Source organism: Peromyscus leucopus, chromosome 3 (assembly GCF_004664715.2).
Source record: "Peromyscus leucopus breed LL Stock chromosome 3, UCI_PerLeu_2.1, whole genome shotgun sequence".
NCBI classification, from domain to species: Eukaryota; Metazoa; Chordata; class Mammalia; order Rodentia; family Cricetidae; genus Peromyscus; species Peromyscus leucopus.
Genome location: NC_051065.1, coordinates 142,899,536 through 143,043,714, shown reverse-complemented (window position 1 = coordinate 143,043,714; position 144,179 = coordinate 142,899,536). Strand labels below are relative to the sequence as shown.

The following is a 144,179-nucleotide window of genomic DNA, read 5'->3' as shown; positions in this document are numbered from 1 at the left end:
GGGTGATCTCTCCACCAGACTGTACCTTGTGTGTTCTCCTGGAGCAGGTGCTCCAGCCTGTGAACGAAGGTGATGACAGGCTTTTGGGAAGGGGACCAAGGGCTATGATTTGAGTAGTGGCCACTCTCAGTGAGCACTGAACGCTAGCACTGAAGCTAGGACTACCTACCCAACTTCCTGCTGGTTCTCAAATGAACCGGGAAACCCTGGTGGGTTCTCTCCAAGCTTGCTGGATTCTGCTCCCCTCTTGCTCTTTCCCCAGGGAGTACAGAATCTCCTGGGGAGGACATGAGTTGGCCCGAGGCCGGCTCCAAAGAGACTACCATACAACAGCTTTGTCTGCAGCATCCCAAGAACAGAATAGACAATGAACCCCTTTACCTCCAGACTAAGTCCAGCAACTCCACAGGAGGTGCCACAATCCAATTATTGTCAAGTGGGAGGAAAAAGCAGGAGGCTGGGGATCCAGGAGCAGAGGCATCCTTTGAAGTTGATGGGCAATAAACCAGGCTCTTCCAATTCAGCAGTGACAGGACAGGCAGATACTATTCCAGAAGAGAGAAGCTTTAGACACTTGGAAACAGTGGCAACAGATGAGATGGGGCAGGTGCTGAACATGAGGCTGTGGTGGAGGAGGGCACCCAGGGGCCTGAGTGATGGAACTTCCATGTACCTGAACCTTCACACACACACACACACACACACACACACACACACACACACACACACATCTCACACACACACACACACACACACACATACGAGAGAGAGAGAGAGAGACAGACAGACAGACAGACAGACAGACAGACAGAGACAGAGAGAGACAGAGAGAGAGAGAGAGAGAGAGAATAAATAGCAGGGAAGCAAAAGCCCAGGTTCCATTGCAAGCAATAGAAGAAATAAAACAAACACATTACATCAAAGCCTGGGATACGAGCAGGGCTTTGCTGGCAGAGGGCTTGTCTTGCATGCATGAAGATGAAGCTCTGTATTAGATCCCCAGGTAACACACAAAACTGCATGTAATTGTACAGTGCTATAATCCTGGCATTAGAGAAGTAGAGGCAGGAGGATCAGAAGTTCAAGGTTATCCTCAGGCTACTTAGCAATTTTGAGACCATTCTGGGCTACATAACCTGTCTCTAAAATAATTTTTAAAAAAATGATGCAAACAGTTTTTTTGTTGTTACTGTTTTTTAGTGCTGAAGACTGACCCCTGGTCACACCTACTGGACAACTGTTCCAACACTGAGCTATATTCCCAGATCCATGACCACTTTTCAGCATTTGTGGAGTAAAAGGTGAGAAGGGAACAGACCTTACACACCCATTCTCACCTGCCTATGCCTCTAGAGAGCTGTGTGATTGGGGAAAACCTCTCCTCTCCCCAGGCCCAGCTGTGAAAGACACGGCTAAATTATGGACAAATCTCTGGACTGGCTCATGCTTTGGTCATGCTCCAGAAGGTGTAGGATGCCTGTAAGGAAGGTTTGGAAGGTGTCCACTCCTGCACATCCAGGCCTAGAGTAAAATCTGGTTGTTTCCTAAACAACAGGAGACAAAATTGCTGAGGCCCACGTGGGATTCTGGCACCTGCTTAGATGTACTGTTTCATTTTTACATTATAGAGTCAAATACCTGACAGACAATGTCAGGAAATATTTATTTGGACATATCATTTCAGACCCTTTTAGTGGGACAGGCATGACGGAATATCCCACCACATTCCACCCAAGGTAGCAGAAGCATCAGCTGGCATCTGGTCACAGGATGAAGAGTAGTAATAGAGAACCTGAGGTAGGTAAAAGCTTCCAAGGCCAGGGACCAGTGGCCTGGTGTCACCATCCATGCCCTACCTCTTTTTTTTTTTTTTTTTTTTTCTGGTTTTTCAAGACTGGGTTTCTCTGCGTGGCTTTATGCCTTTACTGGAGCTCACTTGGTAGCCCAGGCTGGCCTCGAACTCAGAGATCCGCCTGGCTCTGCCTCCCGAGTGCTGGTATTAAAGGCGTGCGCCACCACCGCCCGGCCATGCCCTACCTCTTAAAATCTCCTTAGTTCTCAAAATAGCCACCAGCATACATGCAGATAGAGCACTCATACAAAAACAAAAACAAAAAAAATTAGCAGAGGCAGGCGGATCTCTGAGAGTTCGAGGCCAGACTGGTCTACAGAGTGAGTTCCAGGATAGTCTCCAAAAGCTACACAGAGGAAACCTTGTCTCAAAAAACAAAAAAACCAATCTTTTTGTCTACATTTGGTTTGTCTGCAACTTCAGCTGTATTCCCACCCCTTTCCTTGCCCAATACACATTTCAGATCTTCTTGTCTCACTCTTTGCCTTTAGCTCTCGCTGTAAACCTGGCTAACAGGCAGCAATGATGATGCCACAGCCGGAATATTACATTGCCTTGACATTTCCTCTCAAGTAAATCTGTCCACTGCCTTCTAAAATTCAGACTCACTCAAATACAACAGATTGTAAATATCCTGTACCAGAAGGTAACACAAACGCCTCGCACAATTCCAAGTACAGTCCTGTCCCCATCTGGAACCTATGAGCAGTCTACTGCCTCCACTTCTAGAGGCATATCTTCTGGACCTTCATACTCTTACCAGACCCATAAAGTCCACTCAGTGCACACTGGGACTTTTCTAGCTTGTACCTCCAAACTCTTCTACGTTACTTCCACAAGTGGGCTCCAAAGGCCTATGAACCCCCTAATCAGGCTGATCACTGAACCAACCCACTTCACTGGTACCACATTTTTGCATTGGCTATTTTGCATCATTGTGACTTAACGGAACTAGAGACAGGAAAAGCTTATGTTGGCTCACGGCTTCAGAGTTCTCAGTGCGGGAAGACATGGGGCACAGGAGAGCTACATGTTCACATCCCGGCTGACCAGGAAGCAGAGAGTGTAAGCTAGAGCCAGGGTGGATATAACCTTCAAAGACTGACTACTAGTGCTCGATTTGTGCCAGCCAGGCCCCACTGCTTAGTCTCCGTACTCTTTAAAGTACTGCCACAAGTTGGGGACCAAGCATTCAAGACATGAGCCTGCAGGGAAAAATTCAAGATTCAAACCATAATAGATGTTAACACCTCTAGCAATGTGATCTTCAAGTTTGTCTCTGAGACGTAGAATTTTATAACCGGACTTTGTTCTTGTTAATCTGCAAGCATGTAAACCTGTATTAGTAGTTTTCATCTTAATGAGTTCATGAGAACCTTTGCAGAGTCAGTTTTGATATGAAGAACCATGAGGACAGAAAGCCAGAACAGAGGACTGACAGAGAGCACGCTGGGAAGTCCTCCATGTCCCCCTCTAGACAGCCTGTCACTGGTCCCTGATGATGCTCTTCCAGAAACGGTCTTAGGCGGGCCTTTCACCACATCTCTCCGCACCGCTGGGTTAAGTCACCATCGCTCTTTTCAAATCTCTGACCCAGCCACTCGCTCAGTTTCCTCTGCACCATCTTCCCCGCCTCTGCTTCATCCTAACTGCTCTGAGCATCCTCTTCAAAGCACAGCTCTGACTGCACCACTAGTCCAAACCAGTCACAGAGCCACTCAGCCGCCGGAGGGAGCATAGTCTGAGCCCCTGGCCTGGCTGGTGGAGCTTTCACCAGCCCTGCCTTTCGCCTATCTTCTCCATAGTCCTCTCCACGGCTCATTACTAAGCTCCAGACAAGATGTTCTTCCTTCCTTTCCTGGTTCTATTGAGCTCACCAGAAACTTACCCTTCCTGCTTCCCTATCAGCAGCTTCATGTGGTGGTATTGTGTTCCCCGAAATATTGTTGCACTCTAATAAACTTATCTGGGGTCAGAGAACAGAACAGCCACAATATTAAACATAGAGGATAGGCAGTGGTAGCACACGCCTTTAGTCCTAGCATTTCAGAGGTAGAAATCCATCCGGATCTCTGTGAGTTCAAGGCCACACTAGAAACAGCCAGGCATGGTGACTCACGCTTTTAATTCCAGGAAGTGATGGCAAGAAGCAGAAAGGTATTTAAGGTGTGAGGACCAGGAAATAGAGCCTGGTTAAGCTTCTAGGCTTTTGAGCAGCAGTTCAGCTGAGAGGCATCCAGTCTGAGGAAACAGGATCAGCTGAGGAACTGGCGAGGTGAGGTAGCTGTGGCTTGTTCTGCTTCTCTGATCTTCCAGCATTCACCCCAATAACTGGCTCTGGGTTTGTTTTTATTAATAAGAACTTTGAAGATTCATGCTACAGCTTTTGTTTATCAAAAAGCCTCAGTGATGTAGGTGGGCCTTGTTCAAGGCCATGCAGCTGACTAGTGACCATGTTGTCGGGCCCAGGTCTGAGGGCTCCAGTCTAATGCTGCCTCAACCCAGCAGGTGGAGGAAAGTGCTAGATAGGCCAGCTCCCTGCCTTGAGACTCAGCAGCGGGAATGGTATTTCTGAAGCTGTGGGCCTTCTAACATTTAGGACTCTTCACCCCAAAACTTGGATCTACATTAAATTAGCATCTGCCAAAATTGGAAGAAGCACATAGCTATATTACAAAGGGCTGCATTTGTTTCCTTTTGTTCTGAGTGTCTGGCTTGTTCACTTGCTATTGCAGACCAGGCTAGTCTCAAACTTGTGGCAATCCTCTCACTTTTGCCTCCTCAGAGCCAGAATTCCAAGGGTGCTCCACCACCCTTGGCAACACTGGCATTTTAAGGGTTTTGTTATGGCAGATTTATATCAGTGCATGTTTACCCCATTACTGTCTCTTGTTGCCCCTCCCACCAAGTGGCCCCCTTCTACTTCTGTCTTTTATATGTGTAAATATAGGTACATATGTATTTGTATATATAAAACCTAGGTTCCACACAGGAGTCTGTTATTTGGCTATCACAGTATGGTCATTCTACCCGTCTTCCTGCAAATAACATACAAAAGACAGGGTGAGGCCTTGTCCACCACCTGCACAGCTGCTTTCAGATCACTGCCGTGAGGCACAGGCTGTACAAACACAGAGGCCGTGATTCAGGTTCTGATGCCCCAAATCTCCTGCACTGATAAAGACAGCACCAGAACCAGGTTGGGCGGGATCAAGAGTACAAGGCACAGGCAGTTCTATCCTCAGTGGCCTCCAGGGGACACTCAGACACCATTTTTCTCTCCTGTGGAGCAGTTTCCCTGGAGGAAGATCTTCCTGCAGGGGTGGGTGAAGGTGGTAATTGCCCAATGGGGCAATGCAGAGATTATGTAGCAACAAAAATGCTGAGAAGGACCTGCATTTACTACTGCAGATGAACACAAACAGGTCGAGTAAGGAAAGCAGCTATGGAACAGAGGAAGTATTTCTTTCAGAAGTATTTCCATGAGGAAATGGAACAGCAAATAGCTCAATGTACCGTGCACTAATTAAATGTAGCCAATAGGTGGAAGGAAAAAGCAATTACAACAGCATTCAGGCCAATAGTCAACCTCTGAAACAAACAGTCCCCTTACTAAACCCCCTCCACTCCCTACCCAGGATGGTTTCAGTCTCCCGGCTCTGCCTCCATCATGACCCTATAGGGAGGGCAGCTGGACAGTGTAGAGCAAGGCAGACAGGACACCCGTGAGTCTGGCAGATGTGGGTCGACCATGGCCTGAGTTCTTCCTGGGATAACTGAGGACCAGAGCCAGGGCTTTCTCTCCCACTAAGTCTTAGACCAATCCCAGGAGACCAAGTATGTCAGACTGGCCTGAAAGGAGCTGAAGGATGGTTTGTGTGTTCAGATTCTGCTGTGACTAGAAACATGGAGCAGAAATGTGGACCATGCCTTTTTAAAAATGCTAGGAGGGCCGGGTTGGTGATGGCACACGCCTTTAATCCCAGCACTTGGGAGGCAGAGCCAGGCAGATCTCTGTGAGTTCGAGGCCAGCCTGGTCTCCAGAGCAAGATCCAGGACAGGCACCAAAACTACACGGAGAAACCCTGTCTCAAAACAAACAAACAAACAAACAAACAAAAAACTGCTAGGAGGAAGGCAGGACGTGGCAACTTGAATCTATAATCCTAGCACTCAGGAGGCTAAGACAGAGAATTGCCATGAGTTTGAGGCTGACTCAGGCTGTGTAGTGGATTACTGGCCAGCAAAACCTTGTTGCAAAAAGCTTTAAGAAAAAAAAAAAAAAGATAGCTGCCTGGGAACATAGGAGCGTCAAAGAATGAGGTCAGAGCCTGAAATGGTGCTGATTTGCAGACTATAGTCACCAGGGCCACGGGCTTCTGGTCAATGCCATCTTTAATTATCTGCTACACATCCTCCTATGACATTGTGGGATCTTCTTTTCTTCTTTCAGGTAGAATTCTTATAGGTAGTTCAGGCTGGGCTGAGACTGGTTTTCATATTTCAGCCTCACAAAACACTAGGATTGTGGGTATGAGAGTGGCTTGTGGTATTTTTTTTTTAATAATTTAACCTTAATTTCATGCTAAGCAATATAATGACAGCAAGGATCTGTGGAACTAGTTATAGATCTGTGAGAGAAGACATTTCAGTGGCTGTGGCATCTAAAAGACTTTTCTGTGCACCATGCTAGGGAGACCCTATACAGAAAAAAAAAAAAAAAAAGTTGTTACACCCACACACACAGGCAGTAATCCTGTCTTGGTGTCCCAGGATCTACTCACAAAACTGGCATGCTTCCATGATCTATCTGCCCAGAGGAAGGTTCTTGGGACAAGAACCATGCTGCTCTCCACAAACCTCAGTGCCTGGCTCTCCTGGCCTTCAATAAAGGTTGCGTGCAGCTGTTCCACTTCTTACCTCTGGGTGGTGCTAAGTGAGAAGAAGGATGCAGAGGAACCTAACCCTACTTACCCCTGAGTTCTGGACCCCATCTCAAATACACTCCAGGCCTTTTACCTTCCATCCTGGGACTCCCTTTAAGACAGACAGACAGACAGACAGCCCCAGGCCAGCACTGTCGAGGGCCATTGAGCTGAAAGAGGTGAAAGATTTTTTTTTCTACTATGAAGGAATTTCTAACTGAGATCAAAGTAGATGTGAGCTAAATGAAGGTGGGGGATCCCACACTTGTCCCAGAAACTCCTCTGGAGCTGGGATGTAGAACCTCAGGAAATGGTGTTCACTTCCACATGAGACTACCCCACAGCATATCCACTAGTCCCTGGAGCCCACCATTGCTTCTCCCTGCAGGTACAGTCCAAGACAGCCAAGCCTCTTCACTGACCAGCCTTCTAAATGCCTTGCACCCTATTTGTGCAGATGGGCAGCTCCCAAACGGGACCTGGAACAGGTGTGGGGTATCAGGCGACTGACAAATGAGCTGAGAGAGCCATAGCTAGCTGAGGGCATGGGAGGGGAGAGGCTCAGATTCATTGGTATGTAATGGTATGTGTCTGGGAGAAGTGTCAGACCCAGAGGAGAGCAGCAGGCTAGATGGGAAGAAGGCCTACCGTGCCGTCCTGACTTTGTCCAGTATACAGGTGGATACTAGTCCCTCCCCTACCAAGGACAGTGATCTCTGCTGGTCTCACATGCTTCTCGGAGTACTCCTCAGAGCTGGGCCTTAGGGGCCCCACCTCCTCCTCTGCTACACCTTGGTGCCATCTGCACTGGGGATAAGCCCGGGCATGCTGAGGACTCCCACCACAGCCCCTCAGTGTGAACGCTAACTCTCAGTGGGGGTACAGGCAGCAGCTTGGACAGGGGGAAACCAAAGTGGCCTCAGCCCTAGGCAGGTTCTCATGGGCTCTCCAGCCCCTGGGAGGCAGACTGAGCAAACAGGCAGGAGGAGAAGGCTGGCTGTGAGACAGGCAACAGTTTCTTGCCTGGACAGGTTCCCTTCCTAAGTGTGTGTGGCCAATCCCACAGCAGACAGTGGTAGGAGGAGGGAGCAGGCCAGGGGGCAGGGGACTTCCCATGACTGACCCAGACTCTCACTCACTCTTAGCAAATGCTCCTCACTACAGTTTTCTGCCTTTGAGCCCCTCCCATGGGGACAGATGGAGGATGGCTGCTAAAGTGCTCTGGCCTCTGATTTCTCTCTCCTGACTGCAGCTCAGCCTCCCTAAGGTGACGGTGCTCAGAGAAGCCTGGCTCTTAGTACCCAGAAGGTAGAACTCAGAACAAGCAGATAAAACTCACTGCTCTGGGAGCTTGTGGTTTGTAGCTAGGGAACGTTGATGATTTTCATTATAAAAGTCTGCTGCTGTTAATAACAACCATGTTAGAAAGATCAATAGGCTGTGTACAGCTCAAGAGTAGTGTGTGTTAGCATGTGCAAGGCCCAGCATGCATACAATACACACACACACACACACACACACACACACACACACACACACACACACACAGACAAGGTTCCTTATCTCCCATCCCCACATTGATCAGACTGCAGATTTATGACCTTTGAGGATCCAGCTCACCTCACAGTTATGCTTTCAATTATTTCCTCTCACACACCTTCCCCCACTTCTCGGTTCCTTTCTGTCTTTCCTATTCACGTGAGGAAATGGCCTATGTCCTCTCTGCCCAACAGATCCTGGCCACTCCTAAAGCCAGGCACAACTGCTTAGAAGCAGAGGGTGAACTAAAGCATCCACAATCCCAGCTCTCGCCTCTTTTGGAGAGAGCCGGCCACTGGGCCGTGTTGTAGGTGAGACCGGGGCTGGGCCCTCCATGCCGGCCTGAAGCCACCAGGAATGCAGACAGACACCGGAGGCGGACTACGGACTAGCACCAGAAACTCACGACTCAGGTGACACGCTCTGTGCCAGCCCCTCCTGGTCCCAGCACTCTCTTGTCCCAGTTTCTGCCCAGGCCTGGATGCCCCAGGCACCACCAGAGCTCTGGACTAGGGGTGTGCCTCCAGGCAGGAGCCCAGGCTAGAATGGAGAAGGAGCTACCCCAGTGTAGAGAGAAAGGAAGGGGGAGCATAAGGAGAGAGGAAGGAATTGACCAAAAACAAGGGCCTCCTCCATCCCCAGCCCTCCAGCCTTGGTCCTGGTCCAGCCCTTGGTTCCCACCAGCAGGAGCCTCTTGTGCGTGTCCTCTTCTCTCCCTCTGGTTACCTCCTCCACAGCTAGGGCACCGCGCCCTCCCTTTCCACCATCCCAATGCACTGAGTGAAGGCAGGAAGAAGAGACCCAGGGCTTACCCAGCACTCCATGAAGACCAAAGCATTTAGGAATCTCGGTTCAAAGAGCCCCTTGAGGCCACCCTTCTTCTCTGGGGATTTGTCAGATCTGGTGGATGACCATGGCTTCGACATAAGGGTCACTGTAGCTTGGGCTCGGCTGGCCGATGTGCATGACAGGTGCTTGTTGTACTGTGGACAGAAGAGTAGTTGGTCTGACAGTGATGCCCAAAAGGGTGGGGTAGGGAGACAGCCCTAGTGCCCCTCCCTACCTGAGACAAATGACTCCACCTTCCCCTACTGGAAAAAGGGAGACAGTAAAGGTTTGCTCTCACACAGGGCTTTCTGAGGAAATACGTATTTGATTAATAAGTCATCAGTTTAAAGACTAAGCTAGCAGAGCATCCTTTGGGCATGCCTGCCTCCTCCACATGCTACTCTGATCTTTACAGGTGACTGGTTACGCAGGATACCAGCCACTAAAAGGGACAGAGCAGGGCCAGCCTACTGTATACACCCTGATAATGTCCCAGAAAATACGGATCAGACTTCAGAGGCTCCTTAGCTTTCTGTGGACACCTCAAAGCTAGGGAATGGAGGGCAGGAAAAGGGGAGCAGGGCTGGGAGGAGAGGACATTGGAATGAGGGGGGGGTGTATGGGAAACGGGGAGAGCCTGAAAGCTGAGAGACAGAAAGGAAGCTTGGGGTAGAAAGAAAGCAGGACAGGCAAGGGGAGGCTGGAAAGGACCAAGGAAGCTAAGTTAAACCCTGAAGAGGAGCAGGTGAGAAGCCAGAGGAGAGGGCAGAAGGCAGCGCTTCCAGGATTGGGGACCTACCCTGCCCAGGGCGCGCTGGCGATCCAGGAAGCAGAAAACTCGTCGAGTGTCCAGAAGTTGGAGTTGGCCACACTGTTGCCCTGTCACTGGGGTCTCAGGGGTGCAGAGAGGTCCATCAGCTGACTCATACCCAACCCAGGGTGAGAGAAGGAAGCACTTGGAATCTGTAATACCTTCTGTGAGGATTTAGCCATGCCCGTAAGAGCCCTAACTGCTAGGGCCAAGCATGGGCTGGGGCGTGTGGGAGCAGCCTTCAGTGCAGAAGGGTTCCCACCATCATTCAGTGGGCCCAGGCCTCGCCACAGGCCCTTATTTAAGGCAGGTGTATTCTGGAGGGTCTCAGGTCAACTGTACTGGAGGGCAGCTGGGGTAGGCACTGAAGGATTCTTATCCTTGAGGCACTCCTCATCCAGGGAGGAAGAGAGTCAGCTGATTAATCTTCACAACGGTGCAGAGACTCTGGGAGCAGGACATTTCCTGGCTAGCTCACTGTTCCCTCAAACCCATAGAATACCACTTGCCACACAGGGCTGGACGAATGGACCAGTCTTGATGAAGTGTGCCCTCAGTACCACAGAGGAGAGGCTCTCGGTGCCCCTAGGGCTTGTCAGGAAGGTGAGGCTTGAAAGCAGCCATGAAGTTCAAGTACAAGTCCTGGTTGAAGACAGGGAAATGCTAGCCCAAGCCTGACACTAGCAGGGCTCAGTGCCTGGGGCACAGCTATGTGAGTCTGGAAAGGTCAGAGAAGGTCAAATTCTGGCTGGCGGCGGCGGTGGCAGGACACAAGAGTAAGCAGCCAGCCCAGGGTGCAGGCCTAACACGATAGGTTCTATCCTTAGGTCAAGGAGTTGAAGCAGGGCTGGGGAATGGTCAGCGCTGCTTGTGGGCTGTTGTTATTATTAACTCGTTATACCAGGGACGGAACCCAAGGCCTTGACAAGCACTCAGAGCAAGCCTCCCATCACTGGGCTATACCCAGCCTAGCTTTGAGTTTTTGCACAGTCCTACTCCAGTGTGGGCCACAGCACATAACAAGCCTGGCCTTGTCAATTTTCCCAAGTGAAAGGTGAAGCCAGACCATGAAGTAAAGAGGAAAGGAAAAGGCATAATAGGATGGGAAGGCCAACACTTGGTGGCAGCAGCCTGTGAGGCAGAAGTATAATCACTCAGGTTCTCCTTCTGCAAGCCCGGCGGCCACTTGTGCCTTAAGCAGAAGCAGTGAACTCAGGCACAGGGTAAAAAAATAAAATAAAAGAGGAGACCTAGAAAGACCAGTCCAGAAGAGTGGCCAAGCATGCTGAACACTCCAGCCCATGCTTAGCGCATCTGCCCAATCTTTCGTCCCTTCCTTCCTGCAGCCCCAGTGCACCAGGAACTGCTGTGTACACAGCATAGGAAACTTTCAAGGAAATGCAGATACCAGCTTGGGGGAGGGCACAAATAAACATGGCAATGAAGAACACCCCTGATAGACAGAGGTCTGCAGAGTCCAAGGTGGAACCTAATAAACAGCAGGTACCTGACATGGTTGGGGCAGGTAGGAGGAACCATGGCCCTGGAGGAGCAATCTAGCCACAGCCCAGAGGCAGAGCAGGGAGTGGACAGGAGCAGGGAACACAGTAACTGAGTCTCAGGAGTCCTGCAGATCTACTGCAGAGCTCAGATCTCATCGTGAAGGCACTACGGGTTCCAGGAAGCATGGTAAGCCTGGAAATAACATGGTGAGAGATGCTTTGAGAATCTCAGGGAGCCGGTTAAGAAGCCACGGCAGTGATCCAGGCGAGAACTAGGAGGATCTGAGTACAGACTGCATCAGCATGGACAGAGGGAAGAGAACAGAAAAGAGAACAGGACATGAGGACAGGCCCCAACTCTGTGATGCTCCCTGTGGGGGTGAAAGAAGCAGTGAGCAGACACCAGGTGTGGCAGGAAAGCCTGAGAGGCCAGAATGTCACAGCTGGTCACTCTCCAAGGAAGGTTGAAAGCCTGGCCTGAACTGCAGTGTGGAAGTGGCTGAGGAAGCCTCTGGAGAGACGGTCAGAGCTGGTCCCCCCAAGTGTGTCCATGGTGTATGTAATGTACTGCAAGGTCTCTCATGTCTCTGTTGGTGATTACCTGCAGGTGGAACAGAGATAAAAGAATCAAGGATATCAATGTTGCCCAACTATCTTCTGAAACCTTGTGCTTCTAACTATCAGCCTATGGACTTAGCCACATAGCCTCAACCTGGCTTGGATTTATTGCAAGATATTCTTCATGGAAGCAATGTTTTGAATCCTGAAAAGTACCTACTGGTACCAAGAAGTGAGGACACTGATTGGGTACCTCATAGTCCCCAGGCCAGGGCATCCTTTCCCCACACATGTGCTGGTTGCCATGAAGCTTCAATAGTCACTGCTCATGGGAACCATACAGGGCTTTCCAGCCTTCCCTGCTTCTTACCCCACATGCTCTCCTCAGCCCAGGTAACTCAACAACTCTGGTTTGTGGTACCTACATCTTAACCTGTCTAGGAATGACCCCTGAGCCTCCCTGTCATTTACAGCTGCCACTGGATCCCTAACCAGGTCCCTCAGCCCCAAGTGGAGGCAGGGATTAAGGAATCGCCTTTCCCTATCTCTGTAGGTCTCCCAAGATGACCTTGGTAGGGTCAGCTCCAAAGTTATCAGGGACAGGTACACTGGCCTGATGTGGCCACTAGCAATTGAGGAAGAAAATGAAAACATTTGCTGAAAACAGGAGGAATGCCCTTTAATCTAGAAAAATCCTGCAACAAACAAGTAGAATATACCAAAGAAAGTTCTCCCAGAGTTGGCACAGGGTCATTTCTGCTATTTTCTGTGTGCTCTAGTAGGACAGCAATGTAGAACTCAACAGTGGCCTGTAGGGGCAGGGATGGCATCTTTCCCATTCAGTGATCTGTTTGCTGTGGCCAAAGTCAAATACCATATCACCTTTAAGAAAAAACATTCAATTGGCTGATAGGTAGACAGCAAGCTATATGGATAAAGTGGGAGAAGACTACACCAATGCCATGACATCCTTGGCTTGGGGGCAGAGGGTGGCACTGTAAACTTCAAGCCACTTTTAGCTCTCCAGAATAAAAGGACAAATAGCTTTCTTAGCCTTCCTAGTTTCTCACCCAACAGTTCTGCTGTCCCGCTACCCCAGAAACCCCTAATAATCGTAGTTTGTGGTATCTACAGTCTTAACCTGTCTAGACGGAGAAGGACAATCCACAGGGCATTCACCTCAAAATATTCACCAACCATCTCAGAAGTGGGTTAATTACAAATCTATAATAGTAATGAATTCAGACCCAGGAAATGAAGTTACTGTCAGGTCCCCATCAACGCTGGGAAAGCAGAACTTGAGTCTGGGGCCTCTGACTACTCCCCCATCCTGACACTTAGCACTCCTAAGGATGACTAGTTCTGAAGAAGACAACCAGCTATGGATCAGTTCTGGAAATTGCAGCACCATACCCACTCACTGGGAACTATCACCCTATGGCATCAAAACAAACCATTTCAAGACACTGCACTCCTGCCCCAGGGGTCAAAGAACTCTGCCGGGCACGTCTTTAATCCCAGCACTCGGAAGGCAGAGACAGGCAGATCTCTGTGAGTTCAAGGCCAGCCTGGTCTACAGAGCGAGATCCAGGATAGCCAGGGCTACACAGAGAAACCCTGTCTTGGAGAAAGAAAAAAAAAATCAAAGGATTCTGCAACCCCTCCCAACTCCCATGAGTCCTTCCTCATGGAAGAGCTGCCCAAGAGATGCAGTGCCAGTTCATCCTGAATCCCATCCACCCAGCAAAAGAGAAATGCAGGTCAGAAGACAGTGAAGAAGAGACCTGCTGGAAGGGGGCTGTTGCCGGCTCCCAGCACTCCCCGGCACAACTTGCCCATGCTGCCTTCCCCTGTGTTGAGACAGCTCTTTGTACTTTCCCTACCAGATATTTGTGAGAATGACATCTGTCCAAACCTATCCTGGATATGTTCTGCTGTCTGAATTTAAAAAGAAAAAAAAAATGTCACCTCACAAAAGGTATCTCCAGGCTGTTGGCCACTGTGAATTCCTACAGAGAGCCAAAGGAGAAACTAAAGTCTAGAGTCTAAGTACACCTACACTGGGAACCTGAAAACTATTCTAGAAAGAGTATTTTCATCAAGATGGTGTGATGTGTGAGTATAGATGACTAAGAGAAAATTACTGCAATCCAAAGAATACAAAATCATCTTCCAAAAACCGATCTTATTTTCCTGAGATGGCTGTCCAGAGCATTACACAAGACTGAATGACACTCTTCATCCCATCTGATGACTGTGTCTAACTTAGCAGTATGTACCTCCAAGCATTCTTTGGGCTCCTACTTCCTCCAACTCAGAACTAGAAAATGAATTCATAAAAAATGTTTTTGCTGCTTGTATAATTTCTAACCAAAAGTCGCTGTAGGATATTTACAGAATAAATAATTTCATTTGTGGGAGAGGGCTCAGTCATATGTGACCCTAGAAAGAATGCCTCACATATGTCTTGCTTCCAAATGAATGATTCCCCTATGATAGACTGGGAAATGAGGCAAATGTGGGTTTTGACGACCCATGCATTGGCTAGCTAAGGAAACATGGCCAGGGTAGGGGAAGCATGGACTCTGCTGTAACCCTCATGAACTATAATGTCAATCAGCCCAGGTGGAGGATTTCTGAACCCTGAGCAAAACTGACACCAATTATCCTAAAGATGCAGACATTCAAATGAAACAGCCTTCCGAGTCCAAGCCACTGGATGTTTCTGTAACATACAGAGAGGTTTCAATGGAGACACATCCCAGGGCCTCATCTGGCAGGTGCAGATTCAGCTATCTGTCCCCGCTGCAGCAACGGCAATGCTGTTTGGAGTCCAGCATCAGCTGTGTAGATACAAAGCTCTCCTACTTCTGGGCATTTTACCAGAAAAGGCTTACAGAAGCAATGCAGTGCTCTCCCAAATTATGAAGACTATCTGAAACAGAACCAGTCCCCCAGGAAAGGAGGGAACACATGTTACCATCAGAATTCACTCCCAGGCACTGACACCAGCAAGAAAAATGTCACTAATGAAGCAGTAAGGAGAAAGGTCTCTCTGCTGATAAAGGAAATCAAATGACACTTTTCACTTAGTCCAAGCCAAGGGCCATTTCAGTGGTGTCTTCACAGTCATCTGTCCTCCCAGAATCGTTCCGTGTACCAAACCTCGATGCAGCTACTCCTCAATGCACAGAGAGAAGATGCCCTTCAGTGTTCAAGTTCCCATGAGTGCTGTTCAGGTCCCAACATAGATGATCAGAACTGTAACCAAATGGTGCTGTTTCAAAATTGATTCAAAGAAACAACATACATCTAGCTGTGAATCTATTTGGTTTTTGTTTTTGTTTTTGGCAAGGAGTGAAAGATGATCTCAAATGGAGAAGCAAAAGCTTCGTACAATCAATCATGGGGTTGGAGGTGGGCAACAGCATTGTCCCAAATCCAAACACTGGTAGTCTTTTACCATCAGCACTACCCTCTGGCCAGAGGGCTAGCCTAGCTCTTCCAGCTCATCTTTCCCAGACGCTTGCCCATCTGGGTTACCAGCCAGCACTAAGAAAGTACTTTTTCTCAGATTTCTGAACACTGGGCAGTTGAAACTTCCTCTCCAATAGATTGTACTTCTTGGACTGAAAACCAAGAAGAGTATCCCACTGACTTCAACAGACCCAGACTCCTTTCTGGACTACTTGATCTCTAACCAAAGCAAGCCAACAGTCATCTGTAGTATAGTTTAAAAAAAAAGAAAAGAAAAGAAAAAAAAGCAAAAAAGATACTGCACAGTGTCATTTGCCAATGCATTCTGTAATTCTTCACCCAAGCATGCAGTATGACACGTTAGAAAAACTTGACCCTGATAAAGAAAGCAAAATGGAGGAAGGGATGTAGCTCAGGTGGTTGAGTGCTTGTTAAGTATGCACAAAGCCCTGGGTGTGATCCCCATAAACCAGGCATGGCGACGCACATCTGTAATTCTGTCTCTCAGGAAGCAGTAGCAACAGGATGAGAAGCCCAAAGATAGCCTCGGCTACAATGCAAAAGAGATAGGAGAGAGAGAAAGAACAAAAGCAGCCAGACCAGAAGAGAAGAATGTGTTCCCTAAAAGAACCTTCACCTTCCAGTGCTTCTGGGGTTCCAGAAGCTAACTCACAGCAAGAAAGGTGCAGACACTTCTTCAAGGGCAGCCAAAGGACCTGGAGCTGTGTAGACTGCCCAAGGGCACAGTTCTTATCCTGTCAGGACTCAGAGAAACCCTCCAGCTCTGTATTCAGCCAAATAGAAAGAAGATCTAAGCCTTTCATGAAGTTCCACAAGGGACAGGAAAGCAGAGGATATGTCCTCCTAACAGTCTACCTTAGAGAAGAGCCTCACCCAGCTCTGTGAATGACTGGATGATGTGGCCAGCCTAGATATAGGACCTACAATGTCCAGTGATCATGTGGACAGACATTTACCAAAGACATTTAAGCACAATACAAATCTGTTGTCTACAAGAACAGAACTGGGCTAATAATAACAAAGAAACTAATATTATGACCCCTTTCATAGTATAGCTGGGACAGGCAATAGAAGGAGTATCATTGTTAATACTCAGGACAGAAGAATTCTCTCCATTGAGATGATTTGACAAGCTTTTCATGCTAAAACTTCTATCCTCCAACATTTGGGAGGCTTTTTCTAGTAAAGCTTTAGAGACACTCAGCCTAGAGAAAGTACATTCTACAGATGAAGCCTGCCTATGTCAGCATGCTGTGACCTTAGTGTACGGAGAAGACCGTGACATTAAATGAGGAACTGGACTGAGTGAGAATAGACAGTGCAGAGAATGCATCTGTGTGCCATTGAACACTTTTAGTAAGCAGGCAAGGCCAAAGCATTAAGAAGAAAAGCATGTACAGTCATAAAGGAAATCATGCAAAACCTCTCCCTGGATGCCAGACAGTGGCCATTTCTGTGGCATCTGCTAATCACATCGCCACAAGATCGTTCTAAGGAATTAAGTTGGTTGATATAATTAGCATGGAGAAAACTAGAGTGATCCAAGAGCCACTGACACCATGACAGCATGGTTATTCTTTTTCTTTCTTGTTTTTGTTTTTTAAAACAGTCTCACTCGTAGCCCAAGCTGGTCTCAGACTCACAGCAGTCCTCCTGCCTCAGCTTCCCAAGTGCTGGTGTTACAGGTAAGAGCCACTGGACCCAGCAGGACATCACGATTTTTAAAGCGGCTTCTTCGGTTGCCTTGTTTTCCCTTCATGTTGAATTGATTTGCAAAAGTTCCAGGAAACAGCTGTGAGGAGAAAGCGGGGAAATGTTTGCTATGCTTTTCCCAAAGGGGTCTGTGCTAAGAACAAGCTCTGGAAATACCTTTTCCTATTTTGAAAGTGGACTCTACATAGCATAAGCTTTCTTAGTGCAGAGAAAAAGATTGCTGTATGGATATTGGACAAACAATGTCTGGGTGGCATGACTAGGGGTGTGCCATGTTAGTAGCAATATTTGTACAATGAGAAGGGACTTTGGGGCACTAAAATCAGAGAGAGGAACGTTACACATCAGGACTTCAAAAGAAAGGCTCAGCTGTTATCAAGGAAACCAGGTGAAGGTTTTCACTAAGTTCAAGCCAGAGGCCAGTTCACTGGTATCTCCCAGTTCTCAAAGTGGTATCTCCATATCCTCCAAGTATGGATCCAGAAACAGACCTTTGATGGGGCTATATTCGGATACCTCCAGCTATACCCAGTGACTTGGACTTGTTTTACAGGACTTCTTTTGTCAGCAGACAAGATTTTTTTCTACTGCTTTGACTGGTGACATTTTCCTTTTTTTTAAGGAGTGCTTGGTTGCATGTGCCTGCATATGCCTTCTGTACACTTTTGCGTGCCTAGCATCCTCGGAAGCCAGAAGAGAGCATTTGAGCCTTTGAAACTGGAGCTACAGAACAGTTGTGAGCCACTATGTGGCTGGAAATCAAGCCTGGGTCCTCTACACAAGCAATGTTCTCAAATGCTGAGCCATCTCTCCAGTTCCCGTTTTCCCAGCGGTATCAGGTAATATATACTATCACTCTTCTCTCACGTATACAGGTCCTGTTACCAACATGTGACCAATATACAGCATCTGCCTGCTGAGGTATTTCTCTGCAGGCTGCTTCTTACACTTCCGTCAGCCAGGGAAAGAAATGACTCCTGAGTTCTCCTTTCTCTCACCTCTCAGGGTATGCAGTTGAAGTATCAGTTTAGAGGGTGGCAGGTTAGAGGCAAGGACAGAAGCCTCAACAAAACACCTACGAGGACTTCTCAGAAGGTCCCTGCCTTGGGGATTTTGACTTTCCAAAGTTCCGCTCTCTTTTTCCCAACTTGACTTGTGGTTTATAAACCATTTAGATGCTATAAGCTTGTTTTCTCTTACCTTCAGGTCACACTAGTTCATCCCTCACCTGTTACTAAAGTAGCAGGTTTTACCAACCAGAGGGAGGGATAGAACTAAATTAGAAGTGCATCTCTTTCATTAAATCTACTCACCTCTAACAAGTTGCATAGAAGACTGTGATCTCCAGTCCATCATATAGACTTTACTCTCCAAGACTAGCTTACTCCAAATTATTTTTTCAGTCCCCAGAAAACTGCCATAGCAGATGCTCTTCCTGCCTCCTAAGGTACACTGTCAGTTATATGGGAGTGGACCTATTTGCCTTGGTCACTGTAACTAACTTGTACAATTCTGTGTTTGGAAATTTCCTTTTTAACACTGGCCATGTCAATCAGGTGTGAAGTAAACTTTATCCTATAACCAACAATGTCCATTAAGATTTTTAGGTGTTTGTATGCACATTTTGGTGTATGATGTCAACAGGAACTCCCTTTGTCTTCAGCATGTACTACTTTCAGGGATAGGGCATTAAATATCTTATGGGTAGATATTAATAAATATCTAAATGTCATCTGGAAGAAATTACTTTTCTACTTACCAAAACTAAGAATTCTAGCCTTTTCTTTTTCATACCGCCTAGTAGAAAAATCACCCAGGATATATGAATCATAGAAGAAAATACTGGCTAATTTTTTAACAATCATTTCCACTCTCTATTATTATCATTCATTCTCTAGTTCCCTGGTAGCCTTGAATACCAGGAGTCAACAATCCCCATGAAACCCAGGAACCCAGCAACCCCAAGGCAGGTCAGACAGAATGTAATTTGAACTCATTCAGAGCTTCATTCTTGAAGAATTATCTTGTACTTTCTTGTGATGGTGGGCAATGACAGCAGGTTTCAGCTCTGTCAGCCATGCAATCCGAAGGGGAAATACCAGACACTCTACAGCACTCTGTATTGTCAAGCCGTCATGTTTGGGGGCTTGGTGTACTAACTGCTTGCTTGCTTGTTTGTTGTTTGTTTAAGATAGAATCTCATTAGAGAGTTCAAAGCTGACCTTGAATTCATGGGGATCCTCCTGCCTCCTAATTGCTGGGGTTGCAAATATTGATACCACATCCATCTTAACTGCCTTTTAGATTAAGCTATTTTCAATTTAAAATGGACCTACAGACTTGTTTACCCCATCATAAATAGAGGGGCATCTGCAGTGTTATTGATGACATAATCAGTTAAAATGGGTGACACTAGCCACATATGCACATTTGTAATCACAGCACTTGAGAGGCCAGAAGCACAAGAATCTAGATTTTGAGGCCATCCCCCCTATAGTCCAGGCTGTCCTAAATTCACTGTGTAGCTCAGGCTAGAATTAAACTCTTGGCAAATCTTTCTGGATCAGCCTCCCAATTGCTGGGATTACATATGTGAGCTGGTATATGCGATCTTTCATTTGTTTATTTTATTGCTATGCTGAGCATGAAACCTGAGACCTTGAGCACACTGTGCAAACACTCTACCACTGAGCCATATCTCCAGGCCATGACAGGTGTTCCATAAAAACAGAAAAAGCTAGACACCTGTAATCCTAGCTCCTTCGATCCTGAAGCAGGAGGATTAGTTGATCTCAGGAGCTTAATGAAGGCCAGTCTAAGAAACATAATATGACCCTGTCTCAAAACAAACAAACAAGGCCGGGCGGTGGTGGCGCACGCCTTTAATCCCAGCACTCGGGAGGCAGAGCCAGGCGGATCTCTGTGAGTTTGAGGCCAGGCCAGCCTGGGCTACCAAGTGAGTCCCAGGAAAGGCGCAGAGCTACACAGAGAAACCCTGTCTTGAAAAACCAAAAAAAAAACAAAAACAAAAAAACAAAAAAACCAACCTACAGAGACAGACAGACAGAGAGAAGAGCAATGAGGGAAGGAGATACTTGGGGGTGACAAATGCAAGCCAAAGACCAAGGATTTCCATCTAATCAGAATCAGTTAGAGGCAAAAGAGCCCCAATATAGATTTTAGAAATTCCTATTGTAAACCCAATACAGGTTTAGAATATTCCTGTAAACATCCTCAGAACTTTCTTGGGTAGCAGATGCTGGCTATTGAACTCAGGCCTCATGAATGTTAAATATATTTATGCTCCACCACTGAGCTATATCCCTCAGGCCCAGGACTTGAGACAATAAACTTCTAGTTGGTGGCATTTAGGTATGGGAGCCCTAGTAACCCAGTGCAACTGATTTTAAGTCACACTCTTTGGCCTTTTATAGTCCCAGTCTGATTCCAATGTATCCAGGTTGGACCTTTTTTTCCATGTATGTTGCTTAGCCTTCTTAGAGATTTCTGACATATAATTCTAATTTTCAAAAGTTTAGAGAAGGAACTTGCTGAGTGTGGTGGCACATGGCTTTATCTCTATGACTTTGAGGCCAGCCTGCCCAGTCTACAAAGTGAGTTCCAGGATAACTAGGGCTGTTATACAGAGAACCCCTGTCTAGAAAAATGAGAGAGAGAGAGAGAGAGAGAGAGAGAGAGAGAGAGAGAGAACTCAACTTCTTTAAAAAGAAAACAAACCCACCTCCATTCTCTTGACTGTCCTTCCGGGGTTCTAAAGACATATAAAATTGGAAATGACTTTTGTTTAAACCACCCACTGTTTTTGTTTGTTTTTTGTTTTTCAAGACAGGATTTCTCTGTAGCTTTGCACTTTTCCTGGATCTCGCTCTGTAGACTAGGCTGGCCTGGAACTCACAGAGATTCATCTGCCTCTGCCTCCCAAGTGCTGGGATTAAAGGTGTGCGCCACCACCGCCCAGCAAATCATCTACTTCTTGCATATCCATTTTCATTTTCTTCTAGCTCTATTCTGATTTAGAGCCTTCCTTCAGTTAAGTCTTCTATTTCACTTGTTTTAGAGGCATCTGAATAAATGTATCTCGTAAGGTTTACAATTTAGTAAATTTTAAGAGAGTTTGGTAGAAGTTGATACTTTCTTTCCCACTGGCAAATCAAAATTAAATTTCAGTAATACATTTTTTTAATTCGTTTGGGGACTGGGTCTCACTACAGAGCAGGCTGGATTCAAAGTCATGATCCTTGTGCCTCATACAGGAGTATGCTGCCACACAGACTTTCTTCATTTTAGCTGAATAAGTGACTGTCTAGAATAAAGGCTGTATTTCCAATCTGTCCTCAGACAATAATGACCAAATATTAAAGCTTTAAAATTATATTTGTGTGTGTGTGTGTGTGTGTGTGTGTGTGTGTGTGTGTGTGTGTGTACATATGCACCAAAGTGTCTATGTGGAGATCAGAAAAGTACTTGAAGAAATCCATTCTCTGATTCCATCTGTGGGTCCTGGGGATCAAACTCAGATCATTAGGCTTGGTGACAAGGACCTTTATCGGCTAAGCCCCCTTGCTGGCCCACATACTAAGATTTTACCATAACACATATGCATCAGAGGTATAAACGTTAGGAAGTTTTGTGAAAGGTATGGAACATGCCTTTCTCCTTCCCTTTGTACTTTTCTCTCTGCTCCGTGGGATCTCCACATAATTTACTTGATCACACAACTTCCTTTAGCTAATGAAATATGAATATGTAGGACATAGAACACACTTACTCAGAGGCCTGCCAGGAGTTTCTGGGGGTTGGGAAATCAGCTCAGTAGCAGACTGCTTGTCTAGCAAGCATAGGGTCCTTGGGTTTGCTTCCTGGCAGAGTGGAGAGACCACCTGAGTTTGTGTGACTTGGTCTCCTGTGTGCTTGCCTTTCTACTGTGAGGAAACCAAAACCTGGTGAAAATTGCTGTTTTATTCTGGGTCTTTGAATGGGAGATATATAGAACTGATTTAAATTTGGCTTGTATCTGGAATACAGCCAAGGTAGCCACATCCCCATTCCTGCCAGCTTCCAATTTCTAATTAGTGAGAAGAAACAAGCAAGCAAGCAAACAAAAAAGCTGTTTATACACCACTGAATCCATAAGGGCAATTCTTAGGAGCTAAACACTAGGGTTTTTTAATTTCTTGCTCTGAATTTCTGTTTATCAGTAATGAATAATGCTATTATAAGACTCATGTACCAATGTGTTTTTTAAAGATTTATTTATGTATTTTATGTATATGGGTGCTTTGTCTGTATGTATGTTGTACATCTATACACCAGAAGAAGGCATCAGACAGTTGTGAGCGGCCATGTGCCTGATGGGAACTGAACTCAGGACCTTCGGAAGAGCAGTGATTACTCTTAAACACTGAGTCATCTCTCTAGCCCATACCAATTTGGTTTTTTGTTTGTTTGTATTTTGTTTTCTCCAGACAGGTTTTCTCTATGTAGCCCTGGCTGCCCTAGAACTACCTCTGTAGACCAGGCTGGCCTTGAACTTCACAGAGATCTACCTGCCTCTGCCTCCCAAGTGCTGGGACTAAAAGAGCGTGCCACCACTGCCTGGCTCATACAAGGGGGCTTTGTAAAACCACTTGTAAAATCATTTTGCATTTCCAATAGCAGTGTGTGAGGGACCCAATCTCACCCTTACCAAAACTTTCTCCTTTGGTCATCCTCATAAGTTTGATGTGGTATCTTAGTAAATTTTGATTTGCATTTTCTTAATGACTATGTGATCACCTTTTCATGTTCTTACTGCTATTTGTATATAATTAAAGAACTGTCTCTTTAACTCCTTCCCTTCATCCCTTTCTCTCTCTCTCTCTCTCTCTCTCTCTCTCTCTCTCTCTCTCTCTCTCCAAGTGCTCTACAACTGAGCTATATCCTCAGTCCTCACTTTCCTTTTTAAATTTTGAGACAGGGTCTCAGTTGCTCAGGTAGGCCTTGAACTTGTGACCTTCCTGCCTCAACCTCCCCAGTAGCTGACATCTTTTCCTTATTTTAAATGGTGTTGTCTTTTTTGTTGAGTTTTGAGTTATTCATATATTCAAGGTAGACCGTAAGAGACATAGTTTGCAAATTATTTTCCCAACCTGCATTGTTTTCTTTTTAGATTTGATGTGCATGAGTGTTTTGCCTACATGTATGTATGCATACTACAGGTGTGGTTGGTGCCTACAGAGGTCAGAAAAGGGCATCAGATTCCTGAGTCTTCTGCAAGAGCAGCAAGAGTTTTTTTTGGGGGGTGGGGGGTTGGAGGAGAGATTGAGGTAGGATTTCTCTATGTAACCCTGGCTGTCCTGGAACTCACTCTGAGAGCAGGCTGGCCTTGAACTCACAGAGATCTGCCTGCCTCTGCCTCCCAAGTGCTGGGATTAAAGGGTATACCACCATGCCTGGCACAGCAAGAGCTCTTAACCACTGGACCATCTCTCCAGCCCCCTGTATTATCTTGCCATTTGTTTTTTCAGATAGACTCATTATGTAATCCAGACTATTTCCCAATTTGAGATCTTCTTGCCTTGGCCTCCTGAGTTCTGGGATTACAGGCACACACCACTGCACCTGGGCCATTTTACTTCTTGACAATGTCTATATTAGTCTGTGAGGGCAACCATATCAAAGTACCACAGATTGGATCTGAAATCATTGGAGAGTAAATTTTTTTTGTTGTGTTATTTATTTGTTTGTTTAAATTTTTAAATTTTTATTTTATGTGGATTGGTGTTTTGCCTACATATATGTCTGTATGAGGGTGTCGGGTCCCCTAGAACTGGAGTTAGAGTCTGTTATGAGCCGCCATGTGGGTGCTAGGAATTGAACCTGGGTCCTCAGGAAGAGCAGTCAGTGCTCCCAACTGCAAAGCCATCTCTCCAGCCTATTTGTTTGTTTTTTGAACAAGGTTTCCTGTAGCCCAGCCTGGCCTCAAACTCTCTCTCTCTCTCTCTCTCTCTCTCTCTCTCTCTCTCTCTCTCTCTCTCTCTCTCTCTGTGTGTGTGTGTGTGTGTGTGTGTGTGTGTGTGAGTGCATATATCCAGGAATGACCTTGAATTTATGATTTTCCTGCCTCTACCTCCCAAGTGCTGGGATTACAGATATTTGCCATCATACCAGGCTAACATGAGTCTGAAAGGAACCTAATTCAATCCATAACACTCTGCCCTCCAGACTTCTAAATTAATGTCCTAACATATACATTATTTTGACAGCCCCCAAATTCTTATCCCATGCCAGTGTCAAAAAACTCCAAATCCAAAGTTTTGTCAAAATATAGGTAGAGACTATGATGCCACAATCCTGTAATTCCAGCATGTGAGATACTTGAGGCAGAAGAATTACTTGTGCCTTGGAGTTTGACAATACATTGAGACACCTCCTCCCAGACCTGGAAATAGGAGAAAGGAAACCAAGTAAAAGCCTCAAGAGAAAACAAAAATTAGAAAACCAACAAGGTTGAATGTCCCTAATCTTAAAAATCTGAAATGCTCCAGAACTTCCTGAGCACCACTAATGATGCAACAAATAAAAATGTTCACACACATGAACCTTTTAGCATAAAATTATTTAAAAAATTTAATTACCTCCAGGCTATTGATTTCCATATACAATAAAGCTTTTTTTTCCCCAGAAAAAAAAATGCCCTTTGTGATATATTTATAAGTTACAATTCCACTAGACTTTAAGGCGCAGATGAGAAATATCTTGAAAAATAAAGAGTTTTCCTGGCTAAGTTACCTGGATATCCCAAAAATGAGCTCATTTAATATGCTTGTCTGGCAGGCACCTTGTTTGGCAGCACATCCTTTAAGGATGGAGTCTACAGCAGATACCGGAGCTACAAGGACCCAACTGCAATGCTGGGAAGGAAGTGGGTAGAGAACCTGGGCAGGATGAAAACGAAATTAGTGAATGAACAAAAAACAATACAGATAGTAAAATGTGAACGGGATCATAAGGGAGCAGAAAGTTATAACGGTGGGAGGTAAATCTGAGTGAAATAAGTCTTGCTTAACTCTTGTCGGCTCCAAGGCATTTTAAGCTATCTTCATGAACCCTTGGAGGCGGGGACTAAATATAATTCACACCACCCTTAGTATTTGGGAGCTACTTTAATCTACATCCTTGAACGAATGGCTGCTGTTACTCTCTTTGCACGCCTCGACAAAAGGAAGCCTACTGCGGTTTAGCACAAAACTGGGTTGCCTGAAATAAGGCAGCTGCAGCCCGGTGGCTTCGCCTTAGTGCTTGGTGCTTTTGGCACATTGCTGGCACCGCCTGTGGAATTAGTTCCCGCCCATGACCATGGCCCCGGCACAATCGCTATAGAAAAGTGATGTACCATGTGCCCCACGGTCAACCCAATGGCCCAGAACACTACCTTCAAAGCCAAAGCCAGCGTGCCCTAGACAAACGATGCCCAGGGCCACTCTAGCGACGATCACAGAACCGCTCCTTCAGGCGGCAACGGGTAACGGTCCCCGGAGGGGGGAGGGGCGGCTCTCAAGTCTGGGAAAGGGGTCCCGCTGCAGGCGTCTCGGAGTCCCTTCCTGAGGCTGAGGGCGACTCCGCCGCCGGTCGGCTTGCGGCTACAGCCTCTCCAACCTTGGGCTCCCCTCCCGTGGATCCGGGCTCCGTGTCTGAGGAGCCGCGTTACGTGTGGATGCTCCGAAATGCGACTCTGTGCCGGGTTATCACCGTTGCCCGAGCCACCGTCTTCCCGCCTCTACCCTGCCAGGTATCCCGCCAGTGAAGTACCCCGGCGGTCGCGAGCGACTGTGGCCGGTGAGCGAGAGGGGAGGAGCTCGAGCACGGAGGAAGCGGAGCCTGGGTGTGGAGCAAGGGGCTGCGGGCGGGGCTTAGGAGAGCAGAAGGCGGAGCCCCGGTATGGAACTACAGGCTGAGGGCGGGGCTTAGGAGCGAAGAAGGCGGAGCCCAGGGGGACGGAACTACAGGTTGAGGGCGGGGATTGGGAGCGCAGAAGGCGGAGCCCGAGTATGGAACTACAGGCTGAGGGCGGGGCTTAGAAGCGCAGAAGGCGGAGCCCAGGGGGATGGAACTACGGGCTGAGGGCGGGGCTTGGGAGCGCAGAAGGCGGAGCCCGGGTATGGAGTTACAGGCTGAGGGTGGGGCTTAGGAGCGCAGAAGGCGGAGCCCAGGTATAGAACTACAGGCTGAGGGAGGGGCTTAGTTGCGCAGAAGGCGGAGCCCAGGTCTGCAGTAATTAGGCTGAGAGCGGAGCTTAGGCGCGCAGAAAGAGCAGCGGGTTGGTGGACCCTGAACGTGGGGAGTGTGGGGGAAGAAAAGGTGAGGGCGCGGCTTGTCGCTCGCGGGGCGCAGCCAGGTGTGGAACAATACTCTGAGGGAGGTACTTAAATGTGCTAGTGTCGAGGGGTCAGCTTAGTGCGGGGGACTTGGCGCTCCCTGCCTGTCGTGTTGGCCTGTGCCCTAGCGTTTGTCTTTACCTGGCTAGTCGCTCGTGGCGGTGGCTGGGGAGGGCAGACTGCAGATGATGCTTCCATACTCCTCCCAGCTGGTCAAAGGGATGGATCGCGCCCCAGCGCATCCTATTCCCACCCAGCAGAGCTCCAGAATCTCGAAGAAACTCAGGAGGTCACTGTGGAGGTCCTCCCTGAGAGGTGGGAGGTGCAGACCCTAGGTTGGGAGGGAGTGAAAGTGATGCTCTGTTGCAGCAAGGTAGTGAGAAGTGCAGAAACATGGGAGCCCTGAAGCTGGTGGTGAAGCAAGGGTGGTTCTGTTGGGTGGGAAATACTGAAAATGATCCTTCTTTACCTTATTTTTAAAGTGGTGTGATAGACGATGGACGGCTCGTATTTCAAAGGGGCAATGGGCTGTAGATGTTGCCCTCAAGACATCTGGAGAACTTACAGCACCAGGTCTTACAGGGGTTTGGTTCTGTTTCTTTTAGCAATATACCTAAGAAAGTAAAAGAGGGAAAAGTGGGTCTGGCGAGATAGTTCAACCAAACATCTTCCAAGTTTGGGATCCATATAGTGGAGTGAAGGACTGACTCCAAACAAGCTGTCCTCTACCTCCACCTGAGAGCCGTGGCACATACGTGAAAGGACACACAAAATAAACAAGACCTTACATTTTAAAGCTGTTTTTAATTTAAAAAGGAAAAAATGTCATCTGTCCCTCTCACTTTCCTGAAGGCAATCACTATTTCTTGTCCTACCATCACAAGTCTGTGCTATAATGAGGCTTTTAGTGATTTTAAATTACGTTAGTATACGAAATTATAATCTGGGGCTTGAGTAAAAGCTGTTCTTCCAAAGGATCAAGGTTCAGGTCCCAGCACCCACATGTCGGCTCACAACTGTCTGTAACTTTAGTTCCATGGCTTCTGACAGTCTCCCACAGACCTCCATGCAGGCAAAATGCCAATGCACATAAAATAAAAATAAGTAAATCATTAAAAAAGAAACTATAACATTTAACTCACACTATTTTATAACAAGGTAGTTTAAAAATAGTTTTAGCACTCTTATCAATGCCATTTTGAGCCCAGCCTGATATACACAGTAAAGATCCTGTCACAAAATACAAACTGAGGCAGCCGGTGATGGCATACATCTTTAATCCCAGCACTTGGGAGGCAGAGGAAAGTAAATCTCAGAGTTCCAGGCAAGCTTGGTCTACAGAGTGAGTTTCAGGACAGCCAGGGCTACACAGAGAAATCCTGTCTCAAAAAAAAAAAAAAAAAAAAAAAAAAACTGGAGAGATGGCTCGGTAATGAAAAGCCTTGCTGCTCTTGCGGAGGACCACAGGTAAATTCCCAGGATCCATGTAAGGCAGCTCACAACCACTCACTCCAGCTCCAGAAGGATCCCAATATCTCAGACTTACACACATACAAATAATTAAAAATAATGAAACTTTAAAAACAAAAAACCTTATCAAGGGGGAAAATTCAATTTTAGAACATTTTCATTGGAGAGTGATAGTTTCTTAAAGTGAATTACTCAGTCAATTAGAAAATCCTATCAGCAAGCTTTCAGGCCTTGTTGGGCTAAAAACGAATTGGTTAATTTTGCACATGAATGGCTCTTTTACAATTTAGAGGATATACATGATTTTAACATTCTTAAGTTTGTATTGGTCTTTTATTATTTTTGTGTGCATAGGTGTTTTTCCTTCATGAATATTTATGCACCATGTGTGTGCCATTCCCAGAAGACCAGAAGAAGGTGTTGGGTCCCCTGGGACTGGTTATAGATAGTTACGAGCTACCACGTGGGTGCCGGGAATGGAACCCAAGTCCTCCTAGTAAGCAGATAGTGCTCTTACCTGCTGAACTATCTCTTCGGTCACCTTGTACAGTCTTCTGGAAAATATTGGTTCATTGATTTATGCAGGCCTTCCATACATGGCCATATTTCATTCAATAAATTTTTTTAAATCTCATTCATTAACACTGCCACCTAGTAAGTATTGATTGGTAAGATGTCAGACTCACCATGTAGCTAACAAAAGGTTTTCAAAATATATTTTATGAAAGCTCACACTTATCATTGGCAACACACATTATCTGTTATTGTATTTGAAGTGACAAGGTCATTTCTGTAACTGTTGAGAAAATATTAACCAGTGTTGAAGCATGAATTAGCATAGGTTGTCAGTTCAGTGTTTTTAAGTTAGAATGGTGTTCAGAGAGAAAAGCAGTGTTATTGACAGATTTCATAATGTTATCATTAAATTTGAATTGGTTAGCTAGCTGTTCACTGTACTTTATTATCATTTTTGATAGATTCCCGTTAAGTATTTTTCTAAAATATTTGACATATATTGTAGAATTTTAGTCTTGAGCTAGACAGCATAAATCTGTCCCTTCTTTCAAAATAATGATATAACACAAAAAGATCTTATTAAGTAGATATTGAGTGGCACAAAGAATTGCTGCTAGGCATGATGATGCAAGCCTTTAATCCCAGCCCTTGGGAGACAGATGGAAACCCTGATAATAATAATAGTAATAATAGTAATAATTTCAGATAGTTCTGTATAATTTGGCTTGAGACTGGTTCTGTAAGGCTTTATACTATTTTCATTAAAAAACCATGGTTAAGGGGTTGGGGATTTAGCTCAGTGGTAGAGCGCTTGCCTAACAAGCACAAGGCTCTGGGTTTGGTCCTCAGCTTCAGGAGGGAAAAAAAAAAACAAAACTGTTGAAGCTGGGCATGGTTAATTTCACCTTTAATTTCAGCACTCAGGAGGCAGAGGCAGGTGGATCTCTGTGAGTTCAAGGCCAGCCTGGTCTACAAAGTGAGTTCCAGAACAGCCAGGACTGTTGCACAGAGAAACCCTGTCTCTAAAAACAAAAAAACGAAAGAAAGAAAGAAGGAAGGAAGGAAGGAAGGAAGGAAGGAAGGAAGGAAGGAAGGAAGGAAGGAAGGAAGGAAGGAAGGGAGAAAGAGAGAAAGAGAGAGAGAAAGAAACTGTTGTTGGGGGCTGGACAGATGGCTCTGTGGTTAAGAGTACTGGCTGCTCTTCCAAAGGACCTGGATTCAATTCCCAGGATCCACATGGCAGCTCACAACTGTCTGTAACTCCAGTTCCAAGGGATCTGACACCAATGCACATCAAATAAAGTTAAATTAAAAAAATAAAAAGAAAGAAAGAAACTGCTGTTATCCAGGCATGGTGGCACATGCCTTTAATCCCAGAATTCAGGAGGCAGAGGTAGGTGGATCTCGCTGAGTTTGAGGCCAGCCTGGTCTACAGAGCAAGTTCCAGGACAGCCAGGGATACACAGAGAAATCCTGACTCAGGAAAAAAAAAAAAATAGGAGGAATGAAGGAAAAAGAAAGACGCTGCTGTTATATCCCTGAACACTGGGACAAATACTCCTAGTGATGTTTTGATGCCAATTGTGAGCCAAGATTTGTCGTTGCCACCACTGGGGCACCAGACAGCTTCTTCTGGAGACAACCACATTCATCTGTCTGATTGGCAGAGTCTGGGAAACACGCCTGCCTACAAGAGAATGTTCTAGCTACAAGACAATGGGAATGTAAGTTTTCACCCTCACAGTGAGGAGGCAGAACTCAATGGACAAAGAAAAGCTACTTTAGAGATGAGCATAAGCATGAAAAAGGCGTGTGCAGCATTATTAGTTGCTAGAGGAATGCAATCAAAACCACTATGGTGTTGTCACTGGAGCTTTAGGGCAAGAGCTCTGAGAATCCCAATCGCTCATCTGTCTGCCACACCACACCAATTCCAGAGGCATAGTGGTGACAGGCAGGGAAGGGTTAAGCAATGTGGCTGTGTTGGGAGGTATGGATAATGGGGTTCAGTGACCACAAGTCCATCAAGGGGTACTGATGTGAGCTTCAGGTTTTTACAGAGGAAGTGTTGAGGAAGCATAACTAAGCAGGCTTGGTCTGTGTGGCTTGCTTGGTCATTATCTCTGTGATCTGGTTGATCATTAGCTGAGCTCTGCTCTGCTTCTACACGGCATGTAGAAGTTCCCACAGCTGAGGGGACAATCTCTCTTTGAGGTGCTGCAGTTCCTGGAATCCAAGATAACTACAGGTTTAAAACAATGTCTGGAGACATTCAGGCATCCTTTTGGGATCCAGAATAGGACATCATGACAGCTGTGACAAGATGCCTCAGTTTCTCTTCTCTCTGAACTGTTGGAAATAGGTTAGCTAGCCTTGGTTTTTAAACAGACACTTCTTTAATAATGAGCATAGCTAATGCTGAGTTGTGATACATATGATGATATATCCAGAGAGTAAGGGAGACAGATACAAATGAAGGTAGAGATGCTGGGTTTTTATTGCCTTGGGAGCCCAAATGATGAGTCAATATTTTACAGCAAAAGTAGTTTCTAGGTACCTGTGAAAGTAATGATAACTTATTTAAATATTAATTACATTCATCAAGATTCATCAAGTAAATTACTTAGCACATATATATGTGTGTATATATATTATATAGCAAATATATATATTTGAGACAAGGTCTCTATGTAATCTTAGCCGTCCTGGACCTCATTATGTAGTCCTGGCTGGCCTTGAACTCACAGGAATCCACCTGCTCTGCCTCATGAGTCCTGGAACTAAAGGCATGAGCCACCATGCCTGACCTTCAAAATACATTTTTAAAGGAAAATAAACTGAATGTGCTGGCACAGGCCTGTAATCCTAACACTGAGAAGGCTGAGCTGGGAAGATTCCAAGTTCAAGGTCAGCTTAGGCTGTAGAATGAAAGATGCCCCCCCAGAAGTTAATTTTATGTTGTGTTAATTATATATCAATACATTGTTTTTTGAGGGTTTCTGGATAGCTAGTAATAAACACAGATGTTGGCTGTAGTGATTGTAACTGCGTTTTGTTGACACTTTACTATTTACTGAAGGCTTTACAGGATTGATTCTAATTATTACTAGAGTGTTGCCAGACAAATGTAGGTACAAAAACCAAAGAATTACATAGGTGAGTTGTAAAATCCCTTAAGGTTTCAAATACTGGTGTTAAACAGTCTAAATTATTAGAGTGAGCTCTTGGAATTCAGTCAGGAACTTCCAGTGAGGGGCACTCTGTGCCCTGGCTATGTGAGGTTTGTGGGGCCCAGGCCACACAGTTAAATTTATTGAGCAAATTTTTACTTTGAAAATTACCAGCTAGACCACCCAGGCCCATGTCCTGGGCCTTGGGTTTGCCCACCCTAACATCTAGCCCATCTATGACCTGCTGGAGCGCAAGAAGGGACTGGTCCTTCAGAACCATAGCCACAGGATCTCCATGACTCGGGGCAACAGCAGGGTAAACAAGAGGAGTTTCGGTGAGGGTCCGATGATGATGATGATGATGGTGTGCCAGAGGCCTTGAGCCAGACCAATGACTCATTGCAGAGAACATTTTCGGGTGGGGCTGATTGGACGAAAGGGTAGAAAATGTGACACACCTTAGCTCCCAAAACCACTAGGATGAATGAAGAGGTGTTGGGGAGATGGAGTGGAATGTTTTTGTTGTTGTTTGTTTGCTTTGTTTTGTTTTGTTTTTAATTAATTTGGGGGGGGGGTTTCTTTTTGGTAGACGTAAGCTGCAGTGGTGAGGGGCAGATATGAAGGGACAGGGAGGTGAGCAGGTTTGGGATACATAATGTGAAATTCCCAAAGAATCAATAAAGAATTACGTTCTTAAAAAAGAAAGAAAATTGCCAGTTAGAAGCAGCTGATTATAAATGTGTACTGTTTGAAATATGCACTTTATATTCCACTAGAATAAACATTTCATTTTTATTTTTTCATTTTTATGATTGAAAGGGTTTTTTTTGTTGTTGTTGTTGTTTTTACTGGTGGGTTGTTGTTTTGTGGGTTGGTAGAGTACTTTCTTTTTTTGTTTGTTTGTTTTTTGTTTTTTGAGACAGGGTTTCTCTGTGTAGCCTGTCCTGTATTCACTTTGTAGCCGAGGCTGGCCTCGAACTCATAGAGATCCACCTGCTTCTGCCTCCTGAGTGCTGGAATTAAAGGCATGCGCCACCACCTCCCGGCCTTTTCTTTCCTTCTTAAGCCTAGTTACATTGTAAAACACACTGGAGCCTGTTTTGAGTTTTTGGGGTTTTTTTTTCCATCTGGACCTCCTGTAACTGTGTATCTCTAGTCTTTTTTGACCATGTGAGCAAACCTTTAAACTGCTAACCTACACCTGGATTCTCCATGTGTGGCTCTCAGCTGGCTCTGCCCACTTCTCGGGTCTTAAAAGTCAAGACCCGAGAAGAAGTCTGACCAGGAACTGCATTCAACCTTCCTAAAGCTCTAGAATGCCAATGCTTGCACTGCAGCAGACATTTTTACTTTACTTAGTTTTTTGTTGCTACTTAACGTACTAGCTGCTCAAGGGCTCAGTGACCGGCAGAAACTGTCTGTCCGAAACTCTTAAAGGAGCCGTATCCCTTTTTTGTTGGTGTTTTGTTTTGTTTGTCTACATAGCAAGTTCCAGGACAGCCAGGATTATATTGAGAGACCCTGTCAAGAGAGAGAGAGAGAGAGAGAGAGAGAGAGAGAGAGAGAGAGAGAGAGAGAGAGAGAGAATTATATGACTAAAGCATTGATTGCTTCCTTCAACAGCATTTTGAATCTAAAAACTGATAGTCATTTGTATTAAAATTTTTTAGCTGGGCAGTGGTGATGCAGGCTCTTAATCCCAGTACTAAGGAGGCAGAGACAGGTAGATCTCTGTGAGTTCAAGGCTAGCCTGTTTTCCTGAGTGAGTTCCAGGACAGGCTCCAAAGCTACACAGAGAAACTGTGTCTCGAAAAACAAACAAACAAAAATTCATAACATTTTAATAACTAACATTAAGATCTTATTTTTAAGCTAGTTAGCAATGTCTTGTATTTTGGATTATTTTAGGAATATATTTGAATTTGACATAAACCATTTGGATTATCACTCAAATAAAAATCAGAATGGTGGGCTGGAGAGATGGCTCAGAGGTTAAGAGCACTGGCCGCTCTTCCAGAGGTCCTGAGTTCAATTCCCAGCAACCACATGGTGGCTCACAACCATGTGTAACATGATCTGGTGCCCTCTTCTGGCGTTCAAGCAGAACACTGTGTACATAATAAATAAATCAAAGAAAAAAATCAGAATGGTTTATGCTGGGCCTAACGGCATGTACCTTTAGTCCCAGCATTCAGGAGGAGAATCAGGCAGATAGATCCATGAATTTGGGGTTACATAGCAAGTTCCAGGCCAGCCAGGGCCGTAGAGTGAACCTTATCTCAGAAAAACAAAACAAACAAACAAACACATTTACATTTGCCTGCCTGTCTTCCCTTCCTTCCTTCCCTTCTTTCTTTTTTTCTTTTTCTTTTTTCTGGGACAAGGTTTCTCTGTGTAGCTCTGGTTGTCCTCGAACTCACTCTATAGATCAGGCTGTCCTCGACTCAGAGATCCACCTGCCTCTATCTCCTGAATGCTGGGATCAGTGTCATGCACCACCAACGCCTGGCCACTTGCCTTTCTTTATGGAAGGTATAGTTATTGTTTTAATTTTTTTTCCTGTTTTACTGGGATAAAAAAGTTGGCTCTTGCCAGGCGGTGGTGGCGCACACCTTTAATTCCAGCACTCGGGAGCCAGAGCCTGGCGGATCTTTGTGAGTTCGAGGCCAGCCTGGTCTACAGAGCGAGATTCAGGAAAGGCACAAAGCCACACAGAGAAACCCTGTCTTGAAAAACAAAAAACAAAAAACAAAACAAAACAAAAAGTTGGCTCTCAACCATCAAATTAGTTTAACAACAAGTTTTTTTTAAAAAAGCAGCATAATGGTATAGTCCAGTAATGTCAGCACCCTGGAAGCAGAGGCAGGATCACAGCAAGTTCAAAGCTTATTCCGACTACATAGCAAGTCTCAAACCAACCAAGAATGCATAAGTAGACTGTGTCCCAAAACAAACAAACCTAAAAGTCGATTTGAAAAGTCTCTAGTGTTATATAATTAGGGTGCTTTCTCTATCAGCTAAGAACCATCAAGTTGAATAAAACGCTGTAATTAGAAAGTTTAGAGTTGGCAGGAGCCCACTTACTCAAGATATATGACTTTGTAACCAGAATACTAACAAAAGTAAGTGGCACTCCACTCAGGAGATTGCTCAGATAGCGCCAGGAGTACGTCCTGCTGGCTGCTCCACCAGAGAGTAAAATCGTACAAGAATAATTGGTTAGAAACAGGGCCTGCTTCAGACACTAAGAGAAAAATGGGGTTCTCTGAGCATCTTAGATACAAACCGAATGGGGAGCCCTAAAGGCGTAGGGGTACTCTCTGAAGAAAAGTATCCCCGGAAGGAGGTAAGCATTTTTTATTTCCTTAGGTAGGGATGGAAATATGTATACCTGTTGGTGCAGCAACCAAGCTGAAGGATTTCCCATTCTTGCTGAAGGCAGTAATTCTATTTCAGCTCCATTTGCCTATGGAAAATCACTTATGAACCAGCACAGCTTTGATATAAAGAAAGTCCTCTGTTTACACTAAGTCCATTACTAAAAATGCACATTTCAGAGCAAAAAAGGCTATGTGCATCCTTTGTAATTTGCCATTTTCACTGTGTTTCATTAGCTCCTGTACCTTCACGGAATTGCCATAAATGGTAGCCTTATGTATGGGGATAGGCTGGAAAGACCTCAAAGACAGAGACCTGACAGAAACCTCTTCCCGGTGTGCCTTGCCTCCATCAAAAAGAGAATTCAGAGATGAGACAAAGTAAGGAACTGGGGGGAAGTTTGTTACAGGACAAAAGTATCCACTTCAGAGGTGGATGAAGTTTCTCAAATGAGTTACATCTTGAAATTTTAGGTAGACCATCTTACAGGAAAACTTTGATCAGAGGTGGTGGGGTGGGGGATTATTTGTGAGTTGAAGTGAAGGAAAAGTGGGAAAATCCAGGAATGGGTTGAGGTTTTCCAAAATAGAGTTTAGTTCCTTTTCCTGCCCTGATAGGGGTCGGGGATGCTGATGTGCCATGGTGTCAGTTGCATGATAGGAATTGCAAATTGTACAAGGCAAAGGATATGCACATGCAATCTGAATAAAGCAGAAAAAGATAAGCAGTTATCCCGGTCAGCCTTGCAGGGCTGCGTGGTCGAACTGTAATATGCTAACTACATCAGCCTCAGGTCATCTTGCAGTTAGGTAGTTGTAGCATGACTCTTAAAGGTACTTATTAATAAAAACAAACCTGGACCAGGTATTGGGGTGAATGCTGGAAGATCAGAGAAACAGAACAAGCCGCAGCTACCTCACCTTGCCAGTTCCTCAGTTGATCCTGTTCCTCAGACTGGATGCCTCTGAGTCCTCATCCAGAATGAATCTCAGCTGAACTGTGCTGCTCGGAAGCCTAAAAGCTTAACCAGCCAAATGCTTCTAGTTTCTGGTCTTCACGCCTTATACATTTTTCTGCTTTCTGCCATCACTCCCTGGGATTAAAGGCTCACTTTCTGGGATTAAAGGCGTGTGTCACCATGCTTGGCTGTATCCTTGTGGCCTTGAACTCACAGAGATCCAAATTTCTGCCTCTGGAATATTAGGATTAAAGGCATGTGATACCACTGCCTATCCTCTATGTTTAATATTGTGGCTGTTCTGTCTCTGACCCCAGATAAGTTTATTAGGGTGCACAATATTTCGGGGAACACAATACCACCACAGGTAGTTCCTGTCTTTCCCAGCGCCTACCTATCCATCTCCTTCTGTCAGTTTGACATTTGGTTCCAAAGCTCCTACAGCAATGCTGTTCCAAACATCAAACAGCAACATAAGCTCTCACCGAGGCTGAGTTGAGTGAGCAGATTCTGTTGTCTTTGTAGGGCCCTAAGAAAGCATTCCCTGTGCTCACATCTGTCGGTTTCAGGTTATTGCTGCTTGAGTGTCAGAGCATGTGAACTTTGAACCCAGTCAGGACTTTGATGTTGAGTGGGAGAAGAATTTTCCAAACGGGCAGATTTTAAATGAGAACCAATCTCAAGGAAACCTGTCGCACAATGGTTTTGACAAGATCCTTCGGTTTCCTAGTGCGTGAGCTACAGTAAACACAGCATTTAAGGCATGTTTGTGTAAGCAGTGTCGGCTGCAGACCTCAGCTTATTCCCAAGGAACCTAAGGAGTGTGAATGGTGTGTCCTCAATGGAGCTCTGCAAGAGTATTGGTCTGTATATGCAAGAAGATTGTATTTACTTTCCTGTTTTAAAACATATTTGTGTCTTTTCTTTTTAGTCACGTTGTTTCTCCAAGCACAAGGTAGATAATATATTGTCATTTGTAGAGTCATTTTTGTAAAATTTGTTCCTCATTGCAAAGTAATAGATATCTACAGTAGAATATTTTAACTATATGCAGCAAAACTGCACAAAAATATGCAGTTAAGGGCGAGTACTGGGGGCTGGAGAGATGGCTCAGAGGTTAAGAGCACTGACAGCTCTTCCAGAGGTCCTGAGTTCAATTCCGGCACCCACATGGTGGTTCACAGCCATCTATAATGAGATCTGGTGCCCTCTTTTGGCTTGCAAGGTTACATGGAGGCAGAATGTTGTATACATAATAAATAAGTAAATCTTTTAAAAAAAAAAAGTGAGTACTGCTGAGCCATCTTTCTATCCTGTTTTATTTTTTTTTAAAGATTTATTTATTTATATTTTTAATGTTTAAGAGTGTTTTCCCTATGTGTGTGTTTATGCACATGGAGTCTAGAAGCAGGCATCAGATCCTCTGGGACTGGAGTTAGGACAGTTGTGAGCTGCCATGTGGGTGCTGGGAATAGAACCCGGATCCTCTGGAAGAACAGCCAGTGCTCTTAACTGCTAGACTGTCTCTCCAGCTCTGTTTTGTTTTGTTTGTTTATTTGCTTTTGAGACAGGGCCTGACATAGACTCAAACTCAGTGTGTAGCAGAAGATGACCTTGAACATCTGCTTCTTCTGTCTGTGTCTCCTGAGTGCTGGGACTAGAGGCAGAGCTCGCCTGGAAGGGTCTTAGCTGAACTGCTTAAAAGGCCTCTAGTTCCTAGTCCTCAGCCTCAAGAGAGCAAGTTCCTGTTTCCTCACGCCTTATATACCTTTCTGTGTCCTGCCATATTACTTCCTGGGATTAAAGGCGTGTGTCCTTCCCAAGCAAAGACATGAGATCAGAAGTGCTGCGATTAAGGTGTGTGCCACCACACCTGGCTTGTTCCCAGTATGGCCTTGAACTCAGAGAGCCAGATGGATCTCTGCCTCCTGAGTGATAGGATTAAAGGCGTGGGTGCCGCCATTGTCTGTCCTCTATGTCTAATCAAATGGCTGTTCTGTTCTCTGACCCCTCAGTTAAGTTTATTGGGGTGTATTATATATCAACCACACAGTAGTGAGCTGAAATGTGGGTGCTAGGAATTAAACCTCTATCCTCTGTAACCATCTCAGCCATCTCTCCAGTCTCTGTCTTACTTTGCTTTACATTTTATTTTATTTTTTAATTTGGGGGGGGTGGTGAGACAGGATTTCTCTGTGTAGCTTTGGAGCCTGTCCTGGATCTTACTCTGTAGACCAGGCTGGACTCAAACTCACAAAGATTCACCTGGCTCTGCCTCCCAAGTGCTGGGATTAAAGGCATGTGCCACCACCCGGCCTGCTTTATGTTTTAAATGGCATATTTGCATTTGATTTGTACAATGTAGGATCCCTGTTGTGTCTTGATCACAGACAGGAGCAGAGAGCATATACTAAATACCATTTTAGTTGGCTTTGGCATACTTCACAGTGCACAAATTACTGGAGTCCATGTCTTTGTGCACGTGCACTCATGCATGCATGTGTAAAGAAAGGTCAGAGGTCAGTATCATACTTGCCCTTATATTTTATAGTGCTTAAACATAATATGCCTCTTAATGATGCTTGGTAAGTTCCTGGCTCATCATTACATCATCAGAACCATTAACCTTCTTGTGCTGTCCTAAGACTTCATTGCCACCGCTCCCCCCCCCCCCCCCCCCCCCCCCCCCCCCCACCTGGCTTTTTTTTTTTTTCTGAGACTAGGGGCAGGGCCTCTCTGTGTTGCCCTGGCTGGCCTGGAACTCACTATATAGACCAATTTGGCCGGGGACGTACAGAGATCTGCCTACTTCTGCCTTCTGAGTGCTGGGATTAAGGACTCCACTTTATTTTTTGAGACAAGGGCTCTCATTGAACCTGGAGCTCACTGACTGGCTAGATTGGCTGACCATCAAGTCCCCAAGATCCTCCTATGGCTGCCTCCAGGTCTTGGGGTCACAGGCATTGCTGCCACACCCGACATCTCCCATAAATACTAAGGATCCAGACCCAAGTCCTCATGCTTGTTTAGCAAAAGCTTCAACCTCTGACGGTGGCCAGCGTCCTGCTGGGTTTTCAGGCCCCGCAATGACCACTGCCCCGCCCACATCCCTGGTTGGCCTTCTGAAATCCATGATGGGCTACTTTGGAAGGATGAGGAACTGATTCCATTGCAGAGGGGTTTCACTGTGAAGCTCCTGCCAGGCCTCCTGGACCATGCAAGCCGTAACTGTAACATCATAGCTACACTGGCAGCCCCGTTCTGCTCTTGCAAAGACTCCGTTACCTTTACTGTAGGCAAGCGACATCACATGGCACACCAAGTGAGCATGAAGAGATGTGGTGTGAAGGAACAGAGCCACCTGCAGTTCAACTGCTTGGAAGTTGGCCATTTGCTACACGTTCCCCACGGAGTGCCAAATCCACGAGCATTTTGAAGCTATAGCTTGGTGACCCACCAGAGGTACCCATCTGTGGGTCTCTTCAGCTGCCAGACCTCAGTGCTGTTTTGCACAGACATTGCTATTAATAACATCACAGTCTTTGGTTTCATGGAGGGGCCTCTCTGGGACTTATCCTAGAGTTATAGACATAGGCAAGTTTCCAGATGTTTCTTGATTATTGGAATACCCTGACAGCTCTTTGGCTCACAAGGATGTGTTATGAACAAGTGTCCTTCAGTCCACCAATCCAGATGTTCTTTCTCTGCCATTTGGCATGGGGTATACCCAGGATATTAAATGAGATGTCTAATAGAGTGTTAATGGCATTAGCCACACAGGCTATGAGAAATAACCTCCTCAACTTAAATTATTTTATGATGTCAGAACACAGTTGTGCCATTTATGCTTTCTGTAAAATATCCTTCATGTTTTCCAGCTCCCGGCACCACTGATGGTGTATCTGTGGGCTCATAGCAATATTGTTGTTGATGATAAAAACTCAGAGAAAAGCATACACATGTATCCCAGGATGGCCTCAAACTTACAGTGCAGAGGATGATCTTGAACTCTATGATCTCCCTGCCCCTACCTTCCCAGTGGTAGAATTATAAGAATATACAACCATGCCTGGTTTATGTGTACTGAGGATCAAACACAGGGCTTTAAGCGTGCTAGTCAAGCATGCTACCACTGAGCTCTATCTCCAGCCCTTAGCTGAACATTTTCAAGAGTATTCTCTAAACTTGTTTACTGGGGTGGGCATGGACTGAAGAGAGTTGGCTCAGCAGTTAAGATCACTTGTGGCTCTTGCAACAGGACACAGGTTTGGTTCCCAGAACCTGGGGACCAGATGGCTGTTACCCATAAATCCAGTTCCGAGAGATCCAACACCCATCTTCTGACTTCCGAGGATAGTCATCACACATGTGGTACACATACATATATGCAGCCAAAACACTTATATACAGAAAAGAAAACAGACCTAGAGATTTTTGTAATTGTTTGAGAGCCTTTGCCTGTATATAAATCGAAAAGTATGACTTTGTTCTGTTTGTGTTTCTATTTTTCCCAGGCTTATTGAGTATTTGCATATTACTTGTGAATTGTGTATTTTTGTTCATTTTCTTGGGGAGAGGAGGTTCTTAGCATTTCATTGATTTATATGGACTCTATCCTCACTAACTTACGATAGATATTTTTCCACCACAATTGCTATAAATTTTGATATTGTTTGCTCTTTAGTGCTTGTCTTTTGATACACATCAATTTTAAATTCCTAAATAGCACCAAATGCATCACTCTCTTTTTTTGTAATTTATGATATATATTAGTGATTCAGAAGCTCTTCTTTATCTGAGTATCATGAAATGTACCTTTCTCTTTTTTAATTTCCTCATTAATTTAGTTTTAAATTTAGCTCAAATCTCTCTGCAATGTATGCTGTGTTTTGTGTAGACACACATTTATACTGATGTTTTCTTAATAACTGACTGGTTTCTAAATATTTTATCATGATCATCCATCTTGAACTCACAGAGATCCGCCTGCCTCTGCCTCTCGGGTGCTGGGATTAACGGTGTGCACCACCGCCACCCAGCATTCAGCCCTCTTTTTATTTGTAGCCTTCCTTTCTTTTTGTGTTAAGTACTTATATATTAGATGGTCTGTTTATTGACATGTATGTTGCATTTTTCCATGTATTAGACTTAATTATTTTAGTTTTTATTAATTACCTGTTGGACACTGAAAAAACTTCCTTCAAATATGTATATGTTACCCTTTCGAACTCTTATTTTTCTTCTTTTTTGAGGTGCTGAGGATTGAACACACAGCCTTACACGTGGTAAGCGGGTAAGCTCTCCCATCTACCCCTGAGCTTCAGTCTTTCTGCCGTCTCTCCAGCTCATGGAATGCTTTTTTGAAAAACATACACACTAAGCACTTGAAAACAGACACAGCCGATGCTGGATGTTACCAAGGTTCAGAGGACCCTCTAATGGATTTCCATGATCCTCTGTCCTCAAGGAGGTGATTAGAGATATATACTTGCAGAAGGAGGTTGATGGAAGAAAGAGATAAGATGGAGTCCACTCTGCCACAAAGGACGGGGCTCTGATATCTCATAGCACCCATCACCGTTTATCCTAAGTGAGCTCTTGGTGTAGACCCTCACACTTACATGGCAAGTGCTTTGCCAACTGAGCCATTTCCCCAACTCTGGTTGTCTTTTCTGTACATCATCAAGCTCCTTGATGTATAGAAAAGGAGAGATGTGTAGATGTATAGATCAGAAGAGAACCGAGAAATTTTCTCTCCCTGAATCTGGGCAAAATGATAAAGACACCAGTGTCAGTCTCTTGGTTTTTGGTAGAGTGGTGAGCAGTGGACCTGAGCTTCCATTTACAATAAGGAAGAGCGGCTTCAATGACAAATGCCCCTGAGTATGTTACACTAAGTTTGCCCATCGTTCAACTCTACAGGGCTCAAGCTGAACTCTGCTCAACTAAGCTCCACATATATTCTCTCTCTACAACCCAAGACAAGGGAGCAGATCCTCTCTGAAATAGTCTAACTTCATTGCAGAGGCCCAGAACAGAAGAACAGTCACTCATGTGCACAGTGTATAGATGGCTTAATCTGATAGGTCATTCCCTGGGCACCTGCTTTCCAGGTTTCACCACACAGTTAGATTTCATTACTATGCCATAAAAAAAAAAAAACACACACACACACACAAAAAAAAAAACAGGGGGTACAAGATCATGCAAAATATGTTCTGAACAACTTTAAACTTTATTAAATAAAAATTACATAAACACAACTGTAAGACAATGAACAGAAATGTTAAATACAATCTATCACATGTAAAATGGATTATTGTATAATTAGCAATATCAACCCTAAATCCCCACTTCTACAGTGGGAATGGGATACAGCAATGTTAATCTAATGAATTAAGTAAAAAACATAACTTTAAATTGAATAAAACTTTTTTTAAGATTTATTTATTTATTTTTTAGAAGAGGGCATCAAATCTCATTACAGATGGTTGTGAGCCACCATATGGATGCTGGGAATTGAACTCAGGACCTCCGAAAGAGCAACCAGTGTTCTTAACCTCTGATCCATCTCTCCAGCCCGAATAAAACTTTTCAAATAATTCAATATAGCCCTAGAAAAGCTAAGGTTTGGATTCAATGAGACCTGGGATAAAAATGGATATTTATCATTATAGTTACTTGTAATCAACTTCCATAAACTAAGGCAAGTCTCTTTAATTCTGGGAAAGAATGTGTCTTTAAATAACCATGATGCAGCCTGGCAGTGGTGGCGCACGCCTTTAATCCCAGCACTCGGGAGGCAGAGGCAGGCAGCCAGCCTGGGCTACAGAATGAGTTCCAGGAAAGGCACAAAGCTACACAGAGAAAGCCTGTCTCAAAAAACCAAAAAAAAAAAAAAAAAAAAAAAAAAAAAAAAAAAAAAAAAAGAAAAAGAAAAAAGAAAAAAAGAAAAAAAAATGCTTTTCTCAACAGTTCTGCATCCTATGCAAGTCCAGTAGAGTTTGATGGGTCAGAAAAGCATCAGTTTGTGCAATTCATTGTCCTTTCTTGTACTATTTTCAAGCTTTAAAAATATATATTTAAAAAAAAAAACCCTCCAGCTTCAATTTCACAGATACAACTCCAGCATTAGAGACGCTAGTCAACACTTCCTGCCTCTTCTTGCTGATGTCGCTCCTGATCTTAAGCAGGGAATGACATTGTGATGGGCAGTCCTTTCAGGAATAAACAGTTCAAACAAGGGATAGAGTTGGTAATTACAGAATATGGGAAAATGACAACTGCCAAGGTTTGCAAATGAATTAGTGAAAACATAAACAGTCTTTGGTGGGGGAAGAAAACAAAAACAATTCATAAACTAAATCCAACAGTGAAACAATTCATAAACTAAATCCAACAGTGAAACAATTCATAAACTAAATCCAACAGTGAAACAATTCATAAACTAAATCCATCATTAAAACAATGTTGTTTGAACATGTGTTCTTGTGTGGGTTGAACAGCGGTTTCTAGGCTTGCAGTAGTTACGTGCAGCTATAGACGGCATTGAGCAGGACTCCCCAGGTCAGGACTACTTGAAGAGAGTAGGCTTCCTCCATGTCAGTTTCAAGGACTTTCTAAGCTATTTTGAGTTGTTTGTCTTCCCACTTAAGGAGCTTCCCATCAGGGTGGAGTGTTTCATTCAGTCTTGGGGGACACTGTTGCACAACAGGTACCAACACACCAAGGATAAGTACGTTGCCATAAGAGAGTAAATAAAAAATCTCAGCATTGTCAATAGGATTTGTTGAGAAAAAGACACATCACGACCTTGGTGACAGTCCTGGCAATAACACAAGCCCTGAACTCGTCCCTAGAAAACAGTAGGAAGAATTAAGTTGGAGCAGGAGTTACAGATGTAACTTGCATTACCATCCTAAAAATATCTTAGACCTTAAAACATTTTTTAGATAAACAACTTAAGCTTTTATGTTTCTCAACCTTATAAACTTTGCATCTCTTATGTAATTTCTTTTCTGAATTTGGTAACAAGGAAAACTGTAACTATAACTATCTAGTCTTCAACCCCATCAAATATCAGAGAAGGAAATAATATTATCTGAGTAAACAGGAAGTGCAAAGCAAACAACTTCCATAGAAATGGCAAAGACATCTGGCTGCCTGGACTCATGGTTCCTCTACAATGTTGGGGCACTCATCTTCAGCCTACATGCTAGAATATCTGACACACTTTTCTGTGAAGCAGGAATTTTGAAAAACTATCCTACCTTGTCTTGGCAAAGTTCAGCCATCACTGTCTTTTGTGTCTTTCTAGTCCAATTTGGACAGCATACTGTCAGCAGTCAAGGCAAGGGCAGTTTCTTGCCTAATGGCTAGTTTTGCCACATTGGAAGCAAATTCCATATGGAGATTCTTTGATACCCATCATCCTTTCTTGAAGTAAATTGGTGCTGCCAGGAGCAGACATGTCTCACTGTCATGAAAAGCCTTATCTTAAATGCCATATTCTGTAGATCTCTGAAGTGTTTGAAGACTGCTTATCGATCTAAAATATATCTTTGTTTGACCTTGAAAACATACCTAACATGACTACAAGTCTGATTGTTATAGAAGACTACTAAACCTGCATTTTTTAATTATCTTAAATAGTTTATATTAATAGTTTTCAGGGACTAGAAATTTCCATTACATTGTTAAATGAACTGCATAGGTACAATACCTTAAACAAAAGTAGAAACATATATACAGCATATCAAAAATAACCTTAAATTTGTATCAATATACAAAAATCCATACCAATGTAAAATATTTAAGACTAGTAGTTGCTTTTTTATTTTAAAAGTAGACTCAATAACCTCTTTATCCTGTCATTTCTTTTTTTATTTTATTTTATTTTATATCCTGTCATTTCTTTTTTGTTTGTTTGTTTTGTTTTATTTTTTGAGACAGGGTTTCTCTGTGTAGCTTTGCGCCTTTCCTGGAACTCACTTGGTAGCCCAGGCTGGCCTTGAACTCACAGAAATCCGCCTGGCTCTGCCTCCCGAGTGCTGGGATTAAAGGCGTGCGCCACCACCGCCGCCGCCACCACCCAGCCCTGTCATTTCTATATTCCCCCTCTTTCTTTTTAGAATGAGATCCCTGAATCTAATCTCCTTTGCTCAGCTTCTTCTCTGACTATGACCAATAACAACTTGCAACCAACCCCCCCTAAATGGTGATAAACATCCATAATCCATCAAATGGCCAAAACCCACCCACCCCACCTCTTGGGAATGTGGGTGTTGTGTATTCTAGACTGTTTCCTATTGTCTGGGGAGATGGCATATTTAGGGGACACTGAGAAAATTGGGACAATGGTCAAGTCCTGGGATAACCAGCCAGCTCCCAAATAATGACATGGAGACTTATTAATTATGAATGCTCAGCCTTAGCTTAAACTTGTCCCACTACCTCTTATAACTTAAATTAACCTGCTTCTATTAATCTACATTTTACCATGTGGCTTTTTACTTTTTTTTCATCCTGTATGTCCAACTCCCTCTATGTCCCATTGGCATCTCTCTGGCATAATTCAAGTGCTTAGATTCCTCTTCCTCTCTCTCCCCAGAAATCCTATCTCTCCTGCCTAGCTATTGACTGTTAAGCTCTTTATTAAATCAATCACAGTGACACATCTTTATACAGTATAAACAAATATTTTGCAACAGCTAGGCTAGTCTTAAAAAATTGCTGATTGTTGCAAAATATTTCAGTGCCACATCTATTTATAGATGAATTTCTAAACAGTCTTATTAAATAAGAAACACAGAGCCAAATACAGGGGTAATAGGCAAAGAGATCAGAGAAATAGCGAATAGCCACGACTAGCCTTAGCTTACCACCTCGCCGTTGCTTTCCCAGAGAGATCTTTCTGTCTAAACTGCGCTTTTATTGCCTTCCTGTTCTGCCTTCTCATTGGTTCTAAGCCCAGCCACATCACTTCCTCATTGCTGCCTGTCTATACAGACTTCCAGGTCTCTATGGTTGGTACTGGGATTAAAGGCATGTGTTCTTGACCAGATAGAGACTCTATCTGCCATGTGATCAGATTAAGGGCATATGCTACCACTGCCTGACTTCTGTTTATGGCTCACTGTGACCTCTGATCCCCAAGCAAAATTTATTTATTAACATACAAATAAAATTACATTTCAGCACAAATAAAATATCACCACAGCTATTCCTACAAGGTAATGGGTCACAAGATTAAACAGATTGACTGCTAAATTCGTCTTTTGTATGAAATGCCTGCTTGCTTGGATGGGTGAGGTACCTGCTGGACATCTGTTACAAAATCAAGCCTTGCCCTAACCCAGACAGAATATGAGTTAATTTGGCTCCCCAAAATTAAAACTTCTTGTTTTTTCCTATATAATTCTTTGGCTAACAATAGCTGAGGCCTTCCTTACCTAGAGAACACTCTCTGGTTTTGTCCTGACCAGTCTCATTTTAATAAAAAACCTTTAATTTACTAAAACCAAACCTTGAGTCAGACTGGTGAATCTCTGGACGACCCTAGACCCCACAAAACCTTTTCTGTAATTTCTCTTGCATTTTCATGGTGCAAGCCTTGCTGAACAGTGTTTCTCTCTTTCTAGTTCCTAGACTTATGTTTCCTTGGCTGGCTGTTCTGCTAGGACTTCTAGAAGGGCGTTCAACTTCATGGAAAGTACATCCCTGTAGCTAGAGTTTTCCTGCCTTGCCCACAGTCAGGACAAATCTTTGTCACCTGCCAGTCCCACAGCCGCTCAGACCCAACCAAGTAAACACAGAGACTTCTATTGGTTACAAACTGTATGGCCGTGGCAGGCTTCTTGCTAACTGTTCTTATATCTTAATTAATCCATTTCCACAAATCTATACCCTGCCACACGGCTTGTGGCTTACCAGCATCTTTTCATGCAGCTTGTCAGGGTGGCGGCTGGCAGTGACTCCTTTTGCCTTCCTGTTCTTTTATTTCTCCTCTCTGTTAGTCCCGCCTATACTTCCTGCCTAGCCATAGCCAATCAGGTTTTATTTATTGAACAATCAGAGCAACTTGACATACAGATCATCCCACAGCACAGCCAAGTGCAGACCATCTCAGACACCTGCACTCATGCCCGTGGTCCTAATCATCCTCTATGTGGACTTGCTGGGTAAAGCCACAAGGAACCCAAGAATGGGCTCCCACAGGACATACAGAACATCCCACAGCACATCCCTCATATTTTATTCCTGATTTTCAAGTGGATCTTCTGAGTATTTCTTCACCCATTGTAGGTTTTACTAGATCAACAAACTCCCTTTGTAATCCTACTTAGAGCGGCCTTTGTTTTTGTGTTTTTTTAATCATTAGTGAATGTTTATATCTTTCCAGTTTTTCTGTGTCCTTTGACACCACTGTAACATTTCCCTTTTTTCCCCCCAGTTTTTCAAGACAGGGTTTCTCTGTGTACCTCCTGGATGTCTGGCAACTCTCTCTGTAGACCAGGCTGGCACTGAATTCAGGCCAGTCCTTTAATTGTTCAAAATAAGTCAACAGACAGAGATCTTCACGTCTTCTTTTCTAAGCATAAAGCTCTTCAGACATAAAAAGTTCCATTGATAATTTTAGGTTCAGAGCAATACAGCTGAGCCTGGCCTGGTGGCTTGTGTTCATAATTCTAGCACTCAGGAGAATGAGACCAGCCTGGGCAATGGAGTGAGACTTTTTTAATAAGGAATGGGAGGTGGAGAGATGGCTCAGTGGTGAGGACACTGGCTGCTCTTCCAGATAAGGGGGTTTGATTCCCAGTACCCACATGGTGGCTCACAACTATTTATAACTCCAATTCCAGGGTAGCTGATGCCTTCTGGCCTCTGTGGATACTGTATGCATGTGGTGTATAGTCACACATGAAGGCAGAATACCCATACATACATCATTTTTTTAAACTTGGACAGCTGAAAAGATTGCATATAGCAAAGTATGGTGCTCTGCACACTGGAGTCTGGGCAGAATTAGTCCAGCTTGGCTACATTGTAAGAATCTGTTTCAAACAAACCAACCAACAAACAAAAAAGATTATGTGTCAATATAATCTTGGAATAATAGTGGCTCCTTGGATATTAATTTTCTTGCACTCTTTTTTTTTTTTTTTTTGGTTTTTCAAGACAGGGTTTCTTGGTGTAGTTTTGTGCCTGTCCTGGATCTTACTCTGTAGACCAGGCTGGCCTCAAACTCATAGAGATCCACCTGCCTCTGCTTCCTGAGTGCTAGAATGAAAGATGTTCAACACCACCACCAGGCCGTGTCTTGATCTCTTGAAGCTGGAGTTACAGATGGTTGTGAACCACCATGTAGGTGCTGGGAACTGAATGCAGGTTCTCTGCAGGGGCAGGAAGTGCTGTTGGCCACTGAGCCATCTCTCCAGCCCCTGGTGTCTCTTTCTGTAAAGAGAAAAGTAGTTTTATAGCAATGAGTATGCTGTTCAAAGACAGAAGGCCCTTGTATTCCACTGCAAGCCCCTGCTCTGTCTACAAGAAGAAAGCCCCGGAGGAGATTCACTACAGCCTGAGGGTGGAGCTTTCTCTGCTTGGTGAAAAGTCCAACGCAGTGACTTCTCAAACTTGAACATGCTAAGGAGTCACCTACAGGTATAAAGTTCCAAAAACTGGGGAGGGCAGCAAGACCTGATAGTTCCAAAGAGTCCCAGGTCATGCAGGCAAAAGTCCTACCCAGAAGTAGCCATCCTTTACCAAGAAGCTCCGCCCCCCTCCACCGCTGCAGTAGCTGCCCTTCACCAGTGGCCACCTGGGTACATGCAGGCTCTTTCCCACCAGGTAACAAGGCCTGGAATTGCTCAGTTAGCACTTCCCCACCACTGCCCACATGGTGCAACAGTTGGGCCTTCATCTAAGGAGATCAGGACTGTTGTCATGCCTGGCTCACTTCTGCTGTGTGTGTCCTTGCCATCTAATAGAGAACAGACCCTAAAACTAGTTGGGATGGACACCACGGCAGCCATTGGTGAGTGAAGTCCACAGGATAGACCGGCCATTTCCCCCGCTGTGTGACTTCCACTGAATGCTCTTTGAGGGCAGGGGCTCTAGTTTTTTTCTCGGCCACATCTTTATCAGCTGGAGTGAGCCAGACACTTAGGCACAATCAGAAAGGGCTCTGGGGATGGTCTGCATGTGTGTTTCCCTCAAGGCGCAACCAGGGCCAAGAGCAGAACGAGGGTGCTACAGGCCACGGTAGGACCACTTCCAATCTGGCTTAGCCATAGGATTCGGTAGGGTCCAAACCAGAATGTTCCTCAGCAGAAGGCTGACCAACAAAATCCAGAGGCCCCAAAAGCCACAAGGGGAATGTGGTGAGTTGCCAAACCAGAGAGCGCAGAGGCAAATATCAAAGCCAGGGAGCACAGCCAGGAATCCCAGACCAGGGAGATGAAGAGAAAGCAAGTGGGCAGATCACAGCTGGGGGCGGGGGGCGCGGCGCAGGCCAGGCGGGAGCATGCATTCGAGGCTTGCTTTAATGTGCCTCCAGAGCCAAGCTGGGGTGGGCGAGTCAAGGTCAGAGGGGCCGTGGAGAGCTGGACAGAATGGGATTTTCTGGAGCTCTTTCATTTCTTAGAACAGAACCTGGGAAGTACGTGGGAGTGGGAGGCACATGGCTGGCTGCAAGGGATGTGAGAACGTGGGTGAGCAGCTCAAAGCCTAGACACCCGGTCTGTGCACACCCTCACCTAAGTTGGTATACACAAATCCCAGCATCGGTCTCAGGACTGGGGGCTGGATTTCAAGAAAGGAATTGGAAAGAAGTCAGCAAAGCCTTCACTGAAAGAAAAGGTGATAGATAGCACATATCTATAATCTCAATCTTTGAAAGCATCAAGAGTTAAAGGTCATCTTCAGCTAAATAGTGAGAAAGTGAGTGTGAAGCCAACCTGAGCTATGTGAGATCCTGTCTTTTTTGTTTGTTTTGTTTTTTGTTTTTCAAGACAGGGTTTCTCTGTGTAGCTTTGGAGCCTGTCCTGGAGCTCACTCTGTAGGCCAGGCTAGCCTCGAACTCACCCCACCTATATCTGCCTCCTGAGTGCTGGGATTAAAGAATTACGCCACCACCACCTGGCCGGAGATCCTGTCTCAAAACAATGTTACTGAAGGGGAAAGACAGAATGAAAATATGGTGGCAAATTTCTAATTTCCAGTTTGGCCTTGATGGTGGTGATGGTGGTGGTGTAGGGGGTGGGGGTGGGGGAGTAGGGGCTGAAAAAAAAAAAACAACTAATTCTTATTAAAAAAAATTGCAAGGTCATAAGACACTCTGCAGACTCGGAGTAATTATCTGATGACTCCTGACTACTTCTAGGATGGGCTTGCAAGCCCGCCAGCTGGCAGACACATTCCCTGGAATACAGCTGGTCACTGATGTCGCCTTCCCTCATTCTTCCCCCCAGCCTCCTGTGCACCACATCTCTCTACAGCAGCAGACTTCCTTTAGACACAAAGTGATTGCTGTACCAAAATACTGCACTGTTTAAAATAACCCTGAACTTTTGAATTATAACCTGTTTTTATGTTCAAACTATCTGAGTATCATTTCTCCTGCAGTTGTACATAAAATGTTTTTACATTTAAAAAAAGGACAAATACTATAGAATTGTATTACATGAAATATACAAAATATACAAATTCATAGAGACAGAAAGATTAGATGTTATCTCAAGATGGAGAAGAAAGGAATATAGAGCAATAATTTCCTAAGTACAGAATCTCTGTTTTGTGTGATGGAAAAGCCCCACAAATGGACAGTAGTATCAGGACATAATATCATGAATGTAATAAATCAATATAATTAATGTAATTAATGAATATCATAAATATAATTATTGAATGAATATTGCGAATGTAATCAATGAATACCACAAATGTAATTAATATCATGAGTGTAATTAATGAATATTATGAGTGCAATTAAAAATAAATAAATAAATAAATAAAATGCTTTCTTTGTCTTGCTTTAATGTTTTGTTTTGTTTCCCTGGATACATGGCAGGGCCACATATGCTAGGCAAGTGTTCTATCTACTACTGAACTACTCCTGCCTCTAGCTGGTTTCCTCTCTGGGCTTCCCACCCTCCCGGCCAGCTTCAGGCAAGCCCTGACCACCCAGGATCAGGCCACCTGCATTCACGAGGGCTGGCTGAGGAGGCAGACCAAGCGGAGGTAGAAAGGCCTGTAGTGTACTTACCGGGTGTGTAACATTCCTGGGCACTGTGATAAAACACCAAAGACGAGAAGCAAAGTATGTCTGAGGGGCTGCAGTCTGTTGTGGAAGATACGGGAACAAGAACTGCTCACGCCAGGAGCCGTGGAGCTTGTGACATCGCTTGGTCACCTCCAGGCAGATGAGGACACAGACAGCTTGGGATGGAAGTGTGCTGATCTGGACCCTTCAAGCCGTGACTCTAGGACACTACTGCTGCCAGCAAGGTTCTGGAACCTTCCAGAACAGTGCCACCAACCAGCTAGGGACCAAGTGTCCAAACACATAGCCCTGTGTTTGGGACATTTCACATTCAAACCATACTAGCTGAGGTTAGTTACCGATTTCCCGGGCCTCTTCATCCACAAAGAGAATGTCTGCAGGAGCACAGGGCAGCTGTGGACTTCAGGCAAGAAAATGTTTTAGAAGTGCTTTGTAAAGTGAAAAGTGCAAGGAAGAGCGGAGCGTGGTAGTGCATGTCTGTGATGGAAGCCTTTGGAACGCTGAGGCAGGATGGCAGGTTTTGTCTCAAAAGGTGTAGGTAGGTACCACCATCATCATCATCATCATCATCGTCGTCGTCATCGTCGTCGTCATCATCATCATCATCGTCTTTATCATCATCATCATCTTTATGCCTTAACTGTGTTGCCTCCAAATCAGCTACCAGACTGAACACTGCTGTGTGTTAGAATTCAGTTTGACTGCTAATTCCAAAAACTATAATAATGAAAGTGACAAACATAAAAATCCATCCCTCACATGAAATCTTAGAGCTGTGTAACTCTCTTGTTTTTCTGCTGTATTGTGAGTAGTTTCCAGTCAAAGGTCACCTGAGTCCAGTGTAGCTACACAAAATCCAGCCATCACAGCACATTCCCAACAACTCCTCAGAACAAAGAGCATACTCCCTCCCTTTTAGGTCATTCCTGGAAATTTCATTTCTGCTTACCTCTAGTAGTCAAACTTAGTCACATAACCACATCGGACTGCAAAGGAAGCTAGGAAATATGGTTTTTCTGAGTGACCACGTGTCTAGATAAAAAACAGAGGGGTCTAGTCCTTTTATTTGAAAAGGAGGTGGCAGTCTCTGTCAGAAGTGGTCACTTCTCCATCCTCACCTCCCTGTGAGCAGCAGCAGGCCTCCCATGACCCCAAAACAGTTCCTTTACTACTGAGAGCAAATCACACTCCTGCTTCACCTCCTCCTCCTCTGTCTGTAAACGCACCGCGTCCCAGCACAGGGTTGGCCAGAGCTTCTCTTCTCAGCCCCAACTCTCCTCTCAGTCATGACCCAACTCCTGACTCAAATAAGAATCTGGGGGTCTGTCCTTCCTGAGTCTGGCCCAGGGAGGAAGGTGCCCACCAAAAGGCAGGCCCTGTCATCCAGGCAAGGTCTCCTGCCTCCCTGCTCAGGACAGGGAGCAAAGGGAGAGAGTGCAGCAGGTACAAGTGGGGTCCTGCGTCAGCCCCCTCTGAACCCCAAACTAGTTCAGTTTAGCAGCACAGAACAGTAGTTGATGCAAATTTGGAGCTTGGTAGTGTTGTGGGATGATGGCTGCTATGAATTATTACACGGGGACCCCCCAAGGGTATCCTGCGCATGCAAGGAGACATGCTGGTGTGCCCGGCAGATGCAGCAGATGCAGATGCAGGCTGGTGGGTGACCCACTCCATGAGGGTGTGGTGGCGGGTGGACGTTCACGACCCAGATGCTACATCCCCACGGAGATGGTTTATTATAATAGAGAGACGAAGAGAGGATAGGAAAGAAGAAAGAGAGGGAAAGAGAGGGGTCAAGGGGTGCACACCTCATGGGAGTGGAAGGAGTGGGGGAGGGGCGGGGACGACCGAGTTTTTCCTTAAGACGAGGCTTTAAGTCAGGATGCAGGGCAGCCCCAAGGGCCGGGATCAGAATATTAACAATGGCCAGCCTCTTACCATGCCCTATTCAAAAAGCATTCTAACTCTTCAGCTCGGAGTTCCGTTCCTGCTCCCACTGGTTTGGTTCAGCACCGGCCAGTCCCAGAGGGCATCTGCCCTGTGCGCATCGCTGGTTTGGGTGATAGTCTTTGTGAATAGTCTCGGAACTCCACTCCTGCACAAAGAAATCACATGCGCGCAGACCTCTGTGTTTGCAGCAGTCTTTACTGAAGATTTGAAGAGATGAAGGGGGTTTACATAGAAAAAAGTACAAAAGCCTTAAAGCTGAATATCAGACATCTGTGAGTGAAAAACATCATTTCCACAGTCTGGGCTCTGCCTCACCAGAAAGGCCCGTGCCCATCTGCACCCTTTCTTACTCACGAATATATATATACAAAAGCCGAGTTCAGACACTTTTTAAAGAATTTTTATTTCAGAGATCATTTTCACTGTGTAGTTCATGCTGGCCTCAATTTCCTCCTGAGTGTGTGTGTTGGAGCGGAGAATAAAAGTATGCACCCCGGCACCTGGCTGGGCATATTAGTTAACTACATTCTCTATATGGAGTCAAGTCTTTGAGGAAAATGTAATTTTCTTTCTGATCTGTAAGATCACAAGTTATCCAAAGCGCCACTGCCCCCTGTTACCATAGCTCTAAGAAAGAAAATAGGTTTTCAGCGGGGGTGAGATGCCGGTGGCCACTGGGCAGAACCCCTGAGAGAAGCCTACACTGTTCTGTTGTCTCTCTTCCTGTCACAGCCTACCCTCAGCCCTTCTGCATTCAACCCCCAGCCTGGCAAAGAAGGGGTGCACCACAGACCAGAGATATAAGACCACACCTCAGGCCCCTTCACCTGTAGGTCTGTCTACGACACCACTACTTGTACACACAAACACATTAGTTCCTTTTATGCATGGGGGGGAGGGGGTTGTGGTTTTCTTTATATTTTATTTATTTTTAATTATTGGGGTTTTTTGTTGTTGTTTGGTTTTGTGCTTGTGCTTGTTTGTCTGGTCAGGACACATTCTTTCCATTCCTCTGACACTTGGTTGGTACAATCTGCTGTTAGTGTCAGACCCTGTGAGGCAGAAAGCCCTTCACCTGTCCCTACCGCCGCCATTTCCGACGTTTCCCGCTAACTAGATAACACCAGGAGGGTTTTCACTCCCAGGGTAGAGGGCTCTCTGTTCCCAGGACTTGGGGACCCTTCGTCATCTCTCAGGCCCGGTGACATGGGTAGCCCTGTCTGGTCCACTCTCCCTTGCCTCCCACAGGGCTGCCGAGTAGAACATGCCCAGGAAACAAAGTTTCCACCCCCAAATGCGGGGGGGGGGGGAGCGTGCTCCTTGGTCGACTCCAACAGCTCTAGGGCAGCTCTAAAAATAGCATCAAAGGAATGTACTCCCTTGCTGAACACCTCCAGGCCTTGCCACCACCCTGAGAGAACTCCAAAGTCCACATCCATCCACACAGGGAGTGCAGGGGACGCGAAAGACTGAGCCACTGCCTTTCCACCTGCCATGCTGGCCGGAGGTATGTCCAACTTCTGTTGCTCAACATACCCGCAGGGCACACCCATCCCCTCCCTGTCTCCAGGACTCTCCATCCCTTGGAATGTTCCTTCGGATCCACTTGTGTGTAGTTCAAGAGTTAGTGCAGATTCTGGGCCTCAGCAGCCTCCCCTAAAGTGACACTAACCTTGGTGCCCTTTTCTCCACAGCATTTCCCATTGCCCACAAGTCTCCTTAACTCACCTCCAGGCACCCCTTCCTTAGTCCAAAGCAAGCTCATAGCCACCCTGGCTGTTTTGCTCATGGACACATTCCCGGGGCCTGCCACATCTCAGAAATTAAACAACTACTCACAAAGCAAAAGAAAAAAATGCACCAACAACCCAAGCAACTTCCTTAAGCTCTCCGGGCCTCACTTTCTTAATCTTCAAAATAGGACTGGCAGGCACAGTGGTGAGCACCCATAGTCCCAGCTCCTCAGGAAGCTGAGGCAGGAGGATCACTGGAGATATTAGCCCAGACCAGAGAGGGTGAGCTCATCTAAAAAAAGAAAAGAAAAAAAAAAAAGAAAAAAGAAAAAAACCACGGCGCCAGTACAGTATCATCATGTGGCGTGGAGGTGCCCTAGTCCAGGGCCACACTGAGTCAAGTGGAGAGGAAGCTAAGACTACTGTCTTCTGTGGCGAGTCTCCGTGAGGCCACTGAGGTCAGTTCACACAGGAAAAACTCATGACCCACGCTGGGACCCAACATCTGACCTGCTTCGCACAGGAGAGGGTTGTGTCCTTCCTGTCCCTAGTGGCTGCCCACATAAAAGTCTGAAGTGTCTGAGGCTGAGGCTTTCCAAGAATGCTGCTCCCAGGCAGCATGCACAGGGGGAGAGGGCCAGGGCTAAGATCTGAGGGAGCTGCAAACACAGGCCTGCACATACATGGAGGGGTGAATGCTCACCACAGGGCCGGGGATGCAGCAGTCTTTCTGGGACCCTTGACCCCCTTTGACAGCAGGATCTCTACACAGTGCAGTAGGAAGCAGGTCCGCAGACACCATCCTAACATGGCGGGGCGGGATGGGTTAAATTGCTTCGGGTTAAGGAGAGGGAATGTGGGGGCTACAGAAAGACCAGGTGACTTGTCTGTATTCCTCATCTGAGATGCTGCCAGGCTCCGCCCTATGCTTGTGTGCATACTTCTGGCACAGTAACTCAGCCTGTGCCAAGCCCTGGGGTCCACCCCAGCACCAAAAAACCCCACAGAAATAGCATCAATAAATACTAGCCATTCTCCTCTCAGAACTTGTTCCCTCAAGGGCTATTTCTTCCCTGAGACCCCTGGATGCCCCCTATCTGAAGGGCAGTTGCGTAGGATCACACCCCCCACCACCACACCCCCCTCCACCCCCAGTGCATAGCTCCCGAGTCGGGCTCCTCAGCTAGAGCCGAAGCTCCCACGGTTAGTACCGATGCATATTTATTGAACATGTGGGTGTGCTCAGCACTATACGAGGCACCGTTCATACACGAGGTAGGTGAATGTTATACCCATTTTACAGATGGGAAAACTGAGGCACCATGACATTAACACACCAGAGGCTGCACATCAAAGTCAGGTTAGACTGATTCCAGAGCCCTCGTTTCTCACCTCTGTAGCATCCCCTCAATGCTGCCCTGCCCATTTCTACATCACCACAGATACATCCCTGAGTTCTGGGCACACACAAACACACCCAGGTTGGATCTTTCTTCCGGAGGCTCCACCTGGGGCAGTAGACACCAGGAAGCCTTGAGAGGGCAGCAGAGAGCCAGATCCAAGCCTTCCAGAGGGAGGGAAGCAAGGAGTTGGGGCTGAGGACCAGATCATTTAACTGGCATAGTACCCAGCTACTTTTGTTTTGTTTTGTTTGTTTTTCAAGACAAAGTTTCTCTGTGTAGCTCTGGCTGTCCTGGAACTCAAAGATCCGCCAGCCTCTGCCTCCCAAGTGCTGGGTTAAAGGCGTGCCCCACCACCGCCCGGCATGACCCAGGTACTTTACAGACATCCTCTCCTCACCAGCGCTGAGCAGAGAGGAAAGGTCACTAATAGGGAAGCTGAGGAGCCTGACAGGGCCAAGCAGCGCCCACGCTGGCCCTGAAGTGGGACTCCCTACCTCGGAGCCTTGTCTGGAGCCACCGCCCCCTGCAGGGCCACTGCAGGGCCACCTGAGTAACTCTTACCCAGTCTCCAGCCAATGACTCTGTTGCAGCCACATCTAAATCCAGCCCTGTGTGCAGGGGTGGAGCCTTCTGCTACAGCTATCCTCAGGCAGTCATGGCCAGGCTGACAGTGCACACTTGGTCATGCACAGCGTCTCTGGCTGTGTGACCCACATGCCATCTGTCCTCAGGCCACCAGTGTGACCGACAGCAGAATGTTCCGGCAGCTGAGAAGGGACCACTGGGTCTTGAGCTTTGGTGTTTGGTGATGAGTGCCTGGCTGAGTCCACTGGGATTCTGGGTCCTGGACCATTTGGAGGCATCTCTGGGCTTGCTTCCAGCTTGCTTCCTGGTGCCCCCTTCTCCCCTGCCCTTCTGGGCTCATACAGCCAGACCAGCTCCTCTGAAAACACTCGGCACCTCGGGTTTATTGGGGGTCGGGCCCTGCAAGGTCAGGCCGTTTTCTCCTCTGCTCAGCTCTCTCGGCACTTCTGGGGGCCGTCCCTGAAGATCCCCTCCCAGGTCCCCATTTCCTGGATTTGTCCCCCCACCATCGTTCTCCAAGTCTCTCACTCTTTCACGAGCCGGTAGATGTGGTGCTGAGTCCCGTGTTCGCTGGCTGACACTTCGAAGACATACGCAATGCACAGCAAGGTCTCCTGCGTGTCTCGATTGGTGATCACCTGTCGGTGAGACGGAGGTGAGGTGTCAAAGCCCTGGGTAGGGCGGCCCCTGGTGCCACCCACCCGCGCACCACACCCTGGGCACCTGCTCCACTTCATACCTGCAGGATGGTGAAGTTCTCCAGCACGCTGTTCATCATATACTTCTCAGGTAGGTGCTTCAGCTTGTGGATAAAGTTGATCATGTACTCACAGAGCGGCGACCGGTGGATTCGGTACAGATAGCGGCCATTGTCATAGCGAGCATACTCTGTCTGTAGAACCCCAGGGACAACGGAGGCTTAGACTCCCTTCACCCAAGCCCAGTTTGGCAAGGATGTACAAAAACCCATTCACCGCCCATGGGAAGCGGGGGCAGAAGATGGCCCAGGAGCAGAGCCATCCTCTGAGGTTTCTGGACCTTAGGCCGGGCCTCTCCTCTCTGTCACTAACATGACAGGCAGACACTTCCAGGAGAGGGACATGTAAAGACCCGGAAGCAGTGGCAATGAGCTGGGGCAGCTGCACGGGAGGCTGAGGTGAGGGAGGGCACCAGCACCTGTGCCGTGGGACTGCCACATGCGTGAAGCTTGGCGGTGGATGCTATTGGTACAGGAGCTGGATGGATGGCACAGGGGACGATGACTGGATAGAGGCATGAGCACCTCAAAACCTTGATGAGTTTAATGATGGTCATAACTGTGGGAGCTTTGTAAAAACTGCCTTTGCGGGGGTAGGACAGATGTGCCCTGGAGTTCATCTATAGCACCAAAACAGAACAAAACACAGACACACACACACACACACACACACACACACACACACAGAGCAACTACTGGATTACATCCCCAAGATGGAACGAAGTTATATGAGTGGGGATCAGTGGAGCTAACATGTGTCAAAAGCTTCCTGGCCACGGAACAGCTAGGGTTGGGACCCGGAAGCAAAGGTCACTTCCCAGGTCCTGCCTGGCACCTAGCTGTTTGACATGGGTGACTGTCAACTCCAGGTACAGAGGACACCATCAATGCAGACCCACGTGGGCCAGGAGGTGACCAGCCTGACATCGCAGGGTCACAGACGTGAGAGCCACAGGTACGCTCTGGTGGAGGCTTTAGGGTCCTTTGCCATTCTCATTACAAAATAAGAGCAGAATGTCACAGCTATTGGTCCAGTGGGTGGTGAAGACAACCTGCTAAGTGGAGGAAGTGGAGGGGTGGTTAACACAACTCCAACCAGGAAGTGAGGGTCAGGAGAGGTGTGCAGGGGTCAAACCCAGGTCCCCTTAGCTTGTGCTCACTACCAGCCTGCCTGCCTTTGCCAGGGTGAGTGGGAGAGAGGCAGAGAGTTCTGCCCAAGTGTAACGTCTCCAAGGTACTCCAAAAACTGTCTGCTGCTGGGATGCCTGGGAAGGGGGATCTAAAGACTGTCTCAAAAAGGGGGAGGTGGGGACAAAGGACTGTATAGCTCAATGGTAGAGTACTTGCCTAGCAAATACCAGGCTCTTACAAAGGTCCAAACATCTGGACAAACAGGGACTCCACGAGCTTTCAGCACTCAAGGAGAAAAAGCAGGAAGCGAACAGACCCTGAACATCCATTCTCACTTGTCTCTGCCCCTAGAGAGAGCTGTGTGACTGAGATAGCCCACTCCTACCCCCGGGCCCAACTGTCAGACTCAGATGGATTGGGGAGAAATCCTTGGGCTAGCCTGTGCTTTGGCCCTACTCTAGAAGATGTGGGATGCTTGCAAGAAAGGCTTGAAAGGAATCCCGACCAGGAAATTCAGCCAGGGCTCTGAGGCACGGATGGACAATTAAATCAGTAACTTATTAGATGCTTCACACCCAACCCCAAACACACACACTTCCTGGAGGTGCACAGAAGCCACATGGGGCCCACCCTCAGCAACCCTGCCCCCAGGAGAGCTCCAGGAAAAGGGAGCACACGGGCCACCCCCTTGGCCCTACACCCACGGGGTGGCCTCCTACCTCAACTTTCTCCACCACTTGCTTGCCAAAGGAGCAGACCTTAGTAGAACAGGTAATGATCATGTTCTCCAGGCTCTCGTACTGGCTCGAGACGCCATAGAAGGCGCTGCCCTCATCGTCGATGCTGGTGTTGAGGTCTGCCTGCCGGAGGAACAGGAAGACACAGTTGGGGTCCCAGTGCAGGTTCTCGTGAAGGGACTCTAGCCGGCCTGGGTGTGACAAACATGGCTGTGGCAGGCGCTGCCACGTTCCTCTGTCTTGCTAAAAACCATTAGATTACAGAAGGCTAGCCCCCAAGGTCTGTTCCCTTATTTGGCCAATCCCTCTTCCTGAGGATGACTACCAAGGTCCAGCTGTCAAATACTAAAGTCCAGCAATCAAAAGCCCCCTTTGGCTGCCCTAATTAACCTGTCCAATCAAAATCAAACACCTCGTCCTAACACTGGGTTTCCCCTTTACCTTTATAAACAGACATTTGCCTATGGGCCACGTCTGTCTCCTCTCTATCCAGAGGCAGTCCTGTGTCCCTCTGGAACAAATATCCCTTCCCTCCTCCCTTGTCCTCTGTCCCTGCCCTTTGTCTCTCTGAGGCAAATAAATCTCCTTCGTGCTGAGAACTTGATCTTGGGGTGTCTTGTGCCGATACTGGTCACTTCATCTTGGACGAGAGAACATGACTTTAAAAGAATGGGGGCAGGACATGGGTACAGCTCAGTGGGACAGCCGGCTGTTGGCCTGGAAGGACCAAAACAAAAAATAAAACAAAACAAAACAAAACAAAACAAAGAAGAAGAAAGAAAAAAGAAAAAAAATTGGTACACAGCAAGCAAAAGAAAGCCTCTGCCACCCCCCACACCCAGACTCAATGTAACTCTGGTTTGTTTCCCAAACAATGAGAAATAAGTCCACAGCTGCCCACATGGAGCCAGGCAATTACTTCTTGGTTGGATATTGTATTAATTACTTTGGGATTGCTGTGACTAAATACCACATACAAACAACCCAAGGGAGGTTTTTTTTTTTATCTTGGCTCTCTCAGTCCCTCAGAGCAGGGAAGGCATGGCAGAATGATCCCGAGGCTGTTCACACGGCATAGGACAGGAAGGAGAGAACACGAGCCCAAACCAGGAGTGGGTATAACCTTCAAGGACTTGCCACTAGTGTCCTATTTCCAGCAGCAAGGCCACAACTCTTAAAAGCTCTACTGCCTTCCAAAGAGAGCCACAAGCTGAAGACCAAGCATCCCAAACGCAAGTCTGTCTGTAGGAGACACTGTAGATTCAAAGCCTATCCCTGGCCCAGAAAGGCTCGTATCCATCTTACAATACAAACAAAAACATGGAGTCAGAAGTGTCCAGAGTGCAAAGTCTCTTCTGAGGCAATCTGAGCCACTGACCCTGAAAAATCAGAAAGAAAAACCTCACACTTCCCATTCATCCTGGAACCGGGTAAACATTCCATGTCAAAAGGAGCACAACAAGAAGAAACTCGGGCACCGGAAAGACATGACTCAACAGTTAAGAGCACTTGCTGCTCTTACAGAGAACCTGAGCTAGGCCCCCAGCACCCATGCTGGGCAGCTCACACTCTTATGTTCTCTTCTGGCCTCCATACGCACCTGTACACGTGTGCTCACATACACACAGATATCCCTTCACGTGTAGCTGGCACTGGGACACCTATCAGAGAATCCAACCCTTCTATACATTGTGTGGCCTCACAGGCTTTTTCTAGAACCTAGATGCAAGCCCCATGGCCCTATAACTCATGCATTTTGTAGACTTGCAAAGCCAGCAAACAGTGGATGATGGCAAGTTCTGCTGCCAACTCGAGAGGTAGCTGGGTCCCCACCGACATGACTCAGTGTCATCTGAGTGCCTATGTGGCTGAACTTGGTAAACAAGTTCCAGGACACCCTTTCAGCTCTTTGGTTTGGGGGGTGTTCTTTTGTTTTGGGGTGGGCTTTTTCTTATTTATTTTGTGTGTATGAGTACACCCATTCCAGAGGACGCATGTGGAGCCAAAGGACAACTTTTGGGTATTGGCTCCGTCCTTCCACCATGTACTTCCTGAGGATTGAACTCAGGTCGTCAGCCTTGGAAGCAGGTGCATACACTCTCCGAGTCATCTCACTGGTCCTAACATATTCTTTGTTTTAATTAAGGAATCCTTTCTAAAATTTATATTTTTTTGTGTGTATGTGGAAACAGGTGTTTGCCTGGCAGGGTTGGCCTGATTTTGCTTGACGTGATGACCTCTAACTCCATCCATTTCCCTACAGATGACTTACAGAAGGCTGATTCTTTGTTTTCTTTTTGTTTTTCTGAGACAAGGTCGGCTATGGAAGTTGGCTGTCCTGGAACTCACCATGTAGACCAGCCTGCCTCTGCCTCCTCCCAAGTGCTGGGATTAAAGGCCTGCACCACTCCGCCTGTCCAGAAGGCTGATTCTCATGGTGGGGCTTCTTCATCGACAACGCAATGCAGAGGTAACTGGCACGTGGACCAGGGTGCAGGCTGTGAATGCAATGTGAGCTGCCAATCATGATGCAGGTTCTGAGACCCACAATGCTTCAGCAGAGAGCCCAGGGAAGGTCTGGGTAATATTTGAGCACAAGTGACAAGCAGTCTTACTCATGACCGCTAGGTGACGCTCAAGCACTGGTTTTATCTCCTTTGGCTACTTCCTTTCAACAGCAAAAACCTTTGTGTAAACTGACAAGGAAGTGTTAATTACCCTGTAATTAATGTGGCACAGAAAACGTATTATGCAGGCACATACACGTGCACACTCGCAGACAGACAGACAGACAGACAGACGCACACACACACACACACACACACACACACACACACACACACTACTGAGAATGTCTAGCCTTTACCATTATGGATGAACACAACATGCTGAGTGAGGAAAGCAATTATGGAACAGAATGCAGAAATATTTTTAGGATGTCTCACTGCACTGAGCATGAGTTAAATGGAGCCATTCTTCAGGAGGAAGGAAAAACAAAGAAACAGTTACAACAGCATCCAAGCCAATGTTTAGTCCCCTTACTAAACCCCCTCCACTCCCTACCCAGAATGGCTTCAGTCTCCCCATCCTGCCGCCATCATGATCCTGTAGGGGAGGGCAGCTGGGGGGTGTGGGTCAGCCATGGTCCAAGGTCTTCCTGTGACAAGTGAAGTGAACAAGGACCCGAACCCAGGCTTTCTCTCACTTTCTCTAAGTCATATGACCATCCTAGAAGACCAAGTTTGTCAGAGTGGCCTGAAAAAGTTGAGAGACAGTTTGTGAGCTTAGAGCACACTGTGACTAGAACGGTAGGGCTAAAATGTGGGCCAACTTTCTGGTCCAAAATCAACTGCCTGGAAAGGTAGAGGCTCTGAGGGATGAGGCCAGGGTGACAATACTCAGACAACATGTTACACTCCTTAACCACACAGATCCTCCATACCCTCATGGTGTCTTTGTTTGAGCCAAGATCTTGTTATGTAGCCCAGGCCAACCTCCAATTTTATTCCCTCTGCCTTCTAAGTACTAGGATTACAGGCATCCATCTAACTTGTGCATCTTTTTTTTTCTTTTAATTTATTTATTTTTTTTCTTTAGGGCACCAGATCTCATTACAGACGGTTGAGAGCCATCATGTGGTTGCTGGGAATTGAACTCAGGACCTCTGGAAGCACAGCCAGTGCTCTTAACCTCTGAGCCCCACTTGTGCATCTTTTAATGATACTTTCTTTCTTTTTTTTTTTTTTTTTTTGGTTTTTCGAGACAGGGTTTCTCTGTGTAGCTTTGCGCCTTTCCTGGAACTCACTCTGTAGACCAGGCTGGCCTGGAACTCACAGATATCCGCCTGCCTCTGCCTCCCGAGTGCTAGGATTAAAGGCGTGTGCCACCACCGCCCGGCTTAATGGCACTTTTAAAAAGTATTTGTTTGTTTATCTATCAATTTATTTATTTGTGTGTGCGTGCTTGCACATGCATGGTGGTGTGCATGTGGAGGTCAGAGGACAACTTGCACGAGTCAGTTTTCTCCTTCTAATATGTGCATTCCAGGCGTTGAACTCAGGTCATCAGGCTTAATGGCAAACACCTTTACTCACTGAGCCATGTGGCAGGACTTTGTGATATCTTTGACATCAATTCACTTTTATTCCTTAATTTTACCCTAAGCAATATGATCATGAAAGCAAGGACTGGCTTCTTCTTCTTCTTCTTCTTCTTATATAAGTCAACTTAACTATTAAATAGAAATGTCAGCAGATGGAGCACTTATAAGACCCCTCGGTGCACCATGCTGGGAAGACCCGATACCAAAGAGCTCCTCAGGCCACACATAAAAGCAGCCTTCCTGTCTCTGTATCCCAAGCTTGTGTGACTTGTCCAGGGGAAGGTCCACAGGGTACAAGATCCCTGTCCTTGACAAATCTCACTCAGTGCCTGGCACACCTGGCCTTTCAATAAAGGTTGCATGCAGCTGTTCCACTTCTCGGCTCTGGGTGGTGCTATGACAGAGGAGTCAGGTCCCAGAGGACATCAGTTACTGACCCCCCGAGTTCTTGACCTCGACTTAAGCCCTCCATCTCAAACATACTCCAGCTTTTCAGTCATTATAGGACCCCTTTAAAACACTCATTCATAGCCAGGCAGTGGTGGCGCACGCCTTTGATCCCAGCACTCAGGAAGCAGAGGCAGGCGGATCTGTGAGTTCCAGGATAGCCAGAGCTACACAGAGAAACCCTGTCTCAATAAACAAAACAAACAAACAAAAAACATTTATCCAGCCCCGGCCCAGCATTTCTGGGCTCTGTGGGACAGAAAGCGGCTAAGGAATATTTGTGCGCTACGAGAAAATTTGTAACTAAAGAAAGTAAGATTAGTGAGATGGAGGGAGGTCCACATCACCCTAGAATCTGCCGAGAGCCTGTGAAGCACAGATCTGGGGGGATGGTGGCCAACGCCCGAGGACCCATCCCACAGTGCCTCAGCTGCTTCTTGGGCTCCTTGGGCTCCAGGGTCCATCCAACTTTTCCACCGCCTTACCCTGCAGCTGGAATCCAGGACAGCTGCCTCTCTCAGTGACCAGGCTTCTGAATACCCCACCCCCTCCATGCACCCTATTCATAGCGGTTCGTGAGGGTGGGCAGCTCATGGACTGGGCCTGGAACAGGTGTGGGGGATCAAGTGGCGAGCAGACAGCCTTGACTGTCACGTGCTGGTATGTGTCCGGAGGAATGTCGGGCCCAGAGGAGAGCTGTGGGCTGGATGGTGGAAAGCCAATTGTTCTGCTACCCGGGTCCGCCCAGTGTGCAGACTGGTGTCCCTTCCCCTGCCCAGGACAAGTAGTCTTCAACAGGTGCTGGGGGATTTACATTTCCAGCCCTCACTCCGGTGGGAACACTCGCAGAGCTGGGCCTTAGGGGCCCCACCTCCTCCTCTGCTACACCTTGGTGCCATCTGCACTGGGGATAAGCCCGGGCATGCTGAGGACTCCCACCACAGCCCCTCAGTGTGAACGCTAACTCTCAGTGGGGGTACAGGCAGCAGCTTGGGACAGGGGGAAACCAAAGTGGCCTCAGCCCTAGGCAGGTTCTCATGGGCTCTCCAGCCCCTGGGAGGCAGACTGAGCAAACAGGCAGGAGGAGAAGGCTGGCTGTGAGACAGGCAACAGTTTCTTGTCTGGACAGGTTCCCTTCCTAAGTGTGTGTGGCCAATCCCACAGCAGACAGTGGTAGGAGGAGGGAGCAGGCCAGGGGGCAGGGGACTTCCCATGACTGACCCAGACTCTCACTCACTCTTAGCAAATGCTCCTCACTACAGTTTTCTGCCTTTGAGCCCCTCCCGTGGGGACAGACGGAGGATGGCTGCTAAAGTGCTCTGGCCTCTGATTTCTCTCTCCTGATTGCAGCTCAGCCTCCCTAAGGCCATGGCATTTGGGTTGAAGCTAGAAGAGGAAGAACAAGGTCTTCCCTGAGTTCCCAGACTGGAGCCCACAGAACAACCGCTAACCTTTAAACTGGAAACCAGAGGCACACAGAAGCCGAGACTCCCTCAAGATCCAGCTCTCAGGGAGCGTGTCTGTCTTGTCATACTGTGAGGGCTCTCTCATATCCACCATGCTCCTGTCAAGTCCATACTGCCCCAGGTCTAAGACCCACTGTGGAGCTCCCACAGAGTCTGTGATAAAAGGCAATGACCACATGGCTGTTTATACAGCCATGACCGAGCATGTCTGCGGGACCAGCCCAGTCAGACTTCTGGTGTCCCAGCTGCCCCTACATCTCCTTCTTCTATCAGTTCCCTACCAGTGTCTCCCGAGGGAAGGCGGAGGAGTAAAGAGCCCATAGGGTGGTAGGAGGAGTCTCTGGTTTTACTTCCCCTGGAAGGAAGACTTTGCCAGTATTTCCTGGGAGAGAGGTCAAGAGCTAGAAAAAGAGCCCAGCTGCTCTCCTTTCAGAGGGCATGGTCAGAGCTAAGTCTGCCCTCTTCTCTGCTACCAACTGGCATTCCTCCGAGCCTTTCCAACAATCCAGAGCCTCTCCCAGGACCAGGAGGAGCAGCCAATCTGTACCTGGGGGCATTCTGCTTGGGAGGTCCCACTGCCTGACTGTGGAGCCATACTGTTGAGGTCTACAGTCTGGGTCTGGTACAGCAAACTGGTAAAACAGTTTATCTGTCCTCTGAGGACCAGGTTATCAACTAGATCCACCTTAGACGGTGTGGCAAGAATCACTAATGAGAAGCCCCGTGACCTGCTAACATGCATGTCCCTGTGATCTTTTAGTCGTCCTTGACAAATATACCAAGAATGGCCACAGGAATGATGGAGGCCCACCCAAAATGCACACCTCAGGCCCAAGCCCTTGTCTGCAACATGGGTTTCCCCAATTTGTAAAATGGAGATGAGCCTTACACAAAATGTGTCTAGTAAAATGCAAACTATTGCCACTAAATGAACAGGGGTGTGGCTCAGCTAGACAGGGCTTACCCGGCATGTTTGATACAGGGACTGCCTGGCACATGTGAGGCCCTGGGCCCCCTGTACCCAAAACTTAATAAACAAACAAACAAATAAATAAAAAGTGGAATCTATCGGCTAAAAGAAGGCAGGAGCCAGTGAGAAGGGCCCTAATATGTCTTGTCCTCCAAGGCAGTACACTGATAAACATACCTTACCACTGCCAGCTGGGCCTCCCTTCTGACTCCGATCACATCCCAAGGGCAGCTGGGCCAGTCTGAGAGAGCCACTAGTCACCTCACGTTGGAGGGGAATCCAGGGTCCCCGAAAACACACCAGAAATCGGAGGCTGCCTGTATGCCACAGTGATGCTAATTGAAGCCCACAACAAAGTTCACATTTCCCTGGTTCATCAGAGCGAGGTGCAGCCACACCAATTACCACACCCTGCACAGGACTTTAAAGAGGACCCCACAGGGAGCTCTGTAGAATTCTTTCCTAATGTTGGCAACGTGGAGATGATGGCTGGAATTCCAGTGGCCATGACCTTGAGGACAGAGGCCACACACTGAGGATGAAAGGAGACAGGACTCAGGCTACGGGATATGATGACAGAGCAGTCAGACCATCCCTGGAGAGTCTACCCCCAGGGGTCCTCTACAGGAATGAAGAACTTGACTTATGCACCAATGCTTTGGGCTTTGGATAAATTGCCCTCAGATATAACACTGGACTAAGCCAGAAATTAGAAGACAAAATAAGGAAGTCGCTGGAAACAGAGACGGAGCAAATAAACTGGAAAATATAAAAACAACAGTTGAGGGGCTTGCCTTGCAAGAATGAGAGCCTAAGTTCAATCCTCGGAACCCACACAGAAAAGCCAGGCCCGATCGGCGCCATACTTGTCACCAGGGCTCTAGAGAGAGGCAGGTGGATCCCTGGAGCTCTTCAGCCTAATCAGCGATCTCCAGGCCAACAAGAGACACAGAACACAAACACATGGATGACTCACACCAGCAACCCTGGCTCCCGGGAGGCTGAAACAGGAGAATCACCACAAGTCTGAGGACAGCCTGAGCTATATAATGAGTCCCAGGCTAGCCTAGACTACACAGTGAGATTCAGTTTAAACTCCCCTGCCCTCCCTGCCCCCCAAAAAGCAAAAAGCAAAGAGAATAAGCCAGGGAGTAGGGTAGCTTTGGGGATTCAGGAAAATAAGAGTGAAAGAAATGGCCAAAGAAATAAGAGGCATAAATATTCCCAAATAGAAAGACTCTAATCTTCTGAGTAAAGGTGTCTACCAAGTACAGAGCTGAAGATGGGAAATAAGACAACATATACCCCAAAGATCATCAGTGCAAAATGGAAGAACACAGAAATCGAGGAGGTATTAAAACCAGAGAATAAAAAAGCAGGTCATATAATTCCCTGTGTATAGGGAAGCAGAATGGTATCAGACACATACATCAGAAGACAGGGGAGCAATGTATTTACAAATGGCTGCTGTGCTTCAGGTGTGGTGGTGGACACTTGCAATCCCAGAACCCAGGAACTGAGGCAGAAAGGTCGTAAGTTCTAGATCAGCCTAAGATATATAGCAAGACCCTGTCTCCGTGTGTGTGTATGTATATGTGTGTGTGTATATGTAGCTTCTTTAATGTGTAAAACTCATGCATTCAATACCTAGCACCAAGCAAAAAATAGAGAAAATAGTTTTTGATCTAAATTTTTCTATCATGTGTAAGCATGCACACACATGCACACGCACACACACACACACACACACACACACACACACACACACTTCAAACAGGAAGAGTCATTTATAGGCTGTGCTGGTCAGTTTTGTGTCAACTTGACACAAGCTAGAGTCATTTTGGAAGAGGGAATCTCAACTCAGAAAGTTCCTGTTAAGATTAGACTGCAGGGCCGGGCAGTGGTGGTGCACACCTTTAATCCCAGCACTCGAGGCAGAGGCAGGTGGATCTCTGTGAGTTCGAGGCCAGCCTGGGCTACAGAGTGAGTTCCAGGAAAGGCTCCAAAGCTACACAGAGAAACCCTGTGGGGGGGGGGGGGGAATGGACGACTGGACTATAGGCAAGTCCGTAGTGCATTTTGTTGACTGATGTGGGAGGGCCGAGCCCACCATGGGTAACAACATCCTTGGGCTAGTGGTCCTAAATGCTATAAGAAGGCAGGCTGAGGCCGGGCGGTGGTGGCGCACGCCTTTAATCCCAGTACTCGGGAGGCAGAGCCAGGCGGATCTCTGTGAGTTCGAGGCCAGCCTGGGCTACCAAGTGAGTTCCAGGAAAGGCACAAAGCTACACAGAGAAACCCTGTCTCAAAAAACCAAAAAAAAAAAAAAAAAAAAAAAAAAAGAAGGCAGGCTGAGCAGACCAGTACAGTACTCCCCAATGGCCTCTGCATCAGTTCCTGCTTAGAGTTCCTGCCCTTGATTTCCCCAGATGAAGGGCTGTAAGCTGTGAGATGAAATAAACTCTTTCTTCCCCAGATTACTTTTTGTCATGGCGTTTACAACAGTCATAGAAACCCTAAGACACAGGTAGGTCTTGTGGTTTTTTTCCTGGAACTTCCTACAGCATGTGTTCCAATCAAATGAGCTGGATGCGCCAATAAGCGAACTCTGAGAGCCCAGGGACTATTGATAGGGCGCAGGAGAGGCTCAGGCTCACAGCTGTGTAACTACCAGTTCACTCAGGGAACGGAGGCAGGCGCCCAGGAAAAAGCTCTCCAAGAGGAAGGAGGGACCAGTAAAATAACAGCTAGGAGCATTAGGAAAAAAAAAATCCCTCCCAGTTTTATATGGTGGTTCTTAGAGAGCAATATGTAAAATTTTAAGAATAACTTCATCTAAAAATATCCAATGTACAAATCCACTTACATATAGGAAAAAGAGAAGGTACGCAATAAAGGAAATGTAGTCATATTATAGTCTCCAGCTCTTTGGGGACCAATCTACATGGTCAGACAAAATGCAACCACTGCCTGGCTTTTGGTAAAGCGTTTATGACTCATTCCATGTGAGTGGACTGAGGTGATGGGAAAGCGACGTAACGCGGCTGATTTTTCTTCTATAATACCTTAGTCATGACATCAAGATACAGCAACCTAAATATTTACTAACACAGGATATAAAGAAGCTTGTGGGCTGGAAAGATGGCCCAGCAGTTAAGAGCACTGCTGTTCTTCCAGAGGTCCTGAGTTCAATTCCCCACAACCACATGGTCACAACCATCTACAATGGGATCCAATGCCCTCTTCTGGCGTGCAGGTGTTTATGCAGATAGAGCACTCATATACACAAAATATATGAATAAACATATAAATAATCTTTAAAAAAAATAAAGAAAAGAAAATTCTAATTTACCACTCTGGGACTTAGGAAGGCATTAACACAAGAATCCGATGTTTTTCATTATTAAAGGCTCTTGGGTGCTGGAGAGATGGCTCAGAGTTTAAGAACACTGGCTGCTCTTTCCAGAGGATCCTGCTTCAATTCCCTGCACTCACATCGCAGCTCACAACCATCTGTAATTCCAGTTCCAGGGGATCCAACACTCGCACACAGACACACATGCAGGCAAAACACCAATGCTCATAAAAAAAAAATAAAAATAAAAAGGAATCATTAAAATTTTTTTAAAAGACTCTTGGAATTAATTAACAACTATGACCACACTTATTTAAGATCAACGGAATGATATGCAGCACAATAGCAGAGCATGTGCTTACAGGGCCCTGTGTTGATCCCCACCACCCCTCCCCCAAAAGACAGTCCCTGCTTTCCATCCCATACTAATTAAGTCCTAAAATTTAATTTAAAGATCTAGCATCCAACTTATCTTGATCTAACCGCTATGCTTGCTTTCTTTCCTTTTTCTTTTTTTCTTTTTTTTTTTTTGGTTTTTCGATGCAGGGTTTCTTCTCTGTGTAACAGCCCTAGCTAGCCTAGAACCCAATTTGTAGATCAGGCTGACCTTGAACTCACAGAGATCTATTCTATCTCACATACCTTTCTCCAAAGGTCCCTGCTCCCTCCTGCCTTTTCTGCTCATACATTGCCTGAGAAGAAATAGCCTTTCTCCTCTCTGCCTAGCAGATCCTGCCTACCCCGAATCCAGGTCCAGGCGCCATCCTGTTTGGAGAAGAGCTAGCTATGAATCATAGAAGAAAATGTACACATTGTAAGGCCCAGGGCCCCTAAAGGCAGCACTTGGAGTCTGCAGAGAGCCAGGAGCTGCCTTAGCTGTAGGCAGAGCTGGGCTGGGCTAGGCATTCCTAGGCAGGGCCCGACAGCCAGCTGGAATACTGTATACACGTTTACTGTCAACACGTCCCTTCCAGAACAAGAAGCTTCCAGATCACCAAGAGTCTTGGGAACTCATTAGGCTGAGACAATCTGAGGCGGAGGTAGAAAGAGGGGCCCTGTAGGGCTGGGGTGCAGCTCGATGGTAGAATGTTTGTCAACCAAGGCTAAGGTCCACGGCTCCAACCCCAGCGCTACAAAATTAAAAAACAAGCAGCTAAACAGCGGGCATGCCAACACTGAAAACTAAATACGTGAAAGAAAAGCACCTGGGTGGTCCTCTGGGGTTGGTTAGCAGCAGCCAGGGGAAGCGGGAAGTCAGCACTGGCCTCCCAGGCCTGGAAGCAGAGATGGAAAAACTTCCATGTCTGAAGCTCAGTCAGGTGCCTGAAGGACTTCCCGCCCTTACTGGCCATTGGCCTGGTCTCCCCTACGTCCCTTCTGAATGTTCTAGAAAGAAAGCAGTGAGGGCAGTCCTGTGCCTCCTCGCCTCGGAGGAGAGCGCCTTATTCACTAGGCATCCAACATGCGCTGAGGACAGCAGCAGAAGGCAAGCCTGTGGACAGGACTGTTGGAGACAGACATGGGTATTTCCTTTGGGGCAGCCTGGGCTACAGCAGGTGACATCCTTAGCCACACTCCACTTTTCATAGCTCTGTACAGCCCAATAAAATTCACAGCTGGAGAACCAGGCCCAGAACCAACAGTTCCATGTAGACTTTCATTCCTCAGTTTCCCCCCAACGCTACCACCTCCTTAAGGCCCCGATCCTGACCAGAACCCTGCCACAGCCACCATCAGAAAAAAAAAAAAGCCTCTTGAGCTAGGGTGGGATCCAGGAAGGTCCTACCTTAGTATGTTGGAGGCAATGTTGTCTATCTCCAGCACAGTAAGAAATGGAAAGAAGAACGGAGACCAGAAGGAGGGAGGAAGAAATGAAACAAAGGCCTTCCGTCACCTGCCGCAGCTCTACGTTCTCACTGCCACATTCTGGCTCTCCCAGCAGCGGTGGCCGCTGGCAGGCACCCCTTGCCTCCCTGCATCCTCGCCTCCTCCTTTCCAGCTCTTCTTCCTCACCCTCTCAGTGCACAGAGTGAAGGAAGGAGAGGCCCGGAGCTTACCCAGAACTTCACAAGGAAGAAGGCGTTAGAGGGCCCCCGATCAAACAGCTCCTTGAGGCCACCCTTCTTCTCCGGGAATTTGTCATAGATCTGGCGGATGTCCACGGCTTCGAGGTAGGGGTCACTGTAGCTTGGGCTTGGCTGGCCGATGTGCACAAACAGGTGCTTGTTGTACTGTGGACGGAAGAACAATTGCTCTGCAGGGGGATGCCAAAGGGCGGGGTAGAGAGACAGCTCCACTGCGAGCCTCACTTACGACCTGGAGCAAATCACATTACCTCTCTGGGCCTCAGTTTCCTCACTGGGAGAAGGGAGACAAGATGGGGCAGGGGCAACTTGCTATATACCGGGCTAGTTTCCCAGAGGATGTGGAGCACACACCAGAGACTCCTCTGCTTCCTGAGTACCCCTCACAGCCAAGGAGTGGAGGATGGGGGGGTGGGGGTGGGGAGGAAAGGACGCTGGAATAAGAGGAGACATAGGAGACAGAAGAGAAACCTGAGAGCTGAGAGGGAGAAAGAGACCCAGAAGGCTTGAGGTGAGAGACCTACAGAGAGCAGGGGAAGAACAGAGCAAAGGAGGAGGGGGCGGGCAGGCAAGGGGAGAAGAACAAGGAATCTATTAAGCTCTGAGGGGAGAGGGGGAAGAAAGGTAAGAAAGCCAGAGGAGGTGGGGGGGATGGAAAGTGACATCTCTGGGCCTTCTGGGTCTCCTAAGGAGGCAGGACTTCCAGGGACCGGAACCCACTTATTAGGTGGGAACCTACTATGGGGACAGGGCCTCCAGTGGCAGGGACATGAATAGCATGGGGACAGAAACTTCAGGACTTGAGGCCTACTTTGAGGACAGGGCCTGTGGGACTGGAGTCCCACAGCAGTGGCAGAGCCTCTGAGATTAAAATGGCCTCTCTTGGGGTAAGACATCGCACATGGGAGACCTACCGTGTCAGGGTCTTGCTGGCGCTCCAGGAAAGCGGAGAACTCCAACATCCAGAGCTTGGAGCTGGCCACACTGCGGCCTTGCCACGGGGAAACTGGCGGTGCAGAGGGCGACGGGGTAGGTCCTGCAGGAGACTCAAAGCCTATGTGAAGGGAGAGAGACACATGGAACCTGCCCCTGCTTGTCCCCCGCGTCGATATCCTCAGTGGGGAACGGATAACACCAGTGAAAAGTGTGCCCAGTGGCAGGACAGAGCCTGTACGTGATCAGCTCAGTGGGCCCAGGCTTCTGCACAGGCCCGCCCTCAAGGCAGATGCGTGTGGACGGTCCAGGAGGTTGCCTGGAAAGCTGCCAGGGCAGGCACTGCAGGAGTCTTGCCCTAGGGCAATTGCTAGTCCAGGCAGGAAGACAGCCAGCTGAATCAACCAGCACAGTGATTCTGAGGCCCCGGGAGCAGGAAGCTTCCTGGAGGCTCCGAGTTGACCCACAGAACACCACCTACAACATAGGGTTTCAATGAATGCAGGCCTAGGTCCGCACTGGTAAAGTGTGCCCTCAGCACACTTCTTGGTGCCCCTGAGGCTAATCGAAGTGAGGCTTAAGGAAGTCTTGAAGTTCAAGCAGGGAGTCCTGAGTGAAGATGGGGAAAGGGTACCCCAAGCTGGGAAGCAACAAAGACAAGTTGTGTGTGTGTGTGCATGTGCGCGCGCGCATGTGTGCGTGTGTGCGTGTGTGCGTGTGTGTGTGTGTGTGTGTGTGTGTGTGTGTGTGTGTGTGTGTGTGTTGAGGGTGGGGATGGCTGGGAACCAGCTGAGGGAATCTGGAAAGCCACGACTTCACAGAAGAGCAGGCCTGAACTGGTGGCAGGAAACAGGCCCCGTGGTCAGCCAGGGGTGCTGGCAAACAGGATGGATTCTACTCCTAAGTCAAGGAAAGCCAGTGGTTGAATTAAGTGGGGCTGGGAAACTGTCAGCTTTACAATTTTTTTTTTTTCCTTTCCTAGTAATACTGGGGATGGAATCCTGCCTGGAGCAAGGAATGTGAACAAAAATTCCTGAAAAGAAGCTGTGTCTGGCTGGCTGTGAACAAAAAACTCCTGGAAGGAGTTTCTGGGTCTGCAGAGACTCACGGACCGATTGGAACTCAGTACTGTGGAGAGATCGGAAATGGATAGGTTCAGAGGCTAATTACTCTATCTTGGGCTAGTGTTTGCCTTCTGGCACAGCCGTATCTTGACTCACTCTGTGTCTGAACTAACACCTCGTGATAATAAATAGAATCCTCCTAGAAGCCATTCACTTAGCCGAACATTAACGCCTGCCAATCCAAGAGCTAAGAGTGACCTCAGACAGCATCTTGGACCTATAGAGCGGCTCCCCATCTCGCTGTACCCGCCTCTCTGGTGTCCCCATCTCGCTGTACCCGCCTCTCTGGTGTACCCATCTCGCTGTACCCGCCTCTCTGGTGTACCCATCTCGCTGTACCCGCCTCTCTGGTGTACCCATCAACTTTAAAATTGCCTGGATATATGACTTTCTTTGTTCAGTAAAACTATGAAAACCCTGTGAAACTGTTTCCACAGTGGAACATGGAATTTGGGGTAACCTAAATGTGTTCCTGGGCCAAGGTCACACTCATAATGGCTCCAGAATAAACTCTTATTCCATTTAAGAGGAGAGCTGTGGTTTTCATGCTGACAGCACTCTAGGCAAGCTCTCTGCCACTGAGTTTGGCAGTTTTTCATTTCTTCTTCATTGTGGAAGAAGGGTGGGCCAGAGAGGGACACATTCTCTAATGTCTTCATGAATCAAGTTTTCCTTTCTGGAAGCCTGGTGGCCACTAGTATCCTGGGCAGAAGCAGTGAACTCAGGCACAGGCTAACAAAACAAAACAAAACAAAACAAACAAAAAGAGGATGCCAAGAAAGAACAGTCCAGAAGAGTGGCCAAGCATGCTGAACACTCCAGCCCATGCTTAGCGCATCTGCCCAATCTCTCGTCCCTTCCTTCCTACAGCCCCAGTGCACCAGGAACTGCTGTGTACACAGCATAGGAAACTCCAAGGTGGAACCTAATAAACAGCAGGTACCTGACATGGTTGGGGCAGGTAGGAGGAACCACGGCCTTGGAGGAGCAATCTAGCCACAGCCCAGAGGCAGAGCAGGGAGTGGACAGGAGCAGGGAACACAGTAACTGAGTCTCAGGAGTCCTGCAGATCTACTGCAGAGCTCAGATCTCATCGTGAAGGCACTACGGGTTCCAGGAAGCATGGTAAGCCTGGAAATAACATGGTGAGAGATGCTTTGAGAATCTCAGGGAGCCGGTTAAGAAGCCACGGCAGTGATCCAGGCGAGAACTAGGAGGATCTGAGCACAGACTGCATCAGCATGGACAGAGGGAAGAGAACAGAAAAGAGAACAGGACATGAGGACAGGCCCCAACTCTGTGATGCTCCCTGTGGGGGTGAAAGAAGCAGTGAGCAGACACCAGGTGTGGCAGGAAAGCCTGAGAGGCCAGAATGTCACAGCTGGTCACTCTCCAAGGAAGGTTGAAAGCCTGGCCTGAACTGCAGTGTGGAAGTGGCTGAGGAAGCCTCCGGAGAGACGGTCAGAGCTGGTCCGCTGAGGCCTGAGGGAGGGCCCAAACCGGCACCTTCAAGCTGCTTCTGTCACATTGCCCAGCAGCACTTTCCAGCCAGCAGGGTCTCCTGTGCTGGGGAGGGGTTAGGCTTGCAAACCAGCGTCCCTCAGCTCCCAACTGAGAGGCAGCAGGCAAAGAGGGAAGCCTGAAGAGCCAGCACATGTACCCTACGAGAGTGGCCTGGGGACATAGGCAACTTCCTTCCAGTTTTGTGTCCCAGCCAGCCCTGAGCATAAGCGGCAAGAAGTTCAGCATGTGGTGTCAACCCAGAACGCCATGTCACCTGTGAGGCATGGCCGCAGCATGCTGACCGGAGGAAAGAAATGGGGTACAGCAGGAAAACTGGGATATACAGTCTGGACACATGATGTCATGACACCTAACAACAGGATCCCAGGTGCTGTGAGCCTGGGACCAGAGGCAGGAGCCACAGGGTGTGACACGTAGGGAATCGTGCACCATCTACCTACCTGGCAGAGGCAGTGGAGGCTGAACAGTGTAGGCGTTTTGGGAGAAAGGTTTCACACTGTGGGAGAAACGAGAGAGGAGGCATCAGCCACAGGGAAGAGCGGCAGGGTAGCCCTGGTGGCCTGGCCATTGGTGGCCTTAGCAGACACTGGTTTCTAGGACCCACCCCTGCCAGTTCCTTCAGGTTTTGTGTTTGAGTCATGGAAGCAATGCATGTGTTGGGACAATCCACCTCACACCCTCTCCCCGGGCAAGCAGATGTCTCTTTGGGTATCAAGCTTCAGAGCCTCTCTTATATCCTGTCCAGATGTGCACTTCAGTACATGGTACTCTGAGTGTGGACATTGCAGACTAAGTAGGTGACGTCTGTCTGGGAGTAAAGCCTTTTTCCCAAGGTCATGGCCATCCTGGAAAGGCCGGTCTCACACTGCAGCCCGTCTCCCCCAGCTCCACCTCCCGAAGCCAGGCTCCATTTCCTAAAAATTCTGGGTTCAAATCCAGTTCAGGGAGTGAGGGGTAGGAAATCAAACCATACTCACTCATGGGACGTTCCAGGTTGGCCTGGCAAAGCTCCTTGCCAAAACTGTGGAGGTAAAAGGTATAGACTCAGCTTGGCTGTGCTGTGCCTAGGGCCAGAGCCCACGGGGATTGTGGGAAGTCTGTAAGGGAGAGACCACGCAGGCCTCTGGGTGTAAAAGGAGAAAGAAAGGCCGCTCCAGCAGTAGGGGGAGGAGGAAAAGCCAATGCCTCTGTTAACTGGCTGATGCTAACAGGCAGCAGCCACACCACGGAGTGTTTCCCTGTGCGCCACAGGGAGAGCCAGACTTGCTGACCCTGCATCTTTCTTCCTCCCATTGAGACTCACAGGGCTCTTCAGCATGTAAGGTTCTGAGGTCCTAAAGTCAAGAAATCTACCCAGGGGCTCAGTGGTAGAGTGCATGCTTAGCTTGCATAAGGTACATGGTTCCTACCTCGAATACCAGAAATGATGTAATCCGAGTGTCTACACAATCATTATATGTCCTATCTATTTACAACTAGTACCTTCTAAGACTCCCTATGAAACAGGATGGTGGAAAGGCCTGTGGAATTCAAGACATGTCCCTTGCCCACATGTGAGGACAGACAGAGCAAGTGGGGCATCCCAAAGGCTGGGAAGGAGGACCGTTTCTGGAACATTCCAAAAGCATGGCAATGTGGACATGGCTAAGAGACTGGTTGTCAGGCTGACAGAATCAAAATCTGAGCACAGGTTTGTCCCCCGACATCAGCTCTCCACACGGAAGGTGGGCTCTGCTGGGATGCTGAGCAGGAGTAGAGTTAAGGGTGAGTGGTGCTATGTGCGGACTCCACAGCGCTATGTCAAAGCCTCAGGATGCATCTCCAGACCTCGGACTTCTGCTTCCTCATCTATACACCAAGTCAGTTTTCATCTGGCCAGCTAAGGGGAGCAGCCTCTTGCCCCTCTCGAAAGGCCTGTTGTGTTGTTGCTAAGGTCCTAAACAGTGGCTCCACCGCCAGCAAAGCCATGGTCTAGAACAGGCTCTGGGAGAGCTCAGAGAGAGGGACTGAGACCGGCCACTGCGCCCAGCTCTGCAGAAGAGAAGGTATGAGGAAAGCTGTGTTGGCCTCTTGCTCGGGGCTGCCCCACTTACCCCTGAGATTGCTGGGTAGCCAGGGCCCCGGGCAAGAGCCATTTTACTGTGGAAGGCTGTGGCGGAGACGATCTGGGCGGACGACATGGCAGCCATGCTCTGCAGGGCCTTGTTCTTAGCTGCCTGGTCCTGGGGAGACATGGGAAGGGAGGGCCTTAGCAGGGCCACCGGCCAGGCTCAGGGGAGGCATGATCTGGCCTCGGGGTCAGAAGAGCTGTCCAGTAGCCAGAGCTGGGGACCAGATTTAAGTTTGTGGCGTACTAACATGCTGGTAACTGAGCAGGGGACTTGGCTTCGCTGGTCAGTTTCCTCATCTGTTGTGGAAGAATAAAACTGGCTAGGGACTATGTCAGACTGCCTGACTGCCCACCCTTCCTCCTTCCCTCCCTCCGGCTCGCCTCTCTCTCTTTCAAGTGTTGGGATGGAACCCAGCATACCAAGCATGTGCTCTACCGTTGAACCCAGAGCCCCGGCTACAATCTTTTTTTTTTTTTTGGAGCTGAGGACTGAACCCAGGGCCTTGCACTTGCTAGGCAAACGCTCTACCACTAAGCTAAATCCCCAACCCCCTTTTTTTTTTTAAGTTTTTTTTCTTTGTTTTTTAAGATTTATTTATTTATTATGTATACAGTGTTCTGCCTGCATGTCAGAAGGGGGAACTGTATCTCATTGTAGACTGTTTGGTTGCTGGGAATTGAACTCAGGACCTCTGGAGGAGTAGCCAGTGCTCTTAATTCCTGAACCATCTCTCTAGCTTTTTTTTTTTTTTTAAGATTTATTTATTTATTATGTATACAGTGTTCTGTCTACACGTATCCCTACAGGCCAGAAGAGGGCACCAGATCTCATTACAGATGGTTGTGAGCCACCATGTGGTTGCTGGGAATTGAACTTGGGACCTTTGGAAGAGCAGTCAGTGCTCTTAACCTCTGAGCCATCTCTCCAGCCCCATCAATCTTTATAAAATGGAGAGCCTAGTGAATCAATATTTCACAGTGAATGAAAATTTGATAGAACTAAGTCTGCCTTGAATAAGACAAGAGTTAAGGCTGGCAGATATCTCTGTAGTTTAACAGTCTGCAGGGCAATCTCCCTTGGTCCACACAGCGGCTCTGAGGCAGGATAGATACAGGGTAGTCCTGAGGCTCAAGAGGTGTCTACCCAGAAGGCACTCAGGAGAAGTCTAGAAATAGGTGTGGCCTGAGACAGCATTCTGAGGATCCTGAGAAACACTAATGTACTTTGACCCCTGGGAAAGTAGAGGATCAGCAGGATCCCTCTTAGAAGGTGAAGAACTGGGGCTCAGAGAATTTAGCCTTAAGAGAGTGGTCTAAGCCAGGTGGTGGTGGCGGCGGCGGCGGCGGCGCAGGCGCACACCTTTAATCCCAGCACTCGGGAGGCAGAGCCAGGCAGATCTCAGTGAGTTCGAGGTCAGCCTGGTCTACAGAGTGAGTTCTAAGACAGGCTCCAAAGCTACCTGTCTCGAAAAGAGAGAGAGAGAGAGAGAGAGAGAGAGAGAGAGAGAGAGAGAGAGAGAGAGAGAGAGAGAGAGAGAGATCCATGCTGTGGCTCAAAAATGTTCCCCTAAATTCATAGATTGATGGTTATTTAGAGATGGGACACTTGGAAGATAATTATGCAGTCACAAGGGTGAGTCCTCATGATGGCATTAGCGGTCTACAAAAAGAGGAAGAATGACTTGTGCTAGCTTGCTCTCCATGTGGTGGTACCCTTCTACATGTTTTAATGCAGGAAGAAGGCTCTCACAGGTATTGGTAGATACTATAGCCGTGTTTTCAGACTACGGGCCACAGATGCATCTATTCCTTTTTCTATTAATTATTTGTTTTATGTGTGTGTGTTTTGCCTGTATGTATGATCTATGTGTGTGCAGTATGCACATGCCTGGTACCTACAGAAGCCAGAAGAGGGGGTCAGATCCCCTGGAACTAGAGTCACAGGTGGTTATGTGCCTGCAGTTATGAGCTACTTACTATATGGGTATGGAAACTGAACCCAGGTCCTCTGCCAGAGCAACAAGGGCTCTTAACCACTGATCCACCTTTCCAGTCCCATAAGCACCTATTCTTTAAACCTTTCTCTCTTTCATTTTTCTTTTTGTGTCGAGTCTGAGCCTAGGACCTTGTACATGCCAGGTACCCACTCTACCACTGCATTTGCTCTATGCACAGCCCTATCCACTGTTTTCACGATGCTGAGGCTTGAACTCAGGGCCTTACCCATACTATAGAGGCAACTCCACCCCTGAACTATACCACCAGCCCCTTTTTGTTTAAAATTTTGAGATTGGGTCTCAATCTGGCTGGCCTTGAACTTGGATCCCCCTAAGTAACTGAGATTATACACACACACACACACACACACCATCATGCCCAGTGTCCCTCATTGTTTTATTTTTTCCAGAGCTGAGGACTGAACCCAGGGCCTTGTGCTTGCTAGGCAAGCACTCTACCACTGAGCTAAATCCCCAACCCCAAGTGTCCCTCTTTTTAAAGACAGAGTCTGCCTATATTGTCCAGGCTGTTCTCAAACACGTGGACTTGAGTGATCTTTCTGCCCCAGCCTCCTGATAAGACTATAGGCACATACAATCATGACTAGTTTTTTGCTTTGTAATTACCCAGTCTGAGGAATTCTTCTATCATCACAGAAAAAAATGACAAAGACATTCCAGGTTGGCACAGAGAGGGCCATGCCAGCCAAAGGGGCAGTGGAAACGTGTTAGGACGTAGCAGCAGCTTGCACTCACTATGGAGGACATGGAAGCCATTCTATGTTCTGGGCTTGTTCCCCACTCAGGGCAGTGAGTGGGTGAGATGTGTCATGGGCGCCCTTGCCCACTGTCCTTCTGTGGCTAAACTTGGGCCTTGTTCTCAGAGGCCGTCTCTGACGACTGAAGTCATGTACGTCCAGGAGGAAAAGATATTTTAGGCCAGCCCTCCCAGGCAGGCCTCTCCCTGAGGTGACCTGGCAGGCCACATCCTCAAGGCTGCCGAGATTAACAACTGCACCCCGAGTCCAGAGAGCTCCATCCGTTCCATGCCAGCAACATGTGTCCCTTCCTGTATCCTTAATCTAAACAAATGACAGGGCTCAGGAAACCACATCCTCAATATGTGAGGCAGGAGGAAGGGGAAAGGACATCGTAAGGATGACATCAGCGACCGGACGGCAGGGTCGGGAGTCCTGTATTTTCCAGTTCAAGGGGACCTTACCTACCTATCACCCTGCCACATCACCCTGTCTTTTTCCAGATGAGATTACTGAATGGGGCTCACAAAGGGTGCAGGACCTGGCCATGAGATGGGATGGGGTACAACAAGCCTAAGGATGTCTGACCACCCTACTGTCCATCCCAGAGCTTGATAACTGTGGTTCCAGGAGCCTCAAAACTAGGACAGAGTCCTCAGGCCAGTTTCTGAGAAGACGCAGATACATGACACTTTGGGTATTTTAAGAGGTTTGTGGGCTGGGCAGTGGTGGTGCACGCCTTTAATCCCAGCACTCAGGAGGCAGAGCCAGGTGGATCTCTGTGAGTTCGAGGCCAGCCTGGTCTACAGAGCGAGATCCAGGACAGGCTCCAAAGCTACACCGAGAAACCCTGTCTTGAAAAACTAAAAACTAAAAAAAAAAAGGTTTGTGGCTCCTCCTGATGCCTGACTAAAGGTCCACTGACTGTTGTCCTCAAGTCTCAAGTTACAAGCAGACGTGATTCCGTGAAGCAAATATGGACGGTAGAGACATCCCAAGGAATTGAACCGTCCCCTAGACACTCTAAACATAACATGGCTACTCTGTCCTTGCTGTCACCAGAGAGGGACATGGAGAACAAGCAGCTCTTTAAGATTGGGGGTGTTCCAGGGAGGAATTCACAGCTGCAGGCAGGCCGGCTGTCCTGGGAACAAAGGGTGGAGGTGCCGAGCCCCAGCTACGGGGTGTGGAGGACAGCTGGGCTCCAGACTGGGAGAATGGAAGCGGGAAGACAGTGGGAGCGACTTCTGAGGAGGCAGAGGTCAGTGGCTCTACCTCCGGCCGGCATCAGATAAGAGGTGATGGACAAACCGGACTTCGGCACCGGCACACGCCTTTAATCCCAGCACTTAGGAGGCAGAGGCAGGCAGATCTCTGTGAGTTCGAGGCCAACCTGGTCTACAGAGTGAATTCCAGAACAGCCTGGGCTACACAAGAAACCCTGCCCACAAGGAAAAAAAAAAGAGGTGATGGACAGGACAGTGTGAGGTCATCCGGTCCAGTCCAGCAGCTCTTAGACTGGGCTCTGAGGTAGTACAGGGTTCTTCCTTAGGTATGAGAGGCTGCTCAGAAGTTGGCGCACAGGTAGGGGGGTCCTGGTCTACTCTTTGCCAAACTGGCTACCAGAATGACTTCTTGGAAGGCACACTGAGGTGAGATTTTGTTTGAGAAAAATAAAACAAGAGTCTCTTTGCTTCAATCAAGATGTATCTACTGGTCTAATCCAAGGGTTCAAATGTTAGACTTTCCTCCCAAGTGACCAGGCATGCCATGTGGTTAAGAACTAACTCCCTGATGGAGAGCTCACTTCCTCCTAATGCTCCCCAAAAGGCACTGGGTCCACAGTCCTGGAGGACTGTCTTCCCGAGGGGACCCACCTGCAACTGACTTTACACTGAGGGGGATCTGGGGAGGGGATGGAACTGCCCTCTCAGAGATCAGAGAGGGAACAGAAATGCTGAGTCTGGGCCCTTCTACACTAAATCCCAGGTAGGGCCCAGCAGGAGACTGCCGCCCATAGACATGGATCTACAGAGAGGCCACAGGCTAGGCCTGGCTGTCCTTAATGGCGGGAAGGACATAGGCTCAGCACAGTGGGAGCCCCTGAGCCCACAGGGTTGACTTTCTCAACTGGAAAAAGAGTCCCAACTTCTAGAAAGCCCCCACTGCACCCCAAGTCCCACGGTCCTCTGTTTGCTGACACTGCTTTCCTTACCTTGAGTTTGGCCTGGATCTCCCGGGCTTTTCGACGGGCAAGCACCTGGATGTGGCTGGAGACCTGTTGCAGAAAGAGAGAGTTCCTGTCCTTACCTCCCACACAGCTTACGCTTCCCCGGCTCTCAGCCTTTGTGGGGAGCTCACTCCTGCCTGCCCCAGTTCACCTTGAGCCTGGCAGTACTGCACCAGGGTGACATCAATGATCTGCTTCTCCCCCTAGTACCCTGGAGAGGGACTCAGACTGTCTGGTGAAGGGAAGGACCAGGGAACCCAGAGAAGTGGGTACCCTCCCATTTCCTTGGGAGCAGGTGTGGTGGGTAGGGCAACCTTTCTGGCCTCACCTGCTTCCTGGTGCGGGTCTTCCCTGTGCGGAGCTTGATGTAGCGTGCGATCAGCTCATTCCGACCTGCAGAAACACCCACAACCTCTCAGTGAGGAGTGCTGGAGGGTGAGTGTCTCACTCTGCCCACCTTGGATGGGACTTGGAATAAGGACTCCATGAGTTCTCTCCTGCGCTCTTTGGAGCACAGGGATATCCCAGTAGTGAGAAGAGACTACACCCTCACTGGACAGACTGGTGGCAATAGCAGAATCAGGACACATGGGCCACTCACTGCCCCTCAGCCCAAGCTCCTCATTCCACGGGGCTCCTTAAACACCTCGGCCCCTCCCGGGCTTTCTATGTGGGGAGTATCTGGCCCTTGCCTAGGAGACTACCACAGTTTCTGCTACCTCTGGAAATGAGGAGGAACTTCAAGATGGTTGATGGGCAACAGAGTCATGAGAGGCATGGTGCTGAGACTCTAATAGATGCCAGGGAGGAGGCCTGCCTCTTCAGACAGAAAAAGCTCCCAGGAAATGTAGCTCAGTGTTGAGGATTTGTCTAGCAGGCACAAGGCCTTCATTCTCAATCAGGCCTCACCAAAACCAAAACCTAGGCAACTTCTTTAGTCCAAGGCTCTGCCTCAGGGCAGGTGGCAGGCTTCATCTAACATCTGAAAAGCCACCACCTGGGGGCTATACTATGTGCCCAGGACTCTCAAAGCCTGTAAGAGCCAGCCACACCCTCTATTACTATAAATGAGATCAAAGAGGATTTATTGGGTTATTATTATTATTACTCTTATTTATTAGTATTGAGGCAGGGTCTCATGTAACCTAGGCCAACTTTGAACTCATTACGTAGCTGAGAATGACTCTGAATTCCTGATCCTCTTGCTTCCATATCTTAAGTGCTGGAATAATAGGCATGAGCCACCAAGCCAGGTTTTATACAGTGCTGGGAACCAAGCCTAGAGCATCATGTATGCTAGGCAAGCAATCTCCCACCTAAGTTACATCCTCAGCCTGTTTTTTAGTTGTTACTTTGCTTTATGTGTGTATTCACTTGCTTTTTTTTTGAGAAAAGGTTTTGCTATCTAGCCCTGCCTAGCCCGGAAATATGTCCATCCTTGATTCTCCTTCCTCTGTCTGTTAAACAGAACTCAGTACCTAGGTTAGGGGGCACATATCCACACAATGGAGCAATGTATGCTGGAAACAGATGTGTTTGAGGATGAGGGATGAGTTCAGGCTTGGGGAACAGTGGGCTTCAGTGGGACCTCGGCCACTGGGTAGAATAAAAGCAAAGAACAAAGATCATCAGATGCCCCGGTGGTGGCAGCGCACATCTTTAATGCCAGCACTCAAGAGGCAGAGGCAGGCAAATTTCTGAGTTCCAGGCCAGCCTGGTCTACAGAGTGAGTTTCAGGACAGCTAGGGCTACACAGAGAAACCCTGTCTCGGAAAGAAAGAAAGAAAGAGAGAGAGAGAGAGAGAGAGAGAGAGAGAGAGAGAGAGAGAGAGAGAGAGAGAGAGAGAGAAAGAGAGAGAGAGAGAGAAAGAAAGAAAGAAAGAAAGAAAGAAAGAAAGAAAGAAAGAAAGAAAGAAAGAAAGAAAGAAAGAAAGAAAGAAGGAAAAGAAAGGGCGAGGAAGGGAGGAGGGAAGGAAGGCATCAGCTGAGCGAGAGGAAGGCTGAAGGAGAGGAAACTGTCTCCTCTTTGCTCTACATCTAGGCCAGAGGGCATAGCAGAGGCCTGCCCTGTCAGCTGAGGCTGGAGTGGCCATGTGAGGAAGCTCTGTGGCAGGGGCAGGTGAGGCGAACCGGCTGCCTGCCACCTGGGCTGTAACTAGAGAGCTTGGCCGAAGCCAGGCTGGCCCCCACGATGACCTTTCCCCGTGGCCAAGTCCAAATTAAGAGCCTTGAACTGCCAGGAAGATGTGCTGGCCTGGGAGCACTAGCTTGTCTGTGTCCAAGGAAAGAAGGAGCAGAGAATCAGGCCCCCGGCGTGCTCTGTGCGTCAGTCTGCACCTAAAACCGTTGAGTCCTGAAAGATGTCTCTTCCCAAAGCCTTCCAGGGAAACACATTCCATAGGTGAATGTCCAGCAGTTCTACTCTGTGTCTAACTACAGGCGATTGTGCTGCAGCTGTGAACCACGAGGCCTAAGTCATCAGTGGCTGGTTACAGAAAAAGGACCACAAAAGTGGGGTCTAGGGAGCCAGGCTTGAACTGTAGTTCTACAAAGCGACTCCGGGACCGCGGCAAGTAACTTCCCTCCATGGACCTCCACCCAGCCTTCTTCTAAGCCAGCTTAAAGTCTTTCTTCTGTGTTTGATCACACAGATTTTTTACTGCCTTAGGATGCTGACCTTAATCCTAGCTGAATGAGAACTATGGCCAGGCATGGTGGCCATAACCATCATCCCAGCACTTAGCAGCCCAATGTGGGAAAATTGGCTCAAGTTTGAGTCCAACCTGGGCTACAGAGAAAACCCAGACTTTTTTTCTTAAAAGCAGGATGAGGAGCAGGAAGACAAGTCTGTTGTAGCTCCGTCAGTCTCTTCCTCAGGAAGGAGAATACGTTCTTAGCCTAAGTTCTGGTCAGAGTTCAGAGACAAGGGCCAGGGATAAACTGGGGTGACAGAGAAGAGGTTGCTGGGAGCTGCAGGCCAATCCAAGCCTGGAGATATGGTGTCGAGTCTCAGCGTTAGTAGTGGGATAGCTGGAGGGACAGGGAAGGCAGGTGTCTTAGTCAGGGTTACATGCTGTGATGAACCGCCATGACCAAAGCAACTTGGGGAGGAAGGGTTTATTTGGCTTACACTTCCACATCACAGTTCATCATCAAAGAAAGTCAGGAACTCAAACAGGGCAGGATCCTGGAGGCAGGAGCTGATGTAGAGGCCATTCCACAAGGACTTGCTTAGCCTGAGAACTCAGGACCACCAGCCTAAGGGGGCACCACCCACAACGGGCTGGGCCTCACATTAATCACTAATGAAGAAAATGCCTCCAGGCTTGCCTACAGTCCATCTTAAGGAGACACTTGCTCAGTTGAGACTCCCTTCACTGATGACTGACTAGCTCGTGTCAAGTTGACAAAAGACTAGCCAACCCGGCAGGGGATGTTAGGAACCTCAGGGATCATCTGGGAAATAGCTCTTGGGTTGCTCCTCTCTCTCTCACGCCTTGGCAGCTCATGAGTTATCTGTGCCCATTAGATTCTCAGTACCCCAGAGCAAAAGAATACACTCAAGCTTCAGGCTGTTCTCACTCCAATCTGTACCTCCAAAGCTGGGAATGGCGTGTGTGCGCGTGCACGGGGGTGAGGGGGGGTAGGGGGAGACAACATGCCTGTGACCCAGCACTTACGAAGCAGGAGGATCAGGAGTCACAAGTTAGCCTGGGCTACATAACGAGACCATGTTCCATAAAACAAATATGTTAACGTCGCCAGTGTTTGGCACCAGGTGAATGAAATCAAAGCATGGATGAAGGAAAGACTGTGTCTATCACAGTTCCACTTTCAAAATATTCCCAGAATTAGGCCTCTTCTGCCCACCTCAGTTCTGTGGTCCAAGCAACCATGCTCTGGCCTGGATTATTAGTCACCTCCACCTCGCTCCCTGCTTCAGGATATTCTCGGCCCAGCAGCTGACATGTCTACTAAAATCCAAAAGTAATGCCCTGGCTTCCCGTTCTCCTCAGGTGAAAAGAATCCAAGTTCTGCCAGGTGTCCTGGCGGTGCTGGAGTCTCAGCTACTTGGGAGGCTGAGAGGCAGGAGGATTGTTTCTGCCAGGGGCTGGACACCAGCTTAAGCAACGTAAGAGATAGAGTTACTTGGGAGGGGAAAGAAGAGTGAAGAGAGCTGGGGTCAGTGGCAGAGCTCTTTCCTAGTGGACACAGGGAAACTGCAAAACACAGACACATAGACACACACACACACACACAGACACACACACACACAGACAGACAGACACAGACACACACACACAGAGAGACACACACACACACAGACACACAGACAGACAGACAGACACACACACACACACACACACACACACACACACACACACACACACACACAAAGGATTTCTCCACCCCCACACCAGGTCAGTCATTTCTCTGATGCCATCTGCCATTCTGAGCTGCTTCCTGGAACATGCTGGGCCCACTTGCCCACTAGGCTTTGTGTTGGCCATCCTTCCACCAGAGAACCTCACCTTCTTCATGTTCCTGGCAGTGTCTGGAATGGTCTCATGGCCTGAGTGGAGATGGATGCCATGGTCTGTGACATCTTCCCTGACCACGATATGAGAGCAAGCAAGGATGGCCCTCCCCACCAGCACATCTCAGCCTACACTTCCTGTAAATTTCCGTTTTCATCCATATACCATGCAATGTAATGATATTCTGGGTACTGTCTTTCCCCCCGAAAGTGTACCCTGAGAGTGAAATGCACTCAGGTGTTTATTTTTTGTCTCTATCTGATACCTAGAAATCTCCCTGGAAGGTTGAGGAGATGATTCAGTGGATAAAACACCCATGTGAGGATTGGATGCCCAGAACCCATATAACTTCCGGGCAAGCTTGGTGGCTTGGAAGGTGGACACAGGGCACCCCTGAAGCAAGCTGGATACCTCAACTAGCCCATATCAGCAAACTCTGGGTTCAGTTATGAGAGCGAACAAAATAGAGTGATCAGTAAAGACTCCAATATCAACACACAGGGAAATAAACAGACATACATGTATGCCACACATACATTTTTTTAAAAAGCTGCCTGTACACCGTAGGTTCTCAGTAAATAGCTCTTTTTTGTTGTTTTCTGTTTTTGTTTCCAAGACAGGGTTTCTCTGTGTAGTTTCTGTGCCTGTCCTGAATCTCACTCTGTAGCCCAGCCTGGCCTTGAACTCACAGAGATCCGCCTGGCTCTGCCTCCCGAGTACTGGGATTAAAGGCGTATGCCATCATTGCCCAGCAGTAAATAGCTCTTAAACAAACAATAAAGACCCAAATGGCAGTCAGGTGGTGGTAGCACACACCTTTAATGCCAGCATTTGGGAGGGAGAGATAGGTAGATCTCTTGAGTTCAAAGCCAGCCTGGTCTGCAAAGTGAATTCCAAGACAGTCAGGACTACACAGGGAAACCCTGCTGTGGGATGTTCTGTATGTCCTGTGGGAGCCCATTCTTGGGTTCCTCGTGGCTTTACCCAGCAGGTCCGCATAGAGGATGATTAGGACCACGGGCCTGAGTGCAGGTGTCTGAGATGGTCTGCACTTGGCTGTGCTGGGGGATGGTCTGTATGGCAAATGTGTTGCTCTGATTGGTCAATAAATAAAACCTGATTGGCCGTGGCTAGGCAGGAAGTATAGGCGGGACTAAGAGAGAGGAGAAAATAAAGAACAGGAAGGCAGAAGGGGTCACTGCCAGCCACCCGCCAGGACAAGCAGCATGTGAAAATGCTGATAAGCCACGAGCCTCGTGGCAGGGTATAGATTTGTAGAAATGGACTAATTTAAGCTATAAGAACAGTTAGCAAGAAGCCTGCCACGGCCATACAGTTTGAAGCAATATAAGTCTCTGTGTTTACTTGGTTGGGTCTGAGCGGCTATGGGACTGGCGGGTGACAAAGATTTGTCCTGACTGTGGGCAAGGCAGGAAAACTCTAGCTACAAAACCCTGTCTTGAAAGACCAAAAACAAAACAAAACAAAAAAAAAAAAAAAGCAAAAAGAAAGAGAACTGAATGATATGGAGATCAAATATGCAGGAAACTGGTCCAGAGACAAATAGGGGAGCTAAATGAAGTCAAGCAATGCCTTCAGACTATTCCTAATTCCCAAGGCACTTTTTATCTTACGAGTTTTTTTCTGTAAGCAATAGGAGTTCTATGAAGCTAAAGGCATTTAAAACACAGGAGACTCTCTTTAGGAGAACGAATGAGAAGGCAAAGACTACAAACACAAAATTAGGTCTGAAAATTCTTGGATAAGGGTGTGCCTTAGTGATAGAGCATTTGCCTAGCATGCACAGGGCCCTAGGTTCTGTCATTAACACTGAAAGGAAAACAAGCTAACCTCTCGGACAGTGATGGATGCTTTCTATTTTGATGGTGGCAATATCTTCACAGGTGCCCACATCTGCCAAAACTTATCACCATGTAGGCTTTAAGCACATGTCATTGACACTCCAATAAGATGCCTTGAAGTGCCAGGCGGCGGTGGCACACACATTTAATCCCAGCACTTGGGAGGCAGAGGCAGGCAGATCTCTGTAAGTTTAAAGCCAGCCTGGGCTACAGAGAGAGATACAGGACAGGTGCAAAGCTACACAGGGAAAGCCTGTCTCGAAAAACCAAAAAAAAAAAAAAAAAAAAAGATGCCTTGAAGATTAAATTCAGGGGCCAAGGAGGTGCCATGCATGACACCTGAGTTTTGATTCCCAGAACCCGTGGTGGAAGAAAGGAAATGACTCTCAAAAATTGTTCTCTTCCTTTTTTTTGTTTTTCGAGACAGGGATTTTCTGTGTAGCTTTGCACCTTTCCTGGAACTCACTTGGTAGTCCAGGCTGGCCTCGAACTCACAGAGATCCGCCTGCCTCTGCCTCCGAGTGCTGGGATTAAAGGCGTGCCCACCACCACCCGCGTTCTCTTACTTCCACATGTGTGTTATGGATAAATGTGCTGGACACGCACGTGCTCGCGCACACACATTATTTTTCTTAAATTAAAAGTATTCTTCCCTTGAAGCTCCTCCCAATCTTGGGAGTTGTCTGCCTAATTTTCCTAAATAAACCTACTTATCAAAAATTTAAAAACAGCCGGGCCGGTGTGGCACACGCCTTTAATCCCAACACTTGGGAGGCAGAGCCAGGTGGATCTCTGAGTTCGAAGCCAGCCTGGTATACGGAGCGAGATCCAGGAAAGGTGCAAAGCTACACAGAGAAACCCTGTCTCGAAAAACCAAAAAAAAAGTTCAGAGTCTGGTGGGTGGTGGTGGTGCACACCTTTAATCCAAACATTAAGGAGGCAGAGCTGGGTGGTCTTCAGAGCTGAGTTCTAGGACAGCCAGGGCTACACAAAGAAAACCTGTCTAAAAAAAAAAAGTTCAGGGTCATCCTCAGGAACACAGCAAGGCCAGCCTGAATTATGAGGAATGAAGTTTAGGGGTGTGGTAGGTGCACAGGCAAGCAGGGAATCTTGTAATGTCAACTCACACAATCAGAGTAAGCCCACCTCTCTGTAACAGTCTGGTCACTCCACCTAGTTGCTAAATAACAAAACAAGCTGGAGAAAAAAAAATCTCACCCAGACTATCCATTAACAGACGTAGGAGTGATGACTGTCCAGGCCATTTGCTTGTGGCACTGAGCCAGGCCCAAGGGGATGCTGGGAAATGTCTCTCACAGGACAGGCCACCATACGAACTAGCTGAGACGCTCTTCCAAGCCCAGGGGAGCACTCAGTGCAGAAAGCTGACGCTGTCAGCCTCCCCAGTGCTGGTATGACAAGCGTGTTACCAACCCTGGTTCCTTAAAAAAATTTAGCCAGGTATGTAATTCAAGAGAGAAAAGCAGGAAGAGCACTTTGAGTTTAAAGACCAGACTAGACTACATAAATTTCCAGACCAGTCAGGGCTATAAAACAAGACCCCAAGCCAATAATCTAAAAAGAGAAAATACCTCTCACTAATTCTGAGGTACACCTCTTGCTGTATAATAGATCTGGAAAGCTCCCTCCTGCTCAGTGGGATCTTTGAACCACGGACCACCATCTCCACATTCCCTGGCCTCCAGGAGCCCAAATTCTCCCTTCTCTCCTGTGAGCTGCCATTTTTAATTCCACAGCTAAGGGTTGGTGACACTGTGCCCAGCCCTCTCTGTTTGCTCAGCATGCTTCCACAGCTTTGCCTTCTCCTGTCCCTGTGCCGTTCACCTCTGGCCATCAACCCCCTGCCACAGGAGACCCTGGCGGAGGTGAATGCCCCAGCATGGAAGTGGAGTTTCTGAGGGTGTTTGGAGCCCAAGAGGAACAGGGTTTCCTTCCTGCCACATGGGAAAGGTCACTGCAGCCACAGGCCGCCGCCAGGACTGGTTGTCATCCAGTTCACACCAGTATACACAGAGCAACCATCCGCTACCTCTTCCCTTTGACTCGGCAGTGTTATCAGCAGAAGTGTTTACACAAGGTCAGATGTGGAGTCACAGCTGTACGGGCACCCCTGCGTTACATCCTCACACAGCTCCCTGCAGCTGGTGGGTCACCTCCATGCTACAGATGGGGAGGTCTGGTAAGTTATTCGAGATCAAGATCACAAGTGACCGAGATTCAAATTTATGCAGACTGGCCTCAGACCCTCTTTTTTTATTTCTCCTTTCTTGTTTCATTTGAATGAATTAGTTATTTATGGATTTACTTAGGGGCAGAGAAGAGATGGCTAGGCAGGATGAAAAGCATGTGGGGCGGTGGGGGTGGGAGGCAGGAATGTGGTCCTGGAGAGGGAACTTCCATGTATGTCAAGCTAGTAATAAGGAGCCTTGGCAAGAAGAAACCTGTAGGAGCACCAGGAGTGGTGGAGCACACCCATGATCTCAGCACTGAGTCAGGAGGACTTTTAGTTGGAAGCCTGCCTGTACTACAGTGAGTTCAAGGCTAGCCTGAGCTATATAGTGGTATGTCTCAAAGACATCTCCCACCAAAGGAGACAAAAGGGAGGAAGGGGGTGTGGAGGGAAGGAGGGAGGACAGGACAGAAAGTCCAGATGATTCAGAGGGAGAGAAAGAGACACATGTCCCGGCCCAGCTCTGCGGCCAGGCCCCTAACTGTAGGCCTCGGCCCCTCAACAGTTGAGCTCGCAAGCCAGGGAAGCAGGAGCCCACCCTGGCCTTCAGAGGAGACCCTGAGCAGCTGAACATTGCAATGTGGCAGGTGGTCTTGGCCCACCCCAGAGAGGACCTGGGAGGGGCTGGGAAGGATATCTCCACCAGACAGATGGTAGACCCATCTGTCAGAGAACATGTGTCCAACAGCTAGAACACACAGCTCAGATCCATGGCCCACCATGGGAACCACTGCCCAAGAAGAAGGGGGAGTGCCTCGGCCTGACCTCAGGCTGAGGGTGGGGACCTCTGACGAGGAATTACCCTGGACTTCTCATGACCTCTTTGCTTCCCACAAGTGGCACAGATCAGCCTGGGCCTGGGCCTAGACACAAGTCCACTAGATTTGTTGTCCCATCTGCAAAATCCTACTTGGAACAGTCACTTCTACGTCTCATTTCCCGAGGCAGGCAGTCTGCTCTCTCCACACCAGCCCTTTTGCCATGCCATAAAAACAGCATCAAGGAAGCAAAGGACCAGCTGCTTAGCGGGAGGCCAGGGCGGCCAGCCATGCTTCCCCAGACTGTCGGGCCCTGCTCTTAATTGGTGTTCCTGTTTATTATCCTAATCTATTATCTTGCTGTATGTCATAACGAATGCAACCAGTTTTAAACATCGAAATGGGCCGAGAATCTAAAGAACCCACTCGAGGTCTCTCCAGAGAGCCAGCCCTTTCTCTGAGCTCTGTGTGTCATCACCCCCTCGTGTAGGCTAGGGTTCAGGAAGGAGAAGCCATGCCCTAATCTGGATGGCAGGAGAGTCTGTCCAAGATCCACTGACGGCAGAGGGCTGGGGGAGGAGCTTATTTGTGGAGAGGCGACCACAGCAATGGGACTTAACTCTGTCATCCCTGAATGGGCCCCAAGACTTCTGGTGAAATCCTTGCTGGCTGGCACCCCCAAGAGCTTTCCCTGAACAGGTACGTGTGCCCATTCACACCTCCACTCCTCAGCTGATGGTTTGGGCCTTCGCATTCCTTGGTTGAGCTCCGTGCCACGGTCCCCACTGGACATGGAGCTTGCTGAGAGAAAGGACTTTTGCTCTCAGGGCTGCGTCTTCTCTGCACTGCCCCTCTCCTAACTCCGGGGGGCGCTCATCATCACCGTCGCATCAGAGACCGTGTCCGTGTGAAATGGTGTTCAGCAACACTGAGCACCCCTGTCACAAGACACCACCTCACACCCACTCACACGGCTATGAACAGAAAAGGGAAAATAACAAGGCTGGCAAGCATGTGGAAAGACTGGAACCTTCTGCCTCGCCGGGGTGGGGGTGGGTATAAAGTGGGACATTCGCTAAGGGAAACGGTGACTCTTGATTGTCAACTTGATCTAGAATCACTAGGGAGGGCGCCACCAGGCACACCCGACAGGAATTGATTTACTTAGATTTAGTTTGGCTCAGGACTTGCTTGTGAGGAATTATCTTGACTAGGTTGTGTTGGAAAGAGCCACCCTAAAAGGGCAGCGCCTTAGAGTTGGAAACATGGGAAGGAGAGAAGGAAAATTAAGCACAAGAATTCACCACTCTTGGGGCCGTTGAGATGGTGGGTGAGGGTCGTGCTGCTAAGGCTGACACCCCGGGCTCGGGTCCTGGGGCTTACATGGCAGAGGAGGAAAACCAGCAACCTGGGGGAGCTGCGGGTCATCCTCTGAACTCCGTGAGAGTGCCACAACATGAATGTGCCCCCCTACATACACAGACACACACACAGACACACAGACACAGACATACACACACACACACACACACACACACACACACACACACACACACACACATTCTCTGGCCTGGAGAGATGGCTTAGAAGTTAAGAGCACTTGCTGCTCTTCCAGAGGATGAAGGTTCAATTCCCAACATCCACGTGCTTGCCCAGGACCACCTGGAACTCCAGTCCCAGGACTAATGCTCTCCTTCTGGCTTTCATAGGCAACAGGCATGCACATAGTACACAGAAAAATACCCACATGCATAGAATAAAACTTCAATTTTTTTTTAAATTTAGAAGTTCACCATTCTCTACTTCTAAACTGTAGACGTAATGTCACGAGCTGCCTCAAACTCCTGCTGACATGATTCCCCTTCACAGTAGACTGTAACTTTCAACTTTTAGGCCACACAAACTCTCTCCCTGAAGTGTTTCTGTCAGAGTATTTTATCACAGCAAAAGGAAAATGATAGTAAACATTGTTATTTGTTTGTTTGGTTTGGTTTTTCGAGACAGGGTTTCTCTGTGTAGCTTTTGCGCCTTTCCTGTAACTCACTCTGTAGCCCAGGCTGGCCTCAAACTCGCAGAGATCCACCTGGCTCTGCCTCCCGAGTGCTGGGATTAAAGGCGTGTGCCACCACCCTGACACATTGTTGTTTGTCTGTTTGTTTGTTTATTTTGAGGCAAGGACTCATTATGTAGCCTTGGCTGTCCTAGAACTCCATATGTAGACCAGGCATGCCTCAGACACAGAGAGATCCTCCTGCCTCTGACTCTTGAGTGCTGGGACTAAAGGCATGCACCACTACACCCAGCTAAACATTGCTTTTTGTTTTTAAAATTAAACATAAAAATCACCAGAGAAGCCAACAGTTCCGTCCTCTCCTGGATTCCCAAAGGAATTGCAGGGACGGGCTCAGACACTGACACACTCATGCTCACTAGCAGTGTCATAACAGCCAAAGGACACAGCAACACCAAAGTCCCTTGGCTGATGATGGGCGAGCAAGCCAGACATTCGGGCTAGGGCTGTAGCTCTGGGGTAGGTCATGTGTTTCGTATGGAGCAAACCCTGCCTTCTACCCTCCACACACAAACAAACCCACGCCTTCACCAACACTGAAGTCAACTGGGATTCTACTGTTCTGAGGTCAATCCACAGAGATAAAAAGTAAGATAGACAAAACACGCCTTTAATCCCAGCACTCTGGAGGCAGAGGCAGGTGGATCTCTATGAGTTAGTTCGAGAGCAGCCTGGTCTATAAAGAAAGTTCCAGGATAACCAGGGTTACACAGAGAAACCCTGTCTTGAAAGACCAAAAAGGAAAAGGAAAAAAAGAAAGAAAGATAGATGTTGTTATCATGGCTGCTAAGGCCCCAAATAACAAGCAGTTATTGTTTGATGGGTATAATTTCTATTTGTGGTTGATGAAAATATTTTAGAAATGGACAGTGACGGTGGCTGCACAATGATACGAATGTACCAGGCTGGGGCTGGGACCCGGTGCTAAGGTGTTTGCAAGTGTACACAAGACTCTGGTTCCATCCTCAGCACCATAAAAACTTAATCTGGGGGTGGGAGGCTGGTGAGGTAGATGGCTTCGTGGGTAAAGGCATCTGCTTCCAGCCTGATGATCTCAGTTTGATCCCCGGGACCCTATGGTAGGAGGAGAGAACGGACTCCTGAAAGCTGTCCTCTGACCTCCACACACGTGCCAGGGCACGTGAGCACGTGCACACACACACACACACACACACACACACACACACACACACACACGACCACACAAAATAAACCAATGAAGTGTAATTTAAAATACTAATGTGTTATGTGCACTCGGGTGTGTACACCCAACTACGGAGGTCAGACATGAATGCTGGATGTCCTGCTCTGTCAGTCTCCACCTCACTCCCTAGAGACAGGGTCTCTCAATGCATGTGGAGACGGGCTGGCAAGCTCCAGCGATCCTCCCGTCTCTGCCCACCAGGCACTTGTGAGACCATGTCTGACTTTGTACATAGACGCTTAGAATTTGAACCCAGGTCCCTCACACTTGCATAGCAAGCACTCTTACCCATGGAGCCAGCCCCAGAAATAATGATTTTTAAAGACAAAAAAACAATCAAGAAAAAGTGTGAATATATTTAACAGTCCTGACCATTGCCCATACAAACAGCTTGACAACCATATTCCTGCCACGAAATAAAGGAAGTCTTGCTCCAGATCACACCTGCCAGCAGGGTGACATAAGTAGAAGAAACCTAGCCTTCCACAGGCTTCTAGAAGCCGAGAGAGGTGGTGGCCTAAGAGGACCACGGAAGTGCTGGAAACACAAAGGGCAATAATAACAAAAAGGGCAAATGCCCCAGCATCCTTTTAGCTTTTCGTCACCTCGACACAGCTAGAGCTGTCTGGGAAAATGGAACTGTGACTGAAAACAATTGCCTCCATCAGACTGGCCTGTACTGTGGGTGATGCTACTACTCATGGACTGGTGGTCCTCAGTTGTATGGAAAAGCGGGCTGAGCAAACCATGAGGAGCCAGCCAGTAAGCAGCACCCCTCCTTGTTATCTGCTTCAGTTCCTGCCTCGCGGTTCCTCCTGCCTCGCGTTCCTGTCCTGGCTTCCCTTGATGATGGACTGGAACCTGAAAGTCAAACCAACTCTTTCCTAGGTTGCTTCACCACAGCAATGGAAAGCAAGCTAGGAAGTCAAGGAGTGATGTGATGGCATTAAGACAGGGTAGAGGCTCAGACTCAGGCTGAGCACCCAGCCTCTGCCCCATCCCTCGGTAAAGAGAGTCTTGACAAGATTCTAGCTGCCAAGGCCCAGCCAGAGTCTCCTCTCAACAGGTGTGTCACTCATTTCTATCTACCTGAGAGGTCCTTTCCCTGATAAGTGTTGATTTAGATGCTCTACGTGGGTCACCATGTCAAATCCTCTGAGCTGGTGCAGCGCTCCAGTTCCTTCACCCAGAGCATATTTGCTACCCCTACCCCCAGATCAGACTCCATTTCCCTCCAGAAATGTCCAAGACAACCCAGCCCTCTCTAGTTTCTTGGCTACACCCTACATGCCTATCTGGGTCACTCAAAAAGGGTATTTCTCCTGTCTATCTCATTAGCATGGAGCCACGGAGGACGGAAATTCCCCAGCCCCCCCACCCCACTCTGGCTAGGTTCGAGATGGATGCTTCGTAAGACTACCATAGAGGCAGGCCAGGGACACAGCAGAGAATCCAAGAGACAGGGAATGAAGGCAGAGGCAGGGAGACACAGCCACACAAGAGCCACCTCCAGGTAAGTGAAGGCTAGGACTAGAAAGAACAGATGCAAAGAATTAAGGAGCTAGCCTCAGCGAGGAGAGGGAAGGTGACCACTCAATTCGGCTGCCAAGGAGAGGAAGGAAGGCAAGGGCGGATGCAGCCAAGAGTGAAGAAGTCTCTCTTTACTCCCTGTTCCCAGGGACCTGTGGCCAGGCTAGGCAAAGGAGGTCAGAATGAGGAGGATGGGCAATCACAGTGAGGGTCACACAGTGACAGGTCAAAAGTGCAGGGAGCTGCAGGCAGGAGGTTAGCACCCCAGGCATGGGAGCTGGTCCAGGGGAGATGGGAGGCGTTCAAATGGGGGGCCACAGCCAACAAGTATGGGTGCCTCGGCTCAGAAATAACAGGTGTTAATCTGTGTTGCGGCTCTGTAGGTCATCTGCATGTCTGCCTGGCTCTGGGCAGTGGCTTCTGCTCTGGTATAAGGTGGCCTGAGTTGGTAACAGGACTAATCCCCATCCTCAAAACACTAAAGGCCACGGCCCCAGCTCTAGGATCTGCTGTCAGCCGACTACGGCCCCACTGGCTGGTCCACTTGGGAAATGATCTCCGCATGCAGGAAGTGTAAAGACGGGGCTCTTGGGCATGCTGGCAGCTGACTAGGGGTGAGGACAGGGCACAGCAGGTCCCTCGGGGAAGAGGAGAAGAGCAGAAGAGCACAGCCAGAGCCAGAGGAGGTCTGAGTCAGCCTCCCAGGGGGCCTGCCCCACACACTGCGGTGAGCTCAGAGCTATCTATACCTCCCAGCTGTGCTGGCCGCCCCCAAGCTGGTAAGAAGAGACCAGGGTAAGCCGGATCTGGCTCACAGTGAGACCAGCCTTCACGCAGGCCAGGTGAGTCATCCAATGGAGCAGGACGCTCCTGTCCCCTTGTCTAGAGACTGACCCACCTGACCCAAGGCCAGGCAGAAGCAAGGCCAGGAAGGACAGTTAAGGAGTTCAGAGTGAGGGCAAGGGGTGGGGGTAGGGGGGCGAGCCCTGCTCTGCACACTACCTGAGAGACCTTCTTAACCCCCACATCTATTAATTAGGTATTAATCTATTATTAGGTAGGGAGAGATAGCTACCCACAATCACTAGAGAATCTAAGCATCAGCTTAAGTGGTGAATGTATGGTACTTATGTGTAACAGATGGAAATTCTGACATACACCACAATATGAGCATGATGCCAAGTGAGTAGAAGAAAAGGAGGAGGAGGAACGAAGGAAAGAAAAGGGAGGAGGAGGAAGAGGAAGAGGAGAAAGAGGAGGAGGAGGAGGAGGAGGAGGAGGAGGAGGAGGAGGAGGAGAAGAAGAAGAAGAAGAAGAAGAAGAAGAAGAAGAAGAAGAAGAAGACTACATTATCTCATTTAGATGGGGGACCTAAAATGGTTAGATCCACAGAGAAAGAAAAGCAGCAGCTGCCTAAGGACCTATCTGCTAGGCGTGGTGGAACACAGTTAATCCCATCACTCAGGAGGGAAAGGCAGGTAGATCCCTATGAGCTCAAGGCCAGCCTGGCCTACACACTGAGTTCCAAGCCAACCAGGATGACATATGAGACCTTGTCAAAAAGAGAGAAGGGGGTGGGGAAGGAACGAACCACTGTTTAAGGGGTACAGAGTTCCACTCTGGGATGACAGTTTCTGCAGGTGAAGAGTGTGGCGGCTACAACAACAGAATGTCACTAAACCTACAGCAGGCAGCCAGAGACCCCGGACCACAGAGCCAATGAAATACATTTTAATGTGTTTTTGTTGTTGGTGGTGTGTGTGTGTGTGTGTGTGTGTGTGTGTGTGTGTGTGTGTGTATGTGTGCAAGAGAGAGAGAGAGAGAGCGCCCATGTGTGCACACACACGCATGAGCATGCCTGGGGGTGTGACGGACACATGCATATCTGGGTTGAGGGGTTGGAGGGTGAACACACACGCGCCTTGGTGTGCATGTAGAGGTCGGAGAACAATTTTGGGGAGTTGGCGCTTGCCTTCTACCTTGCTTTGGAGGAGGGGGGCATCTCTCATCTCTGCTTTTGAATGACCTCCCCATCTTGCCATAGGAGAGCGACTACAGATGCAGGCCAGTTCATCTAACTATTTACAAGATTTGTTTTACAGATGTGGACCCACAGCCAAAGATCAGGTGGAGCGAGGAGAATCCTGCAGAAGAGGTGGAAAAAAGGACTCTAGAAGCGGGAGGGGTCAAGGACACCACAAGAAAACCCACAGAATCAACAAACCTGGACTCATAGGGGCTCACAGAGACTGAACCCACAACCAGGGAGCCTGCATGGGACTGACCTTGGCCCTCTGCATAGATGTTACAGTTGTGTAGCTTGGTCTTCTTGTGGGGCTCCTGACAGTGGGGACAGGGTCTGTCTCTGACTCTTTCCCTGTATTTGGGGACCCTACTCCTCATACTGGGCTACCTTGCCCAGCCTTAAGGAAAAGGGAGGTGCTTAGTTGTATTGCAACTTGATACGCCATGTTAGGTTGATATCCATGGGAGACCTGCACCTTTTCTGAATAGAAACTGAGGTGGAGTGATGGGGTCAGGGGAGGAGGGTAGGGAGAGGGACTGGGAGGAGAGGAGGGAGGGGAAACTGCAGCCGGGATATAAAATAAATAAATAATTATTTTGAAAGACTTGTTTTACTTTTACTTTATGTATATGAGTATTTGGTCTACAAGTACGGGCACGTACTGCATGCATGCCTGATGCCTGCTGGAGCCAGAGAGATGCTGGGCCTCCTGGACCTGGAGTTTATGTGGATGCTGGGAACTGAACCTGGTCCTCTGCAAGAGCAGCGATGCTCTTACCAGCTGAGCCGCCTCTCCAGCCCTTCCGTGACTTTTTACCTGAGCTCCACTTGGGTCACCAGGCTGTGGCAGCAAATGCTTTTCCCTGCTGCACCATCTCCCTGGCCATTATTTTATTTTTAAATAAGAAGTGTGTGTGTGTGTGTGTGTGTGTGTGTGTGTGTGTGTGTGTGTGTGTGTGTGCGTGCCCCATGTGTACCCATGCCCATGGAGGCCAGAAGAGGGCTTCCGATCTGCTGGAACTGGAATTATAGGTAGTTGTGAATTGCTTGATGTGGGTGCTGGAAACCAAACCTGGATCTTCTGAAAGAGCTCTTAACACTGAGCCATCTTTCCAGACTCTTTTTTCCACTTACTCTTTTTTATAGGCAGGGCCTTGTATAGCCTAAGCTGGCCTCAAACTTCTGATTTTCCTGAGTGCTGGGCACAGGCATGGGCCACTGTGTCAGCTAGCTGTTATATTAACTTGACACAAGCTAGAATCTTTTGAGGAGGGAATACCAATTGAGAAAATGCCTTCTTTTTTTTTTTTTTTTTTTTTTTTTTTGGTTTTTCGAGACAGGGTTTCTCTGTGTAGCTTTGTGCCTTTCCTGGGACTCACTTGGTAGTCCAGGCTGGCCTCGAACTCCGCCTGCCTCTGCCTCCCGAGTGCTGGGATTAAAGGTGTGCGCCACCAACGCCCGGCTGAGAAAATGCCTTCTTAAGATAGGGCTGTAGCTAGGTGGCGGTGCGGTGGCGGCGCACACCCTTAATCCCAGCACTTGGGAGGCAGAGGCAGGCGATCTCTGTGAGTTCGAGGCCAGTCTTACAAAGCAAGCTCCAGGACAGCTAGGACTGTTACACAGAGAAACCCTGTCTCGAAAAATTTAAAAAAAAAAAATAAAATAAAATAAAATAAAAGGAAGGCAGGCTGAGTGAACCACGTGAAGCAAGCCAGGAAGCAATACCCCTCCATGGCCTCCACTCCTGCCCCCAGGTTCCTGCCCTACTGGAGAGATGTAGACATGTAAGTGGAATAAACCCTTTCCTCCCCAACTTGCTTTTTTTTTGTTATGGTGTTTCATCACAGCAACAGAAACCCTACGGCAGTCACCATGCCTGGCTTAGTATATTGATTATACACATTGTGGCTCCACCCCAGGGCCTTCTCAGTTACCTGCAACAGCCTCGGCTCCTGCCCCCTGCTGAATGAATGATTTCTGCACCTCGTCTGCTTCTTCACCCAGGGATTCCTTCCGTGTCCCGTGCACAATCTCTGGCTTCCAGACCAGGGTGCTGACAGGCTCTGCAGTCATCCAATCCCCACCTCCCCAGCATACCTCCTGCCCTTCCCTACCTTCATGAGAGCTTATGATTGCCATCTACCTTGCTCTCCACCAGAGAGCCCATAGCCCTGGGGCAGCTATGGAGGGGGGGTGGGTACCCCATGGAAAGCACTGCCCCCAACTGGCACCCTATGGGAGCTCCCTAGGTCAGCTTTCTCCTCTAGGAAGCTTCCCCGGGGGAGCAACTGTTAGAACAAGAAGTGAGCAGAGCAGAGGTTGCCATCCTCGCAGTATCTGAGAGACGCTGGGAACGGAGGGGTGGGGAGGAAGCAGTTTTAACCGGTGTCTGTGGAAGGGGGGAAAAGGGGCGCACAATGTGAAAGGATCTTACTTTCCCAAGAAGCAAAGGGAAGGGAAGCCTTGTTTTGGTCTCATGGGGAAGACTTTATGTAAAAAGGAAAAAAGGAAAAAAACAAAAAGGGGAGCTGGCAGGCTCTATCGCCCCCAGAGCAGGGACTGGATTTCAGTTCAGTCAGCTGAGGAACGCTGAGAGTAACCCCTAGAACTTACACCTATAGCTTCAGCACTGGCCCACTTCGTGGTCTGTGATGCTGGAGACGGGACCAGGGCCTCATGGATGCTGGGCCAGCACGCCACCACTGAACCACACCACAGCCCAGCGCATGCCCTAGTTTAGAATCAGGGGTTTGTGGGTACATTAGTTAGGCTGAGGCCATACTGGACTAAGGCACACCCTAAACCCGGTGACTAGTCGTGTCTTTGTAAGAGGAAAGCTGGCGAGATGCTCAGTGGCTAAGAGCACTAACTGTTCTTGCAGAGGGGACCCAGGTTTGGTTTTCCAGCACCCACGTGGCAGCTCACAACCATCGGCAACTCCAGTTCCAGGGGATCTGATGCCTCTTCTGACCTCCATGGGCACTGCACGCATGGATACACACTCAGGCACACACACATAAAAATAAATTAAATGGTATCTCCGCATACCACCTTCATGCCTGAGATGCGCACGCCAAGATCATGCTCTCCCCCAAAGCTACTCCCAACTCCTTACTGTTGCTTTTGGCCACCCGGCTTGTGAGAACCTGTCAATCACCCTAGGGAACTAATACATTCAGTCCCCACACAGGGCCCTCCAACAGCTGGGAAGCACCTGTGCTGGGGGAGGGGAAGAGAAGCTTATGAATGGAAACCCGTGGGGGAGAGGGTGGCAGCTGGCGTGGGAACCGGGCAGAGGCCCTCTGCTGTCCTGACTTCATCAGACCTTGGGGCGCCCACCCTTCCACATACTGTTTAGAGCATGGGGACCTGAGGGTGTTTCCGGCGGGAGTGGAAGCCTGACCTAATCCTGACCCAGGCCTTGCTTGCAGCAGCTGTTCAGTTTGGATCTGCTTTGACTTTCCCAGAATCCTCTCCTCCAGAGTCAACAGGCCTCATACAGATGGCTGGTCCTCTCCATGTGACTGCTAAGGGTGGTATTCCACACCCAGGTCACTCAAGAAGCTGAAGGGGGTGGGTCCTCGCGGCCTGCCTTAGAGAACGGTTAGCTGTACCTGTGTTCACTTCCCCATTCCACATACATGGACCACACCCGCTGTACCCATGCCTGGCACCCACAAGGCTTGGCATGTGTTGGATGCATGAATGAAGGAGGAGGGGCAGGAGGAGTCCTGTCCCAAATGAACCCCTTCATGTTCCTTTTCCTTTCTTTTTGTGGTACTGGAGATTAAACTCAGGCCATTTCATAATGGGAGGTCAGAGCTACACTCCCAGGTGAAGTGCCCTGTTCTTGTCACCCTTTACATCCAAGGTTGGCAGCATGGAGATCAAGCATTTGCTTATGATGATGATGATGATGATGATGATGATGATGATGATGTATGTTAGAGAGAAAGAGAGAAGGGGGGAGAGAGGGAGGGGAGGAAAGGAGGGAGAGAGGGAGAGGGGGAGGGGGGATTTTTAGTCTGCCCTGTGGAGATAGTCTATTCCACCCACAGTGATCTTCCTAAAATTTTCTACTGACAGGCAGTAGTGGCACACACCTTTAATCTCAGCCCTTGGGAGGCAGAGGATTCTCTGAGTTCTAGACCAGCCTGGTCTACAGAGTGAGTTCCAGGACAACCAGGGCTACACAGAGAAACCCTACCTCGAACAAACAAGCAAACAAAGGGAAATTTTTTTCTGCTAGCCCAGTCTCCTCAGCAGATTCCCCTCCACCATCCTCATCCATTCCCAAGCTTTCCTCGGGTGCTTGGAACTCAGGACAGAAGAGAATGCTGTGCACCTAGTAGACGCCACAGGAGGTCATGTGGAGGGAACCCAAGGTTACTGTGTCCATTCTTGCTGAACTACAAGGCCAGCTTCTGCCCAGCTCCAACGGGCTCCTTACCGTACATCTTGCCTTCGTCTGACAGGATGATTTTGCGGCGGCCACAGGGTGGGTAAATGGCCATTGCCTCCTGGAAGCTTTTCTCGATATCTGGACTCCACACGCCCTCTGCATCATTGTCGATGGGCTTGTCCAGTGCCTGGCTGCCCCCAGAGATGCTGCTCCCCTCGGGGGAGTCGGGAGAGCTCCACTCGTTGGAGGTAATGGTGCCGGCCTTGCCCTCCAAGGCTCGGCTTGGAGGAGCGCCCGTTGGACCTGTTAGGGCCAAAACAAGGCAAAGGTAAGAGGCAGAAGGACCGTGAAGGCTGCAGGACACAGGATGCCCAGTGAGTGCTCGAGCACCAGACCAGTGACTTAGGGAGCAAAGTGAAAGGTCTGGGGGGTTCAGGGGTCAGAGACACTCGAACAGGGTGTTTCCCCGCAGCAGACCAAGCATCCAGACTGTCCGGTGAGCACAAAAGACCCCTCTGATTACACCTCTAAGAACACATACAAGGCTGGGAAGTAGACAAAGGCAGAGTGACAGATTTAGTCTGATACCAAATGCACTCTGGGCAAAAAGGATCTTAAATATTATGGAGGACGTGAAACAGTGCAAACACCATGGAAACAGTATGCAAAATCCTCAAAAAATTTAAAATGAAGGCCAGGGGGTGGAGCCCAATGATATACTTGAGGGTTCTAGCTTCAGCACTACCAATAATAATAATAATAATAATAATAATAATATCCACCAATCCTGCTTCTTGACATATACTCAAAAGAATTGAAAGCAGGAGCTCCAAGAGATATCTGTATACTGATGTTGACAGCAGCACTATTCACAACAGCCAAAAAAATAGAAGATATCCTGCATTTATCCCTACATGAATACAGAATGAGATATGGGTATAAGATGGACTACATTAGCACTGAAAAGGCAGGAAACCCTGCCACAGGCTACAACATGGATGAGTGTTGATGATGATATTGTGTTAAGTAAAACAAGCCAAGGTTGGGGATTTAGCTCAAGCACTAGGCCCTGGGTTTGGTCCTCAGCTCTGGAAGAAAAAAAGGAAAAACAATCGAGTCATAGAAAAGACAAGACAGTACGGGCACACACAACAAAAGGTAATGCACAGTCTTAGAAATAAGGTACAATGAAGTGCTGTAGAATATTATTTTAAGGTATATTATTTTTGTTTATGCTGCATTTGTTTAACTCTGTGAAGCTGTGTTACTGTGCCTGTCTAAAACACCTGATGGTCTAGTAAAGAGGCAAGAAAAAGGATAGACAGGGCTGGCAGACAGAGAGGATAAATAGAAGGAAAAAAGAAGTAGCCAGAGAAGGAGGAGGACACAAGGGGCCAGCCACCCAGCTACACAGCCAGCAAAGGATTAAGAGTAAGATTTACAGAAGTAAGAGAACAGGAAAAGCCCGGAGGCCAAAGGCAGTGGGGATAATTTAAGGAAACCTGGCTAGCAACAAGCCAAGCTAAGTCCAAGCATTTATTATTAAGAATAAACCTCTGTGTTTATTTATTTGGGAGCCGGGTGGCGGGCCCCTCAGAGAGCAAAAACAAACAACAACAATGAAGGTTGCCAAGGGCTGGGGGAGGGAGAAACGGGGAGTTGTCTAAGAGATACAGAGTGTCGGGTTGTTGTGCAATGGTGTGAACATGCTTCCTACCTGGGGCCTGTACACTGGGGGAAGATGGTGGGCTTCCGTAGCTCAGTGACAGAGCGCCTGCCTAGCAAGGACACCGCCCTGGGTTCAACTCCTAGGAGCACAAGAAACCATTCCAGAAAGGGCGGATCTGGAAAATGAAACAAAGCAACAGCTAAAGAAGCAACTGGCAGGGAAACGTCCTCAGCTGATGGAAGCTCTGACTCCTCTAACTCTGGGACCAAAATGAATCTCAAGACGGATCAATTCAAATAAACACAATGCCCAAACACAAACATCTTAAAGGCATCCAGGATGAAAACGGGCAGATTAGCTACAACAAGAGGGCCGTGGTGTGGAGATGGAACCCATGGCCTCTTGCATGCTGAGAAGCTGCTGTACCAACCCCAGCCCAGAAAGAAATGCTGAGAAGCTGCTGTACCGGACCCCAGCCCAGAAAGAAATATTAAACTAATCGTGGATTTCACCAGCCATACTAAAAGACTCAGGATAACTCAAACCCTAACAAACGAGATGGGGGATGTAAAGCACTTGCCGTGCAAGTGTGAGGACCGGAGTTCGGATCCCCGGATACACGTGTTGAAGGAGGCCGCCCACGCCTGTAATCACAGCACTCCCGCTGGAGGTGAGAGGAAGAGACAGGACAAGCCCTGAAACCCAGGAGCCGGTTTGCCTGGTGTAAGTACACAGTTGGGACCAAGAAAGAGTGACTCAGGCCAGGGAGATGGTTCAAGCGGGTGGCCTGAGTCTGATCCTCTAAAAGGCTGGATGCTGCGGTAAACACCTGTGGTCCCAGCACAGCGGTAAGGGAGGCAGAGAACAGCAAAAGGCTCTTCTCTGATCTCCACCTGTGTCCCATGTGCCTATCAGTCTGCACTCACACATAATAAACAACACACACACACACACACACACACACACACACACACACGAGAGAGAGAGAGAGAGACAGAGAGAGAGAGAGAGACAGACAGACAGACAGACAGACAAACAGTAACTAAAAATATTTTTTTTTGTTTTTTTGTTTTTTGAGAAAGGGTTTCTCTGCGTAGCTTTGTGTCTTTCCTGGAGCTCACTTGGTAGCCCAGGCTGGCCTCGACCTCACAGAGATCCGCCTGGCTCTGCCTCCCGAGTGCTGGGATTAAAGGCGTGCGCCACCACCGCCTGGCTACTAAAAATAAATCTTTAAAAGGCAAGATGGCTCAGGTTAAGAGCGCTGGCTGGGTTCAAGTCTCAGCACCCACATGGCCGCTAACAACAGTGTGTCATCCAGTTTCAGGGGATCTGATGCCTTCTTCCTGCCCCCACAGGCACTAGGCACTCATGTGGTGCACAGGCACACATGCAGGCAAAACACCCAGACACATAAAAGCGCGTGCTGCCCTTGCAGAGAGCCCCAGTTCAGTCCCCAGCACCCCCACACCAGATGCTCACAATTGCCTGTGACTCCAGGAGATCCAATGCCTCTGACCTATGTGGATAACTACACTCACCTACACAAACATACACAACTCATATAATTAAAAATAAAATAAATGTTAAAAAGAAAAGGAATTATGCTGATTAGTAGCTTTTTGTCAACTTGACACAAGCTAGGGTCATCTGGAAAAAACGGAACCTCAGCTGAGAATGAGTCCATCAGATTGGCCTGTAGGCAAGTCTGTGGGGGCTTTTCTTGATTAATGATTGACAGGGGAAGGCCCACCCCACTGTGGGCAGGTGGTCCTGGGGTGTATAAGAAAGCAGACTGAGCAAGCCATGGGGAGCAAGCGGGTAAGCAGCCTTCCTCGTCGTCCCCGCTTCGGTTCCTGCCCCGACTTCCTCCAATGACGAACTAAAACTGTAAGCGGAAACAAACCCGTCCTTCCCCACGGTGCTTTCATTCATCTTTATCACAGCAACGGAAACCTAAGGCAGGAATAAAGGAGGTGTGTATACAAAAGTGAGCCTGCCATGAGGGGAAAAGAGATGGAGCAAGCTGTCCGGCAGAAAGGTGAGTACATAGGAACAAAAGTTAACACAGGAACATTGCTCAGTGGTAAAGCACCCCCTTAGCATGGGAGGCCCCAAGTGCCAACCAGCACTACAAGAAAAAGATAACTAATTTAACAGAGACCACATTTCTGAAACATAAATTTAGAACATGCATTGGATAAAACCTAAGACTTTCATCCAGGTGTTGGTGCCGCGCGCCTTTAATCTCAGCACTCGAGGCAGAGGCAGGCAGATCTCTGAGTTCAAGACCAACCTGGACTATAGAGAGAGTTCCAGGACAGCCAGGGCTATACAAGAAGGCTATCTTGAAAAACAAAAAACCTACAACAACAACTATTTAATAAATGAATGAATAAAAAGATCAAAAGTGATAGAAACAAAAAGGAACCAATTTCTTCAATCTGAGCAAAGACATCTGAAAACTTACACAAATAGGTCTCTTGCTGAAATGATACCTTTTAAAATAAAGATAAGAACACGGACGCTCACTTTGAATACCTCAAACACCGTGCAAACCCAGGCAGTGGGGGTGGGGTGGGGGGCACAGGGGCAGAGGCAGGTGGATCTCTGAGTTTGAGCCTAGCCTGATCTACACAGGGAGTTCCAGGGCAGCCAACGCTGATGCAGTAAAACCAAAACTGGGGAAATAAAAGCAACACAAAATTCAGTGAAATTATGATTTCAAAGATTTCTACAAGGTTTTCCACAAAACCTTAACAAGCAGATTCTGCCATGACCCTCGAGCTCTCTAACAAGGTGGTTAGCTCTGTCTGTGTCCCCCACCCACCCTGCCCCCCAGCTTCATGTCGTAAATGGTGGTTTGCTGTGTGAAGAACAAGAGGTCAGTGATGGCTCCCCTCCTACAGCAACCATTATGACTTTGGGTAAATCACATCATGGCTGAGAACCTCGCCCATAAAACCCAGGGACCTGAGTTCGTTCTTTCTGGGCTGGCGGTGTCTGTGGCCCATGCTGCACACCTGGACCCTGTATTTCTCCGTGGGCCCCCAAGTACACCCTGTAAACACTCAGCGGAGGATGGTGCTCCCACAGTGGTCAATAAGCATGTGCAGGTATCGGGGCTAGGGAGATAACTCGGGTGGCAGCTCTTGCCTTCTAAGCACAAGGCTCTGGGTTTCCTGCCCCAGCCCCACCCCGTGAGGGGGAGTAGGTAGGTGGGGGGAGTTACGGTCTGCTACAGGGCTTGCCTCCCACTCGGCGCTCAGTACAGGGTGTTTAACAACCACTGTTCTTAAGCTCCCAGCCTGGAGTGCACGATCTGAATCCTTAAACAGGCCTGGCAGGTACACATAGCTTAAGCCCTAATGATGGAGATTAATATCTAACCGTGATTAATTAACCTTCTAATGCATAAGGCCCCATTAGTTTTGGTGTCGGACTTCAATTTCTCCATGGGCCTTCCATAAGCACAGCCACACACTCTGAGTCCAGGGCAAGGTGGAGAGAGGGGCTAGCCCCATAGGTTCCTTCTTATGCGATGCCCCCCAAAAGAGGAGGTAGTCTCTGGGCCTGCCCCTCCTCAACACTGCCCTTTCCTACACTCCACAGAGGTGGGCCCAGGACAGCCCAGAAGAACGGAACTGGCGGAACTAGAGACCATCTGTACCAGCCGGCCCCATGGGAGAGGTTTTCTGAGGATCTGCACTCCGTGTTCCCAAGATTGGGTCTCTCCCAGAGAAAGTGGGGCAGCGGGTCACGCAAGGCCCTAGGACATGGGATTCGTTCCTGCAGCGAGCTGGCCCAGGCCCGGTGTGGCTGTGGTGCTCCTGGTCCCCTGTTGTGACTGGCTGGCCGCTCTCATCCTTCTTAAGGCAAACTGCCCACACAAGCCTGCCCTGTGGCCAGAAGAATGGGGTGAGTCAACCCCAGCCCAGAGATGCTCCCCGCTCCTCCTGCTCCTCCCCCAAGTGACCCTCCAGGGACTGCCAGGGGAGAGGTAGAGTGGGAAGCAGATGCCACTGCTGCCCAGACCATGTGCTACGGCCAGAGAAATAAAAATAATCCTTGGCTTGGCTCTCAGGCCCTGGCCTGGAGGCTTCTAGCTCTCTCTGCCCCACCCGAAAGCCACCAGATGTCCTACTCGGGACAACCAGGCCCCAAGAACACACCACTCTGCCCCAAGGCCCACAGGTGCTGGCCACGGGGAAAACTTCAGAAGAATCAGGAATTGAGATTGTATTAGGCTCTTCCTAAGGCTCAGCACCTTGTGCTCTTCCAGAAACAGCCGAGAATGAAGGCCTGCAAGTCATGCACGAAGAAGGCAGGGCTGGGGGGCGGGCACGGTGTGGGTAGAGAGGAGGACAGTCAGACCGCCAGAAGCTGGGGTTGTAGCTCTGAGGCAGAGCATCTGCCAGCCAAGCCCTTGGACCCTGAGACAGACCTCTCCGTGTCTGGTCCATCTCCCACATGACCAGAGATCTCTCAGCCTCACCTCACTCCCCCAGCCACCAAGGCACACAGTACATAATGTTGGTGTGACGAGCCAGGCCTGGACTGTGATCTCACTTCAGCTTGCCTGTTCCCCCAGCTGGAGACCGCGATTATCTCCCAGACACTGGTGTCTGCCCTGCTCCTGGCTCGGTGGTAGGAACTTAGGCGGTCAGGATTACCCTTAATGAGTTGACTCAGCCAAAGGCTCCCTCTATTTAGGCCAGGACAAATAACACTATAATTTCACAACAGAGATGTTCTCCCACATACAATGGGATACATTCTGGTAAACTTATTAGTGGTCACCTGGCTTCTTGATGGCAGCCATTCTGATTGGAGTGAGGCGGACTCTCAAAGCAATTGTAATTTCTATTTCCCTGGTTAGTTATGCACACTGAACATTTCTTTCAGATTTTATTTTATGTCTATGAGTGTGATGCCTGGATGTGTACCACATGTACCACATGTGTGCTCGATGCCTGCAAAGGTCAGAAGAGGATGTTGGACCCCCGGAAGTAGAGTCACAGATGGCTGGGAGTTGCCATGTGGGTGTCGGGAACTGAACCCAGGTCCTCTGCAAGAGCAGCCAGTGCTCTTAACTGCTGAGCCATCTCTCCAGCCCCTCAGTGGGATATTTTTTTTTTTTAAGTTAGAATACTAACATTAGGGCTTCACTGTGTAGCCCTGGCTAGCCTAAAGCTCTCTATATAGATCGGGCTGGCCTCAACCTCATAGTGATCTTCCTGCCTCTGGTGCCCAAGTGCTGGCATTAAGGGTTTGCCCCTCTGTATCCTGCCTACCTACTTTTTTACACTCTGACTTTGCATATTCTATTAAATATATTCAATACCCGCATCTCAGCAAGGCTGGCAACACTGTGACCATGTGGCTGGCCGGCCACTGCGGCTCACCGCTGCTGCCCCACGTGACAAGAACATACTGTTTATCATTAGCCAGGAAAACAGCAAAACTCAGGTTTCAAAGAACAGCATCTACTGAACGATGCATCACTTCCACACCACTGTACAGCCGAAAAATCCCAGGTCGACCTTTGTACACTGGGGGCTGTCTGTGCAGACAACTCACGGGCTGTCAATGATCTATAACCAACTCCCACGGCCCCCAGTCCAAACAGGACGTGACAGAAATTGAAACTCCTAATGTTTACAAGACGTCCCTGGTGGGACACAGAGATGAGGCAAGAGTCTGGTCACTCAGAGCAAAGACAGAAACGGTTCCCTCCGGCCTCCTCCCCGGCCGCTGCCTCTAAGAACTTTGGAGGTGAAGGCCAAAGGTCCAGCCACACCATGACCCTCACTGCCTGTGGGCTCGGTCGCTAGAACAGCCCTTGTGTTGCAGTGACCAACCTGTGACTGGAACTAGGAGGGAAAAGAAAACCTGAGGTTTCCTTCCGGGAGACCCACCCTAACCTACGGACACCGGAGGTGACTGAGCAGCTGCAGTAATTCATGGTGGGGACAAGCTGGGAATCCCCTTCAGCACAGAATTCTCCTCCAGGCTGGCAGAACTCCCCGCGTGGTTTGATGACCCAGACGAGAAATAACAAATCTGAACCCCAGATACTCTGCCCTTGATCATCTAATCCAGCTGGAGCCAGAGAGACACTGTTTGGGACCGGCCTGGCTCCCTCTAGTACAATGGCTCCTGACTATTACCTAGCCCTGGCTGTTCCTACCAGACTGGGCTCTATAGAGACTGAGTTCACCGTCCACTCATCCAGAGGTATCACAAACACTAAAGCACAAGTATATGATGGCCCTGGAAACGTTCAAGGAGAAGGGCAGGGAAGAGGCTTTGAGCCTTCGCTACTCTGACCTTACCTCCAAAAAGAAAGAAAATTAGACAATGCATGGTGACTCACACCTGTAATTCCAGCACTCAGGAGGCTGAGGCAGGAAGATCACAAGTTCAAAGGCAGCCTGGGGCTACATAGTCAGTTCCTGGCTACCCACAGATGAGGGGTGAGACCTTGTCTCAAAATAAATAAATAAAACAAAATAAAAATAAAAACAAAAAATTGCCCAGGTGTTAGTGGTGCATGCCTTTAATCCCAACACTTGGGACACAGAGGCAAGTGGATCTCTATGAGTTTGAGGCCAGCCTGGTCTACAAAGAGAGTTCCAGGACAGCTAGAGCTACACAGAGAGAAACTCTGTCTTGTGTGTTGGAGGGGGGATAGTAATGCAGGTTGGTAACCCCAGCCCTCAGGAAGCTGAGTGAGACAGGATGGCTGTCACAGGTTCAAGGGCAGGCTAGGCCACAGTTTAAGGCCCAGTCTACCACCTCCACTACTACCCCCACCCTCCCAAAAAACCCAGGCTGATCCCATGCCTACCTGGCACCTAGGCATGCGCAAGGCTCTAGGATCAATGCACCACTTTCAGGAGGGAGGGAGGAAAGGAGAGAGGAGAGAAAAATCTCAGGCTTGTTCCAGACCCATCTCCACAGCCCAGGTCTTCTCCTCCCCTTCCCGCTCCCCTCTCCTACTGAATCCCAACTTCATTCAGGATGCTTCCCTGATGGGGGCAGGCCTGCCCTAATTTAACCCCTGCCAGCAGTGAACCGAAGCCAGGTGAAGGTGTGACACTCAGGTCCTCCTCGGCAGGTCGACTCTGGCTTGTAGCACACACTAATGCACCACCTGATCATCTCCCTTGGCTTTGGCAGGTGCTGCCTCTGCTGGGCCCCCCTGTGTCTTCATGCTCAACAATAACTCAGGGCCAGGTGGGGGGGGGCAGTCTAGATGAGAGAGCCGGGTTGGGTTAGAGAGCGATTGCCTCCCCAGTCTCCCCCCCCCCATGACTCTGTTCCCAGGACACATGGCAAAGAAGCCTGAAGAACTGGGTGTCTGCAGAAGGTGCCTAGGACACTGAGGGACACTTTCTGCCCTGACAGTGAATGACCTTAATATGACACTACAGGGAACACTTTCCTAGACCCACTTCGTGCCAAGCTGGACTAGGCTCTTGACTACATCGTCCCTCACCCCAGATACCCCTCTGAGCTAGTAAGGCCCAGCCCACTTCACAGCTGGAGAGACTGAGACACTTCATGGTGTATTGCTGTGCCCGAGTCCCACAGTTGGGGAGAGACTGGCTCAGTCTGCATGCTCAGAGGCTCTTCCTCACAGCAAACCACCAAGCGTCTATTATGTGACCAGTGGAAGGGGACATAGTCTGACCATAGCAGGGGGGGAATATAAATCAGATAGATGTGAGAAGGGTGGCCGGCTAAGGGAGCTAGACAAGCCTCTCTGGGCACGGTGAGCTTTCCTGGTCCTTCCTGGTGTGAATGAATTTTCATGAAAAGAAGCTGTGTCTGGCTGTGAACCAAAAACTCCTGGAAGGAGTTTCTGTGTCTGCAGAGACTCATGGACCTATCGGAATGTCATTAGTGGAGAGATTGGAATTTTGTAGGTTCGGAAGCTAATTACTTTATTTGGGTCTCATTTTAGCCTTCTGGAACAGCCTTGCCTTGGCCCGCTCTGTATCTGAACTAACAATTTGTGATCATAAATAGAATCCTTCTAGAAGTCATTAACTTAGCGGAGCGCCAGCATCTGCCAATCCAAGAGCTAAGCGTGTCATCACAGGGCCGCTTAGGCCTGTAGAACAGGGGCTCCCCCACCCCCATTTCACGGTAGCTGCCTCTGTGATGCACTCACCAACGCATTTCAAACTTGCCTGGACTCGTGGCTTCCTTTGTTCTGTAAAACTGTAAAAACCCTGTGAAACCGCTTCCACCTTGGAACATGGAATTTGGGGTCACTTAAATCTGGGTTCCTGGGCCATGGTCACTATTAATGGCTCCAGAATAAACTCTCTCTTATTCCCTTTGAGATGAGAGCTGTGGTTTTTATTTGATATTGGCAAGGGCTCTGCTGCCCCCTCAGCCTCTGGAGAAGCCCAAGCGGGGAGACGCTGGTCCCCAAGCTTTGTGAGAGAAACAGACCTGCAGAGGGGACCCGAAGTTGTTCAGAATTAGGTGAAGAAACTGAGACCCTAAGAGGGGAAGCGACCATCAAATGACCACAGAACTGGTTGAGGCTAGGACTGGACATCTGAGCCCTAGTTAGCATAGCCTGGATCTGTCTCAGAGACTGCAGAGGGATGTACTCCCAGGAAGGAGAAGAGTGGGTCCCGGCCAGGAAGAGGCAGGGAAAGCTCCCTCTTCCTCGCTGCAATGCCTCATGTCTGTGTTCCAGTCCATTACCTTCCCCTGACTTATTCAGAATTGTGAGGAAGAGACAGAGAGGAGGGAAGAGAATCGGGAATTCAAGGTCATCCTTGACTACATGGAGAGTTCAAGGTCAGCGTAGACTAGAGGAGACCCTGTCTCAAAAAAGAAATACATAAAAATAAGTGGTGAGGGCATACACCACATGGCAGGCACTGGAGACAAAGCCAAGTGAGACTTGGTCCTGGTGCAAAGCTCTTCTGTCAGACATGGACAAGGTGGAGAGCAGGGACATCCAAGAAATCAAGTGCAATCAGTTCTCCAGGTTTGTATGTGGGGTCATCTACTCAAGAATATCTGTGATCTCAAACACCACCGGGGGACCAGAGCATCTGTAGATTCTGGTACCTGTGATCTCAAACATCACCAGGGACCAGAGCATCTGTAGATTCTGGTACTTGTGATCTCAAACATCACTGGGGACCAGAGCATCTGTAGATCTCTAGGGGATGGTTCCAGAAAAAGGATGCCGTATTTTCTGAAGCCCGTGTGTCTTGTACAGAATGGCAGCGTATTTCTATAACTTACACATGCCCTCCCATATGTTTTAACTCATCTCATTCTGTGGCCTTGAATTTGCACTTTTTCCTGCCTCAGCCTCCTTTATGCCAGCATTTTAGGCATGAGCCACCATGCCCCACTGACGTCACTATTCAAAGTGGACCCCAGCCAGAGGGATGGCTCAGCAGGTAAGGGAGCTTGTCGCCAAGCATAATGACCTGAGTTCAGTCCCTGGGGTCCACGCAGTAAGAGGGAAAGAACCTAGTTGTCCTCTGACCTACACACACACACACACACACAGGCACACGCACACGCACACACACACACAGAGTTATTTAGCTGAATATTTCAGTGAACTAGCTGAGTTGAATGAAAAAGAATCAAACTGTATTAATATTTAATTGACAGAAAACAGGCAAACTATTTCTAAGAAGTCATTACTTATGTAAAAAAGAAACAAGCTGTGAATTAAGACAATAATAGCTATTATCACACACACACACATACACACAGAGGAAATATTCTCTGTAAATCATTAAAAATATTTACATCCCGTCACCAAGCACAGTGGTGTGTGGACACCTGGAACTCTGGCACTTGGGAACAAGGGCTACATAGTCGAGTTTCAAGCTGGCCAGGGATATAGTGAGCTCTAGTCTCTATCTAAATCAAAACGAATAAACACTTGTGCGTATGTACCCATATGCATATATATGTGCTAACATTCTATCTTCTATGAGCTTATTTTGCTTCACTGTTTCTGTTTATTTTTCACGTTTCATGGCTGATGCATAGCATCACATCCATTAACCCTCTGCTTGATACTACATACATAATTCTTACTAAAAGCACATTGAACAGCCTCGAGCAAAGAACTGTCTGTTCCCATGCACAGGAGGCTGGAATGTGCCTGAGGGAGAAAACACGTGTGCTAGATAGATGAGCTTCCTGCAGGCGTGAGTTCTGGTGCTGCTGCTGTGGCCTCCCGGTTAATGAATCAACAACGTAGATTAAGCAAGGTGTCTTGGGACAGAAGCACCCACAAAACAAGCCTATAAATTAATTGGCTGGCAAAAATCTTGTGACCAGAGGCTTGAATGAATGCAACCCAGTGTTTCTCCTGTGAGTAATGGTTCAGTGTTTGTTAATTCAGTGACTTTATAGGACGTAATTACTGTGAAAAAAAAAAAAATGCCAGTAGACCAGCTGGGCGTGGCAGTATGAGGCTGTGTAATCAATACTCATGAAGCTGAGAGAGACACCAAGTTTACAACCAGCCTGGCCCAAGTCTGAGACCTTGCCTCAAAGAACAAACAAAACAGAAGACGGCTTGGCGGTATCTAGGGAGAATAACATGTGCTTAGGTAAATGGGCTGTCCTGGGAAGAGGAATGCTGAGCTCAAGGTCCTGAGAGTACCACAGCCAGCGTGCTAGGGGAGCCTCCCCCACAAAGACTCCAGAACAGTCCAAAGGTGACAACAGCCCAAGTGTCCATCAACAGATGAATAAACAAAATGTGGTACATCCACACGATGGAATAGTATTCAGTCAAAAAAAGGAATAAAGCTGATACATGCCCCAACATGGATGAACCTTGCACACATTCTACTAAGTGGAATAAGCCAGACACAAACCAATAGTTTTTTGTTTGTGTTTTGGCCACTTACAAGAATTACTTCAAACAATCAAATTCAGAGACAGAAAGTCGAAGAGACATTACCAAGCTGGGAGGAGGAAAATTGTGGTTATCTTTTGGTACAGAGATTCTGTTGGGAAGGAGGAAAAGTTATGGAAATAGATGACGGTGATAGTTGAACTGTGAACATGCTTAGGGACATAAAACTGCAGACTCAAAAGGAGTTATGATGAGGAGCTGGAGAGGTGGCTCATTCGTCAAGGTAGCTGCTGATGTTGCAAAGGTTCCCAGGGTTGGTTCCCAGCACCCACATGGAGGCTCACAACCATCTGTAACTCCAGTTCCAGGGGATCTGACATCCTCTTCTGGCCTCCAGCAGGCACTGCACACATGTGGTGCACAGACATACGTGCAGGCAGAACATACACACTAAAAACAGTTTTAGTACTCATGATGAAAAGTGGGCAAGGTAGCACGTGCTGGCAATCCCAGTGTTTGGGGGGCTCACGCAGGAGGACTGCAAGGTGCAGACCAGCCTGTGAAACTCAGCCAGCGCTACTACCCGCACGAGGGTCAAGTGGTAGTGCACACCTGTGACCCCAGCACTGAAGTAGCCTGGGCACGGTGACACACACCTTTAACCCGAGCACTTGGGAGGCAGAACTCAGTGAGCTCAAAGCACCTTTGTCTGTACGGTGAGACCCTCTCTCAAAACACCCTTGGAAAAAAGACTGAGGCGGCAAAATCCCTAAGAGTTCTTGCCTAGCCTGAGCCATGTTGCAAGCTCTAGAGTCCATCCTGGATTACATAGCATCCAAAAAGGAAAGAAAGAGATGGGGTGGAGGAGGAAGGAAGGGAAGGAAAAACAAAAAGTTAGCTATGAGGGTAATTTTACATTGCGAGTATATTTGATTGACTAATTGAGTTACTGGGGATTGAACCCAGATCCTCACACATGCCCACCCCCCAACCCCACCCCCCACCCCCGCCAGTTCTTTTTTAACCCTGTGAGACAGGCTCTTGCTGGTCTCAAATTCACTCTAAAGCCCAGGCAGGCACTGAACTTGTGATCCTCCTGCCTCAGTCTGGGATTACAGATCTGCACCGCCAAGCCTGGCCTGTTGTATTGTACCATAAGGACTGTTTGAGCCACCGTCTTGCTATACGTAGTCCAGGCTGGCCTCAAATTTATGGTGCTTTTGCCTCAGCCTTCATACCCCAGTGTGGGCATCACAGACAATGTACCACCATGTCTCTATTGCTGGGCATTTAAAAGTCATTAAAAAGCCAGGCAAGGTGGCCTACACCTTTAATCCCAGAAGGCAGAGGCAGGATGCCTGTGAGTTCAAGGTCAGCCTGGTCTGCATAGCAAATTCAAAGTCACCCAGAGCTACATAGTGAGATTCTGAAGAAGAGAGAAAAAAAAAAAGAGGCAGGAAAGGGAAAAAAGATGTGACCGAGAAGGCACTTCAGGGGACCTGGTCCAAAATGCAGACAACAAAGAGCGGCCTGTTTGTACTTGGAAACGAAGATTGGCCAAACAAGAAAATTTCCTGCCAGCCGTGGGTAGATGGGTTCCTGGAGAACAGAGGAAGGAGCAGGGGAAGAAAACAGTCCAGCAAAGTGGACTGGCCTCGGCTAGGCCAGCTCCCCAGCCAGAAAAAACTGACCCGTGTGACTTTCAAAGGGTCAGGCTGGCTGGCCGGAGGGAAGAAGGGGCCTTCTAGAATATGTGTGTTTGTGTGTGTGTGTGTGTGTGTGTGTGTGTGTGTGTGTGTATGTGTGTGTGTGTGTGTGTGTGTATGTGTGTGTGTGTGTGTGTGTGTGTGTGTGTGTGTGTGTGTGTGTGTATCGAGGCTTGGGCTGGGCTGGGGCTCAGTGGATCAGCACCCCCCTTTCATGAAGCCCACAGCTCCATCCTCAGCAACGCAGAGATTAGATCAAACCAAACCTAGGCGTCCCATGCCTGTTACCACTGGAATACTTACTTGGCCTTCATGCTGGCTTCGAATAGAATCTAGTGCACTTAAAGACGCTTCCAGAGTTTAAAACTCTATCTTAGCAGCCATTGCTCAGCTCCTTGAATGCCTACTTGCCTAGTGTGTGCCAGGCACTGAGTTTGAATCTTAGCACCAAAAACTGTAGCCAGATGTGGTGACTTATGCCTGTAAGCCCAGCACTCTGGGCGCTGAAGCAGGAAGAGTACCCCAAGTTCAAGACCAATCAGCGCTACCCACTGAGTTCAGGGCCATTCTGGGATACAATATGAAACTGTATCTCAAAAAGAAGCAAAAATAAACAGACTGCCCAGGCTAGGCTCTGGCTCAGTGGCAGAATGTTGGCCTGCTATATGCGGCCTTCCCAGGCACCCAGTGCAGAGACACTGTCTTCCTGCCACCCAGGAAGTGACCAGGCCTTGCTCTTGACAGGATGGGAACCTCGGGAGGCATCAGTAAGCACCTGTAAGCTGTAAGCTTTAGAGGAAGGAGACATGGGAACAAAAGAGCCTGACAGGGCAGAGATCCAGCCCTTACAGGACCTCTCTGAACTCCATGTTCATCCAAAATATACCCCGTGCCGAGGATTCAGTTGAGACCCTAGCCATGTGTGCTGGCCCTGCTGGAAGATCCGGCTACTCAGAGGCAAGGCTCCAGATGGAGGCGGGGGCCAAGGTCCCTAAAACAAAGGGGCCAATAAATAAACAAATTCAAACCTGACTGCCGAGCATAAGGAGGGCTGTTGCCTTCGAGGTTACGGCAACTGTGCAGGGAGGGACCCAGGAGGGGGAGGCTGTGTGTGAATCAGGAGGAATGGAAGGGAGATAAGTAAGTGGGTGGGGAGGCACTTGGGGAAGGAAGTCAGGGAGGAGCCTCACTCTCAGGAGAGGCGGGAAGGGAAGCTCCCAGGCCCAGAGAAATGGAGGGAGATAAGAGTCCTAAGAAACAAGCCCCAAGCTCAGCCTGAGTGAGTGAGGACATGCTGCTCAGATCAGCATCCCATCATGCTCTGCTCTTTGGAGGTTGGGGAACCTGACCCCAGCTAGTCTTTCCCAACAGCTGAGCCGTGGGTGTCTGCAGACCTGTCCCTAACACCTCCAGGAAGTGGGTCACAGCAACTGGCTTCCACACCCCTCCACCCTCTGTCTGGGGCCCCACAGCGGGTAATGAAGCCATGATGAAACATGGTTTTTACATCCCTGGGAACAGGTAATGGAAGAAAAAAGAATTAAGCTCAAGCTCAGGTTTGCTGTAGACTACCGGAACCTCCAGAAGCAGACCCTTGCCCTCTTTGAATTTCAGTGGCCCAGTTTGCAATAAGAAAAGGGCAAGATTAGTGGAATATTATTTGGTCATGAAAAAGGCATCTGCTATCAAGCCATGGGAAGGTATTCGAATGCCGAATGAAAGAAGCGTCTGAAAGGGCTGAACCTCTGTATTCTTCTAGAAAAGACAAAACTCTGGGGCTGGAGACACAGCTCTGTGGGTGACGACACCTACTGTACAAACACAAGGACTTGAGTTTGTATCCCAACACCCACATAGGGCCACACACCTGCACCTCCCAGTGCCAGAGGGGAGGTGAAGACAGGCAGATCTTCCGGGCTTGCTGGCCACCAGTCTATCACCAGGTTCAGAAAGACCCTGTCTCAAGGGGGTAGGGCGGAACATCACAGAGCAGGACACACAGCAGCCTTTTTTCTGGCGCCCACTGCATAGAAAGAGTGAAGAAGAGAGAAGGGAAAAACTCCCTGGGTGAACAGAGAGGTCAGAGGTTATCTAGGGTTGGAAGACAAGATGAAAAGGATTTGAGGCCACTGGAGCTATCTTGCATGATCCTGCCACAGCGAGTACACACCACTACACAGGTATCAGAGCTCAGCAGGTATCAGAGCCCAGCGTGAGCCCTTCTGTGAGCCACAGGCTGACAGACTGCTAACACCAATTATAACACAGGCACCACTCTAATTAGAGAGATTACTAATCAAAGAGACTGAGGGAAGATGTATACATCAAGGAACTCTATACGTTCTCCTCGATTCCTCTATAAACTCCAAACTGATGCATAAGGTTTCATGTGTGTGCATGCATCTATGTATGTGTGTGGATATGTGCACATGAGTGCAGGTGCCCCTGGAGCTGGTGTTAAGAAGGGACTGTGAGCTACCCCACATGGGTGCTGGGAAAATGGACTCAGGTCCTCTGCAAAGCAATGCACGCTGTTAACCACTGAGTCATCTCTCCAGCCCCTCAAACTGCCATTTTTAAGTCTACTTACTGGGTGTGGTGGCACAGGCCTTTAGTCCCAGCACTCAGGAGACAGAGGCAGGAGGATCTCTGTGAGCTTGAGGCCAGTCTGGTCTACATAGTAAGTTCCAAGCCAAGCACAGCTACACAATGAAGAAAAAAAGTGTAGATAGCTCTCAGTGGGTAAAGGCACCCGCTGCCGATGCTAACAATGTGAGTTTGATCTCCAGGGCTCCCAAGGTGGAAGGAGGCAAAGGACTCCTGAAAACCGTCCTCTCAGCTTCCTCCACATGTGTGCTGTGGCATTCTCTCTCCCTCTAAAACACACACACACACACACACACACACACACACACACACACACACACACGCATACACACCCTAACATTATTTTTAAAAACCTTAATTTTGGAACAAGGAAGACTTAACTCTTGTATTCTTTCCTAGGGACCTTTCTTCAGGCTTCCATACTAAAGCAAAAGTGGTAACAGTCCTTAACAGCCAAGGACCGAAGCAGAACAGCGGACTTTACCCAAAACAGACCTGTCCCAGAAAAGTTCAGCTCAACACAAGGGAGCTCCATGCAAAGTCTTTGTCAGCCAAGTCCTGGGGCTGACCATGGTAAAGCAATCCCATCAAGTGGCAGTCCCCTGGGGCAGACAGAGCACACCCTAAGGCTTATTTCCCCCTTAGGGCTGGGCTGGCCCTCAACTACTCTCCCAGGGATACAGGACTACCCATGTCCATCTAGGACCTGAGGCTAAGCCCAAACCAGTAACTGGAGTTTCTGCCCCTCACTGAGTTCAATTCCTCTCTGGGGAAGGAACGCTCTGCCATGTGGACAGAGCCACACTCCCAGTACACAGGAAGGCGAGGGTGTAGGCCCAGCGCTAGGAAGAGGCAGCAGGCAGCATCTACCTCGTCTTGGTCATTTTCCATAGAAATGTCTCAGAGCCACAGAGATAAGGCTGAGGAAGACACTCTGACTGAGGTCACCAAAGCAGAGGATCCACCCTGACCCAGAAAACTCACCCCACCGAGTCCCTCTGGCTCAGCCACACACCCAGCACCCCTGAAGGCCTGCCAGTCACCCCACCTCCCATTCCAAAACACATGGTCATTCTGTTTGGAAACAAGGCCATGTAAATGGCTGAGGCGCAGGCTGGGGCAATAGCCCTTATTTTCTTCTGGGTGGAGATGGCCTAGCCTGACCCATCACGCATGAAGGAGGACCAGGTACCACTGGCCAGCCACAGAGGATGCCCACCTGAGCCTCTTGCTCTGAAGTGAGCTGCACAGCAGATGCTTAGCTAGAAGCAGACCTTGGAGAGGAGGAGCACACACTGTTGTATCTTTTCTCCGTGGTGGTTCACACACGGAATCCCAGCACTTGGCAAGATGAAACACAAGAACTGCTGTTAGTTCAAGGTTCAAGAGCAACTTGAAGCCAGGCAGTGGTGGCACACGTCTTTAATCCTAGCACTTGGGAGGCAGAAGCTGGTGGATCTCTGAGTTCGAGGCCAGCCCAGTCTACATAGCTAGTTTCAGGACAGCCAGGGCTACACAAAGAAACCCTGTCTTGAGAAGCCGAGAGAGAGAGAGAGAGAGAGAGAGAGAGAGAGAGAGAGAGAGAGAGAGAGAGAGAGAGAGAGAGAGAGAGAGAGAAGAGAGAGAGAGAGAGAGAGAGAAGAGAGAGAGAGAGAAGAGAGAAGAGAGAAGAGAGACAGAGACAGACAGAGACAGGGAGAAGCGGGCGGTGGTTTAATCCCAGCACTCGGGAAGCAGAGCCAGGCGGATCTCTGTGAGTTCAAGGCCAGCCTGATCTACAGAGCGAGTTCCAGACTGGTTCCAAAGCTACACAGAGAAATCCTGTCTTGAAAAACCAAAAGAGAGAGAGAAGACTGAGCTACAGGGTAAGACCGTATCTCAAGAAACACACACACACACACACACACACACACACACACACACACACACGGCACTTGCCCCTCATGACCTGTATTCCACACCCAGGACCACATAGTGGTCTCTACCCTCCACATGCATACATCGTCCATAAAGTAACAAAAACTTTTTTAAAAAATCAATGAAGAATATACTTGGCAAGCCAAGTATAGTGTTACACACCCTTAATCCCAGCACTTGGGAGGCAAAGGCAGGCAGATCCCTGTGAGTTCAAGGCCAGCCTGGTCTACATAGAGTCCAGGAACAGCCAGAGCTACATAGATTGTCTCAAAACAAAAACAAAATGAAAAGAAGAATATACCTGGCAAAGGGCCTAAAAGTAGATTATTAAAGCATGCTCAAAACAAGAGAAAAGTTGGGTGAAAATTGGACAGACCCTTCACCATAGTTATAAGCAAATGAGATGTTCAGCATCGCTAGCCATTAGAAATGTAAACCAGGGCTGGAGAGATGGCTCAGCAGTTAAAAGCACTGGCTGTTCTTGCAGGAGCCAGGTTCTGTTCCCAGCACCCACAAGGTGGCTCACAACCACCTGTAACTTCAGTTCCAGAGGATCTTATGCTAATTCTGGCCCCTGTGGGCACCAGACACACAAGTGGTACAGAGGCATACTCAAGCACATACACATGCATGTAGAATGAAGACCAGTAACACCCTGACACATCAAGCCATGAAAATGAGCATGGAACACACATGTTGCTAAGTGGAAATACAGAATGGTACACACTAGAAAGAGTATGGCAGACTTAGATATAGTGTATAAGTGTTTTCCTGAATTTATGTATGAGTATTACATGCCTTGCATGCCTGGTCAACCATGGAGGCCAGAAGAGGGCACCAGATCCCAGTATCTGGAGCTACAAATAATTGTGAGCCACCATATGGGTGCTGGGAATTGAATCCAGGTCCTCTGGGAAAAGCAGCCAGTGCTCTTAACCACTGAGCCATCTCTCCAGACCCATATAGCAGAGTCTCAAGACATTCAACATATCTACCTGTAATGAAAGACCCAGCCATCCCATTCCTAAGTATTAATGCAAGAAAAATGAAAATCCTGTGTTCACACAGAAACATAAAATACTGCTAAGAGCAATTTTATTCACAACTAGCTGGAAAACCCAAGATGACTAAACACACTTGGTACATCCATTTACAGTAATGGAACACTACTCAGTACTAAAAAGGAGCCAGCTGAAGGTAAGCAAAAGTAGCAGCTTGGATAGCCATCAAAGGTATTACAGCAAGTTAAAGAAGCCAGATCCAAAAAGCTATACAACTGTATGATTTGGTTTGCATGACTTTCTTGAAAAAGCAAAAAAAAAATCACTGGACTAGAAAATAGATCAATATTACTAAGAGATGAGCATGGGGCGGGTGGTGGTGGTGGTGGCACATGCCTTTAATCCCAGTATTGAGAGGCAGAGGCAGGCAGAGCTCTGTGAGTTTAAGGCCAGCCTGGTCTACAGAGTGAGTTCCAGAACAGCCAAGACTACACAGAGAAACACTCGCTGCCTTGAAAAACCAAAGAGAGAGACACGGGCATGAGGGAGGGGAGGTGGCTGTAAATGAAGAAATATGGGGGGGGGGGTGTTGAAACTGTCCTGTACCTTAATTGTGATGTGCACACACAACTCCACCCATTTGTCAAGAAACCGTAAACTATACAACATAAAGAGCACATTTTGCTGATGTAAATGTAACATAAACCCTGGGCAGAACTCAGTGGTAACCTGCCTGCCTAGCAGTGCAGAGGTCAATCCCCAGCAACACACACACACACACACACACACACACACACACCCCTACATCCTGTCTGATGTGTGCAACTCAAATCTACCTCTTTTATAACCGCATGATAACAGCCCTCCTACAATGACATTTCAACCTACACAGATGTTTCTTCCTCCTATGTCTCCCTCTCCTGTGCACACTGTCACAGCCCTACCTATTCTCAAAGCTTCTCCCTCACCTCCTCCAAGAAGCCTTCCTTGGCTCCTCCTAACCTCATCAGAATGAGTCATTGGTGCCTCTAGATTACTCTTTCTTCATCTTGAAGATTGTCATTAACTATGTGCTGTGGGCACTGCCAGCTGCCAGGTCTTCCATTCACATTTGCTGCAAACTGAGCACACAGTAGGTGTTTTGTGGGTGCTGTGGGCTGGCTAAGGGGTGAGGTAGAAGAGGCCAGCCTGCAGTGTTCTCCAGGGGCACAGGACGTCACCCATACAATGTCTTCTTGTATGCTTAACTGATGAAACTCAACTGCATAAACTCCAAGGTGATGGAGGTGACCCCACCTCCCGTCACAACAGGAGGTCACAAGTTTATAAAGGACATTTCGCCGGGCGGTGGTGGCGCACGCCTTTAATCCCAGCACTCGGGAGGCAGAGCCAGGTGGATCTCTGTGAGTTCGAGGCCAGCCTGGGCTACCAAGTGAGCTCCAGGAAAGGCGCAAAGCTATGCAGAGAAACCCTGTCTCGAAAACCAAAACAAAAAAAACCAAAACCAAAAAAAAAGGACATTTCTGAGGATCTCGGCATGTTTCCCATACACCAGCAGAGTTCCCAGGCCCGGCGGACAGACCCTTGAGATCCACCTGCCGGAGGACTGGAGACTGTCCCATCGTCTCAAAGCTGTCCTGTCTGTGCAGCCACAGACGATGGTGTCCCTCGTCTGAATTCATTTTCACAGAGCAGAACCCCAAGGGCACAGGCCCAGCCTGCCAGGACTCTCCAGGCCACTCCACAACTGGACTCTTCCAAACATATCACCAACCCCTCCTTAAAAATGCCACCGTGTCTAGTTCTTAAGGGCCGTCGGTAAGTCATTTATTTGACAAACACTCACACAGTGCTTAGGAGGAGCTGGGCGAGGACCAAGGCACTTTAAATATTAACTCATCTAATCTTCACATCCATGCTGTGAAATTGCTACTGACTTTGCTCTTCCTTTCTTTCTTTGGCTGAGATAGGGTCTCGTGTAGCTTGAACTCTGAGATTCTCCTGCCTCAGCCTCCATCCAGAATGCTGGAATTACAGGTTTGTGCCACTGAATATGGGTTTCTATGAACATTTTTATCTTCATTCTGCGGAGGGGAAACTGAGGCACACCATCCAGTTAAATAACCTGCCCTAGGAAAGCCTTTCTGGACTGCATGTGCGGTAGTGGCACGGGCCTTTATGCCTTTAGTCCCAGCACTCAGCAGGCGGATGGATCTCTAGAGTTCGAGGCCAGCCTGGTCTACAGAGGGAGTTGTAGAACAGCCAGGGCTACACAGAGAGGCCTTGTCTCAAAAAAAAAGAAAAGAAGGAAGAAAGGAAGGAAGGGAGGGAGGGAGGAAAGAAGGAAGGAAGGAAGGAAAGAAGGGAGAGAGGGAGGGAGGGAGGGAAGAGGGAAGGCCTTCCTGGGTGGACAGGACAGGGGCTCAGACTCAAGCAGGCTGTCTGGAAAGCTATGCCGTCCGAACAGTACCCACTAGCCCCAGGCAGCGGATAGCACTGAGATGAGATGCGGTTTTTCAGTACTCTGTGAATAATGCCAACTAGGTCGTTTGTCATTTTACTTTTTCTCCCAGTACTAGGGGCTGAACTCAGGGCCTTACAAGGAAAGTTCTCTATCACTGACCGGGCCCCCCCCATCCATTACACGCTAAAATATAATATTGCCGTAAGTCAAAACATATTATAAAATGTTAGGAGGTGCTAAGGACGTAGCATAGAGCTTTTTTTTTTTTTTTTTTTTTTTTACATATTTAAGCATTTTTTGTATGTTATTTAAAGTATGTTATGTGTGCGAATGTTTTGCCTGCGTACATGTATGTGCACTTACAGGGGTACTTGGTGCCTGCAGAGGTCAGCAGAGGATGTTGGAGCCTCTGGAGCTGGAGTTACAGGGAGTATGAGCTGCCCAACTAAGATGGGGGCTGGGAACTGAACCTGGGTCCTCGGCAAGGGCAGTAAATGCTCTTACCAGCTCCGCCACCTCTCCAGACTCACGTTTTGTTGTTTGTTGACTTTGAGGCCAGGTCTCACTATAAAGCCCTTGGAAGGCCTGGAACTACATATAGAGACATACGAGCTTCATAGAGGTCTACCTGCCTCTGCCCCAAGCCCCGGGACTAAAGGTGTGCACCACCACACACAAAAAACTACATTTTGTTTTATTTGTTTGCTGGGGGTGGAGCTGCACGCATGCCCCTTGCAGGAGGGTGGAGGCCAAAGAACAATTGTGGGAGTCGGTTCTCTCTGCCACGCAGGTCCCAGGACTGAACTCAGGTGGCCAGGCTTTGTGGCGCCATCTTGCCTGGGCAAACCCAGAGCTTTTCACATGCTAAGCAAGCAAGCATCCTACCACCGCTCACTACCCCGGCCACGGACTTTTTCACACAGCCTGAGCTGTCCTCACACTCACAGTCCTCCTGCCTCGGCCTCCAGATGGAACCAGAGCCTTGAGCAGTCTAACCAAATGTTCTACCACAGTCTGCTTAGGTTTTATTTCTGTTGGGTAGTTCCCCTCTGACATCTGGACTAGTTAGTACTCCATTCTGGGGTCACCTTCCCCACACCCTAGCTTCAGAGCAGGACCAAGGCGTGGCCTGACTCTAACACAAAGATGGGGGGCCGGGGCAGATAGCAACTGCCACACCTTCCTGCTCTTTTCCTCCACCAGCCTGGACACTCCTCTCTCCCACCCTCACCTCCAGTTCAGAGAGCAGCTCTTCCTCCCTCTAGCAGGGATCTCTGGTGGGAAAGTTCCCCTAACCTCACCAGTGGGACCTCTCAAGCTCAGCACCCCAGAAGGGCTGAACAGAACCCAGGTCATCCGTCCAATTTCCCATGCAGGAAGACTGTAGATACCTCCTCCACAACATCCTAACGGCACCTACAGATTCTAAGATGGGGCTCCAAGGGTTGAGGGATGAACGCTGTGCTCTGCATCAGTAACTCAGACCTGATGGACCTCCTCTGCTGTGGCCACAAAGAGGGGCTGCTAGTCTTCAGGAGTGAGCAGTGACGGCACCAAGGATCACAGCTTCCAGTCCCCCATCAGCCTCAGTTCAGACAGTCAAACACTGGGCAGGCATGGTGGCAAATGTCTGGAATGCCACCCAGCACTCCAGAGGCAGAGAAGGGGGGATCCAAAGGTCCAGGCCACCTAATAATGAGCTCAAGGCCTGCCTAAGCTCCTTAGACTTTGACTCAGAAAGAGAACCAGGGCCTGTTAAGAGCACTGACTCCTCTTCCAAAGATGCAGAGACCTGGGTTTGATTCCCAGCACCCATATCAGGCAGCTCACAACCTTCCATAGCTCTAGTCCCAGGCGATCTAACCCCCTCTTCTGGCCTTTGAGGGCATTGCACACACATGGTGCACAAACACACATGCAAGCAAACCACACATACACACAATAATATTTTTAAAAATTTAAAAGAGAGATACAAAAGCCCTACCTTCCTTGCTGCCTGCTCCTGCTCGGCGTCTCCACTGCCCTTTGACCTCCAACGAAGCCCAAGATCACATATGCAGAAAGGAACCAAGCTGTTCACCTGGCACTAGCCAGTGAACCAAGTGTAACTGGTGGGAACCCAGAGGTGTAAACAACCAACACGGTGCAGAGAGGAATCAAGGGCCACATCCCCGTGCCAAGCATTGGCAAGCACATGCTGCCCAGTGGCTTCAGGAACTTCCTGGTTCACAAAGCCGGGGAGGGGACGTGCTCCTGATGTACCACAATCCTACTGTGCTGAGATAGGTGTGTGATCATTCACAATGTGTTCCTCAAGATCCACAAAGCCATCATGGAAAGCAGCAGCAGGGTTGTCCACTGGTCACCAATGCCAGCACCAGACCACACAGTGAAGAAAACAAATAGACATTTTATATGTGTTTAAAGCCACAAAAACTGCCACAGAGAGAGAGAGACAGACAGACAGAGACAGAGAGAGAAATAGCAAACTTAATTTTGTCCTTTTTTCTTTCAGTGGTCCTAGGAATGAAATCCAGGGCCCTGTCATGCTATCTAGGTAAACACTCTTCACTGGACTACACCTGGCAAACACAATTCTCACAGAATAGATATTCTCCACCTTTAAATGCCAGATACGGCTCTTGCTGTGGCCAGAGTGTGACAGAACTGAATAAAGACCTCATAACTCCACTGCCTCACTCCTAAGTTGTATTGTGGACCATTTTAGTTTTTTCTGTCAATTTTCTTCTTATTTTCCAGTTGTTTTTTTTTTTTTACTATGAGTCTATATTAATTTAACAAGAAAAAATTTAAAAAAAATTTTAAACCCAGTTGTGGTGGCTCACACCTTCTAATCTCAATAATCAGGAGGCTGAGGCAGGAGGATTGCCCTGAGTTCAAGGTCAACATAGGCTTCAGCGTGTGCCCCTGTCTGAAAACAACCGAGGAGTCGGACACCGTTGCGCTCAACAGCAGTTCTAGTACTTGGGAGGCAGAGGCAGGGAGATAAGGAATTGAAGTTCATCCAGAGCTAATAGACTAAGGCGGAGCCAGCCTGGGCTACCTGAGCCTCTGTCTCCAAAAAATAAAAGCGTTGGGGATGAAACTTACTTGGCAGAATGCTTGCCTGGCATGCACAAAGCCCTGGGTTCCACCTGCGGTGCCCCCTAGCCAGGTGTGGGAGCATGCCTGTAACAAGCATAAGGGGGTAGAGGCCAGCAAGGGGCATCAGGTCAAGGTCCTTGTCAGCTACAAAATGAATGTGAAGCCAGCTGGAGATCCACAATACGGCAGAAAACATTTGAAAGAAAACAATCAACAACATTTGAAAGGGCTGGAGATGTGACTCGGTGGGAAAGTGCTGGCCTAGCTTTCCAAGTCCCAGAGTTCGGTCCCTAGCACCAGAGGAAAACTGTTTCCCAGGCAAATAAAAATTGTGTCTTCTTTTTCCCTGACCTCCAACCTTCTAGAACATTCTAGCCAGTTGAGATGATATGGACCTGGTTCTGCTATCCAGGGCTAGCTCACTATCCTCAACACCCACAGGACTGATAGTGAGAGAACAAAGCTAGAAAGCTGTGGGCCCTGCCGTTAGAATGCTCCCTTGCCTTGTGGGATATGGAGGGTGAGCTCTGCACACAGTGCCCAGGATGGTCCTCCAACCACACACACACACACACACACACACACACACACACACACACACACACACCAGTCACTTCTCCTGTCCCCAGGAAAACCACGAAGCTGAAAACCCTTACTGAAGAGTTACAGCATCACGCAGTGACAGGGCTTGCCTGGCATGCGTAAGGCCCCCAGCACCACAAAGGAAAGAAAGAAAAAGAATATTTCTCCACCCAAAGATTACACGGAGTGAATCCAGGATAGAAACTAGTTACTTCGAACTCCATTTCTCCGTAGAGATTTTACACAAAACTCTGACACTGAGGTTTGACACTGGGGTCAGAGCACTTGCCTAGCATGCATGAGGTCCCGGGATCCAGTCTCAGCACTGCAAGCAAAGAAACCAACTAACCGATAAATAGAATAAAACTTGATCTAGAACTGGGCAAGGGATGAACAAGAAACCCAGCACTCTGCCATTTCCAGAACCTTCATCTTGTCCCCTGGAGAAATCAATCAGGCTACCACGTGTTTTCTCTACCCCACCGCCTCTTGGTTGGGTCCTACAGCCACTCCTGAGGCTGCTCTCTGAACCCCAAAAGACAACCTGTGAGAATCTGGCAACCTGAGCTCACATAAGGAAACCCCATGGAAGCCAGGCAGTGGTGGCACACGCCTTTGATCCCAGCACTCGGAAGGAAGAGCCAGGCGGATCTCTGGGAGTTCGAGGCCAGCCTGGTCTACAGAGTGGGTTCCAGGACAGGCAACACAGAGAAACCCTGTCTCAAAAAAAAAAGAAAGAAAAAAAGAGAGAGAGAGAGAGCAAGAAAGCCCCATGGACTGACTGACTCTCACTTCTCCCAAAGCGAAGTACACCTTAGCACTCACACCATCTGTCCCACCCTTCCACAGATGAAGGCAAGATAAATGCCCAGCCTCCTAGAACATTCCGCCACCTGCCTCAGGCAGGAATCTCCCCCTGCCTGTCTTGCTGTGACTGTGGCTGAAGAAATCTCTTCACGTTGTCCAAGTGAACCAAGGCTTCTGTCTCCCTACCCGGAGCTCTGCCCAACATCACCTCCCATCAACTATCACTTGGGGCTCAATGCCAAGGTGGAGGGCAGCCAGGAAGAAACAACACCAGTCTTTCATCCTGGCCACGGCAACTCACGAAGCCATCCTGGGGGCTCCAGGGGAAGGGGGAAGGCACGGTTCTGGCCCGGTGAGCCTGGCAGGAACCCGGCAGAAGGTTGCCAGACACAAGATCTTCGCTGGTAAGACACAGAGCCGAGGGCTCAGCCGGATAATGGGTCCTTCTGCTCGGGTTTCACTCTGAGTCAACAGCCCCCTCAGGCGGAGGGCCCCACCCCGGGGCCCACCCTGTGTGTCATCCCGGCCCCTCCCCAGTGCCCTCTGCGCCGGCCCTAACTCTCAACCGGATATGCAATCCCATCCCCCAGGAGGGTCACCCTGGCCTTAGCACAGCTCCCATTTCCTGCCCCTGGTGACTCCTCTGAAGTCTATTGTTCCCATTGAGTTTGGGTCAAAGGAAGCTGGGTCCCCACCCATGGGGGCCTGCCTGCCCACCCTGGCCCAAATCAGAGAGCAGCAGGCCCATCCTCCCACCTCTCTGGAAGCTGGCCTGTGTCACAAGCAAACAGATGGGCACAGCTCTTGGCCTGGGGTTCTGGTGGGAAATTTCCCACAGATCCTGTCCCACCAGCTGAGGGCCCCAGGGACAACCACACAGGTGTGACTAGACGCTCCCCAACACATAACCTTAGAGAGGGCACGGAGAAAACTCCCATTTCACAAGAGGTCCAGACAACACTGGATATGGCGACTCCACACTCCCGGGGAGGCAGCCTGCCCTATCCCAGCCTCCACCTGGGCCCCTGAGCCTGGTGACACCCCCGCCCTCAGGGTGCTGGGGAGCAGCTGTTCAGCTCCGATTTCAGAGCCTTAAACAGAGCTGCTGTTCCCACATCTGCCAACAAAGGGTCAAGGGGGCAAAGAGGTAGAGCCACCCCCAGGAGCCCTGAATTTCCAACTGCCACCAGACCAGCCTCAACCACAGGAAGGGTAAGGGCCACAGTCAGGGACCAATGTCTCCTACCTCCCCTGAGAAGGAGGAGACACAAGTTTGGCAATGGTTATTGCTTTGTGACAGTCACCGGCACAAGACTACAGAATGGAGGCCAAAGGAGGCTGTGACATTTGCATCCTGGGAGATGGAAAAGATAGAGCTGGGGTTGGAAGCTAGGTGGTGGAGCAGGGTACTCAGCAAACCTGAGGCTCTGGGTTCATTCCTAGAACCAAAAAGAAAATGGCTGAGTGGATGGACGCATAGATAGATAGACAGACAGACTGATAGATAGACAGACAAACAGATAGACCGACAGACAAACAGACAACCAGATAGACAGAGATGGATGGATGGATGGATGGATGGATGGATGGATGGATGGATGGATGGAAAGACAGATAGCTAGATGAGGAGATACACACATACATGCATACTTCCCCCCACCTGGTAGAGTAATACTTAGACCTCTAGAGGAAGGAGAGTATATTAGAAATATTAGAAGGCTGTCCCGGGGTCCTCCCAGACTGGCATGCTTATATCCTACTATAAAGTAGTTAGCTACATACTTTCTTCTCAGATGCAGGAGAAAATGCCTGCCTGCAACCATTTTCCTGCATCTCAAAATGGTAGATATACCACCCAAGTCAGACTGTTACAGTCTCCATACCAGATGGACGAAAGTTAGCTGGGGTCTAGGGGCCCAGATATTGGGATCCACAAATCCTGAGACAGACTTCAATGTGAAGAGCTTGAGTTTTAGTCCCAGTTCTGCCACTCTAGGCATGTGCAATTCTAAACATTTTGTGGTCCCTCCTCAGGTCTCAGTTTCCCCACAAAGGGGCTGGACATTGACAGAGGGTCCAACAATACCCAACAGGGTACCAGTGTTCAGCAAATTCACCCTGAGGGCAAGGCAAAATGGAAATGAGAATATGAGAGCTGGAGAATGATGTTACCTGGTAGCCAAGGAAGGCCTCCCCCCTCCAGCGCCCCCCCCCCACTGGACCCATAGCAAATGTTCAATTCATGTTGGCAAAATTAACATGATGAACAGGGTGGGGTTTCCCAAGGGGGATCCAGAGAAACAGTCATTCAAAACCCTCTAGTTTCAAGTGTTATTAAGACCCTGCATTCGACCCTCAGCAAGCTTGGGAAAACATCAGCTACACCATTTCCAAGGGCCCCGGGGTATGCTATCAGGTGCTTTGCAAACAGTTTTCAGAGGAAGTTTTCTGCACGGGTATTAGTTACTCACCCTCCCATCCCATCCACCCTGGCCCCAACCCCTTACCCCCACCCTCACCATGTTACTCATCAGGAAACTGAGCCTCAAAGCCTTAAAGGTAATGAGTGAGTGGCAAGATTCCTGCCCGGTCTATCTGACCCCCCCCCCCATGCCTGTGCATTTTCCACCTCAGGAAAGCTGTTTTTGTAAATCAGCAGTACACATGGCCTGAGCGGTTGGGAATATGAGGTATTTCCCAGCAGACCATCTAGTCTACAATAGCAGGATAGACGGAAGGGTACACACAAGAGGCCCCACTCCTGACACAGTTTTCTGTTCCTTCCTTCCAAGAGACCCTCGCCGTCATATCTCTGTTGTGTTAATGAGATGGATGCCAAGTCTGTCGGTGACACTCACACCACGCTCCTGTCAATATCCTGGGCCCAGCTAACAAGTCCAAGGCAGCCCTCGCCTTCCAGACTGTCACTGAAGCATTCACGCAGGGAGATGCTCAAGTCTCCCCCGCCCCCCAGAAACGAGGTAGTGTAGCAAGGTGTGAAGAGGGAGGGAGGGAGTAGTCCCAACGCTCTGGAAGCTGAGGCAGGGGATCACCCAATTTGAATGCAGCCCGGGTTATAGAGCAAGGCCCTGACTGTTAAGGAACAGTCAGGTCTGATAGTCTACTAAGGAAGGAGAGATTATTCCATGGTTGGCTCCAAGGAGAGGCGAACCCTGAGATGTAGTTCAGACCGGTAAACATGGACACTCTTTTGTCCTTGAGGCCAGCTTAGAAACTCTATCAGCATCCCAACATCCCACATGGTCAACTAAGCCTGGTGACTCAGGCCTGTAATCCCAGCAGGCTGAGGTAGGTGAACTGCTGTGAGTTCAAGGCCAGATTGGCCTTTTGAGTCTGTCTCAAAAAAGAGTTGTTTTTTGTGCTTTTTTTTTTTTTTTTTTTTTTTAATGAAAGCCAACTTATGCTAGGGTAGTAATACCAGCCAGGCTAGACTAGACTTCGGTCCCAAAAGAAAACCATCTAACAAGGTCTCTTCCTTTTAGGGGGTTCACCCCCACAAACATTCCCCCAAACCCATCCTATCCCCTAAAGGCAAAGACCTCAGCTTTGCCTCGCCTTCCAGCAGTTCTCTAAACTATTCCGCCAGAACAGGATCCACTCTCCCTCAGAAAGACAGCTGCCTGGAAGGGGGGCAGGTGTAGGCAGCTTCCTGCCAGCTCTGCCCAACCCAGCAGGGATGGAGTGGGGAGTGGGGGTGGGGGGCCACCTCCAACTACTACTGTCAATTTTTTCTCCCTGCACACAAAGAACTTGGTTGGAGACACTGTCTCCTGCTCCGGTTCTGCAGGAAGAAGTCAGAGCCAGAACCAACATCCTACAGCCTTGGAGAGGAGGCATCACACACCCACTCCGACACTCAGGGTTTCAGACAGCACCCTCTTCAAGGTGTACTGAAGTACAATGTACACACTGTCACGTTCAGCACAAACAAATGCACCTACCGAAAGCAAGGTGAGTCACCGCGCACAGATCTCTCTCTCTCCCTCAGGAACACCCAAAACTTAAGGATGCTGACACAGTAAGACCTTGCTAGAACTCACTCACAGAATTGGAGTGTGTGGGTGTGCCTAGAGCCCCCTGACATGTGTGTACACCGCGGCGGCGCGACCCTGGGCTGCTTGCTAGGGTATAGTGCCTTGGAGTTTGGGGAGCTCACTCCTCAGCATGGGGAGCAACAGCGTCTCAAACCCTGGAGACCTCTGCAAAAGTTCCAAGCAATACACCTCCCTCCTGGGCTCACTTCTCCAGGACGAGAAGTAGAAAAGACCCTGGCTGGGGCTCTTGAATCGCCTATTTCTGATATTTCAACCCAGGCGATCCTGCTCTGCCCAGCCCCTGGGCTCCACCGCCCGCACGTGCCCCGCGGGTTCTGCCCGGTAGTGCTTGCTGCCCGGGACCACGAGGGACGCCGAGATCCTCCGAACTCAGCAACCTTACCGGTCCCAGAGTGCGGGAGGCGGGGTGGGATCGCTCGGCCAGCTGCAGCAGGTCCGCGCGGGGCGCCAAGTCTTCCAGCCGCGGCGACGGCTGCGGGGCCGGGGCGCGGAGCTGCGGCGGTCCCCACCCCCGGGGCCGGAGTTTGCAAAGGAGCCCGGCAGGAATGCGCGGAATGGGCGCTGGAATGAGACGCGCGCGGCTGGGGAGGGAGCGGAGGGAGTGGCGCTGCCACCCTCACCTCGGGGAGGAGACCCGGCCGGAGAGGGGCCGGGCTGCGCGGCGGGGCGGAGCCCAGGGGACCTGGGGCAGGCGGAGCCCAGGGGACCGGGGGCAGGCACGGGACCAGGCACGGCCCAAAAAAACCCGGGGAACCCGCGGGTCCCTTGGCGCCTCTGCCGCTCGCGCCTACTCGCCTCGGCTCTGATCTACCGATTTCCCGCTCTCATCCAGCTCCCCACATCCCCCGGTGGTGTTGAGTCCTAGCTGTCCCACCACCACTTCCAGCTGAAAACCGTCCCCTCCGCCGGGGTGGGGCGCGCCTCGCTGCGCTCCTGGAAGGACGCGGTCGCGAGCAGGAAGGGCTGTTCCCTTCCCCGAGGCTGCTACCGAGGACTCTCGCTCCGGGAGCAGGAAGCAGGAACTCCCGGCTCTGCTCCCAGATCCGCCACCGCTTTCCCTCTCCAGTCCTCCCCAGTACTGGCCCTTTCAGTTCTCGGTGTCCCTCGGGATCTGCAGAACTGCCACTCAGAAAACAGGGAAAGGGGAGACCCGTCATGGACTCGGTTGTAACTCCCTGAATCTTTATCCTGTTAATAGGTCCACCGGATGCTGCGAGAATAATAAGGATATAGGGTCTCCGCCGGGGTTCATAGAGAGCTGGAACTGACTGGGGACCCAGGATACAGGACAGTGTCGCCATGAAGTTAGAAGTCCGGGTGTTATAGAAACGTGCCGGATTAACTTAAGAGAAACACGTGGGCTTGGGCTGAGTAATCTTTATAACAATTTGGCTTAAAGCAGTTACAGTTACTACGTAGCTCTAGCACGCACCTTGTCGTTTTGGGAAACTTAAAACCAAAGAAAAGATTTGGCTATTTCCAAAAATCAAACAATCTCTGGAACATTATCACTTAGTTTTTATTGCTGTGGCTCTCCCAGTCTGAGCTCCTTGGCCAAACAGAAAACCCTTGAAGGCAGTAAATTGCCGGATTTATCTTATCTTTTGCCCAACACTAACAACGTAAGATGGAGATAAACGTAGTAAATGAGAGGAGGGTAGCATGGGAAATGTTGGAAAGAAAGATTGTAAATGCCACGGCTGTACCCATGAGAGGTGGTCCAAAGAGTCTGCGGAAATGCCGGCATCACGGGGCTAAGCAGCATCCAGCCTTACAAAGTGAAGACTTTGAAGGAAGCAGCCCTCATTTGGGTATATAAATTCTGGTATGCTTATTAAACAATGAGTCATAACAAGGCCTGGTCATATCCCATTCACATGAAAAGAGCAGCGCAAGGCAGTGTATCTATCTGTGAGCGGGAAGTACAAACTGTGCCGCCACTTAACTCACCAAACCTTTGTGGAGTGTTTGTTGATTCTGGCACCACACTGAGTGCAGACCAGGCCCCTCTGCCCTCAAGAAGTTCACCGTCGAAGCGTCCAGCATGAGTTCAAGAGTGAAATTCAAGGCATAGGGTGGCTCTTCTCAGTGCGAGGTTCACTCAGGGCCCTGTGTATGCTAGGCAAAGGCTCTACCACCATGCTGTGGCCCCAGGCTTAATTTGTTTTGGTGTTTAAGACTGTGTCTATTGAGTTACTCAGGCTGACCTTGAACTCTGTAGCCCTGGTGTGCCTTGAACTGGTCAATTCTCCTGCCTCAGCCATGGGAATAGCTGGAATTACTACAGTACAAGTCTTTGCTACCAGGTCTGTGAGGTGACCTCAATCCAGTTCTCGAAGGACTCATGAGTTTGCCAAGTGGGTTTTCAGGAATGTTTGATGTGAAAAATTAAGAGCAAAACAAGCGGTAGGGTGTGGTGGCCCACACCTGAAATCCTAGCTCGGGGAGGCTGAAGCTTAAGACCAGCGTGGACCAAAGAGTAAGAGAAGTGGGCTCCGGACTGTGAGGCTCCTACAGGCTGTGCTGAAGACGTGGCCGTCATGAAGGCCACTTAGACCCAGATGTGACTTACTTGGTGTATCATTAGACCCTCAGACAACAGACTGGAACGTCGTGTGGAGACTCCTGTCCTAAACACACGTAGTGACCCTGAGACTGAACAGAGAGCCTCGGGATCTGGAAATAAAGGTAAAACCATGTGTGGTCTGCGACTAGAGGTTGTCCTTTAAGCGGATAGAGGAACTGCTACAGCTGGACAGCTGACCGCGTCACGCTTAAGTAGGAGCTCTGGCCAGCGGTGGTGTGGTGGTCTGGGGGCAAGGGCCTGAGAAGGTCAAAGCAGGAAAATCAAGCATTCGGGGCCAGCCTGGACTATACTGCAAAACTCTGTCTCAAAAATAAAATATGGTTAGTTAATTTGAACTACAGGGAAACAGGACACTACGGAAGGGGGATCTGGCCAGGACAGTGTGGGGGGCAGGCAGGAGAACAGCCCTTCACAGACAGCACAGAGGGGGATGCTTGGAGGTCCCTCTGCTTGCTTCTTCTCTTCAAGACCATTGGGGATCCAAGCTGGGAAAGTGTGTCTTCTAGCTTCCTAGTTCCTACCCTTACAGGCTTCTAGAGAGTTCTAGGTCTTTGGGAATTCTACTTTCTGAGCAGATGAGGACCATCCCAGAACACTTTCTGCTATGGAAAACTAATCAGATGCACCCATTCTGAGGGGCTGGTGGCTGGCAGTGATTTTTTGTTTAATTGATGTGTATGTGTGTGTGCCTGCATGCACTCAGGCACCACTCTAGGCCAGAGGACGTCAGATTCCCTGGAGCTGGAGTTATAAGTGATGGTGTGAGCTGCCTGATGTGGGTGCCGGGAGCCAAACTCCAGGTTCTCTACAAGGACACTAAATAACCACTGAACCATCTTTCCACCCCCCACAGGGACTTTACAGAAGCGGTCTGCACTGCTTAGAAGACAGGACCTCCATTTCCCTGGCCCGCAGGACTGAATCTGCTGGTGGGAATGTTTGCTTTAGCTGTTTACATCCAGCTGGAAGACAGACACAGAGCTCTTCCGATTACATCAAATGGCCCATGACTTGCCTCATTTACTGGCGCTCCAGACCGACAAGTGGACGGAGGCCAAAGGCAAGGTGGTTGTGGTCAGAGCTGGTTTTGATGTGGGGAGGGTATTTGTGTTGATTAGGCCCCAGGTCAAACATTAAAACCATATTAATTAGTGTTACCATATGCTGTTTGGTATTATTTCCATTCCTGTAATAAACTCTGTTTTTTTAACCCACTTCGGTCATAATCAAAATTTTTATAAGGATCCTTTATTGAACAAATTCACTCACATCTATGTGATGGAATTGGTCAAAGCTACTAGTAACAGGGATATTTAAAATTTGTAGTATTTTCTTTAGTGTTTTCTGTGTTTCTTTGTTTGGTTCTGAGGATCAGACCCAGGGCCTGACCTGACATAGACTCTAACACTGAGCTACATTCGTTCCTACACTATGATATTTTAAATAAACCACATAGCCATGATTTACTACATGAAAAGGCCAGATTTGCTCTCGCTCTCATACATGCACGCACGCGCGCGCGCGCACGCACACACACACACACACACACACACACACACACACACACACACATACACACATACATACACACGCACACGCACACAGGGCAGGGGCCTACTAGGCAGAGGGTATAGATCAGTGATCTTGGATATACCTAGCTGGCTCAAGGCTGTAGATAGATACCATCCCCAGCACTGAAAATAATAAAATTAATAAGCTCTGGGTGAACTATCTTGGGAACCGCAGGTCCTAATGGTTAAATTGTCTTCCTTCCCTGTGTACTGAGGAGCAAACCTCCCATACCTCACAGCCTGACAGTGTGGTAATTTTTTTTGTAATATTTATCTATTTTTATGTGCATTGGAGTTTTGCCCGTGTAAGGGTGTTGTTAGTCAGATCCCCTGGAACTGTAGTTACAGACAAATGTGAGCCGCCATGTACGCACTGGGAATTGAACCCCGGTCCTCTGGAAGAACAGTCATGTCTCCATGCCCCAGAGGTAAAATTATTTAAAGAAGTGATTAAATGCCAGAAGTGGCAACTCATGCCTGTAATCTCTGTATTCCAGGGGCTGAGGCAGATGGATTGCCGTGAGTTTGAGGTCAGCTTTGACTATATAATGAGTTCCAGGCCAGCCTGGGCTGTAGAGTGAGACCCTGTTTCAGAAAGAAAAACAACATGGCTGGAAAGATGGCTCAGCAGTTAACAGTTCTTCTTGCTCTTGCAGAAGACAGAGGCTGAGTTCCCAGCATGGTGGCTTCCAACCCTGTGTTAACTCCAGTTCCAGGAGTTCCAGGCGCCCTCTTCTGGCCTCCTCGGGCACTGCAGGCATATGGTGCACAGACATGCATACATGCAGGCAAACACTCAGCCACACATTTAAATTGTTTTAACTATAGTTATTTGTTTCTTGTGCACATGGAAGCCAGAAGACAACTTCCAGGAGTCTCTTTTCTCCTTCCCCCAACTGTGTCCCAGGGACAGAACTCATACTTATGGTGATGTTTTATTTGTACTGAAATGTGATTTTATTTGTATGTTAATAAATAAAGTTGCCTGGGGGTCAGAGCTAATAGCAAGCCATAGCAGAAGCCGGGTGGTGTTGGTGCACACCTTTAATCCAGATCACATGACAGGCAGATCTCTGTGTGTTCAAGGATACAGCCAGCATGGAGACACACACCTTTAATCTCAATACCAACCATAAAAGACCTGGAGGTCTGTATAGATGGGCAGTGACAGGGAGGTCATGTGGTTGGGTTTACAACCAATGAGAAGGCAGAACAGAAAGTCAATAAAATGACAGATATACAGAAAGTAGGTCTCTTGCTGAGGGGAAGGACAGCAGCGGTAGTGAAGGGTAAGAAAGGGTTTTTTAGCTCTTAGCTACTGCTCTGACCTCTTGGGCTTTTAATCCTGCATTTGGCTCTATGATTCTTATTTTCAAAAGACTTACATCTACACATACTGTCAGGCTCTGTGTCCTCATGGCAGGAAGCCGCCTTATCCACTGAGCCGTCTCACCAGCCCTGTTTTTGTTTCTAAAGATTTACCTAATTTTATATGCATGTATCTACGTCTTGTGAGTGTATGTCCATATATGTGGGGCAGGGCTATGCCCTCAGAAGCCAGAAGAGGCCATTGGAGCTCATGGAACTGTCATTATAGGAATTTGTGATCACCAGTACAATTGATCAGCAAGTAATCTTTTTTTGCTTTTGTTTTCAAGACAGGGTCTCTCTGTGTGGTCTTGGCTATCCTGGAACTCACTATGTAGACCAGGCTGGCCTCAAACTTGCAAAGATCCACCTGGCTCTGCCTCCTGAGAGCTGGGATTAAAGGTGTGTGCGGTGGATGATTGATTGATAAATAAAACTCTGATTGGCCAGTAGCCAGGCAGGAAGGATAAAGTAGGCGGGACAAGGAGGAGAAGAATGCTGGGAGTTGGAAGGCTGAGGCAGAGAGACTCTGCCAGCCGCCGCCATGACAAGCAAGATGTAAGGTACCAGTAAGCCATGAGCCACATGGCAACTTATAGATTAATAGAAATGGGTTACTTTAAGATATAAGAACAGTTAGCAAGAAGCCTGCCATGGCCATACAGTTTGTAAGCAATATAAGTCTCTGTGTTTACTTGGTTGGGTCTGAGTGGCTGCGGGACTGGAGGGTGAGAGAGATTTGTCCTGACCATGGGCCAGGCAGGACCAGGAAAATTCTAGCTACAGGCATGCGCCACCACCACCCAGCTCAGCAATCTTAACCACTGAGCCATCTCCCCAACCACCTCCTGACTTCTGCTTCTTTGAGGCAGTGTTTAACCTATATCAGGCTGGCTCTGCTCCCCAGGTAATTAGGGGTGGTCCCTCATATAACTAAGATTGTCCTTGGATTTCTAATCCTCCTACCTCCACCTTCTGAATACAGGCTTACACTACCAGGCTCCTTGAACATAAATGATTCCCTCAGCCCTGGGGTAGCTAAGAACTACAGATACACAGAGAAAAGCGACAAGTACTGACAGCCTAGAGGAAGCTGGACAGGAGACACCCTCCGACTCAGGAGACAAGAAGATAGGTCAACCTGGAAACCAGAAATCGAGATGTCTGCAGCCGGTGAACAACATCCAACCTAAGGGCTGAATTTTAATTTTGTTTGCATTGAAATGAACAGGTTCTACACAGCCAGGTCCAGTTGAAGCCTGTCTGGGCTGTATAAGACTGTCTCAAAAAGACCAATAAATAAAGAAAAATAATAATCACAGATGCATCGGTGGTTATCCTGGTTGGCAGCGTAGCCATGGACCATCTAAAGGGAGATATCCTAAGAGTAGCTCAGCAGAGAACTCAGGATTGAGGGAGATACCGAGAGTGAGCCTAGCCGGGCAGCAGTGGCGCACAACATTAATCCCAGCACTCAGGAGGCAGAGGCAAGTGGATCTCTGTGAGTTCGAGGCCAGCCTTGTCTATAAAGTGAGTTTCAGGACAGCCAGAGCTGTTATATAGAGAAACCCTATCTTGAAAAAAACAAAAGAAAAAAAAATGAGGTAGAGGGGTAGTTGAGGGTTATTGAGTGAGGAAGTGGGTGTATATATATGCACAGAACATTGTTAACATACAAACTGACCGTCTGTTCACAAGAAATGATAAATGTTTGAAGAAGAGATGGATATGTTAGCCCTGGTGACTCAGTATCCATAACTATGTACAATTTTTATGTGTCCATTTGAAAGTTTAAGAAATGAAAAGGGAGGTGTGGGGCTGTAGCTCAGCCAGCGGAGGGTTTGCCCAGCATGCTCCAAGCCCGGGTTTTATCCCGAGCACTGCACAGCCAGGTACCTATAGCTCTAATATTCTCCGCACCTGGTTGTGTTGGGGGGGGGGGGGCAGGAGGGTCAGTAATTCACAGTCATCTTGTTACATTTAGGACTTCAAAGGACAGGGTGGGGTCCATGAGACCCTGTCTCAGAAAACCACCTAAATAAGTATATAAATAAATTGAATAAACAGGGAAAGAAAAACCTAAGGAAAAATAAAAACCAGAAACTGTTTGCAGTGACGCCCTCACTAGACCAGTATGGAGCCTATACAGTGAAAGGAAGAACTATGGTTTTTTGTTTTGTTTTGTTTTCCATTTCAAGGTGGGACCTCCCTTCATAGTGTCAGCAGAATTCATGAGCTTCTTGCCTCGGTCTGCCCAATGTTGGCAATGTAGCTATGAGCCGCCATGCCTAGCGGGACTCTACCTGCTAATATGGAAAACAAATGGGGATGAACAAGCCACAGAGCCAAGTATACAGCAGCACAGGGTGGGAAATCACACGTGTTCAGTTTTGCCCCAACTCTGAAAAGATACAGACTAGAGAGAAACTTGAAAGTGACTGGATAGAAGGAGCAGGTAGGAAGGGACTTCGTATAACTTTTCAAAAATTATTTCTATCCGTTTTCTGCATCTCTTTGTAATGTTTACTAGAGTCACCAAAGAGGCTAGCCTCTGCCCCTGCCTGCAAGGGATAATCTAGAACAGGTTAGCCTCTAGGCAGGCCTAGGAGGGAATATGTAGACCGGGCTAACCCAGGTGGGAGGACACACCCTAAGTGGGGAGTTGATTGCTAGTCTCTGGATACAGTGTGACCAGCTGCTCAAGCTTCTGCCTGCACATGCTACACCCCACCATGGTGGACTGGACCCTCACACTGTGAACCAAAACAGGTCCTTTCCCCCTTAATCTGCTGTTATTAGGGCATTGCCTTATTACTGCAACAGAAAAAAGTCACTGGGGCCTGGCGGCGGCGCACACCTTTAATCCCAGCACTTGGGAGGCAGAGGCAGGAGGATCGCTGTGAGTTCGAGGCCAGCCCGGGCTACAGAGTGAGTTCCAGGAAAGGTGCAAAGCTACACAGAGAAACCCTGTCTTGGGGTGGGGTGGGGGTGGGGGGAAATATATAAATACTGGGACACTCTATTAATACCTATACCTGACTAAGGATAATGTAAAGTAGACCAAAATCAAACAACACTTAACAACTTAAGTTTTTCTTTACATTTTATTTATTTTGTGCATGTGGCAGTCAGAGGACAACTTTTGGGGACTGGACCTAGGGATCAAACTCAGGTGTCAGGCTTAGCGGCAAGCACCCTTCCCTGCGGAGCCACCTAGCCGGCCCTCAGCTTTAACTTCATCTCATCCCTGGCTTTCTTTGCCTTCATCCTCATCTCCTCCCAACCACCCGACTCCCAGGCTTCCTGCTCTCAAGCTGAAGAGACGGACGGCGGCATAGGACACCTCAAGACCGAGTTCTCCTCACAAAGGCGATGACAGAGGACAGGGACAAAGACAGGAGAGAGAGGACGGGGGAGGAGGGGAAGGGATATCTGTCCCGGAAGGACACAGGACTGCCTCTGGATAGAGAGGAGACAGATGTGGCCTGTGGGCAAATGTCTGTTTATAAAGGTAAAGGGGAAACCCAGCATTAGGATGAGGTGTTGGATTTTGATTGGACAGGTTAATTAGCTGCAGTTTGGGTGTTGAGTGCAGGCACACAAAGACCCTTGTGTAGAAGAGGCTGGCCACCAGCTTGGGTGGAGCCCTTAGGAGGCGGATTCTAACCAGAGCTCCTCAGGTCACTGGGGGTGTGCCTTCCAGGGGGATGGTAGGGCTTGGCCCATCCCCCTCTCGTCTGCTTCCTGTGTGGGAGTAATTCTCCCCCCACCACACCCCACACCCCCTGTCATTTGCTATCTAACACCTCAGCCTAAACAAGATAGGTCCCACCCAACCACAGGTAGAAATTCTAAAACCAGGAGCCAAGGGCCTGGGGATGTAGTTTCCTTGAAGGAAGGGCATGTTCCTTCCATTTATGAGGCTCTGGGTTCTGCCCTCACCACTGCAGATTTTACTTAAAAAGAAAACAAAAACCAGCCTCCTCCTCGCCTGCCCATGGGCACTCTTCTGCTGTTTTCCTGCTCAGGCTAACTATGTGGGAAGGCAGCCATGAAAGGAGTCTGAGGAAAGGCCTGGCAGAGCTGGACACCATATCTTGGGTCACATACTTGAAAACTGCTATCAAAAAAGAAAGAAAGAAAGAAAGAAAGAAAGAAAGAAAGAAGGAAGGAAGGAAGGAAGGAAGGAAGGAAAGAAAGAAAAGGAAAGGAAAGGAAAGGAAGGAATAAAAAAGAAAGAAAGAAAGAAAGAAAGAAAGAAAGAAAGAAAGAAAGAAAGAAAAAAAGAAAAGAAAAAATTAGTCAGGCAGTGGTGACACACAACTTTAATTCCAGCAGAGTCCCGCAGATCTGTGAATTTAAGGCCAGCCTGGTCTACAGAATGAGATCCAGGACAGCCAGGGCTACACAGAGAAACCTTGTCTTGAAAAAACAAAAAAGAA

General features: G+C 48.3%; 1 protein-coding gene and 1 long non-coding RNA gene across 3 annotated transcripts in view; both read right to left on the bottom strand.

The window, feature by feature from the left end:
* LOC114701433 overlaps window positions 1–13,594 on the bottom strand; it is a 17,494-nt gene extending 3,900 nt beyond the window's left edge. The window contains exons 1-3 of the long non-coding RNA XR_003735825.2: window positions 9,944–13,594; window positions 9,129–9,299; window positions 382–545 (exon numbers count right to left, since the gene is read on the bottom strand). This is a non-coding gene — a long non-coding RNA (uncharacterized LOC114701433). The remainder of the gene's footprint in view (window positions 1–381; window positions 546–9,128; window positions 9,300–9,943) is intronic.
* A 39,906-nt stretch (window positions 13,595–53,500) lies between these two features.
* Tead4 (TEA domain transcription factor 4) lies at window positions 53,501–105,504 on the bottom strand. Of its 2 annotated transcripts, XM_028881523.2 has the most exons (12): window positions 105,131–105,281; window positions 103,462–103,716; window positions 83,100–83,164; window positions 82,757–82,819; window positions 77,770–77,898; window positions 76,654–76,697; window positions 76,117–76,172; window positions 73,010–73,149; window positions 72,069–72,242; window positions 59,654–59,794; window positions 57,786–57,938; window positions 53,501–57,684 (listed from the first exon to the last, which is right to left on the bottom strand). In XM_028881523.2, the coding sequence occupies exons 2-12, from the start codon at window positions 103,523–103,525 to the stop codon at window positions 57,571–57,573; spliced, it is 1,143 nt and encodes a 380-aa protein (XP_028737356.1). In that variant the 5' UTR covers window positions 103,526–103,716; window positions 105,131–105,281; the 3' UTR covers window positions 53,501–57,570. The 2 variants fall into 2 exon arrangements, with proteins under 2 accessions (XP_028737356.1, XP_037060011.1); XM_037204116.1 differs by lacking the exon at window positions 77,770–77,898 and having other exon boundaries at window positions 105,131–105,504.
* Window positions 105,505–144,179: the final 38,675 nt, after the last annotated feature.

Coding starts and splice junctions, on each gene's coding strand:
- Tead4 (XM_028881523.2), bottom strand. CDS start 103,525: ATGGCCATTTACCCACCCTGTGGCCGCCGCAAAATCATCCTGTCAGAC. Junction 76,698..77,769: donor GCTACCCAGCAATCTCAGGG/GTAAGTGGGGCA, acceptor TTACCTCCACAG/TTTTGGCAAGGAGCTTTGCC. Junction 72,243..73,009: donor GCCAGCAAGACCCTGACACG/GTAGGTCTCCCA, acceptor TTCCGTCCACAG/TACAACAAGCACCTGTTTGT.